The sequence below is a fragment of the Corythoichthys intestinalis genome, chromosome 9, assembly GCF_030265065.1.
Source record: "Corythoichthys intestinalis isolate RoL2023-P3 chromosome 9, ASM3026506v1, whole genome shotgun sequence".
In the NCBI taxonomy this organism is placed as follows: Eukaryota; Metazoa; Chordata; class Actinopteri; order Syngnathiformes; family Syngnathidae; genus Corythoichthys; species Corythoichthys intestinalis.
In genome coordinates, this window is record NC_080403.1 from 55445861 (window position 1) to 55590039 (window position 144179).

Below are 144179 nucleotides of genomic sequence, written 5' to 3' on the forward strand. Positions count from 1 at the left end.
AAATGAATAGTAAGTGAAACTTTGGGGTATTCTAAGGTCACCTTGTTTGTTTTGGGTCAATTTCTGTTAATTTTAGGGCATTTCTTGGTCACTTCCTGTTGATATTGAGGCATTACATTTCATTTGCTGTTGATTTTAAGTCACTTCCTGTTTATTTTGGGGCATTCTGTGGTCACTTCCTGTAGATTTTGGGTTACTGAATAGGAAGTGACTCAAGAATGTCCTCAAATGAATAGTAAGTGAAACTTTGGGGCATTTAAGGCCATTTCCTGTTGAATTTTAAGTCACTTCCTTTTGATTTTGGGGCATTTCTGGGTCACTTCCTGTTGATTTTGGAGCATTTCATTTCATTTGCTGTTGATTTTCATTCACTTCCTGCTTATTTTGGGGCCATTTACAGGTAACTTCCTGTTGATTTTGAGGCATTTAAAGGTCATTCCCGGCTGATTTTGGGTTACTGAAAACGGAGTGACTGAAAAATCTCCTCCAACTAATAACATGTTTAACTTTGGGGCATTTCTATAAGATGTTAAACTTTGGGGCATTTCATGTCATTTGCTGTTGATTTCCGATCACTTCCTGTTGATTTTGGGGCAATTACAGATCACTTCCCGTTGAAAATGAAGACAGGTCATTTCCTGTTGATTTTGGGTTACTGAAAAGGAAGTGACTCAAGAATCTCGTCAAATGAATAGTAAGGTAAACTTTGGGGCATTTTAGGTCATTTCCTGTTGATTTTTGGGTCACTTCCTGTTGATTTTTGGGGCATTTCATGTTATTTTTTGCTGTTGATTTTCAGTCTTCCTCGGCCCTCAGTTACACTTCCTTAAGTCACGTCTAACTTATTTTGACTGGGAGGGGCTAGCAGCTAGTCTGAATGGGTTGGACGTCTATCACCGTCAATGGAAACCAATGTTGATTTATGAAATATAACTGAAGCTGTTTTTTTGTGTGTTTTTTTTCAGTTTTTTGGACAAAATTATTATTTGGTCAATGTAAAACCAGCTCTTTTTAAAAGCAAATCCGGTTCGTCTATCACCGTCAATGGCGGCCAATGACTTAGAATAGTTGCGTTACAATATTTCCCCAACCAAAACAAACTAAGTTTCCTTATTATTAATTCCCTAACGTTGTGTCCAGAGGTTCTGTTTCTGTTGTCAATCATCCGAATGGGCGGAGCTGTAAATTGGATCAAGTTTCATCTACAGTAAAAGCGAACCGAACCATTTAACTGTGAGTGTGCTTGCGGGGCGACACGTTCACCGTCGTCACAGCTAACACGCCAAAAACGTGTACAAACGTGTTTAAACATCAAATTATGACGTTTAACACACGAAATATTTCACATATATGAAGCTGGGGTAGTAGCGGAATATTAAAAGAGAGCGAAGGCGTGAAGTAGAAGGAGCTACACCCCCGTTTTAAACTCAAGAATGGATCATTCCACCCCTTTATTTGTCCTCTTCGCTAGGTTAGTGTCACAGTTGAGTTCAGCGCTAGCTTGAGTTGTGCATCACGAAGCTCCCAAAAACTCGACGAAAAACACCATAAATCATAAAACTCGACAATATTAACGCTCCCTTGCGTTGCTCGCTTTCAAAACACCTCAGGCGAAGCTGCGCGCGGCTTCCGCGAGGTGAAAAAAAAAAAAGCGGAGCGAAGGCCGAGGAGGGCGTGACGCGCGGCCCGAGAAGGCTCGCTCGCAAGCGGGCAAAAGAGGCGACGACGAGCGGGCTATGCGCCGGTTCAAGCCAGACGTCAAGAAGAAGAAAAGCCAGAAAATTGTCAAAAGGTAGACTGCAGGGGAGACGCTGAAAAGTCCTCTTTGTTGAGGATGTGAACAAGGGAAGCACCTTGACTTGAAGAGAAGATGATGCTCTCCAGGGAGACGTGCGGGCGAGAAGCCCGGAAGGGTGACGCGCAGCCCCGCGGCGAGAAGCGCAAGAGTAGCGGCGGCTTGACCAGGGGACGCAAGAAGCAAAGGCAGGATGATCTTCAGAGGCCCACTTTGCTGCGCCTCCGGCCCATCAACGTCAAAGGCAACCGAGCTCGGGGCATGCGCGCCCCCAAGAACACCAACCAGTTCCTCATGCACGAGAAGTACCAGATGATGCACATGCGTTCCGATTCGGTGGGCAGCGACACCGGGGGAAGCTGCTCCGATAGCGACTCGGAGCTCACCGACATGGACTCGTACCTGGGCGCCCTGGAGAACGCCAGAGGAGCCCTGCCAGACGGTCCTGATCCAGCACCAGAACCGCCGAGCGGGACGCGGCAGGACCAGGAGGTCCAACATGAGGACAGCATGCAGTACTTTCCGTCCGAGGACGACCTTTTGCAGAGCCACAACTTCATGCAACGGGACTTTGCGCAGTTTTGTGACTTTTTGACGTCGTAAAAAAATGGCAGGTTAGGGATGACGTCATTTGGTAATCGTCGAAGAAAAGTATCATTTGTTTTTGTATGTTAAATTTCCAGTTGAGAGTTTATGTGATGAATAAATTCGATTAAAATGAAGTTCGGGTTTGGGGTTTTTTGTTGTTGAAAACTTGCCTATTTGCAGTTTTATATGGTAATTTTTTCAAATTACCAAAAATATGTGGTTGCCAGGTCTCAATTATAATTATTTAATTATCAATTTTTATGAATGAACAAAATGATAAATATTAACTACGACAAATTTGATTTTAAAAAAAATCAACGGGAAGTGATCTGGAAATGCCTCAAAATCAACAAGTGACCCAGATGTGCTGAAATTTTCTTTTTTTTTTAACTCACCAGAAGTGACCCAGAATCAACAGGAAGTGACCCGGAATTGCCCCAAAATCAACAGGAAATGACTCAAATATTCCCCAAAATCAGAATGAAGTGACCCAATGTGAACCGGAAATGACCCGGAAGTGCCTCAAATTCAACGAGTGACCCAGATGTGCAAAAAAAAAAAAAAAAAAAAATCAACCAGAAGTGACCCAAAATCAAAAGGGTGTGACCTGGAACTGCCCCAAAATCAAGTTGTTGTTTTTTTAATTACCAAAAATATGTGAATGCGGGGTTTCAATTATAATTATTTTTTAATTATTTATCAGTTTTTATGAATGACCAAAATAATAAACGAATAGAATGTTAACAAAGACAAAATTGATTAAAAAAAAAAAAAAAAATCCAAAATAAACATGAAGTGACTCATGTATTCCCAAAATCAACAGGAAGTGACTCAAAACATTCCCGAAAATCAGAATAAAGTGAGACGATTTGAACAGGATGCGACCCGGAAATGTCTCAAAATCAAATTACCCAGATATGTTATCAAAAATTCAACCAGAAGTGACACAAAATAAACAGGAAGTGACTCAATTATTGCCCAAAAATCAGAATGAAGTCAAAATCAACAAGCAACCTGATCATGCTAGAAACAAAAATCAGCAAGAAGTGACCTGACATGAACAGGAAGTTACCCAGAAATGGCTCAAATTCAACAAGTGACCAAGATATGCTTAAAAAATAATCACACCAGTAGTGACCCCAAATTAACAAGTGACGCGGATATGTCAAAAAATATATATGCTATAAAAAATTTAAAAATTCTACTGAAGGTGGCCCAAAATCGACAGGAAATGACCCGGAATTGCCCCTAAATCAACAGGAAATGACTCAAATATTCTTCAAAATCAGAATGAAGTGACCCAATATGAACAGGAAGTGACCCAGAAATGCCTCAATCAACGAGTGGCCCAGATGTTTCAAAAAATCAACCAGAAGTGACCCAAAATACACAGGAAGTGATCCGGAAATGCCTCAAAATCAACAAGTGACCCGGATATGCTGAATTTTTTTTTAAAAAATTCAACCAGAAGCGACCCAAAATCAACAGGAAGTGACCCAGGATTGCCCCTAAATCAACAGGAAATGACTCAAACATTCCCCAAAATCAGAATGAAGTGACCCAATATGAACAGCAAATGACCCGGAAATGCCTCAAAATCAAAAAGTGACCTGGATATGCTAAAAAAAAAATCAATTCAAATGGAGGTGGCCCAAAATCGACAGCAAGAGACCTGGAATTAACCCTAAATACACAGGAAATGACTCAAATATTCTTCAAAATCAGAATGAAGTGACCCAATATGAACAGGAAGTGACCCAGAAATGCCTCAAAATCAACGAGTGGCCCAGATGTTTCAAAAAATCAACCAGAAGTGACCCAAAATACACAGGAAGTGATCCGGAAATGCCTCAAAATCAACAAGTGACCCGGATATGCTGAATTTTTTTGAAAATTCAACCAGAAGCGACCCAAAATAAACAGGAAGTGACCCGGAATTGCCCCAAAACCAACAGGAAATGACTCAGATATTCCCCAAAATCAGTATGAAGTGACCCGAATATGCTAAACTAAAATCAACTGGAAGTGACCTGACATGAACAGGAAGTTACCCAGAAATGGCTCAAATTCAAGAAGTGACCAAGATATGCTAAAAAAAAAAAACAATCACACTAGTAGTGACCCCCAAATTAACAAGTGACCCGGATATGTTAAAAAAAAAAAAAAAAAAAGCTAAAAAAATAAAGAAACTCAACTGGAGGTGGCCCCAAATTAACAGGAAATAACTCAAATATTCCCCAAAATTGGAATGAAGTGACCCAATATGAACAGGAAATGACCTGGAAATGCCTCAAAATCAAAAAGTGACCTGGATATTAGGGTTGTGACAAAATATCAAAATGGTGATATATCGTGATACTTTGTATCCCAAAAGGTTATCGATATGCTCCTGCCAAGAATCGAGATATCGTTTTAAAAAGGTGTCAATGTTTACTGAGGGAATTTTGATGTCTTCTCCAGGCAATCATCTTTGTAAATCTCACTGGAACGGCACCAAACAAAAGTTACAGCATCATCACCTTGTCAAGAATCTGCATTGGACAAGGTGTCAAGAGTCAAGAATCTGCATTGGACAAGGTGATGATGCTGGAACTTTTGTTTGGTGCCGTTCCAGTGAGACTTTATATGGCCCAAAATTACCTAATTGCCTGGCATTGACTGCCACTGACAGCCATGGACGTCCAATCCATTTGAACTGGGAGGGTTGCAGCGAATGAACGAATTCATTCCCTGCCACTCTCCCAGTTCAAATGGATTGGACGTTTACTAGTGATAACCTAATTCCAATTCACACTAGAAGCTTGTTTTTCTGTTAGTTTTTTGTAGAATATCCTAGAATGATTTCCTGACCAATGAATCAATAATCGTTGTATCGCCATATCGTCAGATCATCGTTATCGTGAGCTTTGTATCGCAAATCGTATCGTATCATGAGGTACCAAGAGGTTCCCACTCCTACTGGATATGCTAAAAAAAAAAATCAATTCAAATACAGGTGGCCCAAAATTGACAGGAAGTGACCCGGAATTGCCCCCAAATCAACAGGAAATGACTCAAATATTCCCCAAAATCAGAATGAAGTGACCCAATATGAACAGGAAATGACCTGAAAATGCCTCAAAATCAACAAGCAACGTGATTATGCTAAAAACAAAAATCAGCCAGAAGTGACCCTCAAAATCAACAATTGACCTGGATATGCTTAAAAAAATATGAACCAGAAGTGACCCCGATTTAACAGGAAGTGACCGGATAGCAACAGGAAGTGCGCCAAAAATGCCCACCGAATCAACAGGAAGTGACCCGATATTGACAGAGGGGTATTTGATATCGGCGGGAAGTGACCCCCAAACGCCGTCGAATCAACAGGAAGTGACCCGATATCAATAGGAAGCCATCCACGAAACGCACCAAATCAACGGAATGTTACTTTCCTGCCAAAGCAAAGCGACCGACGTCGTTTCTCCGGACATTTCTGTATTTAGTTCCACATTTATTTTGCATTTTTCATCATTTTTATCAAGAGCTAACCTTGTCAAAATAAAGTGAAGCCATTTTACAGAACAGCCCGAGAAAACAGCCCCTTCCTTTGAGTTATAATAGTGTATAATTACAAGTTGAAAACTAGTCGTAACATGTTGAAGTACTGTTCAATACAACGGGTCGATCAGCTGAGTTGGCAGTGCAGTGACATTCCTCCTTCATACCTTACACACACTTGTCACAGTAACCTGCAGTATGCCTTTGCACACATGTGTGTCCTGCTGCTAGTTGTGTACTGGGTAGGTCAAGTTGACTTTCAGGCTCCTGGTTCACTTCCCTCGCCAAATGATTCTTGTTTTGTTGGTGTTTTAAACACCACTTTCAAGCACTATATAGACATCTATGAAGAAGAAAAAAATAAAAGGTTCCACCCACTGTTGCACACATTGACATGTTTGGCTGCCATTGCCGGCGGTGGAAGTCCAATCCATTTAGAGCGGAAGGGGCGAATGAACGTTCTCCAGGAGGTCTAGTGCTGTCAATGGCAGTCTTTGAGTTAATACATAAAGCATTGGAGGTATACATAAGTACATACAGAAAAATACTAAATATAGACAAATACATTGGGAAAATAGATGTAAAAACATGAAAATCATACATTAAAAAAACGGGAAAAAAACCTGATAAACAAAATATGGAAAATTAATTCAAAATAAATATTAAAATCGCCATTTTTGTTTAAATTAAAAAATACCAATCATGAATTAATAAATCCTTTTCCTAATTAAAAAAAATAAAATTTGAAAAAAATAATGAAGTAAAACAATGAGAACAACGTGACGAAATATACTGTAATTTTTTAAAATTATTAAAATAAAAAAGGAGAAATTTATCAAAAACTTTTTACATTTTTTATATTTTCAAAAAAATAATTCCCTTTTTTTTAAAATTTGAAAATATTTTGAATTAATTTTCCATATTTTCTTCGACATCTTTTTTATCGTCTTTTTAAAAAATTTTATTTTTGAAAAAAATTTTTTTATAATATAATAACAGTACAGTATAATAGTATAAAATAAAATATAAAAAATTAATAATAATAATCATTAATTAAAAAAGTTCTAAAATTAAAAAAATGATTAAAGTAAAAAAAATAGATACAAATATTTTTATTAATAAAAAGTAGGACGTTATTACAGTATTTTTACATATTTTTTATATTTAAAAAAATAAAAATAAAATATTTAAAAAAAATTTTAAAAATATTTTTTGTTTCTTATATTTCGTTCTACTTCTACTTTTTATCGTATTGTTTTGATTATTTAATAAAAGTTATAAATAAAGTCCTCCGTTTATTATAAATAAAATTCTAAAATTTTAAAATGATTAAAAAGTAAAAAAAAAAAAAAAAAAAAAAATAGGCAAAAAAATTTTGACAAAAAACACAATTATTGTTTTAATGAATTAATTAATAAAGGAGGAACTTATTATTTTTACATATTTTTTAAAAAGTACTTTTCATATTTTTTATAAAAAATTTTTAGTTTCCCATATTTCCTTCTACTTCTATTTTTATCATATTGTTTTGATTTTTTTAAAATTAAAAATATTAATCGAGTCCTTCTTTTATTAAAAAAGAATAAAATTCTAAAATAAAAAAAGATTAAAAGTAAAAAAATAAGCAAAAAATAATTACCAAAAAATACAATTATTGTATTAATTAATCAAATAATAGTGGAGAAATCGATTGAAATATTTTTGCATATTTTTGATATTTAAAAAAAAAAAAAACACTTTTCATATTTATTTTAAAAATATTTTTAGCTTCCCACATTTCTTTCTACTTCTATTTTGTATCATATTTTTTTGATTTTTTTTAATAAAAAAGATGATTAAAGTCTTTTATTTAAAAAATACAATTTTATAATTTTAAAAATGATTTAAAAGTTTTTAAAAAATCAAGCAAAGAAAACAAAAAAATACAATTATTGTTTTAATTGATTAAATAATAAATTTATATGATTATTAATTTTCCATTTTCTCTTCAACTTTTTATTTATCATGTTTTTTTTTTTTTTTTTTTTAAGATTTCCAATTTTTAGCTGTATTTATAAATATTTTTTTGTATACAGCACACACACACACACACACACACATATATATATATATATATATATAATGATTATTTTAAGTATATTTGTTCAATGTAAATTCAGGCATCAACGGTTTAATTAATAATTCATGGTGATTCGTCCACAAACAACAGAGGTGACTAAAAATAATTATCAAACCAAATTTTCTTCACCAAATCTTCATGCGTGTCGAGTACAGTACAATGATTGACTAGTTTTTGGAGTGTTACGAGGGTTGAAAATAGTCACAGGACCTTGTGAGACAAGGAGGGGAGAAGGGGGAGGAGCCAATGGGGGTGGACTTCATACACGCAAACAAGGTGGACTTGTGCTGGAAACCTGAGCTGAGCCAAGCAGCTCCTTGACAACTAAACAACTTGCCGTTGATTAACTCATTGCTTGCCACTGACGTGGAAATGCTCAAAACTCAATAGGATCAATGACTGAAACAAGTTTAACTTCATTGCAATATTGACGAATTAGACGAATGTTTGTGTCATGTTCGTTCTCCGACAGAAACCACATTAAAACAAGAAATAGATTTTCCTCATCCATCTTTTACAGTGGTATGAAAAAGTCTCCGAACCTTTTGGAATTTCTCACATTTCTTCATAAAATCCCCATCAAATGTGATCTGATCTTGGTCAAAATCACACAGATGAAAAACAGTGTCTGCTTTAACTAAAACCACCTAAAGATTTATAGGTTTTTATATTTCAACGAGGATAGTATGCAAACAATGATTGGGTGGGGGGGGATAAGTAAGAGATCCATCACATTTAATATTTTGTGGCAGCAATAACTTCAACCAGACGCTTCCTGTAGCTGCAGATCAGTCTGGCACATCGATCAGGACTAATCTTGGCCCATTCGTCTCTAAAAAACTGCTGTAGTTCAGTCAGATTCCTGGGGTGTCTGGCATGAATCGCTGTCTTTAGGTCATCCCACAGCATCTCAATGGGGTTCAAGTCTGGACTTTGACTTTGACCCACTCCAGCACATGTGTTTTGTTCTTCTGAAACCATTCTGAAGTTGTTTTACTTCGGTGTTTTGGAACATTGTCTTGTTGCAGCATCCATCCTCTTTTTAGCTTCAACTGTCTGACAGATGGCCTCCGGTTTTCCTGAAAAACTTTTGAATTCATTCTTCCAATAATGATTGCAAGGTTTCCAGGCCCCGAGGCAGCAAAACAGCCCCAAATCATGATGCTCCCTCCACCATGCGAGTGCACCAGTGAGGATGAGGTGTTGATGTTGGTGAGCTGTTCCAATTTTCCTCCACACATGACGTTGTGTTACTCCTAAACAATTCAACTTTGGTTTAATCAGTCCACAAAATATTTTGCCAAGACTTCTGTGGAGTGTCCAAGTGCCTTTTTGAAAACATTAAACGAGCAACAATGTTTTTTTTTTGACAGCAGTGGCTTCCTCCATGGAGTCTTCCCACGAACACCATTCTTGGTCATAGTTTTACATATAGTTGATGTGTGCACAGAGATATTGGACTGTGCCAGTGATTTCTGTAAGTCTTTAGCAGACGCTTTATGGTTCTTTTTTACCTCTCTGGGTATTCTGCGCTGAACTCTTGGCGTCATCTTTGGTGGACGGCCACTTCTTGGAAGACAAGCGACAGTGCTGAACTCTCTCCATTTGTAGACAACTTCTCTGACTCTCGATTGATGAACATCCAGACTTTTAGAGATGTTTTTGTATCCTTTCCCAGCTTTATACCAATCAACAATCCTTGATCGCAGGTCTTCAGACAGCTCTTTTGACTGAGCCATGATGCACATACTTCCTACCAGGTGTGTGTTTTACAGTGGGCAGGGCTGATTTAAACCACTCATTAGTAGAGATGTCCCGATCGATCGGCATCCCGATCACGTCATTTTCAAAAAAATATCGGCCATGCCTTTTTTTTAATATATATATATATATATATTTTTTTTTTTTTTAATTAAATCGTTTTCTAATTGTATTTAACGTTACAGACATAATATGTTACACTTATCCAGAGTCTTTAGTTTAGGCTTAAGGTAGGGTTATCAAATTATCACAATAACGGCGGTAATTAATTTTTTAAAAAATGTATCATGTTAAAATATTTAACGCAGTTAATGCATGCGCTGCACAACCCACTCGTGCATTGCCGCGCTCCACCTGTAATGGCGCCGTTTTGCCTATATAGAGAGCTAAAAGGCAGCGTAAAATGAGTAGAGTGAATTTTGGCAGCCTTTGGAGCCTTATTTTAATTGGCTAAAGTCTTACAATCCCTCTCCCTTCAATTAGAAATATCATGGGAAGCAATGTGGGGAAGCAAGTTAGCAATTGATCTTTTACTTAACACCTTATGTTATTTCCCAACGCAGAGAAGATATATCCATTGGTAGCACTACGCAGTCATGGTTCCACTTCCCATCATGCATTTGGGCATGGCCTTCAGTATCATTTACTGAAAGCTCAACAAATACACTAGATGGCAATATTTAGTCACAATATACAAAGTCTCAAGTCTTTCTATCCGTGGATCCCTCTCAAAGAAAGAATGTTATTAATGTAAATGCCATCCTGAGGATTTATTGTCATAATAAACAAATGGAAAAGCGCTATATAAGTATAACACCATTTACCAAATACAGTACTTATGTACTGTATGTTGAATGTATATATTAGTTCGAGTTTTATTCATTTTTTTCTTAACCCCTTAATGCCTAATTTTTTTTCTAATAATAAAAAAAATAATTGGGGTGTGTTTTTACTTTCAAATAGATGCTAAATTAAATTGAAAGTGTTAATTTGAATATAGCCCATATAATAGTCATACATTTAGGTATGATGCCGATTAGCGACAACAGGCAATAAAGGAAAACAAATGGCAAAAAAGGCACATACCCATCTCAGGTCTGAACACACTTTTATCGCAACATCTTTTTTCACTGCTTGTGAAATTCTGAAAAACAATTATTGTTTTTGTTTAAACACAGATGTACATCACATTTTTAATCAGACTAGAAGACATATGATGTAGATAAATAAATAAAAGATGATTTTTATCATAACAGACAGGGCACTGGCAAATGTGCTGGCAACAATCACCCCTCTATTGTCAAACCATTTGACTGCTCTTATGCAGACATTGTCCACAAGAGCCTCTTGCTCTTCAAATGTCCCTCTTCGCTTCTTCTTCATCTATGAGTCTGCACTGAAACAGCACCCACGCAGGCGATTGTGCTGCACGGTCCCAAGTGCAGGTATGCCCTTTTTTGCAAGAGCAACAAACAGATCTACAGATGAGAACCAGTTATCAAAGAACAGCAGGATGAATGACTTGTGCAAGCTTGAGCACAATGTTACCACTGGCTCCTATGTCTGGTTGGCCTGGTACCGGATCTATTTTCCCTGTGAATATGTCAAATGAGTGCACCAGACCTCTTATGTCGCACAGTACAAAAATCTTGTATCCCAATTTGTATGGCTTTTTTTTGGATATATTGCTTTTGGCTCGATCTGCCCTTGATGTAGCTCTTGAAGGTCTTGCAGGTGCAGCACTGGTGGTTGGAGGTGGATGAGGCGGATCATCATCATCTTCCTCACTGCTGCTAATGTCCACTGTAGAGTCATTGCTGCTGCTTTCATCACCTGGTGCAGAAAATAATAAATCACTTTAGGAAACACCAAACATTTTTATCTTTTCAGTGTGTTCACGTAGTTACATCCATAGATGTCAAACAAGCTCAAACTTGACACAAAATCACCTTCACTTGCTTTATTAGGATTGTACTCCTCATCGCTGCCCTCACTCTCACTGAGAGCACTCTCAACAGGAGGTGGTTTGGCCCGGTGTGCTAGCTTTGCGTAAAAAGCTGCTGCATTCATTTGTATTTCTGCAGAAAAATAAGGTAAAGAAATTACTGTTATAATTTCAAAACAAAATGTGTTGAAAACCATCAACATACATACATTTGCTTCTGTTTGGTAGTTATCAGCTCATGCTGTGTTCATTTTTCATTATATAGAAATAAGAAAAATAAATCAATAGCAATGACATTGTTTATGCAACACGTTATGTTTATTATGTCTACAGATGACAACAAGTGTGGCAATGTCTGAATAAAACGTGTCTAAAAGTGGAACGACATGGAGGCACCCGTGTGCACCGTTGCATATAAAGGATGCGTTCATTTATTTGTTCTACAGAAAAATAGTAACCACAAATGCCCTTTTTTATGCAACACATTACTTTTGTAATGTTTACAGATGATAACGAGAGTGATAGTTTATAGATAAAACGCGTGCGAGTGTTGCAAACCTTCGACAAACAACGCATTTACGTTTGCGGGGTGGCGGGGGAGGGGGGAGGTGCTTTTCCGATGATGCCGGCTGTAGCGATAGCGCTACAAACCAAAATCGTCATAGAGCTTCAAAAATACTCATCATAGAAACTCTATCTCATCGTGTTAGCAACACAAGTACACAATAAGACGGTACATATTTTTTTATTTTAGCTGACTTACCTTGAATTGAATGAATTAGTCAAGTTGGTGCGCAGGACTTCGACGTGGCTTTCATCTTGAATATCACGGTCCGGAAAAGGAAGCGGTGTTGTCTCTGGTCGGACACGACTGAAACTAATGCTTGAAAAAGGTTCCTAGGCATGTGTTTGACATTAATGTACCGGCAGTGAACAAAGGCAGACGATATTTTGGCCGCTTTCAAAGCGGGAACGGTATGATGCCGAATCGCGACATTCGGCGTTAAGGGGTTGCCAAAATGTATATGATCGAGAAAAATTATCGGGAATGATTGGAATTGAATCGGGAGCAAAAAAAAAAAAAAAAGCAATCGGATCGGGAAATATCGGGATCGGTAGATACTCTAACTAAAACGATCGGGATCGGATCGGGAGCAAAAAAAAAACATGATCGGAAAAACCCTACTCATTAGTGATTGGTCACACACCTGACTTAAATTGTTTGGTAAAAATTGGTTTCAATTGCTCTTTAAATCTCCTTAGGCAGAGGGTTCACTTACTTATTTTCCCCCTTCTGTCATTGTTTGCATACTATCGATATTAAAATATGAAAACCTATAAATGTTTGGGTGGTTTTAGTTAAAGCAGAAACTGTTTTTTTTCATCTGTGTGATTTTGATAAAGATCAGATCATGCTTGATGGTGATTTTATGCAAAAATGTGAAAAATTCCAAAAGGTTCAGATACGTTTTCATACCACTGAATCTATATATTTAAGGTTTTTGCATTTTTTCCCATGCATGCAGGATATGTTTCAGGTAAAAATCTCAAACCCCTCCCCCGCAATACTTCAACTCAAAGTCACACCCTTGACTTTGCGTACAAAGTTTTCGAGACGTTGCGCGTGCACACTGCATTTGTAAATTATTTTGAATTTTCGGATTATTTTTCGGGAGGAACAAACTCCTCTTACACAACTAATCCTCTTCTGCTTCCCCTTTCTTGAGATTATTTTACTTGTTCCTATTTCAAATCATTGAAACATCGCCTATTTAACTCATAATACAAGAGTGAATGCCTTTTTGTCTATTACGCAATTTTAAAGTCAACACAGAGGGAGAGAGAAGGTGGAAAAAAATACTTCTCAATTGCATGCCACTGCCGTCAATCCATTTGTTTGTCTTTCCTACGATTGGCTGTGTTCGGAAAGCCCCACCCCTCCCCTTGAGGACTTTAGTACTTTTCCACTCCAAAGTAGAAAAAAAAGTCCAGTTCTTTTCTTCCTCTTCCTCCTAGTAACACTTGGAGCGCTTGCTGATTGGTGGATGAAGAAAATTCAAAACAGATTCATCACACCAGTTGCTTTTGTGTCAAGAAAACTCCTGCCAGAACGAAATTGAAAATACTGTTTAATAGAGTATATAGTTTTTTGACTAGGGATGTGACAATATATCGTAATGGTGATATATCGTGATGCTTTGTATCCCAAAAGGTGATTGATATGCTCCTGCCAAGAATCGAGATATCGTTTTAAAAAGGTGTCAATGTTTAGAAAAAAAAAGGGACAAACAAGTTCCTACCAACATCTTCCACCATAATAGTGTCTCAGGTAATTAAGGCTGCCATTGACGGTGCTCGACGCCCAATCCATTTAGACTGCGAACGTTCGTTCATTCGAAATAGGGCTGCAGCTATCGATTATTTTAGTAGTCGATTAATAGATAAACTATTTAGTTTGAATACTCGAGTAATCGGATGAGGAACATAAAATTTTTTACCTGAGCTGAGCCTCACACGGTATATACATATATATATATATATATATATATATATTAGGGCTGTCAAAATTATCGCGTTAACAGGCGTTAATTTTTAAAATTAATCACGTTAAAATATTTGACATAATTAACGCAGATGCCCCGCTCAGACATATTTAAATGACAGTACAGTGAAACGCTCACTTGTTGTGTTTTATGGCGTTTTGCTGCCCTCTGCTGGCGCTTGGGTGCGACTGATTTTATAGGCTTCAGCACCCATGAGCATTGTGTAAGTAATTATTGACATCAACAATGGCGGGCTACTAGTTTATTTTTTTGACTGAAAATTTTACAAATTTTATTAAACCGAAAACATTAAGAGGGGTTTTAATATAAAATTTCTATAACTTGTACTAACATTTTTCTTCTAAGAACTACAAGTCTTTCTATCTATGGATTGCTTTAACAGAATGTTAATAATGTTAATGCCATCTTGTTGATTTATTGTTATAACAAATACAGTCTTTATGTACCGTATGTTGAATGTATACATCCATCTTGTGTCTTATCTTTCCATTCCAACAAAAATTTACAGAAAAATATGGCATATTTTAAAGATGGTTTGAATTACGATTAATTGCGATTAATTACGATAAAATTTTTAAGCTGTAATTAACTCGATTAAAATTTTAATCGTTTGACAGCCCTAATATATATTAAAGAAAGAGGATCTATGTCCAACAAAAGAACAATTGGCTAACTTAGATAGCAAAAGTCCGCTAGCTTAAATGCTATACAATGCTAACTATTTTTTACAATGCTTTTAACAAATGGCTCAGACACATATTCCCACAAAAAAATGGCTAAATATACCTTTAAACTAAATTACAAATGCATTCAAAAAAACATTAGCTCAAACAAAAGCTTATGTTGGTCTTAACAGGGAGCAGATGGATTCAGCCATGTGAAATGAGGTGGACTTGACGGCCGTGTATCCACCCAAATCAATAAAAATAAATGCAAACACTTTCAAAACAAACCATAAAAACGCCACTTTAATTAAACGAATACTCGAAGCAGCAAAATGTAATTTGAATCTTTTTGTTCCTAATCGAATACTCAAGTTAACCGATTAATTGTTGCAGCGCTAATTCGAAACCAGAGCATTCTGTCCGATTTTCGGGGAAGTAACTGAAAATCAACAGGTATATAACCTTAAATGGCCCAAAATGACCTCACTGCCTGGCATTGGCTGCCAATGACGGCCATTGGTTCCAAAAACCTCAATCTTGGTCAGATAAGACCAAGATTGAGGTTTTTGGAACCAAACACTCTAAGTGGGTCTGGCGTGCCACGAAAGATGCGCATGCTGAAAAGCACCTCATACCCACTGTGAAGTATGGGAGTGGGTCAGTGATGCTGTGGGGCTGTTTCGCTTCCAAAGGCCCTGGGAACCTTGTTAGGGTGCATGACATCATGAATGCTTTAAAATACCAGGACATTTTAATTAAAAATCTGTTGCCCTCTGCCCGAAAGCTGAAGATGGGTTGTCACTCGGTCTTTCAGCAAGACAATGACCCTAAACATATGGCCAAATCTACACAGAAATGGTTCACCAGACACAGAATCAAGCTCCTCCCATGGCCATCTCAGTCCCCAGACCTTGTTTTGTTGGCAAAAATGGGGTTGTACAAAGTATTAAGACCAGGGGTGCTAATAATTGTGACACACATTATTTCATGTCACATAATTTTTTCTTTATGTGGGATGTTTGCTTCACTGAATGAATGCACTTGTATTGAAGGTTGGATTTTTCTCTTTTTTTCCATTAATTTCCCATATTATTTGAATTTAAAAAAAAAAATGTATTAGAAGCTAAAAAACACATCTTTTTAGGGGTGCCAATAATTATGGAGGCCACTGTATGTTCACCCCTTTTCACTTGCTGAATGTGCCAGTCCATTTTTTTTGATTGGCTGATGACAAGAACCCCCACTTTCACACAGAATCCCGACAGAAATACATGTCAATATGCCGCCTCCTCCGCCACCTTTGAGGAGGAGGGATATTAGACATAGGCGGAGATTGACTTTTGGGGCAGGGGGGGGCACAACATGTTGATGACCCCGAAATGCAGTGTCAGCAATAAAATTAATAGGTTGACAATGAGCATTTTTTGTTTCCTATTATTCTTGAGGGGAATTCTAAATCAGGCTGCTTAGGCAATACTTTTTGCCAATGTAGTTACCCCAGTCAAAAATTGTATCCCCTGGGCGGAGCCATATGGAGGTAGATTTGTCTTTATTATTCAATCCAAAAAAAAGTTGCTTCAATCAAAATAGATATTTTCAATCAAAAAAAGTCGCTTCAAGCAACTTTTTTGATTGAAGTAATGTTGCTATGTGTTCAGGCCACATTTTGGCCAAGACGTTTTTGTCTTTATTATGCAATCAAAAAATAAGTTGCTTCAAAAAATATATTTTTCAAAAAGAAAAATCACTTCAATCAAAAAAAGAAAAAATTCAATCATTGAAAATGTTTTTGAATGCGCAAAAATATTTTGAGATCGAAAAATTTGCATTTGAATACTTAAAAAGTTGCTTCAATCAAAAAAATATTTGCAATCAAAGAAAGAAACCATTTGAAAAATAAAATTGTCCTACCCTCATTTTTTTTTTTTGAAAATTGTATGCAAAGCAAATGGCCATCTAAGGTGCCAGTCACATGATCTGTTTGAAAAAATAGTTTTGACCCATTATAAAAATATATATTTTTTGTTCATTTCATTCATTTTTGTTGCAGTTTTATTGCTTTACAACTTATATAGGAAAGTCAATTTCAGGCAATAACACTTTTCAGCCACCGGGGGGGGCCTGACCCCCCCCTTAAAAGCCGCTTATGATAGTAGAAGTGTTTTTTTTTTCAGCGTGCAGCAGCAGTCACTGTAAGTAATGTAAAAATATGTCAATGTTGTGGAGATGGGGAACATGCCACTAATTTTGCTACTGAAAGTCCGACCTGCATCAGTTAGCATAACATTAAACTGTGTGAACTTGCTAACTTGTGAAACTCGAGTAGAAAGCTGCCTAGTGGTGTCTTCCTGTATGTTTTCTATTGTCAACTTTAATTCAAATGTGCATTTTGTTCATTTATTCATTAATTAAAATGTATTTATTATTGACTTCATTCTTAAAAAGTGTATTTGCAGCCTATGCACAAAAACACAACCACTGTAAATTTCCTTGAAATGAAGGAAGCATTTTGAAAAATGACTTTCTCCCTATGAAAACAATTTTAACTTTTTTCATTTTTATGTAGTAACCAGCTATTTTTGAGAAATTTATCCAATCTGTTTGGTCTTATTAATGTCACGTCCCCAGCAAAAAGTTAACATGCAGGCTTTGCTGTAATAGCGTCCCTACTAGGGTTGTTCCGATCATGTTTTTTTGCTCCCAATCGTTTTAGTTTGAGTATCTGCCGATCCCGATATTTCCAAATCCGATTGTTTTTTTTTTGCTCCCGATTCAATTCCAATCATTCCCGATAATTTTTCCCTATCATATACATTTTGGCAATGCATTAAGAAAAAAATGAATAAAACTCGGACGAATATATACATTCAACATACAGTACATAAGTACTGTATTTGTTTATTATGACAATAAAATGTCAAGATGGCATTTACATTATTAACATTCTTTCTGTGAGGGATCCACGGATAGAAAGACTTGTAATTCTTAAAGGATAAATGTGACTTTGTATATTGTGACTAAATATTGCCGCCTAGTGTATTTGTTGGGCTTTCAGTAAATGATACTGCAGCCATTCAACTTCTGCCCAAATGCATGATGGGAAGTGCAACCATGACTGTGCGAAGGGGCACCAATTGATATATCTTCTCTGCGTTGAGAAACATCATAGGGTGTCAAGAAAATGATGAACTACTACTCTTCTCCACATTGCCTCCCACGTTATTTTAAATTCCTGAGAGAGGTATTGTAAGGCTTTAGCCACATACAAAATGGCTCCAAAGGTTGTCAAAAGTCTCTCTACTCAATATACACCACCTTTTAGCGCTATCTATAGGTAAAACGGCATCTTTATAGATTGAACGCGACAATGCGTGAGTGGGTCGTGCGGCGCATGTGTTAATTATTTAACGTGATTAATTTTTTTTTTTAATTACCGACGTTAACGCAATAAATTTGATAGCCCTACTTTAAGCCAAAACTACTCTGGATGAGTGTAATACATTTTATCTGTAACGTTAAATACAATTAGAAAACGATTTAAATAAAATATATATATATATATATATATATATATATATATATATTAAAAAAAGGCATGTCCGATATTTTTTTGCCGATTCCGATACTTTGAAAATGACGTGATCGGACCCAATCGACATCTTTAGTCCCTACCAATGTTGAGACCAAACCAACGTCCTTGCACTGTATAAGTTTGCTTTTCTCAAAAATAGACCATTTCTTTCCCAAAATGGCTCAACTTTTCCTCCTCTATAAAATAACCTTTTTAATTTTTTTAAAATCTCAATTTTTCTGCCTCTAAATGCAGCTCAACAACAGGTCTCTTTTTTTTTTAAAAACTGTTCCCCCTACCGATTTATTTTCTAACAACACTTGCATACCTGTTAAGTTTCACGATTTGGTCGGGAGACTCCCGATTTTGACCCCAATGCTCACGCCTCACGATTAGAAAGCCAAATCTCCCGATTTTCCAAAAATATCAATTTTTTTTTTTTTTTTACGTTTTTGTTTGTCACCGTTTTGTAACGATACCATTCGGCCCGATTCGGAAAGTGAACAACAACGAATAGCCTTGCCGTCTCCGACTTCCCTGCCCTCCCTCCCCTTCAGAGCTGGAAAACCCCAACCAAACATCTGACAGAGAGGGAAGAGGCGAAGCACCACCGACTTCCCAAGATGCTGGCACTAATAAACCGCCTTTTAGACTGGTTCAAGTCTTTATTTTGGAAGGAAGAGATGGAGCTGACCCTGGTCGGCCTACAGTATTCGGGAAAAACGACGTTCGTCAACGTAATTGCCGTAAATCTTACCTGCCAGCGATAGCTAACTAGCCTAATGCTAATAGCATTAGAGCTAATGATGGGAGAACGATGACGAGGAAGTAGTCGCTGCTTTACTCTTGTGTTTTCGTGGATCAAACATCATGGAATATTAAACCACTGCGGTCCTACCCCCACAATATTTGAATTTAAGTGAGAAAGCATATCGTTACTTACTTGAAGTTTAATCATTTAGATTCGCTATTATGCTAAAGCTAAAGTGTAGACTATACACTTTATTACATTATATCATTATTACTGTGCTTAAACAAAAAATATAAAGTTTCAATTCTAGGTTACAATTCAATTAAAAAACTGCCATGACAAAGATACTTTTAAAAACAAATATGATTAATTTTCTAAATGATGTAATTAATGTTTTTAATCTTGCTGATTTAGTCCGACGAAACCCTAATTGGAGTGATGGTTGATGAGATGAAGAGGCTGCTGAGGAAGCTGATGTCCAAATTTGTGCAAATGGATGTGATCAGGAAAGCTGAGGATATCCTAGATGTTGATTACAGGAACAAGGAGAACTGGCATGACACAGGCAACATAGCAGTATCACATGATGCCAGACAATACATGGAGCAAGTTGAAGACTATCTCTGATGCCACCAAAAAGAGGTTCTTTGACAGTGTAGTTAATTTTTACACAAGTGTTGTGACCAAAATGAACTTGAAAAAAAAATGGTTGCATTTTGTCTTAGCGATTGTCGCGCGCGCGCGTCATCGGGGTTGGCAAACAGAAATCTCCCTATTTGCAATTTCTACAATTTAACAGGTATGCACTTGTTTTTGACTCAGCTTCCCCTTTCACTCCCTCATCATCAGCAGCAGCCTATCGAGAAACCAATGAATATTTGCACAGTGTATTCTTGATAAAAATCACCTTGTCCCCCCTATAATGTTTCATTTGATTTTGTTGTCTTCGTACGTGCTTTCCACTCATAACGCGATTAGTCTGAAAATGGATCGGACGTCTATCGCCGTCATTGGCAGCCAATGACGTTCCTTTATTCAGGAAAAACGTTCAGCCGTATAAACAGTAAGAACGTTGTTGACGTTTTTCATCCTTCACATTTGGCTTCGCTCACGCCTGACACGTCGTACACGGCCGTGCGCGTGCATGTCAGCGAGCTCTCGATCACGCGCAAGGACCTCGGCCCTCAATGCGCAAGTGAAAATCGGTGTGACCCACGAACTCTAATGTTTTTGAAGAATTTTAATTCTGAATTCAAGCTGATTACTCATTTTAGTTCCCCCTTTTTGGTCTTAAAGTACACTCAATGTCCACTATGTGAGTTCCGGCAATGTTCTGATTTTCAGAGTAAAAGCAGTGGTTTCTAATACTTAACAAAGCGTGGCGTAATATCGCTTATTTTATATTTTGTGAGTTTTACAATCTCTTTGAGAACTTCAACATATCTCATCAAACTTTTCCTATTGATGGTTTATGGATTGTCTTCAGGTCGTCGCTTTTATTTTAGAAACAACCTGACCTATATCTGGAGCAGTTCAATTTTACACGCCGTTTTGTTACATAAAATCAAACAATCCTTCGCTTTCATGATGAATTTAAACCAACATGCAAATTAATTAGTTGAAAAATGCTTCAAACTAGGGAAATGAGAGAAAATAAAGTGCTTTTTTAACCTTTTAATGTGGTGTAACAAAGTAGTAGTCGAGAGGAGTAGGTGGAGCTTTGGCGCCATCTGTTGCGAAGCAATGCTCATCCTAAAATGATCGTATTTTTTCTCCCGCATGATTCACAACGTTCTAATTTCCAAACGCGTGCAATTTTGGAACATTCATTTAGGTTCATTTTCAATTTTCTAAATGTTACCTGTCCTACAGTTTTTTTCTGATTCATATACTTCATACACAAACACAAAATCAAAGCGCAAAAGTTGTTTTTGGAAAAAAACGTATGGTTGCGCCAAAACTGGACAAAAATTTCCCCATACATTTCCAGTGAGTTCCAATGGCACATACAACACTCATTAAACCGTCATTATATATATATATTTTTTTTTTTTACCAAAAATGGCCGTAAAATCACAGGAAGTGATCCAGAACTGCCCCAAAATCAACAGGAGGTGACCAAAAATCAACAGAAAGTGACCTGTGAATGTCCTAAAACCAACAGGAAGTGACCTGTAAATGCACCATAATCGACAAGGAGTGACCCAAAATCAACAGGAAGCGATGCAAAATTACCAGGAAGTGAGATGGAAATGCCCAAAAATTAACAGGATGTGACCTGTAAATACGCTAAAATCTTTTATTTAAAGTCTTTTATATTTGTGTGTGTTCTTGTTCATATCCTATTTATATCCTACATATAAAAAAATATTTCATTGTCTGCTTTATTCCTGCCTGATGTCTGTCTGCTCCTCTTCTTCTTGTTTTTGTCTCCTCTCCTCTTGGGCCTCCAGCTCTCGCTGCTCCTCCACGTCGGCCTCCTTCAGCTTCTCTTCCACATCTTCCGGAATGTTCACCTCCAAAAGGTTCTCCATGCCCAGTTCCGGCTCGTCACCGATCAGCACCTTCGCAAAGGAGAAGCAGCTTATTCTTAACCTGGCTTGTCAGTCTATCCATTCGGGTTCGATTGGTCGTACCTGGATCAGTTTTTCACATGCGCTGCTGACTTTGGGCTCTTTCTCCCAGCGGTGGAACTCCCTCATGATGACGTATACGTTCTTGTCTTTCAGAGTCCGTCGGCCATCTTTGGTCGCCGTCAGCTAACGGATCACATGGACGTACGTTAGGGCCGCCGTGAATAGTCCACGACAATTTTAATAATCAATTTATCAAAACATTCTTGAAAGAATTCGTCTTTTTAACCGATAACCCGATATTGTCCAACTCTGAAAATCTGATACCGATATAAAACTGATTCCGATAAATGCCGTCTTGCACTTGTTATTACTGAATGTACACTGGATGCTTTAATAATGATAAATGTAACAACTTCACCTAAGTTATAGAAAATAAATATCCCATATGAATAATAAAAATTGAAATGAGCCAAAATGTCCATCATTAAATAAAAAAATCATTCATAATTACCGAAATGGCCGGAATATAAAACGGCCCTGATTGTAAGACGACCCCCTCTTTTTCAAGACTCAAGTTTGAAAGAAGACTTTTTGAACACCAAATTAAGTTTTATACAGAAAATAATTACAGTACATCCGAAACAAATGATTATAACGAGATTTGAGAGAAAAAGCATGTTATTTTGCCTCATTCAAATCTTAGTATCTGAACATTTTAATATGTAAACTAAAGTGCAATCACACTCGTAAATGAATGTCTTCTGGTTTTTGAAATGTAAATAAACCAATCTATTGTGATAAAACAACAAAATTCCAATAACTGCATTAACCATCAAAGTGAAGTCGAACTGTAGTCTTAAAACAAATCTGAATAAGGAAAAACATTGCAATAAAATAATGCAAACTGGTTAAACTAAAAAGAGTAGCTGAGATCTATCATGACAGAACATCGCTTCAATGATATCTAGCGCCATCTAGTGTCGTGAGTGGTTATAATGTCTAGACCGCGAATATAAGACGACCCCCTCTTTTTCAGTGTTATTTCAATGCAAAAAACACCGTCTTATATTCGGGCCAATACGGTAACTCACGTTTACAGTACTTACCCCAAAGAGCCACTAAGGGGCGACCAAAGCATTACAAATACAGGCAGACAATCACAGGACATGCCAATGCAATGACAATTCCCAATATGCATTTCGCTGGGCTTTTGCACAGATTTTTGTATTTTATTACTTTTCTTAGTGACTATTTCTGGTAACGCAGTAGTTATATGGAATGAGTTTATAATTTGTTATTTTTCAATTATTTATTGTTTATTGAATTTTTGCACCATGAAGGCAAATGGTCTGCTCACATAACCAATCGCAAGCAGCTCAGTTTGGAGACATCCAATGGTCAATAAGCATAACTGCTGTGCGAAGCTGTGACCAGTCCTTGAACAAAGGCAGAAGGCTTCTCCATTCACTTTGAAGGCAATTCAATTTTTTTGAATGCTGCACCATTAAAATGAGTGACTTCCAGCTATAGAGTTTTGGCTTGACGAAGAAGGCGGATGTGACGTTGCTAAATGAGTACGTCTCCATTATAGAGCCATGCTATTGTACGCAGAAGGACAGTGGATTCAGCTGATTATGCCAGTTAATTTGTACCATGCATGCATTTTGAAATGTGAAACAAATCAATGGGAGAATGGGAACCACTACAACATTGGCATCATTCTTCAACAAATATACGTAAAATAGATGTGTAACTGCACGTTTTTTTGCTCTTTTAGCAAAGAATTGAGACCGTTTTACGTCCATATCTACAAAGAATTCAGTGATTGAAGCATTTATTCGCAAGAATTTTCTTTTGTTTACTTATGGAGGTGGGTAATTTTCGTATCAGACTAGCCTCATAGTTGGCAATATTTACGCGAAATAAATGCTACCTGCATTTTTTTTTTTTTGCTTTTAACCAACAATCGAGACTGCTTCATGTCCACATCTATAAAGAATTCAGGGATTTAAGCATTTATTCTCAAGAATTTTCGCCAGAAAAGCTCTTTACGTCAGACGGGCGCTAGCCTCATTCGCTAACAGAGTAGCATTGTACTTCGACATATAAACGTATAATTAACGCTAACTGCACGGTTTCTTTGCTTTTAGCCAAGAATTAAGACTGTTATACGTCCATATCTATGAAAAATTCGGGGATTTAAGCATTTACAAGAATTTTCGCCACAAAAGCTCTTTACTTCAGGCGGCTGCTAGCCTCGTTCGCTAACAGTATATAGTGTATAATGATAATAAAGGGCTATTCTATTCTATAATAAGTTTAAATTGTATTATACTTACATAAAAATAATTACCGTATTTTTCGGACTATAAGTCGCAGTTTTTTTTTTCCCATAGTTTGGCTGGGGGTGCGACTTATACTCTGGAGCGACTTATGTGTGAAATTATAAACACATTTATATATCATTTCACATGTTATTTTGGTGTTTTGGAGTGACACTGATGGTTTGGTAAACTTGTTAGCATGTGATTTATGTTATAGTTACCTGAATAACTCCTAATAGCTGTTACGATAACATACCGGCCACCTTCGCATTTTGTTGTTCAAGCATCATGTAACATTATCATACTGTACACTGATCATACTGTACACTTATTCAGCATGTTGCTCTCTATTGTATTTTTATTTTAAATTGCCTTTCAAGATGACATATCTGTTCTATGTGTTGGATTTTATCAAGTAAATTTCCCCCAAAGATGCGACCCATACTCCGGTGCGACTTATATATGTTTTTTTCCTCTTCGTTGGGCATTTTATGGCTGGTGCGACTTATAGACCCTACCCACCGACGTCACAAAATCACGTGATCGCTGTATTGTTCCACCCCCTTGTCCGTCATTTTGTGTCTGTATTATCAATGGTCTCAATTGATCGAGCAATTTATAATGCATTTCATGGAAGACCCGGTGCTTTCAGATGCCGTAAACTCACTGGATGCGTTGCATAAAAGGCGTTATGTGGAAAAGCTTCAGTTTATCCATTAGCCAGATCCATATTTGATGCCTAAATCGATGTTTTTCGACCCGCTGTCTCCGCCGTATTTGCCTGACATCTGCTAGCTACCCTGAACTGTACAACTATCTTGTCCACACAAAATCAGCCTATTCTCACGAAAGTTTGAAAAACTTTAAGAGCTTGGAGGCTTATAAATACTTCGTTGCTGGTTGGGTGAAACAGGTCCTCCTCCACGAAAATTCGGCAGGAATCTATCTTCTGACTCTTGTGCTTGGAAAGGTGCGTTACGAAATTTTCAATTCAAAATCTTTTGTTATTGCTAACATCCACTGTCAAGTCTAATGTATTTCATGTCGTTTGTCAATGGAGTTAGGGCTTTTAATGTTTATATGGTTTAGCGATAGCACTCTCACTACATACATACGTGTATGTTGTCGGCGATTAGCCTAGCAATGATCTTAATTGTGGTTGTCAGCCCAAAACCCTCTAAATTTATATTAAATGCATCTTACCAGATATAAAATGACTACTACGTAATCTGTGGTAATCGTTTGGAGCCCAGTTTTCTCGTCGAATTGCAGCAGCCCATCTCGCTCTCTTCTCTCCGGGTCTCTCGGAATCCGGTAGAACTTCAAGTCTCTCCGTCTTCTCTGTCTATCTTCTCTGTTATTGCAACCGACCGCCACACACGCCTTCACCATTTTGATTATTAATGTTAACGAGCAGAAAAACACGTCGTAAATAGGAGGAATGTACGTAGCCGTAACAGGGAAACATGATGTGTTGACGGACAATTGGGTGGCACCAGTCAGGAGGAAGGAGTTGTGACGTCACGTGGGTAGGGTCTATAGTCCGAAAAATACGGTCATCAGAATTTTATAAGAAAAAGACTTTGAATTTTTTGATGCCGCTGCTCATGGAGACTCATATATGGCTAAGGCAGGTCCCTGTTTTGGTTTTGAGTTGTTCGCAGCTTTGATTTTGAAAATATTTGATTTTGAAAGTTTTTTAAAATAGGTCCCCTACGAATCGGCTCCGTTTCCCGTGTCATGTCATTAGGTTAGCCCACATTTAAATCACAATTAATCACAAGAGATTATCTTCAATTAATCACATTGTCATACACACAATCTGATAATGAATTCAAAAGTAGAGTTTAGCGCACTTTAATTTGGTTTGATAAAGAGATTTTGACACCTTTGTTATGTTTGTTATTTACCAACATGAGCGTCTCCAGGAGCATCTTCCTGATATCGGGGTCCTCTTCTCTCTTCTTGTCCTCTGGCAAGTACTGGAGGTCCACCGGCAGAGCCTCATTGTCCTCCTCGCTCAGTTCTTCCGGGCCGGCCAGCGGGAGCAACAAGAAGGGCAGAATGTCCACTTGGTCGCCCAGCAACCACTCGTGATTGGCTGTGGGACAGAGGTTAGGCGTCGATAAAATTGGAAGAAAACGCGGCTAATCCACTGCTCCTCACCGGAGTCGAAGCAGCAGTTGCGCAGGACGCCGATGACTCCGCCTCGCCTCACCGCCGAAGCCTCATACTGCGTGAACGGCAGCAAACGCTGGATCACACACCTAAGTGAAGAACTTGTTAATTAAAGGGATCCACGGATAGACAGACTTGTAGTTCTTAAAAGATAAATGTTAGTGTGAGTTATAATAATTTGATATTAAAACCCCTCTTAATGTTTTTGTTTTAATAAAGTTTGTAAGATTATTTTAAGTGATAGGTCGCCATTCTTGTTACGTTACAGTGCGTGATGTCACCGGGCCCGTTGCCGAAATTCCAGCGTGTCACTCGTTAGCTTTCCCAACATGTCGTCGGTTCTCCCCTTCCTATTTGAACCAGATCTGAAAAGTGAGGAGCAGGACAGCACTGTCGGTCGTTCACAAGACGAGCTTCAGGGAAAAATGCGTGCACCAAATACTTGATAAGACAAAAGTTGGGCAAAAGTCTCAATGACAACAGAGCGAGAGAGCGTCTGCTGTTGGGAACTCCGGTTAGGAGCAAGCGTGTATGCTGTTGGGAACTCCGGTTTTATTAGCAGATATTCAAGGTAAGCATATTGCGTTTTCAAACTTATCCCAAAATAATTATGTAGATTGTTTGCATCCAGAGCTGTCGTGTGCTTTACATACAGTAAAGGCCAAAGAGCACACCTTGTGTAATCCATGTCTTGTACATTGTAACGCATGGTAGCTAGAATACGTGTATGAAAGTACCAAAAAGGGGAGAAGCTTCCACCTATGCAAATTTTATTCACAAAAAAATCATCTTTCCACCTTGACCACTCTTCACTTGGGAGCTCAGCAGTATGCAAACACGCGTTCCCTGACAAACTCCAACAGTGCTGTAAGTAGAGCTGAAACGAATACTCGAGCAACTCGAGTAACTCGAGTTTAAAAACTGATCAGAGTAATTTTATTCACCTCGAGTAATCGTTTATTTTGACAGCTCTAAGCATCACGTTTTGCTCGGACTACTTTTAATGCGGGACAACGCGCTGACGTCACGTGCGTAGAGGAAGAAGCAAAAAAAAAAAACTTACTGCAGCCGACAACCGCTACAAACGACGCCGACGTTGCTAAATACTAGCCCGCTCATGCTACGTTAGTTACAGGTAGCGTCCAGTGAGTCTCATAGAGATCACATGTATGTTTAACTACATGCACAATGACAGACTAGGCCGCGTCTGGGCAGCGTTAGCAAACAGCCGCCATCTTAAAGCAGTAGAGCGCTAAGCGCTAATAAAGAGCGCTAAACGCTAATATACTGTATAAGATTAACGTTACTGTCACTACTAGCTCACCTTACGTTAGCACTGCGGAGGGCTAGGTTTCAATTAATTAAGACCGCTTTCGATGCGTGGCTAACGTGTCTTACATACAGGCTATAACATAACATAGCGTTGTGGAGTGATGAGGGTGTCAAATAAAAACTCAATAATGCTAACTATCAATTTTAGCTCAGTAGTCATTGCTGGATAAAACACCAAGTAGCACTAGTCCCTAATGTGCTCCAATACAGCCTGTATCATACATTTATTTTGAACAGTGCAAAAACTCAAAATCCTATCAGGACTTACAGTTTAGACTAACTTAAAACTTAACTAGAACTTAAAAATGGCTTGACACAAATATAAATTCAGTTGAAACACGTGAGAAAAAATCCTAACTTTTAAGTGATGTGTGTTATCAAGCGTAAAGGCATTTTTAGGTGTGTTTATATATATATATATATAATATATATATATGTATATACTTTTTTAAAATAAGATCTAAAGGTTTTTTGAGTGAAAGCAGTGAATTAGTCATTTTTTAAAATTCTAGTTACATCTGAGATGCAATTGTTGGCTGTTTTCAACAATATACATCAAAAATAAAGACATTGATTGACTGAAAATGATAAAATGTCTTGTTTTCTCATGTATATCTATAATTGCTCTTCACCTAAAAATATATTTGTTTTATCCAATTACTCGATTAATCGATAGAATTTTCAGTCGATTACTCGATTACTAAAATATTCTATAGCTGCAGCCCTAGTTGTAAGGTCCATGTCAGAGTCACTGTCATCATTGTAGCGTGCCATAGTGCTTTGATTATTTGGTATGATTTGGGGAAAGCTCCCACGAAGAATAGTCAACAAAAAAAAATAGCAATAGTAATCCAAATCCGTGTTTTTTACTCACTCGAAGATCCAGGAATTAGACCGACCCCATGGCAATGTTGCAGCCGTGATCAGGCTGTTGATTCCACAAAATAGACTGATCCGAAAAGCCGCCGTGGGACCGACGAATTAAAAAAATAGACAGATCCGAAACTAATATTGCAGACGCGGTGGGACGGTCGGATCCAGAAAATAGACAGATCCCTTACTAGACTGAGGATCCAGGAAAAATGTTCGGGCGCCAGTTGGAACACGTGGTGGGTAGGATACGTGCATACAGGGACCAAAAAGGGGGAGAAGCTTCCACTTATGCACATTCATTCACTAAAAATAATAATTCCACCTTGACCACTCACTTCACTCCCCTTGTTTCCATTTGACTGGTAATTGCATCCAAAAGCACCACATTGTGGCATTTTACTTCGCGAGTTTTGGCAGCAATAAGCAATTGTTGAACACGCTACACATTTGGAAAGATCCCAATGACGTCATCACTGCCAGCCCACAAACCATGGCGCCAACTAACGGTCAAAATATGTAGTAAATATTATAAAATATTGCCATTGATTTAACATTTTATGTGTTTCTAACAACATATTTTAGTGCAAGAGAACAATTGTGGTTTATTAGAGCCTACATGTAATTAAGGTAAAGGATCACTTTAAAGGGTTCCACGGATAGAAAGACTTGTAGTTCTTAAAAGACAAATGTTAGTAGTAGTACAAGTTATTATAATTTGATATTGAAACCCCCTTGATGTTTTCGTTTTTATACAATTTGTAAAATTATTTTAACTAGTATGTCGCCATTGTTGTTGATGTCGCAGGGCCACGCTGCCAGAATTCCACCTGCCACTCTTGAAAAAAAGAAGGAAAAAAAGTGTCACTCTTTAATTATGTAAGGTCAATGGCAAGTTTTACATTAATTAGGGATCAAGCCAATGAGTGCGTTTTTTCTCTTGACCGACGCTGTTGTTTCTTTAATCCACAGTGGGAGAGAGAAAGGAGACTGGACACAGGCATTCAGATTCATAGCTAGGATCGCGCCGTTTATTGGCATAAGCTTCGGCAACTCTTTCACAACACACGTAAGTATCATGTAGTGAAAATACTGAAAAACTAATACTCATATCTCTCAAAAAATGTCCCCAAGAAGAAAAGTGCTTCAATTTGTATTACAGAGGCCCTATTCTCACACAGTTAACACAACAATGCAAAGAGAACAGGTATTCACAATCAAAATACTAGATGCGCAAAATACACATAAAACTTACTCAGACTTTGGTCAAACTATATTTAAACATTTTAGCAACTCCTTTAGCTCAACAAATACACTGGATGGCAATATTTAGTCACAATACACAAACTATGATGCTGGGAGCCATTTTCAGGAGTCTTGTGAAGACAAAACTCAAATGAACGTGAATCACAATAGACCCAGTCTTAAAAAAACAACAACAAAAAACAGGGAGCGACAGTGTCAGTCAAGGGACAAAACGCACTCATTGACTTGATGTCTTATTGATGTACAACTCGCCATTGACACCTTGGGGTGTATTTAAATCACTACCTTTAGAGTGACTGTGAAGTACGGCAGTGTGGCCCTGTGATGTCAACATCGATGGCGAGCTGCTAGGTTATTTTTTGATTTAAAATTTTACAAAATTTACTAAAACGAAAACATTAAGAGGGGTTTTAATTAAGCTTGACAACGATAAACCGATACGACCGGATATCCGGTTTTACAGGTGAGAGATACAGATGTATCGATAGTAAAGTTACCATTCGACAGTAATTAGCCATTAAATATTCAATGAACCGATAGTAGAGATAGAATTCGGCTATCGCGAGCACAAGAATCGGCTTCTAATGCCTAGTTCAATGCATTGCTTAATATGATAATAATTTAGCTGCGCTTGTGTCATTCACCACACGGCGCACTTAGATCGAGACCGCACGCATGATATAATATGGACAAGCACTACTCACAGTTGTGGTTGCCTCAACTTCCCATGCATTCCGGCAGAACCGCTACTAGTCGCCTTCATTACCCGATCGTCACAGTCTTGTCATAACCACTGTAACGCATGCTCCCTAGCATTTTCTTGACAGCCTAAAACGAAACTAGTAGTGGCAACGAAGCAACATGCTAAAACAAGGGACAGTGTGATCACCGACGCCAGTGACCTGCAGCGATTGATTTTCGATGCACCCAGGAAAACAAAAGTCAGACATTGAAGTGATGAAGGCAGCCAGATCTGTTCGCATGGGACAGAGCTTGTGTGAAGTGTGGAGCGGTACAGAGATCGTGAGTTTTTAACCCTGAAAAATAACCCACTACAGTGGTGGAAAGGGCGGCATATTGTTTCCACGAAACACAGTCTACTTAACATGAACATGTGGATTAGTTGATCTTCCTCAAGAAAAATCTGCCCTTCAAAAAAGATATGGACAGTGATGAGGAATAAAAAATGAAGCACAGGCATAAGTGAATGACTTTGCTGTGTATTAGGTTAAAGTAATGATTATTGACCTGTCTGTCTAAAATGCCATGTTTTTATTCCCCCAATTATACCAGTCGTAAAGCATAATTTACTATTTATTTATGATAACACTAGCAGGTTTAATTCTTTTTTTCCTAAAGCTGCTGCATATAATTAATATTTTTTGTTTCTAAGATGTTTACATTGAAAGCTTGCACTTAAATTACTTACCTCTTATGTTAAAAAAACACCAGGAAATACAGTAATTGAATTACTGCACTTTATTGTTGTCTGTCACTGGAGTTTTATTGTATTATCAATCCCATCCAACAAAATGACTGTCATATAGTAAGCCAGGGGTCACGTTAACCGAATATTTTCTGTCGTTGACTGGTTTTTTAAAACGGTGACGGAAAAAACTGAAGTCCGTCCTTCATTTTGACAGGTTGCAATTCACACATCAGACCACAGGGTGGCGAGTGAGCATATTAATTAGCTATTGTCTCTCTTAATGCATGACGTCGTTGGCTATTCTGTCAGAATATTGTAGTGTCACCGGGGTCTGGCGGCGGCACCGTAATTGACACATCAACGCGAGGTTCTTATTGGTGCACCCGGTGTGCCAGCGCATCATCCAATTGGTGGACTAGATTGCCGCGTGTGTATAGACCCCAATCACATGATGTCACAACGCCGCCCCCCTGACCGGAGCCGCCATATTGTCCGTCAGCTCGTCGTGTTTACACATTACCGCTACGTACATGCCTCCTATTACGGCGTGTTTTTCTGCTCGTTAACATTAATAATCAAAATGGTGAAGGCGTATGTGGCGGTTGGTTGCAGTAACAGAGAAGACAGACGGAGAGACTTGAAGTTCTACCGTATTCTGAGAGACCCGAAGAGGAGAGCGAGATGGACTGCTGTAATTCGACAAGAAATCTGGGCACCAAACGATCACCACAGACTATGTAGTAGTCATTTTATATCTGGTAAGATGCATTTAATATATATTTAGAAGATTTTGGGCTGACAACCACACTTAAGATCTTTGTGTGACGTTGGTGATTGGGGTCCATATAGACCCTACCCACGTGACGTCACAACTCCTTCCTCCTGACTGGTGCCGCCCAATTGTCCGTCAACACATCATGTTTACCTGTTACGGCTACGTACATTCCTCCAATTTACGACGTGTTTTTCTGCTCGTTAACATTAATAATCAAAATGGTGAAGGCGTGTGTGGCGGTTGGTTGCAATAACATTGAAGATAGACAGAGAAGACGGAGAGACTTGAAGTTCTACCGGATTCCGAGAGACCCGGAGAGAAGAGAGCGAGATGGGCTGCTGCAATTCGACGAGAAAACTGGGCTCCAAACGATTACCTCAGATTATGTAGTAGTCATTTTATATCTGGTAAGATGCATTTAATATATATTTAGAGGGTTTTGGGCTGACAACCACAATTAAGATCATTGCTAGGCTAATCGCCGACAACATACACGTATGTATGTAGTGAGAGTGCTATCGCTAAACCATATAAACATTAAAAGCCCTAACTCCATTGACAAACGACATGAAATACATTAGACTTGACAGTGGATGTTAGCAATAACAAAAGATTTTGAATTGAAAATTTCGTAACTCACCTTTGCAAGCACAAGATAGATTCCTGCCGAATTTTCGTGGACGAGGACCCGTTTCACCCAACCAGCAACGAAGTATTTATAAGCCTCCAAGCTCTTAAAGTTTTTCAAACTTTCGTGAGAATAGGCTGATTTTGTGTGGACAAGATAGTGGTACATATCAGGGTAGCTGGCAGATGTCAGGCAAATACGGCGGAGACAGCGGGTCGAAAAACATCGATTTAGGCATCAAATATGGATCTGGCGAATGGATAAACTGAAGCTTTTCCACATAACGCCTTTTGCCGACGTCACAAAATCACGTGCTCGCTGTATGGTTCCGCCCACTTGTCCATCATTTTGTGTCTGTATTATCAATGGTCTCAATTGATTGAGCAATTTATAATGCATTTCATGGAAGACCCGGTGCTTTCGGATGCCGTAAACTCACTTGATGCGTTGCATAAAAGGCGTTATGTGGAAAAGCTTCAGTTTATCCATTCGCCAGATCCATATTTGATGCCTAAATCGATGTTTTTCGACCCGCTGTCTCCGCCGTATTTGCCTGACATCTGCTAGCTACCCTGAACTGTACAACTATCTTGTCCACACAAAATCAGCCTATTCTCACGAAAGTTTGAAAAACTTTAAGAGCTTGGAGGCTTATAAATACTTCGTTGCTGGTTGGGTGAAACAGGTCCTCGTCCACGAAAATTCGGCAGGAATCTATCTTGTGCTTGGAAAGGTGAGTTACGAAATTTTCAATTCAAAATCTTTTGTTATTGCTAACATCCACTGTCAAATCTAATGTATTTCATGTCGTTTGTCAATGGAGTTAGGGCTTTTAATGTTTATATGGTTTAGCGATAGCACTCTCACTACATACATACGTGTATGTTGACGGCGATTAGCCTAGCAATGATCTTAATTGTGGTTGTCAGCCCAAAACCCTCTAAATATATATTAAATGTATCTTACCAGATATAAAATGACTACTACATAATCTGTGGTAATTGTTTGGAGCCCAGTTTCCTCGTCGAATTGCAGCAGCCCATCTCGCTCTCTTCTCTCCGGGTCTCTCGGAATCCGGTAGAACTTCAAGTCTCTCCGTCTTCTCCGTCTATCTTCTCTGTTATTGCAACCGACCGCCACACACGCCTTCACCATTTTGATTATTAATGTTAATGAGCAGAAAAACACGTCGTAAATAGGAGGAATGTACGTAGCCGTAACAGGGAAACATGATGTGTTGACGGACAATTGGGCGGCACCAGTCAGGAGGAAGGAGTTGTGACGTCACGTGCGTAGGGTCTATAGTTGCCTCTTTTTCTTTGGGGGCGGAGTTGTTGTTTTGATGGTGTTGTTGGCGGTAAGCAGAGTAAAAAGAGGGAGAAAAATACCACGATTTTCGTGTCTAATTTTTCGCCGCCAAGCAAGCGTTACAATATTAATTAAAAATGAATGAAAACTAAATACTATTGAATATGTCATCATTATCATTTTAAAAATTTAAGTGACAGGTAAAAATAGATTATGACCGGATTTTTATGACCCTGTCAGTCAAAATGACAGACAACGAAAATTTCTAGCGCAACCTCTGCAAGCCTTATTTTTTTTTCATAAAAAAAAATAAATCATAACATTGGTATGAAATTCTGTTGTTTAATTTTGCTATATTAGAAATGTGGTCTTTTTATAAGTTTAAAATACTGTACAAACACACACAACAAATATTTACTATCGGATCGTTTTCACTCTATCGAACCATATCGTTCTTACACTGTATCGAATCGTATCGAATCGCTCGGCCTTAAAAATGTATCGTTTTTTTAATCGAATCATAACCTGTGTATCCAGATACATATCGAATCGGCTTCATGCCAGAGATTCCCAACCCTAGTTTTAATATCAAATTATTATTACTTGTACTAACATTTATCTTTTAAGAACTACGTGTCTTTTTAGCCGTGGTTCCCTTTAATGTTATTTTCATTTAACGGGAAACAAGAAGCCGGTTGCAAATTTTTTGCTTTCTCGGGCCACACAAAATCATGTGACAGGCCGGCTCTGGCCCCGGGGCCACGAGTTTAAGACCTGTGGACTACCGAGTAGGCAAAAATCAGACCTGTCTTTGTCCATAATGAAGCGTCTGGCGTCAGGAAGCTGCGTCAGGTTGGACAGCAGGGGAGCCAAGTATTGCAGTTTGGCATGAGGGTTGTAGCTTTCTGTACACAAGATGTCTACCAGCTGAGCCAGGCCTAACTCTTCCTGGAGGAACTGCAAAAAATGAAAGACACACACATTCTTTAACTCTTTGAGTGTTTATCACTGGTAGACTTCCGATCCATTTTAAGTGGGAGGGCGGCAGGGGTCACTTGATTCACTTATTTTTTTCCCTTCTGTCATTGTTTGCATACTAACTTCATTAAAATATGAAAACCTATAAATGTTTGGGTGGTTTTAGTTAAGGCAAACAGTTTTTTTCATCTGTGTGATTTTGACAAAGATCAGATCACATTTGATGGTGATTTTATGCAGAAATATGAGAAATTCCAAAAGATTCAGATACTTTTTCATACCAGTGTATGTCTGCCGTCTGAGCGCAGCCAAAGATAGCGCCAATCTATCGTCCCCTGAGGTCAAAAATTACCTGAAAGATCGTCTTGCATGTCTTCTCGTGGCGCGTCAAGTTTGACAGAATGGTGCAGATCTGGTCAGAAAACGGGTACTGCTGATCCTTCAGGTTTTTAAGTAGTGTGGGGATTATGCCGATGTCTTTCACTAGCACCTGACCGGGAAAATAACAGGTTTACAGTTAAATCAGTGCTTCTCAATTATTTTCTGGTACGCCCCCCTAAGGAAGACGTAAATATTTTGCGCCCCCCCAAACTCTCTGCCGCCACTGTAAATAGTATCATTTGTCTATAAAATTATCATTATAAGTACGCATCTGCCTAACATTGTGTCCTTTTTTTCTACTAAAGAAAAAAACAGTAATATAAATGAACTTAGAATAAAGTATAACTTTATTAACATTGTTTTGTTTGTAACAGGAAAGACTTAACCCGCATCAATTTGCCTGCATTTAAAAAAAAAAAAAAGTCGCATCCAAATTGTAAAAATACACTCAATGTACATTTTTGACCATTTGATACTGAAAATTGTAATAAAATCAGTAAATAACAAAAAAAAAATCAAATTGATTAAAAACATTAACTCATGATGACAATATGACAAAAAAAATTGACCGAAAAAACAAAAAAAGTGTCTTTGGACAAAAGGAAGAGTGTCTTTGGACAGAAGGACAGTTTTTATTATCGCTGTATCACCTTACAGTGCCTTGCAAAAGTATTCGGCCCCCTTGAATCTTGCAACCTTTCGCCACATTTCAGGCTTCAAACATAAAGATATAAAATTTTAATTTTTTTGTCAAGAATCAACAACAAGTGGGACACAATCGTGAAGTGGAACAAAATTTATTGGATAATTTAAACTTTTTTAACAAATAAAAAACTGAAAAGTGGGGCGTGCAATATTATTCGGCCCCCTTGCGTTAATACTTTGTAGCGCCACCTTTTGCTCCAATTACAGCTGCAAGTCGCTTGGGGTATGTTTCTATCAGTTTTGCACATCGAGAGACTGACATTCTTGCCCATTCTTCCTTGCAAAACAGCTCGAGCTGAGTGAGGTTGGATGGAGAGTGTTTGTGAACAGCAGTCTTCAGCTCTTTCCACAGATTCTCCATTGGATTCAGGTCTGGACTTTGACTTGGCCATTCTAACACCTGGATACGTTTATTTTTGAACCATTCCATTGTAGATTTGGCTTTATGTTTTGGATCATTGTCCTGTTGGAAGATAAATCTCCGTCCCAGTCTCAGGTCTTGTGCAGATACCAACAGGTTTTCTTCCAGAATGTTCCTGTATTTGGCTGCATCCATCTTCCCGTCAATTTTAACCATCTTCCCTGTCCCTGCGGAAGAAAAGCAGGCCCAAACCATGATGCTGCCACCACCATGTTTGACAGTGGGGATGGTGTGTTCAGGGTGATGAGCTGTGTTGCTTTTACGCCAAACATATCGTTTTGCATTGTGGCCAAAAAGTTCAATTTTGGTTTCATCTGACCAGAGCACCTTCTTCCACATGTTTGGTGTGTCTCCCAGGTGGCTTGTGGCAAACTTTAAACGAGACTTTTTATGGATATCTTTGAGAAATGGCTTTCTTCTTGCCACTCTTCCATAAAGGCCAGATTGGTGCAGTGTACGACTGACTGTTGTCCTATGGACAGACTCTCCCACCTCAGCTGTAGATCTCTGCAGTTCATCCAGAGTGATCATGGGCCTCTTGGCTGCATCTTTGATGAGTTTTCTCCTTGTTTGAGAAGAAAGTTTGGAAGGACGGCCGGGTCTTGGTAGATTTGCAGTGGACTGATGCTCCTTCCATTTCAATATGATGGTTTGCACAGTGCTCCTTGAGATGTTTAAAGCTTGGGAACTCTTTTTGTATCCAAATCCGGCTTTAAACTTCTCCACAACAGTATCTCGGACCTGCCTGGTGTGTTCCTTGGTTTTCATAATGCTCTCTGCACTTTAAACAGAACCCTGAGACTATCACAGAGCAGGTGCATTTATACGGAGACTTGATTACACACAGTTGGATTCTATTTATCATCATTGGTCATTTAGGACAACATTGGATCATTCAGAGATCCTCACTGAACTTCTGGAGTGAGTTTGCTGCACTGAAAGTAAAGGGGCCGAATAATATTGCACGCCCCACTTTTCAGCTTTTTATTTGTTAAAAAAGTTTAAATTATCCAATAAATGTTGTTCCACTTCACGATTGTGTCCCACTTGTTGTTGATTCTTGACAAAAAAATTAAATTTCATATCTTTATGTTTGAAGCCTGAAATGTGGTGAAAGGTTGCAAGATTCAAGGGGGCCGAATACTTTTGCAAGGCACTGTATTTGCAATGGCGTGGGGTTATTTAGCACTGAGCATGCTAACAGTGCTCACTGGTTTACTGATATAACACGGACAAAGCGGGACGATTGTTGGCAATATTCGCCACGTTTTCGCTGAAAAACAATCAAGCGGCTTATCAATGAGATTGGGGTCTAATGTCTTTAAGTGGGACCGGCTGTCCGCTATAATCATTTTTAGACAGTAAACAGTGGTTTTTCCTCTTCTCCCACTGTATTAAAAGTCAAAGCCAAAAGGCAAACGGCCCGAAAAAAGCGCATTCTCGGCGGCCGAGGGAGAACCTTTGGTGAGGGCGGTCGTCGTGACGATCCCAAGCCGAAAATGGCACTTCTCGGGCGGACACGTGAGAACCGGAGAAGACAGTGGGTCGCTGCGTGAGTCCGGTCGGAAAACGGCTTTCGAAAACGGCGCAGTGGCGCATTGCTCTTCTTCATATCTCTTTTCCGTGTGCTCTTGCTTAGTTCAAAAATACTGCGCGCACTCTGAAAATGAGAGCGCCACTGCCACCCACTGAGTGGATGTTTAAGTACACTTTATCCTAGTACGGCCAAAAAAACAAAACAAAACAAAAAAAATGTTCCCAGAGCTCACATGCGCCACCCCTGGCATTGCTCTGCGCCCCCCTGGGGGGGCGCGCCCCACTATTTGAGAAGTACTGAGTTAAACTTAACCCCAAAAACTAATTCGTTTGGGCTCTCGTGAATCAAGGTACACATTACCTGGTGCAGAGTCTCTTCGGCCGACAGGTTGATGAAGATGTGGTAGCAGTCCTTCGCGATGGCGATAGACGGGTCGGACGTCAGAGCGAAAAGAGCGGTGATAAAGTCTGGTTTGGCGCGGAGAAAGCGGCAGCCATCTCTGGTTTAAAAAAACAAAAAAAACAGCATGCTTGACAATCATGCTTTATCGTTTTCATCATTTCACATGCCCACCTGTTTCCCGACAAGCCCAGGATGTAGCCGGTGGTGTGACCTTTGACATCTGGCCGCGTCGAAGGAGTCAGGAAAGACAGCAGCTCGGCGGCTTCGGAATCGCTTAGCATCTTCAAACATAAACATCAAGTGAAATTAAACTCAAAATAGTCGAGGGACAGATTGTGATGGATGAAAAACTTTCCAAGGTGTGTATAATTTCAGAAGTAGACTTCCACCTAAATATACACTTAATCTTTTGAATGGACATCGATTCAAAAGTTAGCATTAGCTTAACAGTTCGTAAAAAAGGGACACTGAAATGAATAACACCTATTGACATTCAATCTACTGGTATTTCAACTACGAGCAATTGTTCCAGCCCCTCCCAATTAAAATGGAATTGGTGTCTATTGCCGTCTATTGCAGCCAGTTTATCTATGAACGGTCACAAGAGATTTATAAAATAAAAAAATAAAATTCCCAGAGCAAAATACACATGGGCCACACGTACAGTAATTGAATTCATGTTTTTCTTCCTCCCTTCAATTAGTTGCAATTTGTTTTATTTTTTTAAAATTAATTTTCTTGTGAAATATATTTTTTATCATACGTGGCTTTTTTAAATTTGCGTTTATTTAAAACATATTTTTTACTTATGATGAATATGCAGTAGTGCTGCAACGATTAATCGATTTTACTCGAGTAATTTGATTAGTTTGAGTGGCGTTGTAATGGCTTGTTTTGGTAGTGTTTGCATTTAGTTGTATTGATTTGGGTTGATACACTAACCTCTAGTAGCAAAACTGAATATGACATATCTCATTTAACATGGCTAATTCGGGCTGCTCCCGGTTAAGACCAACATAAGGTAAGTTTTTGTTTAAGCTAATGTTTTTTTATGCATTTTTTTTCCTTTTGTATATTTAGCCTTTTTTTTGTTTAGGGGGATATGTATTTAAACCATTTGTTTAGAGCATTGTAAAAAAAAAAAAAAAGTTAGCATTTTATAGCTTTTAAGCTAGTGGATTTTTGTTATGCAAATTATTCTAATTGTTCTTTGTTGTAGTTCGACTTTCGTGTATTTTTTAAAGACCGTTTGAGGTTAAGCTCAGGTATTTTAATTTATTTTTTATGAAAGTGCAATTCTGCATGTTTTGAAGAAATTTAATCTTGTATTCAAATTTAACACTCTTTTGAAAGTGCCATTTTAGCAAGCCTTACTTACATCCCCTAAAATTTATTCTAAAATGCATACAATGTTCCTAATCCGATTACTCGATTATTCGAACTAACTGGTTGATAGATTAATCGATTTCTAAAAAATTTGATAGCTGCAGCCCTAATAAACAGTTCAATGAATAATAATAACTGCTGCCCCCCCCCCCCCCAAAAAAAAGGATCCTTCAATTATTCATTCATTTTATCAAAAATTATTTACATAAGTTTTTTTATTGCTCACTCCGAAATACGTGCAGGTAACACTAATACTACAATTGGAGCCGCAAAATATTGTCCCGTGGTCCACAATTGGCCCCTGTGCCGCAGGTTTGGGACAGCTGTCCTATATGAATGTAATAACTTCTAATGAAAAAAAAAACCATAATTCGTGCATGAAAGTGTTCATTTCGAAGCACTGTTTTGACATTCAACATGTCAAATACCATGCGTATTATTATTGTTCAGTCGCCATTCTGTCTGGAAGCAGTTAGTAACCACAAGTGACAGCAAAAAGAATGTTTTCATGCTAGCATAACTTAAAATAGTAATGTTATTTATGCTAGGTTGTTTGTCGCGGTTTCGCGGTAACTAAAATCGCGAAAAAGCAGTAAACGTCACTTTTCCCCGGTTGTTGACGGTGTTCAAACGTAATTTCAAGACTAGTTTAAAAACAATAACCTACCTCTAAATTGTTATTACACCGCTCGTCTCATTTTGTTTGTCAATTTAAAGGAAATATATGTTTAAAAACCACACGTGTTGTAGACGCCTTGACTCCCCTGAACGCATCTGGGACTGGCAGCCGGATCCGCACCGGAAGTTACTACGGTAAGAACATTGGAACAAACCTTAAGAAACGAAACAACAATATTTTAAAAAGTGTTTAAATTTATATCATATAGTGAAAAGTTAACATATTTTTTTTTTTTAGCTCAGACAAAAATAAATGTCTATCTACAAATGTACTGTCAAATCCAAAATGACTCATGCTCGCCGGGGTCTCCCTCTCGCGACCAAGATATCGCGTTGTTTCCACCGACATTTCGTGTGCAGCCACCGCTGTGTCTGCCTACTTTTTCTTAATTTTGAAAAAAAAAAAAAAAAAAAAAAAAACAATTGCAGAGACGGGAGTGAGCAACCAAGACGTCCGTGCATGAATCAAACCTGAGTGTGTTAGTTGACAGATTCCTCGGTAAGAATTCGCAGAAGAGACGACCTGCTTAAAATGCTCAATGCTTTGTAACACGAGCTGCCAAAAAATGGCGACTCTTGTCCGCTACCTTACCACTACATACATACAAAGCAGGTTTGGCTAACAGCTAAGTGGCTAACGGGGCGTAGCCTGCTCATTTACGTTGATGCGCTTTTGTCTGACTATCGTATTTTATTGTTTATGCTATTAATATATGGTCCTAATGATGCTTTGTCACCTTAAACAATGTTTAAGTTAATAAAAATCCACGTTTACGGGGTCGATTTGGATGCAATGTTGCTGCTCGTCACCAATATTTTATCAATTCAAACAAAATCGTTTTGTGTTTTTGTTTCTATGTGAAATAGGTGAAGTTAACCTGTGGTTTAGTTTCAATTCAACTAAAATAGTAGGTTTATTTTTTTTGCTTTTACCGTAGTGCCAGGTTGATTACGTCACATCCGCCGAAAAAGGAGCATAATTTCTTCCTACCGAGTCTCAAATCAATGCTCAGTTTCTTTTGGTTTGTAAAGAGCGAGTAGATGTCTTCACTTTGTACCTGTTTGTACACAAAGTGGGCTTTTGGGCGTTTTTTTTTTTTTTTTTTTTGCTGCGTTTTGAGGCTGAGTTCAACAAATTTGGTTGCTGGCTGTGTCCTAATGATGCTTTGTGTTTTTGAATGTGCTCTTTCTGGATATTGAAAAGGAACATGCCTGTCTTCTATCTTCTCATTTCTGTGCAATTTACAATGGAAGCGCTTCTTTTCACTACACTGGTTGTGTCCTCTTGTCTGTTTTTTAGACTGGACGTGCTTTTTGAGGATGGAGATGTTTTAGTTTGGTCCTGCTGATGAAAGTTGGTATTTTGACTCCAACGCAAAAGGGTACAGAGTGATTTAGGTCACAACTTGGTATTAGTTTTTGGTGGTGGTGTGTTTAGTTCCAGGTAGTGTTGCACTGTTGTCGTGTTCTTGCCGAATGCAAAGACGTTAAAATGTGGGTAGCTTCTTGGTGGAACGTGGCTATGAAATTCATGTGAAACTCAAATTCATAGAAAGTATGTGTTTTTCGAACCTCTTGACATAACCCTTGAAGGCCATCGTTGAATGGGATCTGCCAGTTAAAAGGATTTGGACGTCTAACGTTGTCAATGGCACTGAAAAATGAACTTTCACAACCAGGCCTACCAGTTTAAATAACTTGGATGTCTATCTGTTTCAATGGTAGGCAATGAGTTAGTTGTAAATATATATATGGCGGAAAACACTTAGGTGACTTGACAGTTCCGCTCAGAGACCCCCAATTTGTCCCAATTTCAAAATTGTCCGATTTGCACGTGTGATACATCTAGGGCTGCAGCTATCGAATATTTTAGTAATCGAGTAATCGACTGAAAATTCTATCGATTAATCGAGTAATCGGATAAAACAAATATATTTTTAGGTGAAGAGCAATTATAGATATACATGAGAAAACAAGACATTTTATCATTTTCAGTCAATCAATGTCTTTATTTTTGATGTATATTGTTAAAAACAGCCAACAATTGTATCTCAGATGTAACTAGAATTTTAAAAAATGACTAATTCACTGCTTTCACTCAAAAAACCTTTAATCTTATTTTTAAAAAGTATATATATAAACACACCTAAAAATGCCTTTACGCTTGATAACACACATCACTTAAAAGTTAGGATTTTTTCCCACGTTTTTCAATTAAATATCTATTTGTGTCAAGCCATTTTTAAGTTCTAGTTCAGTTTTAAGTTAGTCTAAACTGTAAGTCCTGATAGGATTTTGAGTTTTTGCACTGTTCAAAATAAATGTATGATACAGGCTGTATTGGAGCACATTAGGGACTAGTGCTACTTGGTGTTTTATCCAGCAATGACTACTGAGCTAAAATTGATAGTTAGCATTATTGAGTTTTTATTTGACACCCTCATCACTCCACAACGCTATGTTATGTTAAAGCCTGTATGAAAGACACGTTAGCCACGCATCGAAAGCGGTCTTAATTAATTGAAACCTAGCCCTCCGCAATGCTAACGTAAGGTGAGCTAGTAGTGACAGTAATGTTAATCTTATATATTAGCGCTTAGCGCGCTTTATTAGCGCTTAGCGCTCTACTGCTTTAAGATGGCGGCTGTTTGCTAACGCTGCCCAGACGCGGCCTAGTCTTTCACTGTGCATCTAGTTCAACATACATGTGATCTCTATGAGACGCACCAGATGCTACCTGTTACCAATGTAGCATTGTGCGGGCTAGTATTTAGCAACGTCGGCGTCGTTTGTGGCGGCTGTCGGCTGCGGTAAGTTTTTTTTTTCCCCCTTCTTCCTCTCCGCACGCGACAGCGCGTTGTCCCGCATTAAAAGTAGTCCTAGCAAAACGTGATGCTTAGAGCTGTCAAAATAAACGATTACTCGAGGTGAATAAAATTACTCGGATCAGTTTTTAAACTCGAGTTACTCGAGTTGCTCGATTATTCGTTTCAGCTCTAGATACATCATTGGAAAGCTTAAAATCTCCGTTTTCTGGGATAAGAAAAATTTTGAACAGGAGGGCATTTAAGAAAATAAATAAACAGCAAAACTCTAACTGGAGGCGAGAGCAGAATTAAGGACGCCACGATTTTAACGAGATATTATCGCGTACTTGTTTTGATCCAAAAACTACATGTAGCATGTATCACCGAGTGTCAAGACACAGCTGTGAATGGCCACAGCCAGATTTTTTTGGGATTTTATGGGTGAAACATGGTGATATAACAAGGGTCGTGATGCAGAAATCACAGACAACAAGGAGTGGTTGAGATTTTCTTTTTGATATAGTTACCCTTTTAATCGTTATTTTTCAATTTTTCTTTGTTTGGATCGACTATTTATCATCTAACATATCGGGGAAAATGCGTTAGTAACAGAAAAAATACAATTAAGCGGTACTTATGAGGTGGATATCCGTGACTTTTTTACAGACGCCAAATTTTTCATTGTGACGTAATTTGTTTAAATGTTTATAGTACGCGAGTGAATAATTTTTTAAAGTCGTTTTCTTTTTTAAACTAAATATTAGACATCAATTCATGATTCTAAGCTAAAACTGACAGACATTTTGAATAATAAATATAGAGCTGAAACGAATACTCGAGCAACTCGAGTTTAAAAACTGATCCGAGTAATTTTATTCACCTTGAGTAATCGTTTATTTTGACAGCTCTAAGCATCACGTTTTGCTCGGACGACTTTTAATGCGGGACAACGCGCTGATGTCACGTGCGTAGAGGAAGAAGCAAAAAAAAAAAAAAAAAACTTACATCAGCCGACTGCCGCTACAAACGACGCCGACGTTGCTAAATACTAGCCCGCACGATGCTACATTGATAGCAGGTAGCGTCTGGTGAGTCTCATAGAGATCACATGTATGTTGAAGTAGATGCGACATGACAGACTCGGCCGCGTCTGGGCAGCGTTAGTAAACAGCCGCCATCTTAAAGCAGTAGAGCGCTAAGCGCTAATAAATAAGATTAACGTTATTCACTAGCTCACGTAACGTTATCCCTGCGGAGGGCGAGGTTTCTATTAATTGTGACCACTGATGCGTGGCTAACGTGTCTTACATACAGGCTTTAACATAACATAGCGTTGTGGAGTGATGAGGGTGTAAAATAAAAACTCAATAATGCTAACATTCAATTTTAGCTCAGTAGTCATTGCTGGATAAAACACCAAGTAGCACTGGTCCCTAATGTGCTCCAAAACAGCCTGTATCATACATTTATTTTGAACTCAGCAAAAACTCAAAATCCTATCAGGACTTACAGTTTAGACTAACTTAAAACTTAACTAGAACTTAAAAATGGCTTGACACAAATAGAAATTCAATTGAAACACGTGGGGAAAAATCCTAACTTTTAAGTGATGTGTGTTATCAAGCGTAACGGCATTTTTAGGTGTGTATATATATATATATATATATATATTTTTTTTTAATAAGATCTAAAGGTTTTTTGAGTGAAAGCAGTGAATTAGTCTTTTTTTTTTTTAAATTCTAGTTACATCTGAGATGCAATTGTTGGCCGTTTTCAACAATATACATCGAAAATAAAGACTTTGATTGACAGAAAATGGTTCAAGATTAGATGTCTTGATTTCTCATGTATATTTATAATTGCTCTTCACCTAAAAATATATTTGTTTTATCTGATTACTCGATTAATCGATAGAATTTTCAGTCGATTACTAAAATATTCGATAGCCGCAGCCCTAAATAAATATATATACAGTGGTACGTCTACATACGAAGTTAATCCGTTCCAGGACCTTGTTTGTAAGTCGAAATGGTCGTATGTCGAGCAGGATTTTCCCATAGGAATACATTATAATTCCATTAATTCGTTCCACAGCCCAAAAACCTGCACTAAATCCTTAAAAAATACTTCTGGTACTATTACAAATGGCAATTACATATAGCAAAACAAATAAATAATAAATAAAAATCGGATTAATAATATAATAATAATAATAATTCCTGTAATAGTGTAACGAAACGGGTTCTAATAAGGCGGACGTTTTTTTTCTGTACCTGAAGGTACCGCGGGGCTGACGTGACAAAGAGGGAGGGGAGCGGGTGAGAGTTTACTTTCGCTTTCAATGCTTTCTTGAGAACATCGTCAATTGCGGCAGACAGCAGGCGTTTTGTGTTGAATAAGTTGTGATAGAAATGATGAAAACGTGGCGAAACTGGCGATTTCTCTGGAGATGTTACCACAATAAGAATTGTCAGCTTAACTTGTAAAGACCGGCGAACGATGGTCGGAGGAGGACCGTGGAGATGTATTGTTGAGCCATTTCACCCCACGCTCATATTTTTCTGTCATTTGCATCTTCATTTAGAAGGTAAGCGTCAACTTTTTCCTTGTTTAACCACCTGTACCAACCTTTTCTGAAACCTGTGTTGATTTGTCACACAAGAAAATCCGCCGTGCATTCGTCTGCGGTGCTGCCATTGTCGTCGTATTTCGAGCATGTCGTCGGATGTAGAAACAAATGGCGAGTCAAATTTTACGTCAGATGTCGAAAAGTTCGCGTGTCGAAGCGATCGTATGCAGAGGTACCACTGTACTTACCTTCTTTTTATGGCTAGGTTGAAACAAAAGCGGTTGCCCGACGTCTGTAAAAGGGGGTTTTCAGAGTAAAATGGACAAATTAAAAATAGTTTGGGGGCTTAATGCACCATGAATCTGCTATGGCAGCATATAGACTTATTGTTCTACCAAACACAACAGTTGCTTTGGCTTAAAATACTGCAGTTTCTTTTAAAGAAGAGTGCAAGAGCAGAAACTGCTTTTTCAGTCTTGTCTGTGTTTTCCGCCATATATATTTTAAATCAAATTTAAATACCACTATATTGTTCACAAACATTTTGTGTATTTCTTGGTTAGTTTTTGTTGTTGTAGCAAGGAGCGTGGCCTAGTGAGTGACATCAGAAGTCGGAATCAGCTTGGCTGGTGTTCAGTCTATGTGAGTTGTGGCCTACAATAGTGAATTCCAAGTGTTGTCACGTTGTATTGTATTGATTAAACAACTTAAAGTACATTAGCAAGTGCAACTGGGTTTTCATGTGAGCTTTTACAAACATTTTCAGGACAAATTTTTGTGTTTTCTCGGCTCCATTTTTGGTAGGACTCGGTCCCTGTTCTTCGCGAACCGTTGGAGATTACAGAACCGTATTGGTACGGTTTGTTAAATCGATGACTATGAATTGAAAAGTCTTGAAATTGTGTAACATGGTGCACCCTGGTGCTGGTTTTTATTAATTTTTTTGTATGAAGATTTTGTGCAAGATGTTTCCGTAGAGCTGCTGTGTGCTTTGAGATTTTCTGTGGAGCTGCTGGTATTTTGCTGAACGGTGGTTTGCTCAATTGCTAATGTTGTAATGCAATTTTGTCGCTTTGGTCTATGACGCATTTGCAAATGAAATGTGGCTTTTTTTTTTGCCCTCACTGTTTCTCTGGTGTCTGCATTGCTCTGGTAGTGCTACTTCGTTGTGCTATACAATTTGTAGCTTTGTTGCTGTTTTTGGTTGCCTAGCGGTTAGTGGATTTGGGACAAAAATATTATTTTGTATATATTGGGGTACGAAACGTCACGATACGCATCGAGTTTGAAAAAGGACCGTGATATATTAGCGGGGTGCACTGCTGCATGAGTTGAGCAGGATAATCCACAAATAGTTTAGTCAAATTGCATTATTGAGCCAGCAAGTTTTACTTTGAGTAGCTACCAGTCATTTTGTGGCACTTATGAAGATGGATCTGAAGAACATAAACTTCACGTGCATAGACTAGTGATAGCAGGTCATTAAATCAAAGGTCATTCAAACTGGTGCTTCAACGATTAATCGATTAACTCGAGTAGAGCTGAAACGAATACTCGAGCAACTCGAGTAACTCGAGTTAAAAAACTGATCCGAGTAATTTTATTCACCTCGAGGAATCGTTTAATTTTGCCAGCTCTAAGCATCACGTTTTGCCCGGAGTACTTTTAATGCGGGACAACGCGCTGACGTCACGTGCGTAGAGGAAGAACCAATAAAAGCGACAGCCGCTACAAGCTACGCCGACGTTGCTGAAAACGACGCCCGCATGATGCTTGCTACGGTGGCAGCAGGTAGTCAAGTTCTGATGCGTCTCATAGATATCATATGTAAGTAGAACTAGATGCGGAATGACAGACAGGGGGGCGTTAGTAAACAGCCGCCATCTTAAAGCAGTAGACTACATAGCGCTAATAAACAGTGTTGTTAATAACGGCGTTACAATATAACGGCGTTACTAACGGCGTTATTTTTTTCAGAAGTGAGTAATCTAATTAATTACTTTTCTCATCTTGGCAACGCCGTTACCGAGGCGGGAAAGGCGTGCGTTACTATGCGTTACTGAGTTGGTTGAATAAAAACAGTCAGAGAGACGGACTCACGGAGACGAGAGAGCAGAGCAGGAGTGGGGAAGACGCCGTTGCAAATGCGATGCTAGGTGGCTCCAATAATACCTGACTGTAGCCTACAAACTACGCCCACATGATACGGTAGATATCACATATTATAGAACTAGATGCAAAAGATAGACACGGCTGCATTGGCAACATGTTTTAAGGACTACATGCGTTAGTAAACAGCCGCCATCTTAAAGCAGTAGACCTCTCAGGAAGGCTCTGTTGTAGAGATCCTTCCAAGCGAACCTACTTTTTTTTTTTTAATTATTATTATTTATTTATTTATTTTTTAATCTAAAATGGTCCAAAATCGGCAAAATCTTGACTTAAATCTATCTTCAAATGATGAAACATTTTTAAAACTTACACATGGTGAAAGTAGAAAGAAGGGAACTAATGCAATAGCGGGAGCAATTTTAACAACTTTAACGATTGATTCACAACTTTAAATGACTTCCACACATAGCAAAGGTTACTATCTAGTTATCGCAATCCCCTTGTGTCTAGTTAAGTGGAGGGTAAAGAATTGGGCTAGTGCCAATTGTCCCAAAAAACCCTTTAAACTTCACATTGTGTGACCTTTTTTTTTTTTTTTTTTTTTTTTTTTTTTTTAAGGAGAAAAAAAAAACCATGAAAATTATCACTAGTTACTTTCCCAAGTAACTAATTACTCTTAAATTCAGGTAACTGAGTTACTAACGCAATTACTTTTTGGGAGAAGTAGTTTGTAACTGTAATTAATTACTTTTTTAAAGTAAAATTAACAACACTGCTAATAAATAACATTAACGTTACTGTCACTAGCTCACGAAACGTTAGCCTTGCGGAGGGCTAGTTTTCTATTAATTATGACCACTGTCGATGCGTGGTTAACGTGTCTTACATACAGGCTTTAACATAACATAGCGTTGTGGAGTGATGAGGGTGTAAAATAAAAACTCAATCATGCTAACTAGAGCAGGGCGGTAAACCGAAAATTTACCGTCACCGAAATTCTTAACGATGACCGACGTAATTTTGACCATGTCGGTAAATTCGGTAAATTAATAAAACAAGAAAATATAGTCTTTTCATCCCGCTTTCATTCTGTGTTGTTCGTCTATGTTCATTCCCCTTTAAGAAAGCAGTGAATGTGCTTACGTAGGGAGTCACGTGATCATCAGGAAGCCAATCAAACAAAAGCCCGGTAAGCTAACGCTAGCAGCTAACGCTACAAGCAAAACATGATGGAGTGTGGCTTACGGGAGGTTCACCAAACTTTCAACCGACATTTAGTAGACTCTTGGTGGCATCCAGACGGGCTTTCACCCGCTGTCCTCCTTTGTTCTCACGATTTCCGGAGATGGTGCTTTCAGTGCTTTCTACTGGTAGCCAGGCTAACGCTAGCTAGCGGCTAACGCTACAAATGAACGTTATGGAGTCGGATAGCGGCTCTAACTTGTCGAAACGGCTGAACTTAATGAGTGGATTGGGCACGGACTGCATCTAGCAATTACTATGTGGCGTTATTTTGTACCTGTCTGTGTGTGATTCCTCTGATAGCTTTTGTGATGGTAAAGCATTCAGCATAAAGTACAATCCAACGGCAAAACTTATAATGACCGAGAAATGGCCCCAGCTATTTTTATTGTGCGTGCATTTATTAAAAAATGCACTGGGGGGAAAAAAAACCCTTAAACCATAAAGTAAACACTTGTATTTAATAATTATGTCACAGCAGCCATTAACAATAAGTTGTCTTTTTGAAGTGTACTGTTCAAGCTGCAAGTCATTTGTGTTACAATTACATGTTTGCACAGGCATATTGATTTTGACAATGTACATTGTTCAAGTCATACACGCTGTTATAAATGTTCATACTTGAATTCTTATTGCTTACAATACATTTTTATAAACTTAATGTTTAGACTGCATGTACAATTGTTAAATACAGTATATCAAATTGAATGCTGGTAAATAAATCAACAAGAAATAGTTAATCTGTATTTCATGCATTGATTCAGATTTTCAAATTATATAACAGTCCGCTTGGGCGAATTTATCGTCATTTATCGTTATCGAGATAAATCTGCTCAATTTATCGTGATACATGTTTAAGGCCATATCGCCCAGCCCTAATGCTAACTATCAATTTTAGCTCAGTAGTCATTGCTGGATAAAACACCAAGTAGCACTGGTCCCTAATACGCTCCAATACAGCCTGTATCATACGTACATTTATTTTGAACACTGCAAAAACTCAAAATCGTACCAGGACTTACGGTTTAGACTAACTTAAAACTTAACTAGAACTTAAAAATAGCTTGACACAAATGGAAATTCTATTAAAACACATGGGAAAAACACCTAACTTTTAAGTGATGTGTGTTATCAAGCGTAATGACATTTTTAGGTAAGAAATATATATATTTTTTTAATAAGATCTAGAAGTTTTTTAAGTAAAAGCAGTGAATTAGTCTATTTATTCTAGTCACATCTGAGATGCAATTGTTGGCTGTTTTATACAATGTACATCGAAAATAAAGACTGAAAATGGTTCGATATTAGAAGAAATGTCTTGTTTTCTCATGTATATTAATATTTGCTCTTTACCTAAAAAAAATGTTTTATCCGATTACTCGATTAATCGATAGAATTTTCAGTCGATCACTCGATTACGAAAATATTCAATAGCTGCAGCCCTCAACTCGAGTAATTCGATCAGAAAAAAGCTTTGAATAAAATTATGCAGCTTCGAATATTCGTTGAATTCGAGTAACGTTGAAATGGTTTCGTTTTGAAAGTCTTTGCATTTAGTTGTATTGATTCGGCTGGATTAAGACATAATTTATTTAACATGGCTGAATCCGGTCGCTCCCTGTTAAGACCAACATAAGGTAGGTTTTTGTTTGAGCTAATGCTTTTTTTTAATGCATATGTAATTTAGTTTAGAGGTATATTTAGCGGGAATATGTGTTTGAACGATGTGTTAAGAGCATTTAAAAAAAAAAAAAAAGTAAGCATTTTATAGTATTTAAGCTAGTAGACTTTTGATATGCAAGTTAGCCAATTGTTCATTTGTTTTACTCATCCTCCTCATCAATTTTTCTGAACCGTTTGAAGCTCAGATCAGGTATTTTAATTTGTTTTTAAATGAAAGAGCCATTCTGCATAGTTTTGAAGAAACACTCGGCAATTTTATTTTGTTCACATCTAATGCTATTTTGAAAGTGCAATCTTAGCAAGCCTTTGTTTTACATCACCTAAAATTTATTCTGCAACGCATTAAATGTACCCTATCCGATTACTTGATTATTCGAACTAACTAGTTGATAGATTAATCGACTACTAAAATAATTGATAGCTGCAGCCCTAATTCAAACTCAAATGATCACATAACAACAGACTAAATTGCATAACTAATAAGGCTGTAACTAAAGATGTCCCGATCGATCGGCATCCCGATCACGTCATTTTCAACGTATCGGAATCGGCAAAAAAATATCAGACATGCCTTTTTTAATATGTACAGTATATATTTTTTAATTAAATCATTTTCTAATTGTATTTAACGTTACAGACAAAATGTCTTACACTCATCCAGAGTCTTTAGTTTTGGCTTAAAGTAGGGCTATCAAATTTATTGCGTTAACGGCGGTCATTTTTTTAATATTAATCACGTTAAAATATTGAACGCAACCAACGCATGCGCTGCACGACCCACTCACGCATCACGCATTGTCGCGTTCAATCTATAATGGCGCCATTTTACCTATATATAGAGGTAATAGGCAGCATAAAATGAGTGGAGTGAATTTTGACAGTCTTTGGAGCCTTTTTTTAATTGGCTAAAGCCTTAAAATCCCCCTCTCATCAATTAGAAATATCATCGGAAGCAATGTGGGGAAGAAAGGTAGTAGTTCATCTTTTTTTAACACCCTATGATATTTCCCAACGCAGAGAAGATATATCAATTGGTGCCACTACGCACAGTCATGGTTGCACTTCCCATCATGCATTTGGGCAGAACAGTTAAATGGCTACAGTATCATTTACTGAAAGCTCAACAAATACACTAGAGGGCAATATTTAGTCACAATATACAAAGTCACATTCATCCTTTAAGAATTACAAGTCTTTCTATCCGTGGATCCCTCTCACAGAAAGAATGTTAATAATGTAAATGCCATCTTGAGAATTTATTATAATAATAAACAAATACAGTACTTATGTACTGTATGTTGAATGTATATATTCGTCTGAGTTTTATTCATTTTTTTCTTAATGCATTGCCAAAATGTATATGATTGGAAAAAAATTCGGGATTGATTGGAATTGAATTGGGAGCAAAAAAAAAAAAAAAGCAATCGGATCGGGAAATATCGGGATCGGCAGATATTCAAACGACCGGGATCGGATCGGGATTTAAAAAACATGATCGGAACAACCCTAGCTGTAACGGTACATGTATTTGTAGTTAACCGTTTCGGTACGTGGTGCTCGGTTCGGAACGGAGGCGTACCGAACGAGTTCCTGACGAAATGCAACCCTTACTTTTCAAGGCTGTGAGTCGATCGGGTTACAATTTCTTTGTGTAGATTATATTTACTCCGTCTTCTCTACTATAATGAGGACCAACACGGTAAGACAGTATAACCCAGAAACTTCAACGGCGCGACAACGTGGCCGCCGCGAGAATGCAGTGAAATCCGGGCGTTAAAGTCAATCAGCTAATGCACACCAGTCGCAGTGCGGCCGCCTGTTAGACGTGTCCCAGAAGCGGCTCAACACGACGCACGCGAAAAGAACGGCAGAGTTTATTATCTGACGCGAGACGCCACCCTCCTGCGTCAAAACTACTACCGGTAGCTAGGATCGGGCAGACTGGAAGTCACTCGTGTAAAAATACGGTGAATCCGGTCAATTTTCAAACTAATATGCAATCGTAACCTACTTTTTGAGTCCATCAGATCTGTTGAGTGGTAGATCGGGGCACAGTTGACTTGTCTTTGTTGATTTACTGCTGTCTTCTCTGCTATAATAATAACCAAAACGGCCCCGTGTTCAATACAAAACCCTCCTACCACAACAAAACAAGTAGGAACTAATATTCACATAGGAACTAAAGTTCTACATCATAAAATATACAATATAAATGAATACTACATCACATTTGTAAAATATAAACACCTAATAAAATAAATAATAGCCCATTTAAATAAAATAAATTGAAATGAGCTAAAACACCTGTAATTAAATAATAAGAATAATACACAGATCCTGATTACACAATTAAATTTATTGATTTCTGTGTGGCGCTTTAACTTGAGAAAATCCACCAATAAAGCTTGTGAAAACCGTTCATAAGGGAAAAAAATGATTCATTGAGGCATTTCATTTGTAAAATCCATGTTAAAATCTTTGTCATTGGGATTGCTTTTCTCTTTAGCATGGGACTTCTTTCTCTCAGAAAGAAAGCTGACCAATACGCAGGGTCTGAAAGGCAAATTGTTGTTGGATTATCTTTAAATACCTGCTACTTTTTGAGCAGAATTCTAGCTTTGTATAGGCTAATGTTCCTATTTTTGAAAGCACAAAGGTGTGTAATAAACAACTAGCACATTTATATTTTGCATTTTGTTTTCTTACTGTATCGAAAATGAACCTAACCGTGACCTCAAAACCGAGGTACGTACCGAACTGAGATTTTTGTGTACCGTTACACCTAGGGTTGTTCCGATCATGTTTTTTTTGCTCCCGATCCAATCCCGATCGTTTTAGTTTGAGGAATCTGCCGATCCCGATATTTCCCGATCCGACGCTTTTTTTTTTGCTCCTGATTCAATTCCAATCATTCTCGATAATTTTTCCCGATCATATACATTTTGGCAATGCATTAAGAAAAAAAATGAATAAAACTCGGACGAATATATACATTCAACATACAGTACATAAGTACTGTATTTGTTTATTTTGACAATAAATCCTCAAGATGGCATTTACATTATTAGCAGTCTTTCTGTGAGAGGGATCCACGGATAGAAAGACTTGTAATTCTTAAAGGATAAATGTGACTTTGTATATTGTGACTAAATATTGCCATCTAGTGTATTTGTTGAGCTTTCAGTAAATGATACTGCAGCCATTTAACTTCTGCCCAAATGCATGATGGGAAGTGCAACCATGACTGTGCGTAGGGCTACCAATTGATATGTTCACTGCGTTGGGAAAGAACACAGGGTGTTAAGAAAATGATCAACTACTACCTTTCTTCCCCACATTCCCACATTATATTTAATTGCTGAGAGAGGTATTGTAAGGCTTTAGCCACGTAAAAAATGGCCGCCAAAATTCTCTCATTATACGCTGCCTTTTAGCGCTATCTATGGGTAAAACGGCGTCTTTATACATTGACCGCGACAATGCATGAGTGGGTTGTGCAGCGCATGCGTTAATTACTTAACGTGATTAATTAAAAAAAAAAATTGTTACCGCCGTTAACGCAATAAATTTGATAGTCCTACTTTAAGCCAAAGCTACTCTGGATGAGTGTAAGACATTTTGTCTGTAACGTTAAATACAATTAGAAAACGATTTAAATTAAAAAAAAAAAAAATTTTTTTTAAAGGCATGTCTGATATTTTTTTTGCCGATTCCGATACTTTGAAAATGACGTGATCGGACCCGATCGATCGGGACATCTTTAGTTACACCCTAATAACTAACAATTAATGAAACAATTAGAACAGTAACTGAAGAACGATTTGTCACAGAACATGAACTTTGGAAGTTTTTTATATGCTCAGCGCCGCATTGAATTCTGGGAGGCATGAGGCACGTGTTGTAATTTTTTTTTTTTTTTTAGACCACAACATTGTTCACAGCAAGAGGCAGCAGAGGTTGTCCATCTCTCCCAAGGGAAGTGAGGGATTGAGCAGTGATGGCCAAATGAAGTTTCTTGAAGCAGTGAAGCTTTGCAGCCAGTTGGTTCAAAGCTTCATTGTGGTGCATTTGCTCTTAAGTGGTATTGAAGCCCATTTGTTTTTAAAAAAAGAATGAGTGCTTGTGTTACTGTATAAACAAAATGCAACAAGTGCTGTAATTATCATTTATTATTTTTTATTTAGAAATTAATGGAGGTGTATCGTGAGTTTAAATGTATTGTCCCATCGCTAGCGGATAGTTCTTGAGTTGACAATTGTGGTTCAGGCCTAGTTTTGGAATCCTGCTGAATTCTCAAGTCCTCAATACCGTGAAAATATGTTGGAAATTTAGCAATTCTTCTTACTACAGCAAAGGTTTCTTTTAACATGTTGTCATTTTTAAGGATGTGCTTGCCTCACACGTTCTCTTTGACAAGTGAGCTATTGGGTTTTGTTGACTGGATTTTGTGTGAAAAGGCAAAATACCAAGGGAGGAAACAGTTGCCGTTTTTATTTCTGTGGTCAAAGTCTGCTTGAACCGGTTTTGCCAAATGGTTGGTTGGAGTAAAAATGTCGAGAACCAATAGCCCAACACCACTGGAAATGTTGAATGCCCAAGACGTGGCCTCAGAGATGCACATGCTAGCATATGTCCTTCATAAGTGGTTTGTTTCTTTTGCCTATACATTTTTGCTTGGATTTGGGATTTATGTTTTCTTATTATATAATGGGGGTAGGCTTAGCTGTACTGCATCATTTTGTAACAAGACTTAAGCCAGGAATACAGCACATACACACAGCATTTTTTTAATGTGTTAGCTCAGTAATATGTCGTATTCGGTGACTTACCATTAATTTGAGCTTCCATTACTTTAGGAAATACCGATGAGTAGGATCACAATTTTCTGTCCGATCACCAATTTTTGAAAAGCCTTGACTACCAGATCTCGATTTTTGCGATTAATCTTGTTTTATTGCAAAACATTGAACAATACCTGTGAAACAAGACTGTTTTTTAACTTCTCATGCAATAATTCAAGGTTTAGGGACTTTGATAAATGAATTTTCTGACAAAGAGTACTACTGAATTAAATCAGGTTCCTAAGTACCGTAATTTTCGGACTATAAGCCGCTACTTTTCCCCCTCATTTTGAATCCTGCGGTTTATAGTCCAGTGTGGCTTATTTGTTGATTTATTTGGGTTAATAGGTAACACTTTGACAACGGTTTTATAAGACTGCCATAAAACCGTCATAATTATGACATGAGTATGACACTATTATGGCCGTTAATAAAAGCTTATGACAGATGTCATTAAGTATCATCTGGCATATTATGTCACCAACACTCTATATATGTCCAGCTCGGATCTTTTGATTCTATTCAAAAGTGAGATAATTTGCCGGATGACACAAAATTACATCTGTCATGATGTCATTAATGCTCATGGCAGTGTCATTTCATAACTATGATGGTCTTATGACAGTTTTATGGTGCCACTGTCAAATAAAGTTTTACCAAATGCCTGAGCTAGCAATTTATGAAACAACTGGAAGAGTAACTGAAGAAATATTTAGCGCAGAACATGGATGTTGATTATTATTTAATATTTGTAGCGCTGCAATGCATGCTAGGAAGCACGTTGGACGACAACAGTGTTGACAGCAGGTGGCAGCAGAGGATGACTGTCTCCCCCAAGGGAGCAGTGATGGCCAAATGAGGCTTCTTGAAGCAATGAAGCTTTGCAGCCAATTGGTTCAAAGCTTTATGGTGGCTCATTTGGTCTTAAAACAGTCTTATGATGCCGCTGTCAAATAAAGTGTTACCGGTTAATATATTTTGGTGTAAATATTAAGATATCCCATAATACAGTGAGGTCAGCTGCGGCTTATTGTCCAGTGCGGCTTATCTATGACGAAATGCAGTTTTCGTGTCAAATTTGGTGGGTGGCAGCTTATAGTCAGGTGCGCCTTATAGTCCAGAAATGACGGTATTCATTTCTGCATCTTAATACCATTTAATACTGGAAAAGTCTGAATGTGAGCATTCACTAAACAAATGTAATCTTACGGATTTTGGGCACAAAGCCAAGATGGGTATGTAGCGGCTGCAAAAACACTTGCTAATAGAATGCCAATCCAAATTCCACACCCTTGTCACATTAACGTAGCAAATAACAGTAGACATTACATTCGGCGACATTTTGTTGGGTTCCTAAAAGTATCAAAATACGCAAAAAGTGCACTCATATTAATGTCCACGAATGTCTGAGATCAAATGCTAGCGGGCTAATGTCTAACTGTAGGCGCAATCAGCGGACAATATCGGTTATATTTTTAGTGAATTACCAAAGTTATAAACTTGGTCCCTTGTCCACCTGCGGGTTTAAAGAGTTAGTTCTTACTTATGGCAAACGTATCAACAAATTTGTTAAACGTCAGTAAAGCATATAGTGCCAAGTGCAGAACTTTCTGATTGGTGAAAACAAATTGGTACTTAACGTTTGAATCAACTAAAATTTCACATTTTCGGTCAGTTTTTTTGGAGATCTTTTCAGTTTCTTGTCTATATGCTTTGACTGTTTCCTGCTACATTTATTTAAGATTTCTGTGACAACATACCTCTGCCTGATATTGATCCTGTTTTGAAAGATTGGACTACTAATTGAAGAGTAATGAGCTCAAACTAAAATGTGATAGATGGCCTTGCTGTAAATGTCTGGCAATTTCACCTCTAATTCTTCTCGTAACAATCTATGGTTTCCTCGTGTTTGGTTAGGATGCCCTGAAAGTTAGCAGCTTTTGAAATAAAATGTCTTCCCGTGTTTTTGTCAAACATCTGGAAACCACTGGTCCGGTCTTGTGCTCTCGATCTGACGGCAGTGTTGCTCTCTCCCCAGGTCGTAGGCCTGTTGATTAGCTGTCAGTATGGCGGTAGTCATCAGACTGCAAGGTCTGCCCATAGTGGCCGGCACCATGGACATCAGGCACTTCTTCTCTGGCCTCACCATCCCCGATGGGGGCGTGCACATCGTGGGTGGCGAGCATGGCGAAGCCTTCATTGTCTTTGCCACCGACGAGGACGCTCGGCTGGGGATGATGCGCACAGGTGGGTCCATTAAGGGCTCCAAAGTCTCGTTGCTGCTCAGCAGTAAGACGGAAATGCAGAACATGATCGAGCTGAGCCGGCGAAGATTCGAGGGCGGCGCAGGCGGGGTCGAGACGGCCGCGTCCACGGTGCCCAGTCGCCAGGCCGTGGTGGCGGCTGTACCCGCGATACAGTCAGCCGCGGCGGGGAGAAGCATTAGCCTCGGGAACCCTGGTTTCAGCAATCCTCCCGCGACGGTGACTGCGAGTTCTTCTCAGGAGACTCAGATTCACAAGGTCGTAGCCAGCTTGCCGAGCATGGTGCCCAGCTTTCCCCACGGCTACAGCGCCGCCCCCACCATCACCACGGCTCTGGCGTCACTCAATGCCGGCCCCCCGCTCATTGCTCCTTTGCCCACCATGCCATCCATACCGTCCATGCCCACGATACCCACGGTCCCGCCACCCGTGTCGTCGTTACCCCCCGTCCCGACCGTCACCCAGCTTTCCCACGGACCTCCTATACCGGTACCGCCGATGTCCCACCTGTCTCACATGTCTTCGCTGCCACCTTTTAACCCCAGCATGCCCCCGCCAGGAGGACTCGCCGCAGGGCTCCCCATCGGCACCCCTAACCCAATGCTGTTCAACCCCCTTGCCCCTCTTGCGTCGCTGGGCCTCCAGGCTCACATGAAGGCTGCTGCCGCCGCCACGGCCACAGCGGTCGGTCCGTCCAATCCGGATGAGTTGTACATCCTCATGCAGAATCTCCCGTTCACCTGTTCTGAACTGGAGATCAGGGAGTTCTTTCGGGGTCTGGGGATTGACGCCGTTAACTTGTTTAGAGACGGGCAAGGTCGACCAAACGGTCGAGCCATGGTCAAATTCTTCTTGCCCCAGGATTGCTTCGAAGCTTTGAAGCGGGGCGGCGGCATGCTGGGTCAAAGGTTTATTGAGATCAGCCCGGGGTCTGAAAGGCAATGGGCGAGCCTCAATCACAGCACAATGGGCCTGGCTTCCCAAAATAGCGCCAAACCAAACAGTCTTTTACAAGACCAGCACCAACGTCGCAACCAGGCCGCCGACGTCGGCCGGGATCAGCGAGCGAGGTCCAGATCTCCGCATCGTCAAGAGTTGTGCGTCTACCTGAAAGGCCTCCCGTACGAGGCCGACAAGAAACAGATCAAGGAGTTCTTTAAGAACCTGTCCGTGGTGGATGAGACCATGTACATCGCCTACGGCCCCAACGGACGAGCCACGGGAGAAGGCTTTCTGGAGTTTAAAACGGAACAGGATTACAAGACCGCGTTGGGTGCGCACATGCAATACATGGGCTCTCGTTTCATCCAAGTACACCCCATCAGCTACAAAGGAATGGTGGAGAAGATCGACAGCATTCGTAAGCGTGAAGCGGCCCAGAACGATGGCAAGAACCAGGATGGCCTCAAAACACCGAGAAACTGCGCGCATATCACCAACATCCCTTACAACATCTCCAGGAAGGACGTCCGGGCCTTCCTGGAGGGTATCGGACTTTACGAAGACACGCTTAAGGTTCTGACAGATAGCCACGGAAACGGTTTAGGGCAGGCTGTCTTACAACTTCAGACTGAAGAAGATGCCCGTAAAGCGGAAAGACTTCACCGTCAAAAGCTCAACGGCCGCGATGCGTTTGTTCACCTTGTGACTTTTGATCAGATGAAGGAAATTGAGAGAAACCCCCCTCCCCAAAACAAGCGAGGCCAACGAAATCAACACCAGAGCCTGCAGAACCAGAGCCAAAACCAGCACAAGCAGCCTCAAGCGGTTCAGCAGCCCCAGCAGCCCCAGATCAATCCTTTCGCGGGGATTGGTGGGGAGGAGTTTAACTTTCTAAGGAGCACAATGGGAAACCTCAACACTTCCCCGTTTGTCACTCCCTTCTCCGCTCCCGGAAACGGCGTAACGGGCCCGCCTCCGATCCCCCCGTTGGCCGTAGGACTCAGCGAAGTCAATCTGGCCGTCGCGCCGCCGCTAATCACCGGACTTCCTGGAGCTCCGCTTCTGGAGCCGCCGGGCTTTCGACCGGGTGCGGCCGGCGGGTCCGCGTTCGGTCAAGACGGTCTGAGAGGCTTGGTGCCATTCGACAACAGCAACAGAAAGCCGAGCGGAGGTTCGCAGAACAGAGGCGGCGCCGGGCCTAACAACGTAAACAACAACGGGCAAGGGCGTCAAGCCGGCGCGCCACCCGGTGGACCTCCGTCTTTCAACCAAGGCACCGAGGGTCTTTTGTCCCCGCCGGGGGGAAACAACAACACTAACAGTCAGCGCTCTTCCACTGCCCCCACCGGTGCCCCGACGATAGTCAAGCTACAGAACATGCCGTTCACTGTCACCGCCGACGAGATCATGGACTTCTTCTACGGTTACGAGGTGGTTCCGGGATCCATCTGCTTGCAGTTCAACGACAAAGGCCTGCCCAACGGCGAGGCCATGGTGGCCTTTCAGAACCCGCAAGAAGCTGCCGCCGCCGTCTCGGACCTCAATGACCGACCCATCGGTGCACGGAAAGTCAAAATTTGTCTCGGTTAAGGAAGTCAAGACTAAAAAATGTACCCCTTTTGAGCTGAGCTGGTGCTGGTCGGGTTTTCTAGCTTTTCTAGCTTCTTTTGCTCTGACTAACCAAAAGTGCTGATGTTGTTGAGGCAATACCGAAACCCTAACCCTAACCGAAGATTGACGAGACAACCAAGAGGCTAAAATATAATTAGCCGTAAAGAACCGGTACCAGTTATCGCCGCTAACACCAAACCAGTTCGCACCATCTCAGTGCGAAAGGGGTCTAAATGTGAATATATGCCGTCTCTGCCCCCTACACAATTTTTTGGAACGCGCCACACCCAGAACACTTTAAGGCTCAATGGGTAAGCCCATTTTCGCTGACTCGATGATCGTGACGGTCTTGAATTTCCACTGAAAATTGCTTAATCATGTCGCGTTGCTACGGTAACACTCATATTGCTGCCTCCATGTGTGTCATGTGTCCTCGCTGAGGTCGCTTCCCAAGTGCGGTTGCTATGCTAATGTCGCTACATGCTTTGTTGCAATGCTCCTATCTCCATGTTGTTGTGGTAAGACGCGTTACCGTGTGTTATCTTGCGATGAACGTTTTGCTGTTGTGATTTGAACCTGAGCTGGCGGTGAACGGTCATGTTTACGTGCCATTGACGGCGATAGACGATTGAATGATCTAGCGACGTCGATGGCAGCCAATGAATTAAGGTAGGAAATTTCGAAACCATCCCAAATGGTAAACTTTCTTCCGGAATGATATGAACTAATAAGCAATTGTGTATCGTATTCAAAAATTAATAGAAATACAGTAGTGTTATGAGTTACGAGTTCTAGATAGGCTTTTTTTAATTTCTATTATTTGCTTTGACTTGTGAGTAAAAATTGGTAATATGAGCGCTCACTGTACAAGCAATATTCATAACGAATTTTTGATAGCGTTTATCTTCGAATATCTATGAACTGTATATCCATGTAGAATAGAATAGAATATCCGTATTATGGAATTTCCAGCAAAATATCCTTAAAATAGAAACAAAAAATGGCCCCCAAATTTAAAATGTTTATATAGTACAAGTATCAAAAAAGTGCTACTTTTTCCTCATTAGAGGCATGTTTTTGCGAGGCAGCTTGATTAGATTAGTTGTATTAATTTGAGACATGATTGTTTTGACTTAGTAGCATGGTCACTGAATAAATTAAACTCCTATCTCAAGACACTGCTGTTGGTTTTGCCTTGAAGAGACAAAAAAAACATGACGCAGCAGATGCTAACAGTCCAGCAATGTGGCTATTGATGAGCTGGGGCTGCTTTGTCACTTCAGGACCTGGACTAATTAATTCTGTTTGCAATATGCAAACCCCCCCAAAAAAATCAACTGCTTGTAACTCAATCTGAATTGGTCAGGATTAATCTTTTTTTTTTTTAATTGAAAAAAAAAGGAATAACGTTGAAGTTCCTTGAATTCCAGTGGAAAGTTTGCATTTTCTTTTGCAAATTCTTTGCATTTTCAACCTGGCTTCCACATGTTTTTTTGGTGTCCGGACATGTTGATCAACATACCAAGGCTTATTTGTTTCTTGTCATTCACGTGTGTTTGGTCGCCAAATTCTTTTGTGTTATGTTATGTTACAGTGTTCGGATATACAAAACGTATAATGAGGACTCGTACAAAGTAGGCATACAGACCGCTGTGTTTTTAGTTTGGTAGCTTTTTTTTTTCTTCTTGCTGTACGTATTTCGATTTTTGGGATGTTCTCACGTATCTGTATGATGTCATTTGTGTTTTTTTGGATAATAAAAAGGATGTACAGGAAGCTGTCCTTGCCCGCTGGCCTGCTGCTCTCGTCTCCTTCTCACTGTCTTTCAATGATTGAATGACTTTTGCTGGTGTCTTGATGCAATGTTTCAAACTGTTAAAGATGAATTTGAATTGCTTGTTGACGCTTAAAGGAGTCGTAGGGCTGCACTGAAACTACCAAAATCTTTAAAAATAAATAAAATAAATAAATTGACAGTTAAAAATGTACAGGTAGTCCCTGGGTTACGAACGAGTTCCATTCCTACGCTGGCCACGTAACCCGAGTTTCCGCATAAGTCGGAAGTAAACCATTTGAGTACCCCTAAATGTTGAAATAACTATTCAAAAGTCCAAAAGTGTTGTATTGTTTTTAATGATGAAGGGTACACTGCCCTCTGATGGCAGCGTTGTGTCTGGCTCGACTGTCGCCTTGTATGACTGAGGAGCTGACTCAGACGTCTGACAAGGATAAAGGATAGCTGCGATCTGGTTTGGCCCACATAAGACTGTAAGTTGTTTCAGCTAATATGTGTTTGTGTATGCATTTGTAATTAAGTTCAGAGCTACAGTTTGTGGAGTTACGTGTGAGCAATTTACTACTGTGAATATGTTAATAGGGCCGCTGCAGCTGTCGATTGTATTAGTAGTCGATTAATCTATCACCTACTTCGGGTAATCGGTTTAGGAACATTTAACGAGTTGCTGAATCAATTTTAAGAGATATAAAACAAAGGCTTGCTAAGATTGCACTTTCAAGAGAGCATTCAATGCGAATACAAAATAAAATTCCAAGTGTTTCTTTAAACTATGCAGAATTGCACGTTCATTTAAAAATAAAATACCAGAGCTGAGCATAAAATGGTACAAAAAAATCAATGAGGATCAAAGTACAGCAAAACAACCATTGGCTACCTTGCATCGCAAAAGTTCGCTAGCTTAAATGCTATAAAATGCTAACGTTTATTTAAAGAAAAATTTTTTTTTACAATGCTCTTAACATATCGTTCAAACACATATTTCCACAAAAACAGCTAAATATACCTCTAAATTACGAATGCATTAAAAAAAACATTAGCTCAAACACAAACCTACCTTATGTTGCCTCTAAATCAATAAAACTAAATGCAAACACTTTCAAAACAAACCATTACACCGCTTTTCTAATTCAACGAACACTCGAAGCAGGAAAATTTGATTCTGAGCTTTTTTCTAATCAAATTACTCGAGTTAGTTGATTAATAGTTGCAGCACTACTTATAATGGCAGGTCATTAAATCAAAGCTCATTCAAAGTCTATGCACGTGAAGTTTATGGTCTTCTTAAAATTAATAAATGAGGATCTAAGTAGGGCTGCAGCTATCGATTATTTTAGTTGTCGATTAATTGATGAACTAGTTAGGTCGAATAATCGAGTAATCGGATAAGTAACATGAAAAATTAAAATACCTGAGCTGAACCTCCATTTTTTTATTTAAAAAAAAAAAAAAGTATGTACAACAAAAGAACAATTGGCTAACTTAAGCTAACAGACCTTTGCTATTTAAATGCTATAAAATGCCTTTTTTTTTTTTTTTTTTTTTTTTAAACAATGCTCTTAACAAATGGTTCAGACACATATTCCCACAAAAACTGCTAAATATGCCTATGAACTAAATTATGAATGCATAAAAAAAGTTCAAACAAAAACTTAGCTTACGTTGGTCTTAACAGGGAGCAATTGGATTGTCATGTGAAATGAGGCAGACCAGAGGGCAGTGTATCCACCCCAATCAATAAAACTAAATGCAAACACTTTCAAAATAAACCATTACAATGCCACTTTTGTTAAACGAATACTCGAATCAATAAAATTCGAATATTTTTTTCTTATCGAAATCTCGAGTTAATCGATTAATCGTTGCAGCACTAGATCGAAGTACAACAACAAAAACGATTGGCTAACTTGCATACCAAAAATCTGCTAGCTAAAATGCTATAAAATGCCAACTTTTTTTTTTCTTCTTTTTTTTTTAACAATGTTCTTAACAAGCCGTTTAAACACATACCCCCCCCCCCCCCAAAAAAAACACCTAAATATGCCTATAAACTAAATTAACAATGCATAAACAAACATAAAAGCTCACATAAAAACTTATGTTGGTCTTAGCAGGGAGCAGCTTGATTCAGCCATGTTAAATGAGTTAGTAAAGTAAAAAATAAGATCCTGTGAGGTACAATAAGGTACTGTTTATGCAACAAACACACACAAAAAAGACTGGAGACTAAATGGAGGACGAGACTCTGGCATCATGAAGTTGAAATCGCCTAAGGAATACGTCATAACCCGGGGACTACCTGTATTATTACAGCTGCCGCGATTCATTGACTACCATTTTAATAGTCGCTGAAATTGTTGACCTCATAATTGTCCAAATAAAAAATGTTAGCCTCTTTATAATGTTATTGTTCCAATTAAAAATAATAATGCAAGGGTCATTCAATAGATAATATTTATATAATTTTTCAGTAAAAGGACTTTCAAACAGATACACATTTTAAAATAAGTTTTTCAACATAGTCTCCCTGCACTGTCAAACATCTGCACCTATTTGCATAAACTCTGTATTCCATCAACATAAAATTCTGAGCTAGTCGCTCACAACACTTTTGTCACTTTCAAACTTGGTGACATTTAAAAAAAAAAAAAAAATTCGGCTGAAACATAGCACCATACATAGTTGACATTCTTCGATAAATTTCAACTGGTTTACACCCTTCATCAACCAAAAACTTGATAAATGACCACTATTCAATCCTGGAGCATCCCTATTGGTCGGCCATCTTTGTTATTCACCAAAACTCTCAAAGTTACTTTTTAATTTGCTCAAGAATTTAAATCCATGCTAAAAAGAAGTAAGCTTCTATCTGTATTAGAAGTCGTTATACCGAAAAATTTACCTTATTGACTGAATGACCCTTGTAACAAAACAAAAAAAAGTAATATTCTTATTTTTAAAAACTGTATTTAAATATTTATTGAATACTTTTGAATAGTACTGCAATGATTAATCGATTACTCGAGTAATTCGATCGATAAAAAAGGATTCAAATTAAATTTTACTACGAGTATTATTTTAATTAAAGTGGCGTTGTAAATTGGAAGTGTTTTTTTTTTTTTTTTTTAATTGATTTGGCTGAGTCCACTGCCCTCTAGCGGCAACAGTAATATGACATAACTCATTTCACGTGGCTGAATTCAACTGCTCCTTGTTAAGACCAACATAAGATTATTTTTGTTTGAGCTAATTTTTTTTTTTTTTATGAATTCGTATTTTATCTAATATTTATATTTAGCCAATTTTGAGGAAATATGTGAGCGATTTGTTAAGAGCATTATTTAAAAAAATAAAATGTTAGTATTTACTTTTGCCAGTTTTTTTTTTTTTTTTTTTTACCAGCTTGTCCTCATGGGAAATGGTCATCCTTTAGGCAAAAACACTAATGTTTTTGTGAAACGGCTCACTAAAATCGACCAAAACTGAAGTTACCAAGTGTTGCTTTAAAATGGCATTATTAAATGAGATAAGCTGATACCTGTAGAAAATCTGCACAGTACTTCTGCTTTTTCTGTATAAATTGTATGTATTTCTGGATTTTTAAAAAACTTTGTCCCTTAAAAATAATAAATATATATGTGTGTATATATATATATATATATATTTTTTTTTTTTTTTTTTTTTTTTTTTAAGTTACCAACCCAATCCTTTTCACCTGCCTTTTCACCTGATTCCGATCCTCTAAAAAATGGCGCAATCGGCCCGATTTCCAATCCCGTGATCAGATCGGGGACATCCCTATTCTAAAGGATTCATCACCTGTCAAAATAGTGGTCGAGCAATCATGGCGGCCCTATTCGATGTCATTCAATTACTTCTAATTATGTGGCCCCATCATTCCTACATAGCTTTTCAACTAAAGACAAGTTAAATGACTAGAGATTGGTCAAGTCATTAAAGCTGTAAGAAAAAAAATGGCTGTGTTGCTGTAGCCTTGCTCCATAAATTTTGTGGAGTTATGATTATAAATCCTAATGTAGCATCTATAAAACAGCAGATGATGGTACCTGTACCAGCAAAACCAGTACAGAAATATTGTTGCGTCTTGGTACTGTATTTTCTGATACATAAACAAGCATATATTGGATTTCTTAGTAGGGAAGGTCTAAACCAGGAGAACTTCAATTGCTTTGGCATTTTGGAGATGCGACATGTAAGTAGAGTGATGCTTTTTTTACCCATGTTTGAGAATAAAGTTGATGAGATGTGTAGAAAGCGTTTCTAGTGTACGTGACTACTAGCTCTGGAAGCTCTTGCTGGATTTATTATGCTTTTTTTTCCCACTTGACGTCATTATGATGGCATCCAGAAGGTTCTACGCGCTCAAGTGTATGCCTCATCACCATAAAGGCACTGAAATACGCTCTTTTTTGCCTTCTTGCTGGATTGTTTTGTGCAATTGTGGCATTTGAATGCATCGCAACCATACAGCTTCGATTTCAGGTGTCAGAAATGAAGACGCTAAAGTAATAGTGTAATCACTTCTATGTAAGGCGCGCGGCTGAATTTCATTGCTAATATGATTTTAGTTGTCAAATTTGAGCTTTTAATATGAATAGAATCGTCTTGCTAATGGTTCGCTTGAGGCGTGGTGCTGTTTTTACTGTGAGCCGCTGAACACGGAAGTGTTTTTCCGGACTACCAATCAAAAGAGGGCTTCTTGGTTGTTGCTGTCCAATCAGCGAGAGGTTTGTGGTCGCTTGTCGCTTCCTGTGTGAGCGAGTCTTTTTCGTCTGCTTGGCTGTACTTTCGTCACTTTTTGGACAAAAATTGTGGATTATTTTTAAATAAAACACACCCAGACAGATGGCCAAGTTCAACCCGGTAACAGTATTTGCTTCGAGTGTATTTATTTGAACCGAGAGGATGTTTTATTATTTTTCCGAGCTCACAGCGTGTGCTCGTCCACTAATGAAATGATGTAATATTGTGCAAAAATCTCCTTTAAAGTTCAATAATGGAGATTAATCATCACCCAAATTCATGTGGATAAATGTATTCATATCTACTGTCAGGTGTTATCATATCTGAACGATAAATTATCGTTAAGATGTTAGGATAATTATTATCGCTAAGCCTTTTAAGCTTTTAATTTTTACCCGTTTATGACCTAGTCTATGTTTATGGTTGAATTATTGTCACATGTTCCGTTTGCTTCGGCACTTCGGCTGCCTTTGACGGGGTGAGACGTCCAAGCATTCCAGTTTTTTAGTTACTACCACAGCACATATTCTATGAATACCACACTTATACATGGACTGGCAGTGAATATATTAATTTTAGGCTTCCCTGCGTACAGTTGAAGTTTAAAGTATCTTTTGACATGATAACAAGACTGAAAGTCTTTTTCTTTTTAATACAGATGGCAGACTGTGTGTCTAAAGTGGAGCTGACCGTCTCCTGTACGAACCTACTGGACAAAGATGTAGGATCCAAGTCGGATCCTTTATGTGTACTGCTGCAGCGTTCTGGAAAAGATGGCTGGACTGAGGTAACTTTATCTCTCGATAACAATGATCTCACAATATATCTCAAGATTTTTTCTAAAAAACAGAAAATCAATTTTCATCCTTCTGCTGTGGATTGGAATAAGTTTATAACTAGTAGACATCCAATCTGTTTGAAGTGGGAGGGTGGCAGCGAATCATTCGAAGTCACACTCCGCCTATAGTCACTTCCTGTTGATTTTGGGAGTTACCGGAAGGACTCGAAATTGTAACAAAGTGACCTGAAAAACAAACTGGAAGTAACCCAGAAATGCCCGAAAATCATCAGAAATTGTCCCAAAACCAACAGAAACTGAACAAAAGCGCCACAAAACAAATAGTAAATGACCCAGAGATGCTCCAAAACCAACTAAACAAGACATGACTTGGAAATGCCCTAAATCCAACCAGAAATGATCCAGCATGTTCAAGAAATAGTCTGAAATCAAAAGGAAGTGACCCAGAAATGCCCAAAAATCATAAGAAATTGACCCCAAATCAACAGAAAGTGAACATAACTGCCCTAAAACAATAAGGAAGTCACACAGAGATGCTCCAAAATAAACAGGAAATGAGCAATAAAGAGGAAGTGGCATAGAAATGCCCTAAAACCAACCAGTAATTATCCAAAATGTACAGGAATTGACCTAGAAATACCCTGAAACCAACAAGAAGTGACCTGGTCACTGGCGGTCACTTCCTGTAGGATCCAAAACGCAAAGCCCTCAGAATCGACGATCTCCTCACTCCGTCCCCTTCGCGCACCGCTGGACAGCGGCCAAGAAAAAGTCTCACCCGCTCGTTCTCAGTTCATTCGTTTAATCCAACAAAAAGTAATCCACAATTTGCCATCCAAAAATATAAACAAAGGCGCAACTGAGAGATAGAGGTGGAGAGACGCAACTCCAAATAGGAAGAAAGAGAGAAAGAGATGTCAAAAAACTGTTTGGGCTCTATGCTTCCTACTTCTGCCCTAGCGCCAACTGACCGTCCCCAAAGCCACTTCCGCATTATATAGACCCTACCCACGTGATGTCACAACTCCGGCCTCCTGACTGGTGCCGCCCAATTGTCCGTCAACACATCGTGTTTACCTGTTACGGCTACGTACATTCCTCCTATTTACGGCGTGTTTTTCTGCTCGTTAACATTAATAATCAAAATGGTGAAGGCGTGTGTGACGGTCGGTTGCAATAACAGAGAAGATAGACGGAGAGACTTGAAGTTCTACCGGATTCCGAGAGACCCGGCGAGCAGAGCGAGATGGGCTGCTGCAATTCGACGAGAAAACTGGGCTCCAAACGATTACCACAGATTATGTAGTAGTCATTTTATATCTGGTAAGATGCATTTAATATATATTTAGAGGGTTTTGGGCTGACAACCACAATTAAGATCATTGCTAGGCTAATCGCCGACAACATACACGTATGTATGTAGTGAGAGTGGTATCGCTAAACCATATAAACATTAAAAGCCCTAGCTCCATTGACAAACGACATGAAATACATTAGACTTGACAGTGGATGTTAGCAATAACAAAAGATTTTGAATTGAAAATTTCGTAACTCACCTTTCCAAGCACAAGATAGATTCCTGCCGAATTTTCGTGGACGAGGACCTGTTTCACCCAACCAGCAACAAAGTATTTATAAGCCTCCAAGCTCTTAAAGTTTTTCAAACTTTCGTGAGAATAGGCTGATTTTGTGTGGACAAGATAGTTGTACATATCAGGGTAGCTAGCAGATGTCAGGCAAATACGGCGGAGACAGCGGGTCGAAAAACATCGATTTAGGCATCAAATATGGATCTGGCGAATGGATAAACTGAAGCTTTTCCACATAACGCCTTTTATGCAACGCATCAACTGAGTTTACGGCATCTGAAAGCACCGGGTCTTCCATGAAATGCATTATAAATTGCTCGATCAATTGAGACCATTGATAATACAGACACAAAATGACGGACAAGGGGGCGGAACCATACAGCGAGCACGTGATTTTGTGACGTCGGTGGGTAGGGTCTATAGGACTCTCTCGCATCACCAGTTTTGCCCAACTTTTGTCTTATCAGGTATTTGCTGAAAGCATTTTTCCCTGAAGCTCGTCTTGTGAACGACCGACAGTGCTGTCCTGCTCTTCACGGAGATCTGGTTCAAATAGGAAGGGTAGAACCGACGACATGTTGGGAAAGCTAACGAGTGACACGCTGGAATTTCGGCAACGGGCCCGGTGACATCACGCACTGTAACGTAACAAGAATGGCGACCTATCACTTAAAATAATTTTACAAACTTTATTAAAACAAAAACTTTAAGAGGGGTTTTAATATCAAATTATTATAACTCATACTAACATGTATCTTTTAAGAATTACTTGTCTTAAAAACAGAGGATCCCTTTAAGAATGTCCCCGAATGAATAGGAAGTAACTCAAAATCAACAGGAAGTGACCCGTAAATGACTTCAAGACATGATCTGTTTTCAATGCCATTGACGACCAGTGAGCTAACGTTGACACTATTCTAATGGAAGATTTTGATAGCATTTTCTTTAACCCTTGAGAGTCGAAGGACGCGCCGGCGCGTCCTCAGCGCACGTCGTCTTTGAAGCACCCTCGCGTTTTAATTACGTCACCCACATGCCGTTGGTTGGTCTCGTTTTAAAGTGCGGAAGTTGCGGTTTACTCTCGTTGTTATTTGAAGTCAATCGACCAACTAAAACGTGAGATATTGTCATTTAAGTTTTATAGGTTTATTGTCCTCTCAAAAAAACATTAAAACGCTGCATGGATCATTTGTTTATGTCTATATTTCCATCATTTCTTGTCCTTTTTCAAAACGGAAGCTCCATGAAAAAAACACAAATCAAACGAACCCTTTTGAAGTCACAGTGGAAGCACAAAATGCGTTTTTTTTTTTTTTTTTTTTTTTTTTTTTTTTTAAAAATATATATAAATATAACTGCCGCGCGAGGTTCCACCGAACGAGAGGGAGGAGTGAATCTGAAGCAGCGAGGGGGCGAGCGACGACTTTGTGTGACTTTGAGGATGAACGGAAAACTAAATTTAGCGCAAGCAATTGTGCTTTTTGATCAGCTTGAGGAAGAGGGTGGTCCAAATTCGTCATCATCGTCTTCTTCGGAAGAGTCCTCGAGTGAAGATAGTGACGGATTTGAACACGTGGGTGACGCCATCGACGAGCAGAGGTAAGCCAACTCACTTTTTTTTTTTTTTTTTTTTTTTTTATGCTGTAAAAGTTTCTTTTGATATTGCAAGACAAAGTTAATTTTGATGCAATATAAGTGCGTGTTTGTGTATGTAATAATAAGATGTGCATATCAGATCAAAGTATAATTTGTGGTCTTCTTTCTATATGAAGATTAGGGATGTAGCACATATTCAGCTACGGTATTCTTTCTATTGTCATACATATAGATTTCCATTATTATTTATTGCTGTATATATTTTTATTTTATACTTTATTATTTTCATAAATACTGACTTTTGTTTCATGTACATTTATAGTGACAATGAAAGTAAAGTGAAATGAAAATGGAAGGGTGGAAAGAGGACCGACACCCCATGGAAGTGTGGGCTGTGATGTAGCCCTGTGTCTAATTCCAGGACGAAACTGCTTTTCGGAGTGGCATGCCTGAAAAAAATGTAACTTGTTTATTGTAAATATTTTTGAAAATACTTTTTTTCCCCAATGTTATATATATATATATATATATATATATATTTCCCACAATCAGTCTTCTCAATTTGTGTATATAAATGTGTGTTCAAGAAGCTTGATTGTGTGTACATAGTTTTCATCAGGCGATGGGCCGCAATACCTAAACTCATAAAGAGATGGCCTCTAAACACTTTTTGTGTTAGATGGTATATTTTTTCACTGTTCTTCACTGTTTGGTCTGCTGTATATAACCTGTTTTGACTAGAGCATGTATAAATGCAAAAAACGCCTATGGCTATACCTGTTGTTTATGTTGAATTGTCAAATAAAAGACTATTTATTCTAAAATTTTTTGGTTGATTGTTCATCCTAACATGTTGAATAAATATTACAAAGTTTCAAAACTGTTCGTTACGCATGTTTGGTTGTCAATTGGACATCAATATTAAAAATTTTGACAAAACGATTTTGGAATTTTTGGTCTTTTTGGGCCCAAAATTATGACTTATAATTGGTCAGTGAAGGAAACAACAGTTTGGACATGAAGTTCAAGGTGTCACAAAAAAAGGGACCAAACCAGGCCATCGTAAACAATTCTGTCTTTGAAATATAAAGGCAACTTCAAAGGCATGCAAAATCAGACAAAATAGGCCCAGACCTTAAAGGGTTAAACAGTGACACTTTTTTAAAAAGATATCAATGCTTGATGGGGGCATATCAATAACCTTTTAGGCTAGAAATATTGTGATATATCACCTTTTAGATAGATTGTCACACCCCTATTAAGAACCACTGTTCTAAACGATTCATCTGATTATAAATTATTAGTTGATGAATCTTGACAGCCATCTTTGTTTCCATCAGCTGGGCCGCACCGAGCATCTCCAGAACACCTCCAGCCCGTCTTTCAGCCAGCGCCTGCGCCTGGACTACCACTTCGAGACGGTACAGAACCTGAAATTGGGTGTCTACGACATCGACAACGCATCCAAGGACCTCGGCGACGACGACTACCTGGGAGGTGTGGAGATCACCTTGGGACAGGTAAACCCAAGCGCACCTGTCGGCCCATTTTTGAGCACGGCGTCGATCTGCCTTCGTTCATGGTTGTCCTAGATTGTTTCCAGTAAAACTTTGACCAGACCTCTGCAGCTGAAGAAAGGAAAACCTGCCGGCAAAGGAAGCATTACTGTATGTAGCGACCTTAAAGCTGTAATATCATTTATTATAAAGCAATTAAATTGTACAATTTTGAATCTTTAGATCACCGCAGAGGAGATTAAGGACAACAGATTGATTGAGTTGGAGCTGGAGGCCAAAAATCTGGACAAAAAGGTGATTTAAAAACAAAAAATGAAAGAAAAAAAATTTGTTCCTGAAGTCCATTTCCACACAAATGTGCATCGAGATATCGTTTAGCTTAGCAAAGAGAGGTGTGAGCCATTTTTCCAGTGACACAAAGTTTTTGATGCTTCAAAAAACACATTTATCAAGATTTCCTCGGTCATGACTTGTGTGTATCCGTCCGGCGAAATGGCATGATGCAGCATGAATTTTGAGTGATAACGGGACTTGCAGGCCCCCATTTACTACAAAATGGACCCAAAGGGGTGCCATTTATTTGTGCTACGTTTACGCGAGTTGTTGGGACACCCCTCTGTTATTGAGCGAGTTAGTACGCGCCATCAGGCGCTGGAGTTAGGATACGGAAGGGCTGCGAATAACGTCATCACTCAAAATCAGTGCTGGGTTGAAAAGTGAAGGAATTCGGCCCCTCCCGCCAAGCCGCAAAACGGCGACAGCTGAACGAAGCGCCGCTCTGCTGATGCCGCCTCCGTGACTCAACCGGTGGGGGCCAATATTCCGCGCGTTCCCTTCCTTTGTTAACCCTTTGTACTGACTCCATTTTCCAAAAGTTTGAAGAAGCCTCACTGAAAACAGTTTGGCAATTTATTCATCAACAATGGTCAAAAACACAAGGCAAAAACAGATGACGGAGGGACAATTCTGGATCCAGAGTCGTCAAAACACCGGCTACATAGCAATGTTTCAGAGCAGCGAACCGTTTGTTAGCTCAGTGTCCAGTCTTTTTGAAGGCTGTGGTGGAGTGGGCCGGGCCGAAGGTGTGGCTGGGTGTTGTTTTGGGATCATCCCTCTGTGGCCGGTTTTGGGCGGTTAGGGTCGCACGTCTACCTTCGCCGCTGGGACGTGGTTGCCACAGCAACCGACGCCGGTCTTGACGTCCCAAGCGCCCGCTATCAACTTGTTATCCGGGCTGGGCGAGACACTACTTGTTTTCGGACAGAGCGCCCTGCTCTTTGTCCTTGGAGTGGCCGGGAGAACTGATTGCAAGAGTTGGTGCGTCAGTCTTGCTCGTGTTGCACACGTTGGGCTTCTGTGATAAGATTGAGTTGTGTATCTATTCTGCTTCTTTTCATTAAACTATGGTGTGCTATTTATTCTAGGTGTGTTAGAGGAGTACAAACAATCCTACAGTACATACAGTGCCTTGCAAAAGTATTCGGCCCCCTTGAACCTTGCAACCTTTCGCCACATTTCAGGCTTCAAACATAAAGATATAAAATTTTAATTTTTTGTCAAGAATCAACAACAAGTGGGACACAATGGTGAAGTGGAACAAAATTTATTGGATAATTTAAACTTTTTTAACAAATAAAAAACTGAAAAGTGGGGTGTGCAATATTATTCGGCCCCCTTGCGTTAATACTTTGTAGCGCCACCTTTTGCTCCAATTACAGCTGCAAGTCGCTTGGGGTATGTTTCTATCAGTTTTGCACATCAAGAGACTGACATTCTTGCCCATTCTTCCTTGCAAAACAGCTCGAGCTCAGTGAGGTTGGATGGAGAGTGTTTGTGAACAGCAGTCTTCAGCTCTTTCCACAGATTCTCCATTGGATTCAGGTCTGGACTTTGACTTGGCATTTCTAACACCTGGATACGTTTATTTTTGAACCATTCCATTGTAGATTTGGCTTTATGTTTTGGATCATTGTCCTGTTGGAAGATAAATCTCCGTCCCAGTCTCAGGTCTTGTGCAGATACCAACAGGTTTTTTTCCAGAATGTTCCTGTATTTGGCTGCATCCATCTTCCCGTCAATTTTAACCATCTTCCCTGTCCCTGCTGAAGAAAAGCAGGCCCAAACCATGATGCTGCCACCACCATGTTTGACAGTGGGGATGGTGTGTTCAGGGTGATGAGCTGTGTTGCTTTTATGCCAAACATATCGTTTTGCATTGTGGCCAAAAAGTTCAATTTTGGTTTCATCTGACCAGAGCACCTTCTTCCACATGTTTGGTGTGTCTCCCAGGTGGCTTGTGGCAAACTTTAAACGAGACTTTTTATGGATATCTTTGAGAAATGGCTTTCTTCTTGCCACTCTTCCGTAAAGGCCAGATTTGTGCAGTGTACGACTGATTGTTGTCCTATGGACAGACTCTCCCACCTCAGCTGTAGATCTCTGCAGTTCATCCAGAGTGATCATGGGCCTCTTGGCTGCATCTCTGATCAGTTTTCTCCTTGTTTGAGAAGAAAGTTTGGGAGGACGGCCGGGTCTTGGTAGATTTGCAGTGGTCTGATGCTCCTTCCATTTCAATATGATGACTTGCACAGTGCTCCTTGAGATGTTTAAAGCTTGGGAAATCATTTTGTATCCAAATCCGGCTTTAAACTTCTCCACAACAGTATCTCGGACCTGCCTGGTGTGTTCCTTGGTTTTCATAATGCTATCTGCACTTTAAACAGAACCCTGAGACTATCACAGAGCAGGTGCATTTATACGAAGACTTGATTACACACAGGTGGATTCTATTTATCATCATCGGTCATTTAGGACAACATTGGATCATTCAGAGATCCTCACTGAACTTCTGGAGTGAGTTTGCTGCACTGAAAGTAAAGGGGCCGAATAATATTGCACGCCCCACTTTTCAGTTTTTTATTTGTTAAAAAAGTTTAAATTATCCAATAAATGTTGTTCCACTTCACGATTGTGTCCCACTTGTTGTTGATTCTTGACAAAAAAATTAAATTTCATATCTTTATGTTTGAAGCCTGAAATGTGGCGAAAGGTTGCAAGATTCAAGGGGGCCGAATACTTTTGCAAGGCACTGTATGAGAAACGGTACTGTTCCTTGATTGATTAGATTAAGTGTGTTAGAGTAATGCAAACAGTTACATGGTGTGTGCGGGAAAGGTAACTATTCCCTTTAACAGCCAACGATTTTTCACATGTAAGAGTAGCGATACTTCAAAAAAATATTACTCAAGTAAAAGTAGTCATCTAAAAGTTGTACTCAAGTACAAGTAAACTCAGCCTCTCCGGGGCTGCAGCGGCTGCCGCTGCCCTTCTTTCAGCAGGGTCATCGGCGGAGCCTCCTGGGGCCCTTTGGGGCCAGGGGTGGGGCTTGTTGTCCCCTGCCGGGGTGTGGGAATCCCCTTGTCTCTGTCGCTCGGTGTGGCGCCTGTCCGGTGGTGCGGGGTGGTCAGGAGGTGGGGGGTGGTCGGGGCCCTGGTGCTTCTCTCGCCCTGCGCCCGGTGGTTCTGGCAGACGGGGCCCCGCCTGCGGGAGCCTCCCTCTTGACACTGGAACTACCAAGGGTGGATCAGTTGATACAAATCACTTTTGTATCCAGACAAGGGTCATCTGACTCTAATCAGCATATCTTTTGTGAGTATTGAGGTCCTCATTCGTCATTCCCATTCAACCTCGCAAAACCACAGGGTTGGATTGCTCCAAATAGCATCTTGAGTGTTTACAGGGCAGGGTTGCCTGTTTGCGGAGGATTTTCTGACATTACAGCATTGAGAAAGAACAGCTGTCTCAATCTCTCTGGATATTTAATTGCACTGTTTCTTGTATGTATGGAGCTATAATTGTCATATTGCTGATGATGGATGGCTGATGATGCACAACACAAGTCATTTTTTCACAAAGAAAAGTTTGTGTGTAATAAAAAAAACTTTTTTTAAATGGTGACATACAGTGGGGCAAATAAGTATTTAGTCAACCACTAATTGTGCAAGTTCTCGCACTTGAAAATATTAGAGAGGCCTGTAATTGTCAACATGGTTAAACCTCAACCATGAGAGACAGAATGTGGAAATAAAAACAGAAAATCACATAGTTTGATTTTTAAAGAATGTATTTGCAAATAATGGTGGAAAAGAAGTATTTGGTCAATACCAAAAGTTCATCCCAATACTTTGTTATGTACCCTTTGTTGGCAATAACGGAGGCCAAACGTTTTCTGTAACTCTTCACAAGCTTTTCACACACTGTTGCTGGTATTTTGGCCCATTCCTCCATGCAGATCTCCTCTAGAGCAGTGATGTTTTGGGGCTGTCGTTGGGCAACACGGACTTTCAACTCCCTCTACAGATTTTCTATGGGGTTGAGATCTGGAGGCTGGCTAGGCCACTCCAGGACCTTGAAATGCTTCTTACGAAGTCACTCCTTTGTTGCCGTGGCTGTGTGTTTGGGATCATTGTCATGCTGAAAGACCCAGCCACATCTCATCTTCGATGCACTTGCTGATGGATGGAAATTTTCACTCAAAATCTCTCGATACATGGCCCCATTCATTCTTTCCTTTACACAGATCAGTCGTCCTGGTCCCTTTGCAGAAATACAGCCCCAAAGCATGATGTTTCCACCCCCGTGCTTCACAGTGGGTATGGTGTTCTTCGGATGCAATTCAGTATTCTTTCTCCTCCAAACGCGAGAACCTGTGTTTCTACCAAAAAGTTCTATTTTGGTTTCATCTGACTAGGAATGTGCCGGTATGAGATTTTGACGGTACGATAACCGTGAGCAAAAATACCGCGGTTTCATGGTATCACGGTATTGCAATTATAGCTCCCAAAAATTTTGAGATGTATGGGTTAAAAAAAACCAACAACTTTTTTCCATTGAACAGGATTTTTTTTTGCAAATTGGAACATGAATATATTGTTAAAATAAATAAATTATCAATAAAAAAATATTTGAAATAAAATTAAAATAAATATAACTTATAGACTATACTCACAGCCACAGCTCAAGTTGCACAAGATTACAGCAAGAACAAAATAATTTCTATAAAGTAAAAACACTTCTGAAGAAAATTTTTAAAAATTTATACTGCATGACTTTTTTTTGAGGGTGGAAAAGCTTAAGTGAAGTTTCGCCATTTTCAGCTACTGTGTCAACTCGAGTCTACATGATGTCATGCCTTTGTGTTAAAAAGAACATAAGGAATTCATAAGTTAGGTAAAAATGTATAAGTTAGTTAAAATGTCAATATTGTTGTGGAAAGGTTTCATCTAAAAAAAAACACACATTGGGAGTGAGACCTCACCTATATCCAGCGAACGTGGATTTGTGCTTAGGGCAAGATCATCGTTCGCAATTAGCGATCTTTGATGCTATCTCTTTTTCCCCTTCATTCAAGCGAATCAAGCTTGTCTTCTCACTCTGCGGCTGTAACACTCAACGAAGTTGCTCTCCCAGCTGAGCCTAGGCTAACATTCATCTTTGTAAGCTTTTACTTAGTTTGTATTTTGAATTTGAAAGGAAAATGTGTGTTTTGTTTTTGGCGAACTTTTTCCATGGTGCTAATCTGAGGAAACTACTCACATGGAAAAATCTAATTGTACAACATTTTAAATGTATTCATTTTGTATATTAAACTTACCACGATTTGAGAGCTCAATAAATTGAAGAACAGTACGCCTTATGTTTGGAGTAATTGTTTTTGGGTTAGCTGGCCGTGTAGCCGATAGCGTCACTCTCACACACAGCAACAAACGGGGGGGAGCGCTGCTGCGCCAAGCCGCTTCTGGCTGCATTTTTGACACAAGAAAAATAGCGAATACCGTCCTACGGTCTGACGGAAAATTTTAGTGGTTTTGAAACCGCGACGTTTTCACACCACGGTAAACCGTGAAACCGGTAACCGGCACATGCCTACATCTGACCATAACACATTCTCCCAGTCCTCTTCTGGATCATCCAAATGCTCTCAAGCGAAACGCAGACGGGCCCGGACGTGTACTTTCTTCAGCAGGGTGACACGTCTGGCAGTGCAGGATTTGAGTCCGTGGTGGCGCATTGTGTTACTGATAGTAGCCTTTGTTACTGTAGTCCCAGCTCTCTCTAGGTCATTCACTAGGTCCCCCCGTGTGGTTCTGGGATTTTTGCTCACCGTTCTTGTTATCATTCTGACGCCACGGGGTGAGATCTTGCATGGAGCCCCAGATCGAGGGAGATTATCAGTGGTCTTGTATGTCTTCCATTTTCTAATAAATGCTCCCACAGTTGATTTCTTTACACCAAGCGTTTTACCTATTGCAGATTCAGTCTTCCCAGCCTGGTGCAGCGCTACAATTTTGTCTCTGGTGTCCTTCGACAGCTATTTGGTCTTGGCCATAGTGGAGTTTGGAGTGTGACTGACTGAGGTTGTGGACAGGTGTCTTTTATACTGATAATGAGTTAAAACAGGGGCCTTTAATACAGGTAACGAGTGGAGCCTCGTTAGACCTCTTTGACAGCCAGAAATCTTGCTTGCTTGTAGGTGACCAAATACTTATTTTCGACTTTAATTTGGAAATAAATTCTTTAAAAATCAAACAATGTGATTTTCTGTTTTTTTTTTTCTTCCACATTCTGTCTCTCATGGTTGAGGTTTACCCATGTTGACAATTACAGGCCTCTAATCTTTTTAAGTAGGAGAACTTGCACAATTGGTGGTTGACTAAATACTTATTTGCCCCACTGTATGACACTTCACCTGAAATCTGAAATCTTTTTATTCCTTGTTCAGGACACCTTTGGGAAGTCTGATCCTTTCCTGGAGTTCTTCAAAAAAGGAGATGATGGAAAATGGCAGCTGGTCCACCGAACAGAGGTAGGTGCTCAAACGCTTCAATTGATCAGGCTGACCTTTTATTGATGTGTGTGTCGGTACGAGCAGGTGGTGAAGAACAACCTGAGCCCCAGCTGGAAGAAGTTCTCCGTCCCGCTGCAGACGTTCTGCGGCAGCGATCTGGAGAGACCTATCAAGGTTCGGTTCCATCCCGACTCAGAACTCGTTTGCCGTCGGCCTTGATGCGCTCTCCGTGGCCCTCAGGTGGATTGCTCGGACTACGACAACGACGGCTCGCACGACCTGATCGGCTCGTTCACCACCAAAGTGTCGGAGCTTCAGAAAGCCGCTTCCTCGGTCGGTTTCAGGATGGTGAAGGATCATGAGCTCAAAAATTCCTCTTCTTATTTGCGATCTCTTGTCCTTCAGGGGGCGTTTGATTGTATTCATCCGGACAAGCAGAAGAAGAAGAAGAACTACAAGAACTCGGGGGTGGTCTCCGTCAAGAGCTGCAAGGTAATATGCCAACATTGTCATAATAATTTTTGGGTGGTAGCTTTGCATTACATGCAAAAGTATAGTTTTTTGCTAAAAATACAAGTATCGGCCAAAATTTGCCAAAAACATAGCCATTCATTTCTAATGGCCAAAATTTCCTATTCCTTTTCATGCCTCAAAATCAACAGGAAGTGATTCCGAAATACCACCAGATCAACAGAAAGTGACCCAATATGAACAGGAAGTGAACCCGAAATGCCCCAAAATCAACAGGAAGTGACCCAGTATCTATAGGAAGTGATTCTAGAATGCCTCAATATCAACAGGAGGTAACCCCAAACTCCCCCATATCAATAGGAAGTGACCCAATATAAACAAGAAGTGAACCCGAAGTTCCCCAAAGTCAGCAGGAAGTGACCCAATCTCTACAGGAAGTGAGACTGAAATCCCTCAAAATCAACAGGAAGTGACCCTGCAATCCCTTAAAATCCACAGGAAGTGACCCAATATGAACGGGAAGTGAACCCGAAATGCCCCATAATCAACAGGAAGCGACCCTAGAATGCGTCAAAATCAACAGGAAGTGACCCCGAAATTCCCACATATCAACAGGTTTGCCCAAAATTTGCCAAAAACATACCCATTCATTTCTAATGGCCCAAATTTCCCATTCATTTTCAATGGCCCTATTCGCCATTCATTTCAATAGCACAAAAACTTTCATTCACTCCTATCGATTTCCAACCCAAGTGACCCGATATCAACATGAAATGACCCCAAAAAGCCCCCAAACCAACAGGAAGTGACCCTGAAATTCCCACATATCAACAGGTTCGCCCAAAATTTGCCAAAAACATACCCATTCATTTCTAATGGCCCAAATTTCCCATTCATTTTCAATGGCCCTATTCGCCATTCATTTCAATAGCACAAAAACTTTCATTCACTCCTATCGATTTCCAACCCAAGTGACCCGATATCAACATGAAATGACCCCAAAAAGCCCCCAAACCAACAGGAATTGACCCCGAAATTCCCACATATCAACAGGTTCGCCCAAAATTTGCCAAAAACATACCCATTCATTTTTAATGGCCCAAATTTCCCATTCATTTTCAATGGCTCAATTCGCTATTCAATTCAGTAGCACAAAAACTTAACTTCACTCCTATCGATTTCCAACCCAAGTGACTCGATATCAACATGAAGTGACCCCAAAAAGCCCCCAAACCAACAGGAAGTGACCCCTAAATTCCCACATATCAACAAGTTTGGCCAAAATTTGCCAAAAACATAGCCATTCATTTCTTATGGCTCAAATTTCCCATTTATTTTCAATGGCCGTATTCGCCATTCATTTCAATCACACAAAAACTATCATTCACTCCTATCGATTTCCAACCCAAGTGACTCGATATCAACATGAAGTGACCCCAAAAAGCCCCCAAACCAACAGGAAGTTATCCCTAAATTCCCACATATCAACAGGTTTGGCCAAAATTTGCCAAAAACATACCCATTCATTTCTAATGGCCTAAATTTCCAATTCATTTTCAATGGCCCAATTCGCCATTCATTTCAATAGCACAAAAACTTTCATAGACTCCTATCGATTTCCAACCCAAGTGACTCGATATCAACATGAAGTGACCCCAAAAAGCCCCCAAACCAACAGGAAGTGACCACTAAATTCCCACATATCAACAGGTTTGGCCAAAATTCACCACAAACATAGCCATTCATTTCTAATGGCTCAAATTTCCCATTTATTTTCAATGGCCCTATTCGCCATTCATTTCAATAGCACAAAAACTTTCATTCACTCCTATTGATTCCCACATATCAACAGGTTTGGCCAAAATTTGCCAAAAACATACCCATTCATTTCTAATGGCCCAAATTTCCCATTTATTTTCAATGGCCCAATTCGCCATTCATTTCAATAGCACAAAACACTTTCATTCACTGATATTGGTTCCCACATATCAACAGGTTTGGCCAAAATTTGCCAAAAACATATCCATTCATTTCTAATGGCCCAAATTTCCCATTTATTTTCAATGGCCCTATTCGCCATTCATTTCAATAGCACAAAAACTTACATTCACTCCTATTGATTTCCAACCAACCCAAGTGACCTGATATAAACATAAAGTGACTCCAAAATGCCCCCAAATCAACAGGAAGTGACCCAATATGAACAGGAAGTGACCCAGAAATGCCCCCAAATCAAAAGGAAGTGACCTAATATCTAAAGGAAGTCAGAGATGCCTCAAAATCAATAGGAAATGACTCGATATAACAACCATGACAGCAAATCTACCATGGCAATTTCACCAGAAATTGCATTTTCACATCACTTGGCTTCATCCCGATTCTAACTCGACTTCTATCTGTTGCAGTTAAGCACGCAGCACAGCTTCCTGGACTACGTGATGGGCGGCTGCCAGATCAACTTCACCGTGAGAGCTTATTTTTCCCCAACATACACGAAGTAACACACTTTGACTTCATCGACTTTTGACGGGTTTCGATTCCCGGCAGGTGGGTATCGACTTCACGGGCTCCAACGGGGACCCTCGCTCGCCCAACTCTCTGCACTACTTGAGTCCAGACGGGCTGAACCAGTACCTGTCTGCACTCTGGTCCGTGGGCCAGGTCGTCCAAGACTACGACACGTCAGTCCAACTTTCCTCCGAAAAATCCATTTTTCAAAATGTTGAAGTCCAATCTATTTAAACGGTCTTTTCAGTGATAAACTCTTCCCCGCGTTTGGTTTTGGAGCCAGACTTCCTCCCGACTACCAGGTGCGACGATAGACCTTTGGCTAACTACCACAGCAACAAATGAAATTCTCGTGTTTTGGTTCTCGCAGGCCGCACATCACGAGTTTGCGCTCAACTTTAACCCTAGCAACCCCTACTGTCAAGGTACGTTGCTTTCCTAGCCCGAAACAACAATTTTTTTTTAACCCTTTGATGCCTGAATTGAGCTCTTTTAGTGTTATTTACGATGATTTTTGGACTTAAAGTGATCCTCGATTTTAAAGACATGTAGGCTCTAATAAATCACAATTGTTCTCTTGTATTAAAATATGTCGTTAGAAACACATAAAATGTTAAATCAATGGAAATATTTTATAATATTTAGTGCATATTTTGACCGATAGTTGGCGCCATGTTCTGCGGGCGCGGAGTGATGACGTAGATGATATTTTTCCAATCGTGTAGCGTGTGTACAACAACTGTGTATTACTGGCTTAACTCACGAAGTAAAATGCCACGTTGTGCTGCTTATGGATGCAATTTCGAGTCAAATGGAAACAAGGAGAGTGATGCGAGTCTCCACAAATTTCCTGTTGACAAGAAGAGGAGAAAGGTTTGGGAAAATGCCTGTAGACAAGCAAATCTTCCCAAACAACCAAGGCTTTGTTGTCGCCATTTTTCTCCTAACGCGTTTGAGGATTTTAGTAGATGACAACTAATGAAAGATCTCACCGGAGCGGCTAGATATAAGCGCAGACTAAAACCAAATACTGTCGCAACTATTTTCCCGCACAAGAAGCCTCAGCCTGCTCTGATATCGAGTGAAATGCGCGCAATGAAGCGAGACGGACGAGACACTCTGGCCGCCCTCTTAAGCACCCAAGCCGCTCCTGTCGCTACAGCGGGAGGCGAACCTTTGGGCGTACCGCTAGTCACAGAGGAAGCTAATAATTCACCTCTACCGTCAGTTCATCAGGCAGTGTGTGTTCAGTATTCAGCTAATATGAGTGATGCTGCCACTCAAACTGATCAAAGCACGTCCAATGCAATTCATTCAATGCAACACAAATGTCCCAACCCCATTGATAAAGCAATAAATTCTCATCGCCGGAATGGCATACATGTGAAGTCAAAATCCATTTTAGGGGACTCCCTCTGAAAGCTCATCGCGAGAATGGCAAGAGTGCCAAACAGTAATCAGAAAAAAGGGTGGCTACTTTGAAGATACTAGAATATTACACGTTTTTAGTTATTTCACCTTTTTTCTAAGTACACAATACACACGTGTGCATTTGTAGCAAGTTGTAACAGAATTCACCGGCGGAAATTATGTTGGCACGTTGTGTGGTTGGGGGGGGGGGGGGTACTTTGTGAAGGGAACAGCTGGAAATAACTGTTACCTTCCGCGGGTCGCATGCCAGACAGACATTGCTATTTCTTGCAGCCTAAATGTCAATAAAACAACGCGGATTAGCTCCGTGGTTTGATACTCCGCCTCCTTCCCTAGCTCGCCACACATTCATAGTTTTATTGCCTTCAGTGAGAGTTTATAATGTCAATGGTCAAGAAAATAAAAAGGCACGAATGCCAATGTGTTTTGGCCTGTACTGTATGTAAAGCATACGACAGCTCTGGATGCTAACAATCTACACAATTATATTGGAATGAGTTTGATGACGCAATAACTCACCTTGAAGATCTGCTGACAAAAACCTGAGTTCTCGACAACATACGCTCTCTCGCTCCGTTGTCATCGAGATGCACTTGCCGCAAGTACACCAGAAGTTTAGCCCAACTCTTGCCTCATCAGGTATTTCTTGCTCTGCATTTCTCCTTTGCTGCTCGTCTTGTGAACGACCGACAGTGCTGTCCTGCTCTTCACTTTTCCGCTCTGGTTCAAATTGGAAGGGACGAACCGACGAGATGTTGCTAATGAATGACACGCTGAAGTCCGGCAGTGGGATTTGTGACGTCACAGCACTGCGACGTCAACAACCATGGCGAACAATCAGTTAAAATAATTTTACAAATTTTATTAAAACGAAAACATTAAGAGGGATTTAATGTCAAATTATTATAACTCATACTAAGATGTATCTTTTAAGAATTACTTGTCTTAAAACTAGAGGATCACTTTAAGACTGTGTCTAGTTTATCATTAGTAGACGTCCAATCCATTTGAAGTGGGAGGGGTGGCAATAAGTAAACGTTTGGATTGGACGTCTAGCACCGTCAATGACTGTCAGTGAGTTAATAAATATACATAAAGCATTAAAGGAGTACGTAAAAAAAATAATACTGATGAAGGAAAAAATAGTAAATATAGAAAATGAAATAGAAAAATACTGTTAAAAATGTGGAAATACTACATTTTAAAAAATTGTTTACGGAAAATATAGAAAATTAATCAAAAATACAAATTTTATTATATTTGTTTTTTTTTTAATAAATTCATCCATTTATCTATAAATTTTATATTCTCACAAAAAGTACTCGTTTAATTTTTAAAAGCATTCTTGTAAATTATTTGGTATTTGTATTTTTGATTTTTTATAAATTAATTTAAAAAAAATAATTGCTTAATTTTTTTTCTCCGGATTTTTTGAGGGAGAAAAAATGAAAAAATAAAAAAAAAGAAGAAAAAAAAGAAAACTACAAATATTACATTATATTGTTTTTTTTTTTTGTTTTTTTTTACATTATTATTATTCAATTCAATTCAATTTTATTTGTATAGCCCTCAATCACAACAGAAGTCTCAAAGGGCTTTACAGAGGCAATATGATACACAATTAGAAATGAAGCAACAAAGATGAATAGATGCAGTTCAAGTCCTGGGTATCCCCTATCCTTAAGACCCTCCATGCCGGCAAGGAAAAACTCCAAAAACTCCAGAGTCAATTGGGAGAAAAATGAGAAACCTTGGGGAGTACCACAGTCAGGAGAGATCCACTCCCAGGACGGATAGACAGGAACCCCAGAACGGCTAATGGGAATTAGCAAGCGAAATTATAGTCCGTAAAAATACAGTGGAGTGAAGGTGCAAGAAGAAGTCCCTCTAGTCAGATGAGACGGGGGTAGCAGCGAGGACGTCTATCCAGCCAGGGGTCCGGACAGTCAGGAGGCTGCAGCTGAAAAATAGCCCCTCCCCAGAGGGGAGGGGGGAAAGGGGACACCGGGTGACTAGTGATGAAGAGACTAGACAACTAGATATTAACATTGGAAAATAGAAATAAAGTAAGACAAGTGGTAGGTAGAGTAAGAAAAGGAGATAGAACTCAGCGGCTGTACTGCCCCCAGCATTATAGCTTCTAGTGCAGCTTAGACTAAACTGTGAGTCTACTCCGACTTGAACTAGCCTAACCATAAGCTTTGTCGAATAGGAACGTTTTTAATCTAATCTTAAATGTGCAGACTGTCTCGGCTTCTTTAATACTAGCTGGAAGCTGATTCCATAAAACAGGGGCTTGGTGGCTAAAGGCTCTAGCTCCGACAGTACTTTTATGAACCCTGGGAACTACCAGTAGACCTGCATTCTGAGATCGGAGTGTTCTGTTGGGGCGGTATGGAACCAGAGCATCGGTGAGATAAGGTGGCCCCAACCCATTAATGGTCTTAAATGTAAGAAGAAGTATTTTAAATTTAATTCTAAACTCAACTGGAAGCCAGTGAAGTGCCTGGAGCACAGGGGTGATGTGCTCTCTTCTATTGGTTCCTGTTAAAAGTCTTGCTGCTGCGTTTTGGACTAGCTGAAGACCTTTTAGAGAGCTTTTGGGACAAGCTGCAAGTAGGGAGTTACAGTAATCCAATCTTGAACGAACGCGTGAATTAATTTTTCTGCATCGCTTTTAGATAAAATATTTCTAATTTTGGCGATGTTGCGCAGGTGAAAGAAAGCCGTTCTACAGGTTTGTTTAATGTGTGCTTTAAACGATAAGTCAGGGTCAAATAAAACTCCTAGGTTTTTAACTGTGGTGCTGGAGGCTACACTTACATTGTCTAGAGTGACTATCTGGGCAGCTAAAGAGTCTCTAACACTTTTCGGGCCTATTATAAGGACTTCTGTCTTTTCAGGGTTAAGCAGAAGATAGTTAGTGCTCATCCAGGTATTTATATCTCGGACGCAGGCGCTCAGTTTTTCTACTTGCCTGACCTGCTCAGGTTTAATTGATAAATACAGTTGTGTGTCGTCAGCGTAACAATGAAAGTTAATGCTATGTTTTCTGATGATATTACCTAGAGGAAGCATATACAGCGTAAACAAGATGGGCCCGAGGACAGATCCTTGCGGCACACCATAACTAACTCTAGAGTACGATGATGATTGTTGGTTTACATTGACAAACTGGTACCTATTAGATAAATATGATTTAAACCAGCAGAGGGCTGCTCCTCTAATGCCTATGTCACATTCTAATCTCTGCAATAAGATATTATGGTCGATTGTGTCAAAGGCTGCGCTCAGGTCCAACAGAACCAGGATCGAGACTAATCCAACGTCAGCGGCAAGTAACAAGTCATTAGTTACTTTAACTAATGCGGTTTCAGTGCTATGATGAGCTCGAAAGCCAGACTGGAACTGTTCAAATAAACTATTGTCCTGTAGGTGCTGACAGAGCTGTTTAATTACCACTCTTTCAAGGACTTTGGAGAGAAATGGTAAGTTAGAAATTGGTCTATAATTGGCCAAAATTTACATGGCCCATGCAGCGTTTTAATGCATATTTATGAGTGCAATAAAACTATAAAACTTAAATGACATTATCTCCCGTTTTTCATGGGCGATAGACTTCAAATAAAAACTGGTGTGGACATCAACTTCCGCACTTTCAAATGAGACCAACCAGCGGCACGTGGGTGACGTAATTACAGCGTGACGAAGCTTCAAAGACGACATGCGTAAAAGCGTCGCTGCCGACGCGTTCGGTGTTAAAGGGTTAATTAGATTGACGTTGTATTGGTTTGTTTTGAGAGAGTTTGCATTTGGTTATATTGATTTTGGGTGAATCCAAATCAGTGGCACTGAAACAATCTGACCTGCGCCCGTCAGGCATCCAGGGCATCGTGGAAGCCTACAGGATGGTCCTCCCCCAGCTCCGCCTCTCCGGGCCCACCAACTTCTCGCCCATCATCAACCACGTGGCCTCCATCGCCTCGGGCGCCGCCCAGAGCGACAGCGCCTCGGTGAGTAGGGACAGGACCAGACTCCGAGCGAGCGCGGCCGACTAACGGCGTCTCACGTCTTCTTCTCCCTCCTCCTCCGCAGCAATACTTTGTCCTCCTCATCCTCACCGACGGCGAGATCACCGACCTGGACCAGACGCGGGACGCTATCGTGCGCGCCTCCCGCCTGCCGCTGTCCATCATCATCGTGGGCGTGGGGCCGGCCGACTTCAAGGCCATGGAGCTGCTGGACGGTGACGACGGCGTGCTCAGGTCCACAGTGGGCGAGGCCGTCGCCAGGGACATCGTCCAGTTCGTCCCTTTCCTCAAGTTCAAAGACGTGAGTCGTCCGCGTTTTCGCTTGGGTTGAGTCGGTTACGTCGTTAAATGTAATTAGATGATGTTACATCAATGTTTATTCATAGATTTATTTCAGTATTTATCTCTATATAATTGTCATTTATTTATTTGGTTATATTGCAATTTTAATGAATTTATAAACATTTATTTGGATTTTTATACCTTATGAAATAAATTGTAATTAGATACATAGTTTTATATACATTTTTTAAAATTATATTTATTTATATTATTTTGGTATTTCTACTTTGAAAATTTTTAAATTTTCAATCTTTTTAGATGTTGATTTTTTTTTATACATTATAAAATGAAAAAAGAAATGTTGATTGAATATTAATCACAGTATTAATGCTATGTGTATTATTAATATATCTTTACATTTATCTATTTTAATATATTTTTAGATTTTGATTTATTTTGTTTAGATTTTTGATAAATAATGAAATTAAGTGCTAAATATATTTATTGAATAATAATCATAATAATATTACTAATAATAATACTATGTATATTATATTTTATCTATTTTTAATATATATATTTTAAGATTTTGATTTATTTTGACATTTAGATTTTTTTTGTTGACATTTTGGAATCAAAAAAATTGAAATAAATAAAACTAAATGTATCAATTTATAATATTTCAACGATTTTGTTTAGTTTTTACTTTTTACACTATGAAAAAGTTTTAAATAAATGTATTGTACAATTGGATAAATAAATATTTTAAAAATTCTCATGAATATTTAATATTGAATATTTTTTCCATTTAAATCCATGTTGGTTTTAATGTGTATTTTTATATTTTCAAAATTTATTTCATAATTTGTGAAATCAAAATATTAATTGTAATAAATGCTTAAATATGAAATATATGTATAAATTTTGATCTACATTAATACCAATTGAAATACATTTTTATCGGAATGAATTAAAATTGTCAGTCAAAATAGAAATATTAAATGTTTAGGTAAGCAAATATAAATTCAATTTTAAAACAATATTTTTTTTGTTATTTATAATATCAAAAAAAAATAGTACAAGTAAAATTTGAAAAACAAAATCAATAGAAATTGAAATCAATGGAAATGAATCAAAGTGGAAATCTAAGAAATCAAATGTATCGATCCTCAAAGTGCCTTACAAGAAAGCAAAATACAGTACATGATCAATAAAAGTATTCGCATAAATAAATAAGAATGGTGAATGTTTTTGTGTAGGCTCCTCAGGCGACGTTAGCAAAGTCGGTGCTGGCTGAGGTACCCACCCAGGTGGTCTCCTACTTCAAGATGAGAGGCCTGCAGCCCCTCAAGGCACCCGCCAAAGCGTGAAACCGCAGCCATCTTCCCAAAACACTCCCACCGCGAAGGACCAATCAGTATCTGGTGTCAGATCACAAGGCCAGGAGCAATTTTGCCATATTTTTTCATACCACGAATAATTAGCAACACAAACAAAAAATACTAGCATAAGGATATATTTTCCATTTAGATCCGTTGGCTAAATGCTCAAGTCAAATCTAGCATGCTGAAATGTACTCAATATCGTGATTACTTTTACATTCACAAACGAATTTATTTTCCAAAAAACTGTCTTCAGAAGATTCCGACTATGCATTGCAAAGCTATTTTTCTTGGGCCAATCTAGCTGCTCTTAGACCACGCCCCGTTTTGTGCAGGACCAATAGCACGGCAGCGCTTTAATGGCAGCTAATCACAAAGCCTGGAGCGACTTTTTTTGTATTGTTTTTTTTTTGTAAGTGCCTAAATTTACATTGAACAAATACACAATTAAAAGCATTGAGGGAATATATAAGTACGTGAAAAAAATGAAAATATATATGGAGAGAAAAGAAATGGGAAAATCCAAAATAAAAGAGAAATTGTAGAGAATTAAAAAATAAAAAATTAATATACGTGTTTTTGAAAATGTAAAAAATAAATAGAATGAATTTTTTATTTTTTCAAATTTATGATCCATACATTTTTTTTCATTTAAAAATTTTACATTTGAATACATTTTCTATTTTTTTCATTTTGGCATTTTCTCATATTTTATTTTCAATTGAATTTTTCATGTTTACATTTTTTTTTTATTAGTACAGTACTATATTTATGTACTTTCATATTCCTCCAGTGCTTTTTGTATATTTGTAACTATGCAGCTCACGGTTGATGCGCCAAATGTTTCCATGGCAACAAATGTTTTAGCTGATAGTAGCATCTAGTGGCCTTCAGGAGAAGTGCATGGCGCATTTGGAATTATTAGGAGTAATTCAATATATACATACATACATATATATATATAAACACACATATGTCAATTTTTGTAATTGCCTTATACCTTGCACTTTTTTACTAAAGATGCCTTATATTAACTCTCTCAATGCCTTTGATGGTAGACATCCAATCACGTGACATATAAGACAAGTGTCTTTATTGAAGTGTATAGTTGTGTCATTACACCAACAGTGCCAATGTCAACCAAAAAAATAATAATAATGTCAAATCTATGAAGGGAATTTGTTTTGAATGAGGAGGTTACATGTGGAAAAACTCCCGAGATCAATTTAAAGAGGACAATGTCTTCCATGATGCTTTGTGACTCGAATGCTTGAAAAATCCAACCCAATAAAGAAATGATGCTGGAGAAACAATGTCAAGGGCGTTTGTAGTTTTCCTTTAATGGAATTTTTCTCTCAAGATTGTATGGATTAATAATATTTGGTTCATATTAATAAACTACCCACAAATGACTAAACTGGGGGTACAGATTACTAAATTGTGGGCACAAATTTGTAAACAGTATACAAATTCGTAAACCATACCCACAGATTACTAAATTGAGGGAAAATATTACAAAAGTATTTAGAGATTAGTAAACTGTACACACAGATTACCAAACTAAGTAAAGATTAGTAATAAAGTTTACTAAACAGTGAATACAAATTTCTAAACTGGGTAAGAATTTGTAAACTGTTCTCTGACTACAAAACATCTAGATTACTAAATACAGATTACGGTAGAGTATACATTACAGTACCTATTAGTAAACGTTACCCACAGATTACTAAACTGGGGTACAGATTACTAATGCACCAGAATGTACTAATCTGTACCCAGATTACTAAACTGTACAGATGAGTAGGTTAATATACAGATTATTCACCTGTCTTTACAGTTACCTGTACAGATGAGTAGGTTACTAAACAGATTATTCTTCTGTTTTTACAGTTTACTAAACTGCACCCACAGATTACTAAACCGGGTACAGATTTGTAAACTGTTCTCTGATTACTCGACTGGGTCGAGATTACTAAATTGAGTACAGATTAGTGAACCATACTCGTAGTTTACTAAACTGGGGGTGCAGATTACTAAAAGTATTTTGTAATCTGCACCCAGAATTTACTAATTTGTACCCACAGATAACTGTCCAGATGAGTAGGTTACTAAACAGATGATTAATCTGTCTTTACAGTTTACTAATCTGGACCCGCAGATGACTAACCTGTGGGTCCAGATTACTAATACAGTTAATTAATTACTAAACAGTTGGTACAGATTTGCAATCTCTGATTACTAGAGTGGGTCTGGATTACTAAATTGGATACAGATTAGTACGCTGTATTTAAAGAGCTAGGGATTAACAAACAATACCCATAGATTACTAAACTGTGAGTACATATTACAAATAATTTAGTACATTCTGGATGCAGATTACTAATCTGTACTCACATATTCTAAACTGGGTACAGATTTCTTAAATTGTACTCAGATTACAAAACTGTTGGTATAGATTACGAAATTGTGTACACAGAGGAGTAGATAACTAGATTATTATTCTGTCCCTACGATTAGTAATCTGTACAGCAGTTGAAGATTGCTAAATTGAAATATGTATCCACAGTTTACTAATCACTTTAGGAAAAAAAATGGGCACAGATTAGATTAGTATTCTGTACCCACAAATTTCTAAACTGGGTAGAGATTAGTAAACCACACTCACATATTACTAAACTGTGGGTACATATTACTAATATAATTTAGTAATCTGCACACAGAATATACTAATCTGTGCCCACAGATTACTAAACTGTGGGTACAGATGACTAAATTGGGATATATTGTATGAATACATTACTCAACAGATTATTGATCTGTACCTACAGTTGTATTAATCCTGAACCACAGATGGATACATATTGGTAGTTTTCCCCACAGATTAGTCAACTATATGCACTCACTGTATTACTAAACTGTGAGTACAGATTACAAATACAATTTAGTAATCTGCACACAGAATACACTGATCTGTACCCACAGATTACTAAACAGTGTGTACAAATTTCTAAACCTGATTCAGATTTGTAAACTGTACACGTATTACTAAACTGTTGGTATGGATTACTAAATTGGATACATAGAGGAGTATATTACTAAATATATTATTAGTATGTCCCTACAGATTACTCATCTGTGCCCACAGATGATTAAACTATGGGTACAGATTGCTAAATTGTAATGTGTACCCTCAATTTACTAATCAATTCAGTAAACAATAGCCACAGATTAGTAATCTATACCCACAAATTTCCAAATTGAGTAGAGATTAGTAAATCATACCCACAGATTACTAAACTGTGGGTACAGATTACTAATACATTTTAGATTAATCGTCTGCACCTATAATTTACCCATCTCTACCCACAGATTTACAGACTGTGGGGGGAGGGGTGGCGGGGTCCAAATTTGAACAGATTTTAAAACTCTTCTCAGTTTACTAAACTGGGTATAGATCACTAAAAATGGGTACAGATTAGTGAATTGTACTCACAGATTACTTAACTAGTTATCGATTACTAAATTGGGTACAAATTAGTCATCTATATCTACATAATACTAAACTGTGGCTACAATTTACAAATACAATTTAGTAATCTGGTCACATAATATACTGATCTGTACCCACAGATTACTAAACTGTGTGTACAAATTTTTAAACCTGATACAGATTTGTAAACTGAACTCAGATGACTAAACTGTGGGTATAAATGACTAAATTGGGATGTATCTGATGAGTAGATTCCGCAACAGATTATTAATCTGTACCTACAGTTGATTGATCTCGAACCACACATGGCTACAGATTGGTAGTTTTTACCCACAGATTAGCCAACTATATCCACATATTTCAAACTGTGGGTACAGATTACAAATACAGTTTAGTAATCTGCACGCAGAATATACTAATATGTAACCACAGATTACTAAATTGCGGGTACATATGACTAAACTGTTGGTATAGATTACTAAATTGGGGGTATAGATTACTAAATTGAGATATATTGGATGAGTAGATTACTCAACAGATTATTAATCTGTACCTACACTTGATTAATCGTGAACCACAAATGGCTACAGACTGGTAGTTTTTAACCACATATTAGTCAACTATATCCACCTACTACTAAACTGTGAGTAGATTACAAATACAATTTAGTCATCTGCACCCATAGATTACTAAACTGTGAGTACAAATTTCTAAACTTGATACAGATATGTAAACTGTATTCATATGCCTAAATTGTGAGTATAGATTACTAAATTGAGATATATTGGATGAGCAGATTATTTAACAGATTATTAATCTGTACCTACAGTTGATTAATCGTGAACCACACATGGCTACAGATGGGTAGTTTTTACCCACAGGTTAGTCAACTATATCCACAAATGACTAAACTGTGGGTACAGATTACAAATACAATCTAGTGATCTGCACACAGAATATACGAATCTGTACCCACAGATTAGTAAACTGTGGGTACAAATTTCTAAACCTGATTCAGATTTTTAAACTGTACTCAGATGGTTAAACTGTCAGTATAGATTACTAAATTGAGATATATTGGATGAGTAGATTATTTAACAGATTATTAATCTGTACCTACAGTTGATTAATCGTGAACCACACATGGCTACAGATTGGTAGTTTTTACCCACAGATTAGTCAACTATATCCACAAATTACTAAACTGTGGGTACAGATTACAAATACAATCTAGTAATCTGCACACAGAATATACGAATCTGTACCCACAGATTAGTAAACTGTGGGTACAAATTTCTAAACCTGATTCAGATTTTTAAACTGTACTCAGATGGTTAAACTGTCAGTATAGATTACTAAATTGAGATATATTGGATGAGTAGATTATTTAACAGATTATTAATCTGTACCTACAGTTGATTAATCGTGAACCACACATGGCTACAGATTGGTAGTTTTTACCCACGGATTAGTCAACTATATCCATAAATTACTAAACTGTGGGTACAGATTACAAATCCAATTTAGTAATATGCACACAGAATATACTAATCTGTACCCACAGACAAATAAACTGGGTACAAATTTCAAAACCTGATTCAGATTTTTAAACTGTACTCAGATGGCCGAACTGTCAATATAAATTACTAAAATGGGATATATTGGAAGAGTAGATTCCTCAACAGATTATTAATCTGTACCTACAGTTTATTATTCTCAAACCAAAAATGGCTACAGATTGGTAGGCTTTCCCACAGATGAGTCAGCTATATCCACAAATTACTAAACTGTGGGTACAGATTACAAATCCAATTTAGTAATATGCACACAGAATATACTAATCTGTACCCACAGACAAGTAAACTGTGGGTACAAATGACTAAACTGTTGGTATAGATTACTAAATTGGGGGTATTTATTACTAAATTGGGATATTTTGAATGAGTAGATTACACAACAGATTGTTAATCTGTACCTACAGTTGATTAATCTTGAACCACAAATGGCTACTGATGGGTAGTTTTTACCCACAGATTGGTCAACTATATCCATATATTACTAACTTGTGGGTAGAATACAAATACAATTTAGTAATCTGCACACAGAATATACTAACCTTCACCCAAAGATTAGTAAACTGTGGCTACAGATGACAAAACTGTTGGTATAGATTACTAAATTGAGATATTTTGGATGAGTAGATTACACAACAGATTGTTAATCTGTACCTACAGTATATTAATCTTGAACCATAGATGGCTACTGATGGGTAGTTCTTACCCACAGATTAGTCAACTACATCCACATACTACTAAACTGTGGGTAGATGTTGGGTCTAAAACACCTTCTTCAATTTAGCTGTTGACCCAGAGCGAGGTGACAAAGGCAGGACACAAGGAGGCAGGAGTCAGAGAGTAGACTTTTACCAAGCTGCAGTTTGGGCAGAGGTCTGAGATCGGGCAACGTGACTAAGAGCGTCTCATCGAAGTCTCTCTCAGAGCTCCCCGCACTGCTGACTTTTATTGAGGGCTTGTTGCTGGGCAGAATGTAGTTACAACACTGTTGTCCAACGTGGCAGTTTCGATCGGGCAAGTTCCTTATTCTAGTCATTGATTAAATTAACAGTCACACTCATTGATTAAATTAACAGTCACACTCTTGAGCGAGCAAGATAACTTTGTTTTGAACACACATTTGCACTCGAAGTAGCTTGGTGGAAAAGTACTGAGACGTTGTGTGATGAATCAACATATGTGTGTGTATCTATTTATCAGCAGAATGTGAGCAATTGCCGGTAATAAAAATGTAAGCACATGATAATGGGCTAAAACTGTCATGTTTATGTGCCTTCTCAGTTCTTTTCTTTCCTTTCCAGCACATTATGCAGCTGGATGGGCGGGGCTGTGCTGCACACCTGTGGCACATTTGGAGCGCTCATTATTTAAGGACTCCTGTCACCGTCTGCGAGTGTCGGACTATTGCATTTGCTTGTTACCTGCTTTGCTTACCGCTCTGTGCTCATCGTCACCCTTGGTGCTTCCCGACATTCTTCGATCGTGTTCTGGTTTGATCTCATTTACTTTTGTGTTTTATTGGGACTTTGTAATTGAAATTTTGTACTGTTATATTCACGCCATTTTGGCGTGCTCTCTCAGTTGTATTTTCTTACTCGCGTTTTCAAGCGTGCTCTCTCAGTTGTATTTTCTGACCCGCGTTTTCTAGCGTGCTCTCTCAGTTGTATTTTCTTACCCGCGTTACTTAGCGTACTCTCTGTTGTATTTTCTTACTGGCGTTACTTTGGCGTGCTCCCTTTGTTCTCGTTTTTGTAATAAATACTTCTAATTTCAAAGTCTGTGTTTGGATCCATATTGTAACATAACAAAAACTGTATTCTTCATAATAGCTTGGGAGAGCGCGCATAATAGCTGTGGGAGAGCAAACTAGTATAATGATCATACAATCAAGCATATTTTACAGTAGATTACAAATACAATTTAGTAATCTGCACCCAGAGATTACAAATTTGTGGGTACAGATTGTTCTAAACGTGATCCAGATATGTAAACTGTGTTCATGTCGTATGCCTAAATTGTGAGTATAGATTACTAAATTGAGATATATTGGATGAGTAGATTACTCAACAGATTATTAATCTGTACCAACAGTTGATTAATTGTGAACCACAAATGGCTACAGATTGGTAGTTTTCACCCACATTTTAGCCAACTAAATCCACATCTGACTAAACTGTGGGTACAGATTCAAATACAATTTAGTAATCTGCACACAGAATATACTAATCTGTACTCACAGATTATTAAACTGTGGGTAAGAATTTCTAAACCTGATGCAGATTTCGGAACTGTATTCATGACTAAACTGTGGATATAGATTACTAATTTGGGATATATTGGTTGGGTAGATAAATCAACAGATTATTAATCTTGAACCACAGATGGGTACAAATTGCTAGTTTTTACCCACATTTTAGTCATCTGTACTAACACATGACTAAACTGTGGGTACACATGACCTAAGAATCATATTTTTTTCTACCAATAAGTAAGATAGGGGAGAAAAACGGGTAATTCTGCGTCTGCTGGTACGTAGTTTCAGCATCAGACATCAACACCGGGTGTTTGTTTTTCCCGCCCGAATGTGTGCGTAGTCAAAGGACGAAACGAGTCGAGCGAGTTGACGATTAAATACCATCTCGGACAGGAACGGGAGCACCGGAGCGGCAAAACGTGTCGGCATGTAGGATTCTGGGGATGATCTAACTGGCTGCTCCCCGTCGGTCATGTCCGTCAGCATCATCGTGAGGAAGGTCTCTAACCTGCCGGGACAATCCCCACGCCTAGTCACGCTCTCATTCAGAGGTGAGTAGATTTACTCTTTTGGAATGTTTTGCCCACTGACAGTGATAGACGTCCAATTCTTTTGCCCTCCCAGTTCAAATGGATTGGACGTCAATCGCTGTCAATGGGTGTTTTAAAGGTTAAAAATACGTTGTTGTTTTTTTTAGCTCCGTTCAGGGGCGCTGAAAATCACTCACAGCAGGGGGCGCGGAACATCTTTTTTTTTTAGTTCATCAAAAATGACCATTTTGGTCCAGATGTACGTACTACTACTAGGCTACTACAAAGACAGCAATCTATTTCAACACTGTGTGTTGGAGTTTTTGTATTAAAAAAAAAACGCCTGTGTATTATAATGCAATCCTCCCCACGGCTAGATGGCGATGGCATGGGAAACGGGGACGATTCGTAGGGGGCCTATTTTCTAAAACTTCAAATTCAAATATTTACAAAACCAAAGCTGCTACAGACCTAAAACCAAAAGAGGCACCTACCTTAGCCATGTATGAGTCTCCATGCGCAGCGGCATCCAAAAATTCAAAGTCGTTCCCTTATAAAATCCCGATTCATTATTTTCTATATAAGTATAATACAACTTAAAATGACTATAACAGTCTCAGATTTTACACGAGATGTACAAAAATCACCAATTGCAGATATAATCACCTATATTTTCAGGATCAATACAAATATTTAACGTATAAGTTTTTGACCAAAATAGCAATTTAATTTTAATCTTAATTTTCTTAATTTTTTTTTTTTGTTCCGGATTTTTGACAAAAATAACATTGCTTTTTCCATTAGATTTGTTTTACTTTATTAACTTGTAAATTTGCGATACCTTAACTTCTCTGTCCCCCTCCCAAAAAATGTTTTTTGCTGAAAGACCAAAAAATATGAACTTCTCATTTTTTTTCATGTAAGGTAAGGTATTTTATTACTATAATTTGTATTATATATATATATATATATATATATATATATATATATATATATTAAAGATAATAATTTTATTCCAAAAGTCCACCTAAAAAATTTTAATTTTCTTAAATTTTTTTCCGTTTTTTTATGACGGATTTTTAACAAAAATAACTTTTCTTTTTCCATAAGATTTCTTTACTTTTTTCATTTGTAAATTAGCAATTCTTTACCTTTTCTCCCAAACATAAAAATGAATTCATAATCATTTTTTGGTCATAGCATTTTTTTCTTTTAAAGTTTCCCCATTGACTCATAAATTTATTATTTTTTTCATGTAAATGGCGGTGAATGGTGATTTGCTTTTTCGTTTTATTTTTTTTATCATTATAATTCTTCTTATTTATTTTTTCAATTTTTTTAAAGATAATAATTTCATTCCAAAATCCCGCCTAAAAAAAGTTGAATTTTCTTAAATTATTTTTTTTCTTTATGACTGATTTTCAACAAAAATAACTTTTCTTTTTCAATAAGATTTCTTTACATTTTTAACTTGTAAATTAGTAATACTTTAACTTTTCTCCCAAAAAATAAAAATGAATTCATAATCTTTTTCTGGTCAGAGCATTTTTTTTTTTTTAAAACAGTGACTCATGAATTTTTTTTATTTTATTTAATTGTATTTAATTTTATATTTTTTATTATTAGAATTTTATTATTTTCTTTTTAATTTTTCTATTATTGTAATTTTTATTATTTCTTACTTATTTTATTTTTCAATTTTTTTTAACGATAACAATTGCATTCCAAAACCCCGCCTAAAAAAAGTTGAATTTTCTTAAATTTTTTTTTTTTCATTATGACTGATTTTCAACAAAAATAACTTTTCTTTTTCAATAAGATTTCTTTACATTTTTAACTTGTAAATTAGTGATACTTTAACTTTTCTCCCAAAAAATAAAAATGAATTCATAATCTTTTTCTGGTCAGAGCATTTTTTTTTTTTTTTAAACAGTGACTCATGATTTTTTTTTTATTTTAGTTAATTGTATTTAATTTTATATTTTTTATTATTAGAATTTTATTATTTTCTTTTTAATTTTTCTATTATTGTAATTTTTATTATTTCTTACTTATTTTATTTTTCAATTTTTTTTAACGATAACAATTGCATTCCAAAACCCCGCCTAAAAAAAGTTGAATTTTCTTAAATTATTTTTTTTCTTTATGATGGATTTTCAACAAAAATAACTTTTCTTTTTCAATAAGATTTCTTTACATTTTTAACTTGTAAATTAGTGATACTTTAACTTTTCTCCCAAAAAATAAAAATGAATTCATAATCTTTTTTTGGTCAGAGCATTTTTTTGTTTTCAAACAGTGACTCATGAATTTATTTTTGGGAAAAATTTGTTTTTTTTGTAATGGTGGTGAACGGTGATTTTTTAAAATTGTATTTTATTTAATTGTATTTAATTTTATATTTTTTATTATTAGAATGTCATTATTTTCTTTTTAATTTTTCTATTATTATAATTTTTATTATTTATTACTTATTTTATTTTTCAATTTTTATTATAAAGATAACAATTTCATTCCAAAACCCCGCCTAAAAAAAGTTGAACTTTCTTAAATTATTTTTTTCTTTATGACGGATTTTCAACAAAAATAACTTTTCTTTTTCAATAAGATTTCTTTACTTTTTTAACTTGTAAATTAGCGATATTTTAACATTTCTCCCAAAAAATAAAAATAAATTAATAATCTTTTTTTGATCAGAGCTTTTTTTTTTTTTAAACAGTGACTCGTGAATTTATTTTGGGGGGAAAATTTGTTTTTCATGTAATGGTGGTGAACGGTGATGTTTTTTTTATTTTTATTTTTTACTTAATTTAATTTTATTTTATATATTTTTATTATTAGAATTTTATGATTTTCTTTTTAAGTTTTCTATTAATATAATTTTCATTATTTATTATTTATTTTATTTTTCAATTTTTTTTTTTTACCATAACAATTTCATTCCAAACCTCGCCTAAAATAAGTTGAATTTTCTTAAATTATTTTTTTTTCTTTATGACGGATTTTCAACAAAAATAACTTTTCTTTTTCAATAAGATTTCTTTACATTCTTAACTTGTAAATTAGTGATACTTTAACTTTTCTCCCAAAAAATAAAAATTAATTCATAATCTTTTTTTGGTCAGAGCATTTTTTTTTTTAAAAAACAGTTTCCCCATTGACTCATGAATTTATTTTTTGGGAAAATTTTGTTTTTCATGTAATGGTGGTGAACAGTGATTTTTTTAAATTATTTTTTATTTTTTTATTTTTTATATATTTATTTATTATTAGAATTTTATTCCATTCTTTTTAATTTTTTTATAATGATAATTTTTATTATTTATTATTTATCTTTTATTTTTATTTTTTTTAATGAAACAAACTTCTTTCCCTCCCCAAAATACGACTCCATTTTCCCGCCAAGCTGTTGCCACAGTAACCTGTTTTGTGGCATGCTTTCTTCAGGTTTCACCCAGAAGACCAAAGTGGTGCACAGCGAGGGCATAGCCTACTTTAACGAGGTGAGTCCCATCGTGCTTTCTCTTTATTTCTTGGCTTCTTAGTGACTGGAACCATTTTAACGGTATGGACGTTCCACCCTTGCAGCACAAACACACAAACGCACGGCCACTCCTTTAACACACACGTGCTTCAAATTTGACCTTCTGTGGTGTCAAACTCATCATTGTCATCACTGGAGTGCACACATACTAGATGCTAAGTGGTGGCCCTTGCTCACAGGCGGAGTTTGACTTTTGGGGCAGGGGGCACAACATGTTGATGACCCCATAACGCAGTATCAGCAATAAAATTAACTTACAAGAATATTTATAATAATAAGTTGGCAATGAATGTTTTTTGTTTCCTATCATTCTTGAGAGGAATTCTAAATCAGGGTGCTTAGGCAATACTTTTCGCCAAGATCGACATCCATTAAATATGGTACGCCCGCCGGTGTCGTGCCATTGTAGTTACCCCAGTCAAAAATTGCATCCCCTGGGCGGAGTCATATGGAGGTAGATTTGTGTCTTTATGATTCAATCAAAAAAGTTGCTTCAATTAAAAAAAAAAAGTTGCTTCAATCAAAATATATATTTTCAACCAAAAAAATGTCACTTCAATAAAAGAAAAAAGTTTTTGAATGCAAAAATAAATTCAAAAAACTAAAAAAAAATGCATGTGAAAGCTATTTTTCTTTTTGTTTTTTGATTGAAGCACCTTTTTGATTGAAGTAATTTTAATTTGATTTCGGGCCACATTTTGGCTAGGACATTTTTGTCTTTATTATTAAATCAAAAAATAAGTTGCTTGAAAAACTATATTGTCAAAAAGAAAATCACTTCAATCCAAAAAAGAAAAATTTCAATCATGGAAAAATTTTTGAATGCCAAAAAATATTTGAGATTGAAAAATTTGCATTTGAACACTTAATTTTGTATCGAAAAAGTTTTCTTTGGTTGAAGAAATCCTTTTTGTGTTTGGGCCATACTATGGGTAGGACATTTGTGTCTAAATCATTTGATCCCCCAAAAAAGTGGCTTCAATTAAAAAAGGGGGAAAAAAATGTATATATATATCAAACAAAGAAAAAAATCACTTGAAAAATAAAATTACCCACCTCAATTTATATTTATTTATTTATTTTTAATTATATGCAATTATGCAAAGCAAATGACTGTCTAAGTTGCTAGTCACATGATCTGTTCAAAGTCTAATTTTGACCCATTATAAAAATATATTTTTTTGTTCATTTCGTTCATTTTTGTTGCAGTTTTATTACTTTACAACTTGTATATACAGTGGGGCAAATAAGTATTTAGTCGACCACCAATTGTGCAAGTTCTCCTACTTGAAAAGATTAGAGAGGCCTGTAATTGTCAACATGGGTAAACCTCAACCATGAGAGACAGAATGTGGGGGGGGGGGATCACATTTTTCGATTTTTAAAGAATTTATTTGCAAATCATGGTGGAAAATAAGTATTTGGTCACCTACAAACAAGCAAGATTTCTGGCTGTCAAAGAGGTCTAACTTCTTCTAATGAGGTTTGACTCATTACCTGTATTAATGGCACCTGTTTTAACTCATTATCAGTATAAATGACACCTGTCCACAACCTCAGTCAATCACACTCCAAACTCCACTATGGCCAAGACTAAAGAGCTGTCGAAGGACACCAGAGACAAAATTCTAGACCTGCACCAGGCTGGGAAGACTGAATCTGCAATAGGTAAAACGCTTGGTGTAAAGAAATCAACTGTGGGAGCACTTATTAGAAAATGGAAGACATACAAGACCACTGATAATCTCTCTCGATCTGGGGCTCCATGCAAGATCTCACCCCGTGGTGGTAAAATGACAACAAGAACAGTGAGCAAAAATCCCAGAACCACACGGGGCGACCTAGTGAATGACCTACAGAGAGCCGGGACCACAGTAACAAAGGCTACTATCAGTAACACAATGCGTCGCCAGGGACTCAACTCCTGCACGGCCAGACGTGTCCCCCTGCTGAAGCCAGTACACGTCCAGGCCCATCTGCGGTCCGCTAGAGAGCATTTGGTTGATCCAGAAGAGGACTGGGAGAATGTATTACGGTCAGATGAAACCAAAATAGAACTTTTTGGTAGAAACACAGGTTCTCGTGTTTGGAGGAGAAAGAATACTGAATTGCATTCGAAGAACACCGTACCCAGTGTGAAGCATGGGGGGTGGAAACATCATGCTTTGGGGCTGTTTTTCTGCAAATGGACCAGGACGACTGATCTGTGTAAAGGAAAGAATGAATGGGGCCATGTGTCGAGAGATTTTGAGTGAAACTCTCCTTCCATCAGCAAGGACATTGAAGTTGAGACGTAGCTGGGTCTTTCAGCATGACAATGATCCCAAACACACAGCCAGGGCAACAAAGGAGTGGCTTCGTAAGAAGCATTTCAAGGTCCTGGAGTGGCCTAGCCAGTCTTCAGATCTCAACCCCAGAGAAAATCTGTGGTGGGAGTTGAAAGTCCGTGTTGGCCAATGACAGCCCCAAAACATCACTGCTCTAGAGGAGATCTGCATGGAGGAATGGGCCAAAATACCAGCAACAGTGTGTGAAAAGCCTGTGAAGTTACAGAAAACGTTTGGCCTCTGTTATTGCCAACAAAGGGTACATAACAAAGTAGTGAGATGAACTTTTGGTATTGACCAAATACTTATTTTCCACTCTAATTTGGAAATTAATTCTTTAAAAATCAAACAATGTGATTTTCTGTTTTTTTTCCACCTTCTGTCTCTCATGGTTGAGGTTTACCCATGTTGACAATTACAGGCCTCTCTAATCTTTTCAGGTAGGAGAACTTGCACAATTGGTGGTTGATTAAATACTTATTTGCCCCACTGTATGTAGCAAAGCCAATTACATGCAATGACACTTTTCGGTCGGCCTGGCCCCCCCTTAAAATCAGCTTATGCCCTTGCCCTCAAACAATACTAACACTGAATGCTGATGGCAAGGTATCCACCACACTGTCCAACATGTAAATTTTGTATCCAGATTGGAAAATCTTGGAATGAACTCCAAAATTGATGCCACTGTCCATAAAATGTGTATAATTTCATTTTCATAGCATGAACCGTTTCGTGTTTGTGTGCAGTCTTTCCGCTGGCCTCACTACGGTAAAGTCATCCGACATGAAGTGCTGACGATCCGAGTTTACAACTTTAGTAAAGTCTTCTCCAACAGGTGACTCACACGCGCACGCACACGTACGGCGGATGTCACGCGTGGCAAAATCTGAGGTGCGCACGTGTGTTTGTAGACTACTTGGCAAGCTGGTGGTGGGCCTCGAGCACATCGTTACCTCGGGGAGGCTGGTGCTACGGGAACCGCTCACCGATGGCAAACATCTCCTCACGGATGTGAGTGTGCCGCTTTGTGTTAACCCTTTATAGGGCGCTCACTGATCTCATTGGCAGCCATGGACGCCCTTAGGCGTCTCACCTGGGGCGAATGAATGTTCCCAGTTCAAATGGATTGCAATTCTTTTACGAAACAAAGCGTACTCTACGAATAAAATATAAGAATATATAAATATATAAATGACAATTTTGACATTTTTTGAATGATTTTATTTGTAAAAATGGAGGAAATTTAACACGAAGTGACACCAAAATGCTCTCAAATCAACAACAAGTGACGTCAAAATGCCACCAAATAGATAGTGACCTAATATCATCAGGATGTGACCCCAAAAAGCCCCATAATATCAACACGAAGCGACCCCAAAATGCTCCCACATCAGGAAGTGACCCAAAGATGCCCCCAAATAAATCGCCCCCAAATAAATAGAAACTGGCCTGATATCAATAGGAAGTGACCCCCAAATGCTCCCAAATCAACAGGAAGTGACCCTAAAATTCCTCAAAATAAATAGGAAGTGATACGATATCAACAGCAAGTTACCCCAAAATGCTCCCACATCATGAAGTGACCCAAAGATGCCCCCAAATAAATAGAAACTGGCCTGATATCAATAGGAAATGACCCCAAAATGCACCCAAATCAACAGGAAGAGACCCTAAAATTCCCCAAAATAAATAGGAAGTGATGCGATATCAACAGGAAGTGACCCCAAAATGCTCCCACATCAAGAGGAAGTTCCTCTATATCAACAGGAAGTGACCCCAAAATGCTCCCAAATCAATAGGAAGTGACCCTAAAATTCTCCAAAATTAATAGGAAGTGACCTGATACCAACAGGAAGTAACCCCAAAATGCTCCCACATCAGGAAGTGACCCCAAAATTCCCCAAATTCAACAGGAAGTGACCTGATATCAATAGGAAGTGACCCCAAAATGCTCCCAAATCAACAGGAAGAGACCCTAAAATTCCCCAAAATAAATAGGAAGTGATGCGATATCAACAGGAAGTGACCCCAAAATGCTCCCACATCAACAGGAAGTTCTCTTATATCAACAGGAAGTGACCTCAAAATGCTCCCACATCAGGAAGTGACCCCAAAATGCCCCAAATTCAGTAGGAAGTGAGCTGATATCAACAGGAAATGACCCCAAAATGCTCCCAAACCAACAGGAAGTGACCCTAAAATTATCCAAAATCAATAGGAAGTGACCTGATACCAACAGGAAGTGACCCCAAAATGTTCCCATGTCAGGAAGTGACCCCAAAATGCCCCAAATTCAACAGGAAGTGACCTGATATCAGTAGGAAGTGACCCTAAAATGCTTCCAAATCAACAGGAAGCGACTCTAAAATTCCCCAAAATCAACAGGAAGTGACCTGATATCATCAGGAGGTAACCCCACAATGCTCCCACGTCAGGAAGTGACCCCAAAATGCCCTTAATTCAACAGGAAGTGACCTGATATCAATAGGAAGTGACCCCCAAATACTCTCAAATCAACAGGAAGAGACTCTAAAATTCCCCAAAATCAACAGGAAGTGACCTGATATCATCAGGAGGTAACCCCACAATGCTCCCACGTCAGGAAGTGACCCCAAAATGCCCTTAATTCAACAGGAAGTGACCTGATATCAATAGGAAGTGACCCCCAAATACTCTCAAATCAACAGGAAGAGACTCTAAAATTCCCCAAAATCAATAGGAAGTGGCCTGATATCAATAGGAAGTGACCCCAAAATGCGCCCACGTCAACAGGAAGTGCCCTTATATCAACAGGAAGTGATCCCAAAATGCTCCCACATCAGGAAGTGACCCCAAAATTCCCCAAATTCAACAGGAAGTGACCTGATATCAATAGGAAGTGACCCCAAAATGCTCCCAAATCAACAGGAAGAGACCCTAAAATTCCCCAAAATAAATAGGAAGTGATGCGATATCAACAGGAAGTTACCCCAAATGCTCCCAAATCAACAGGAAGTGACCCAAACGTTCCAAAATCAACTGCAAGCGACCTAATAACATCACGAAGTGACCCCAAAAAGCCCCATCATATCAACCCAAAGCAACCCCAAAATGCTCCCACATCAGGAGGTGACCAAAAATTCACCAAAATAAATAGAAAGTGGCCTGATATCAATAGGAAGTGACCCCCAAATGCTCCCAAATCACCAGGAAGTGACCCTAACATTCCCCAAAATCAATAGGAAGTGACCTAATATCAACAGGAAGTGACCCCAAAATGCTCCCACATCAGGAAGTGACCCCAAAATTCCCCAAATTCAACAGGAAGTGACCTGATATCAATAGGAAGTGACCCCAAAATGCTCCCAAATCAACAGGAGGAGACCCTAAAATTCCCCCAAATAAATAGGAAGTGATGCGATGTCAACAGGAAGTTACCCCAAATGCTCCCAAATCAACAGGAAGTGACCCAAACGTTCCAAAATCAACTGCAAGCGACCTAATATCATCAGGAAGTGACCCTAAAAAGCCCCATAATATCAACACGAAGCGACCCCAAAATCCTCCCACATCAGGAAGTGACCCAAAAAGTCCCCAAAATAAATAGAAAGTGGCCTGATATCAATAGGAAGTGACCTGATACCAATGGGAAGTGACCCCAAAATGCTCCCACATCAACAGGAAGTGACCCTAAAATTCCCCAAATCAATAGAAAGTGACCTGATATCAACAGGAAGTGACCCCAAAATGCTCCCAATCAACAGGAAGTGATATCAACAGGAAGTGATGTCAAAATTTCACCAAACAAATAGAAAGTGACACGATACTAACAGGAAGTGACCCTAAAATTCTCCCACATCAACAGAAAGTGTCCTTATATCAACAGGAAGTGACCCCAAAATTCCCCAAATTCAACAGGAAGTGACCTGATATCAATAGGAAGTGACCCCAAAATGTTCCCAAATCAACAGGAAGAGACCCTAAAATTCCTCAAAATAAATAGGAAGTGATACGATATCAACAGCAAGTTACCCCAAAATGCTTCCACATCAGGAAGTGACCCTAAAATGCCCCAAATTCAATAGGAAGTGACCTGTTATCAATAGGAAGTGACCCCAAATGCTCCCAAATCAACAGGAAGTGACCCGAAAATTCCCCAAAATCAATAGGAAGTGACCTGATCTCAACAGGAAGTGGTGTCAAAATTTCACCAAACAAATAGAAAGTGACACGATACTAACAGGAAGTGACCCCAAAATGCTCCCACATCAACAGAAAGTGCCCTTATATCAACAGGAAGTGACCCCAAAATACTCCAAGTGACCTAATATCAACAGGAAGTGACCCCAAAATGCTCCCAAATCAACACCAAGTGACCTCATATAAATAGGAAGTGACCACAAAATCCTCCAAAATTACCAGGAAGTGACCTGAATATGCCCCCGAATCAACAGGAAGTGTCCTGATATCAACAGCAAATGATGTCAAAATGCCACCAAACAAAAACAAAGTGACCTGATATCAACAGGAACTGACCCCAAAATACTCCAAGTGACCTAATATCAACAGGAAGTGACCCCAAAATGCTCCCACATCAACACCAAGTGACGTCATATAAACAGGAAGTGACCACAAAATCCTCCAAAATTACCAGGAAGTGACCTGAATATGCCCCCGAATCAACAGGAAGTGACGCCAAAATGACGCCAAATCAATAGAAAGTAAAGCAAATAGAACTCTGGGCGGGCATGTTCCATCCCCCGGGGCCCTGCTACAGAGGAGCTTTCCAATCACCTTAGTGACTTCGACCCCAGAGTTAAGAGCGCCCACCTCAGAGTCCACAGCTCTGCTTCCTCAAAGGAAGGCGAGTCCGTGGAATTGAGGAGGTCAAGGGGGGTCAGGTAGGGAGATTTTAAACCAAAATTAAGCCGAATCGGAATTAAGTATGTCCAAAAAAATGCCGTTGTCCTCAGACATTAGCGCTCATCAGGGCGAAGGGCAACTCCCGCAAGTCTCTCCCAACATTCGCGGTCAGTCTTGACAGTTCCGCCAGTTGGAGCCTGATGGTTTCCACGCGTCTCCAACCCTCCTCAGACTGAACCATGCAAGCTCGTATTAAGTTTCCAATTCGGGCTTCCAATCTGTCCTCCGAAGCCTTGAATAAATCATCAAGGCGTAGTCCGGATCAGAGATCCCCCAAGTCCTTACCAACATTAGCGGTCTGACGCGACAGCATCGTCAGCTGGTGCCCAATGTTATCCACTTTCCTCCACCCATCCCCGGGCCGGACTGTACAAGCACGGAATAGAGTCCCGATCCGAGCTTCCATCCAGTCTTCTGAAGCCTTGAATAGCACCGTTTGATCAGTGGTCAATCTGCCAATTTCCTTGAAAGCTGCCGTCTTGGAAACTTTCCAGTACAGTAGGACACCTCCCAAGCCAAACAGGAGAAACTCCACGGCCAACATGCCAATCAGCCAAATATCCTCAACGTCTTCCACAGATAGGACTGTGAGAAGGGCGAGCTTCCAGTGGTCTCATGAGTCCCTCACGTAGCCCGCCTCAAAGGTCCCCTTCAGGCAGGACGGCTCTCCTGGGGCGTCGTGTCTTGTCAACAGTGCTGAGGGACCAACTAATCAAATCCATATTTCAAGTTGAGAGTCAACAGCAGCTGGTCCACAGAGGAAAAGTACAAAAAAAGCTGACAGACTAGACTGACAAAGATAGCAGGTAGCAGAAGAGCAGGAGCAGTGGTGAAACATGTCCGCCCCCATTGAAGGCAGGAAGAAGAAGCCAGAATTTCGTTGAAGCCATCCGGAAGTCGTTTCCCATGGCCTCACCAAACTCCTCCCACGTCCGGGTTTTTGCCTCAGCGACCGCCGAAGCTGCATTCTGCATGGCCAGCCGATACTTGTCAACTGCCTCCAGAGTCCCACAAGCCAAAAGGCCCGATAGGCTTCCTTCTTCAGCTTGACAGCATCTCTTACCACTGGAGTCCACCAGCGGGTTTGGGTATTGCCGCCACGACAGGCACCAACCACCTTACAGCCACAGCTCCGATCGGCCGCCTCGGCAATGGAGGCGTGGAACATGACCCACTCAGACTCAATGTCCCCCAACTCCCCCGGAACAAGGGAGAAGTTGTGCCGAAGGTGGGTGTTGAAGCTCTTTCTGACAGGGGATTCTGCCAGATGTTCCCGATGACACGACAACAAAGTAGATCATCAAACTGCGGCCTAGGGTGTCCTGGTGCCAAGTGCTCATACGGACACCCCTATGTTTGAACATGGTGTTCGTGATGGACAATCACACACAGAAGTCCAGTAACAGAAACACCGCTCGGTTTCTGATCGGAGGGGGGCGTTTCTCCCAATCACACCCCTCCATGTCTCACTGTCATTACCCACGTGAGCGTTGAAGTCCCCCAGCAGAATAAGGGAGTCCCCAGAGGGAGCACAGTTTTTAAAACACACAAAGAAATTGTGTTTTAAAATGACTTAATCTTAGTTAATATTGTTGTCTATTTTGTGTAGATCTATGTGGAGTTGGACGTGCGCTACCTTCCACTGGAAGGCGCCGCTGGAGGTTGGGAAGGACAAGACTTTGTCAGAGTGGAGGATGAAGACCAGTAAGAAGGCAACAAAAAGCTTAAAACTGCTGTGGTTGAACAGTTGTGATGTCACTTGTTGCTAAGTAGAAATGAAGCCAGCACAAACAATCAATTAGCTAGTAAAGTTAATCTTGTTGTCTCCATGTACCGGTTTGATTATTTGGACTATTTTCTGTTCAAAATGTGTTCTTCAGATCGGAGTTGGGTTCCCCTAACGAAGCCTTCGAAGATGATGAGAGGTGAGAATGTTTCGATGTTGCGGTCACGAGAACGCTAGTTGCACCGTCCGTTGGATAAAAAGCACCCACATCTCACACAAGCCCTCAGTTGTTGAGCCGTTACGAGAGGGAACTGGAGAGGGAGGCTCGACAGCTGGGACGCAACCTCATCCGGGACCAAGGGGGCCATGACGAGGATGAGTCCGACGATGACTCTGACGACGACTCAGACGACCACATGGACTTGGACATGTCCGACATCGTCTTCACTCCTTTAATGAGGTCTGCTCACAGGACACCGGAGTCCATCTCAATGACTATTACATTTTGTGTGTATGTGTGTGTAGTCGTTGCAGGCCTCTGTCCAGGCACATCGTTGCAGCCATGCCGAGACCTCAAAGTTTCCAGGTGACCTTGCCAATGGGCTAGTGCTAATACTTGACTGGGTCTGCGAATGTCAGAGTGTAGGCCGCAATGCTGAACATATCTAAATGGGTGATTCCAGGTCAATGTCAACATCCTGGAAGCTCAGCAACTGGCAGGGGTCAACATCAACCCGGCCGTGTTCATCCGAGTGGGGGAGCATAAGAAACACACGGCCACGCAGAAATCAACCAGCTGTCCCTTTTACAATGAAGTACGAGAGGGCAACCACACAACAGATAGCAACAGTCAAAGTAGTGGCAACTGAACTCAGAGAGTAGAGTAGATTAGCGTCGGGTTGGGGCTAGATTTAAGGTAGGGTAGGGTAGGTTAGGTTAGGTTAGGTTAGGTTAGGTTAGGGTAGGGTAGGGTAGGGTAGGGTAGAGCAGAGCAGAGAAGAGCAGAGCAGAGCAGAGTAGAGTCGGCGTAGGCATTGGAGTGGGGGTAGAGTAGAGTAGAGTAGAGTAGAGTAGAGTAGAGTAGAGTAGAGTAGAGTAGAGTAGAGTAGAGTAGAGTAGAGTAGAGTAGAGTAGACAGTTTGGGTACTTCTATTGGTAGTATTACCAGTACTATCTACTTTGACAATAATGTAGGGTCAGAGTTGAAGTGGAGTGGAGGTAGGATGGGGTAAGAGTAGTGTAGGGTATGGTAGGGTCGGCGTAGGCATTGGAGTGGGGGTAGAGGTACGGGAGGTTATGCTAGAGTAGAGTAGAGTAGAGTAGAGTAGAGTAGAGTAGAGTAGAGTAGAGTAGGGGAAGATATAGGATAGTGTAGGGTAGGGGAGAGTCGAGTCGAGTCGAGGGCAGGGCAGGGTAGGCTAAGATATAGGATTAGTGTAGAGTAGGGTAGATTATAGGATAGAGTATGGTAGGGTCGGCGTTGGCATTGGAGTGAGGGTAGGATAGGATAAAGGATAGGGTATGGTAGGGTCGGCGTTGGCATTGGAGTGGGGGTCGAGGTATGGTAGGTTAGGCTAGAGTAATTAGAATAGAGTAGGGTAGGGTAGGGTAAGGTAGGGTAGAGTAGGGTAAGATATTGGATAGGGTAGTGTCGGGTAGGATATAGGATGGGGTATGGTAGGGTCGGTGTAGCAATTGGAGTGACAGTAGAGGTACGGTAGGGTATGGTAGGGTCGGCGTAGGCATTGGAGTGAGGGTAGAGGTACGGTAGGTTAGAGTAGAGTAGAGTAGAGTAGAGTAGAGTAGAGTAGAGTAGAGTAGAGTAGAGTAGAGTAGAGTAGAGTAGAGTATATAGGCTATAAGATAGGTAGGGTGGAGACTTTGGGTACTTCTATTGGTAGTCGTATCAGGACTACATACTCTGACTCTAACGTAGGGTCGGAGTTGAAGTGGACTGGGGGTAGGATAGGGTAGGTGTAGTGTAGGAGTATTGCAGGGCAAGGTATTATAGGGTCAGAGTAGGAATTTGAGTGGGGATAGAGTAGGGGTGGGCGATATGGCCTTAAACACGTATCACGATAAATGGAGCAGATTTACCTCGATAACGATAAATGACGATAAAGTCGCCCAAGCGGACTGTTATATAATTTGAAAATCTTAATCAATGCATGAAATACAGATTAAGTTTCTTGTTGATTTAGTTACCAGCATTCAATTTGATATATTTAACAATTATACATGCAGTCTAGACATTAGGTTTATAAAAATGTATTGTAAACAATAAGAATTCAAGTATGAGCATTTATAACAGCGTGTATGGCTTGAACAATGTACATTGTCAAAATCAATATGCCTGTGCAAACATGTCATTGTAACACAAATGACTTGCAGCTTGAACAGTACACTTCAAAAAGACAATTTATTGTTAATAGCTGCTGTGACATAATTATTCAATACAAGTGTGTAGGGTCAGGGTTTTTTTTTTCCCCAGTGCATTTTTTAATAAATACATGCATACATGAACCCCCAAACAGACAGACAGACACACATTAAAGCTATATTGATCTTCTGCAAATGAAACACTTAAGATTTTATGATAGCAATAATGACACAGAATTAAGCACATACAGAAAAATAGCTGGGGCCATTTCTCGGTCATATTAGAAGTTTCACCGTTGGATTGTGCTTTGTGCTGAATGCTTTACCATCACAAAAGCTATCAGAGAAATCACACAGTCAGATACAAAATAACGCGACATAGTAATTGCTAGATGCAGTCCGTGCCCAATCCACTCATTAAATTCAGCCGTTTCGACAAGGTTAGAGCCGCTATCCGACTCCATCACGTTCATTTGTAGCGTTAGCTGCTAGCGGCCGCTAGCGTTAGCTGCTAGCGTTAGCCTGTGGCCTGGCTACCAGTAGAAAGCACTGAAAGCACCCTCTCCGGAAATCGTGAGAACAAGGGAGGACAGCGGGTGAAGGCCCGTCTGGATGTCACCAAGAGTCTATTAAAGGTCGGGTGAAAGTTTGGCGAACCTCCCTTAAACCACACTCCATCACGTTTTGCTTGTAGCATTAGCTGCTAGCGTTAGCTTACCGGGCTTCTGTTTGATTGGCTTCCTGATGATCACGTGACTTCCTACGTAAGTGCATTCACTGCTTTCTTAAAGGGGAATGAACATAGGCGAACAACACAGGGTCAAAGTGGGATGAAAAGACTATTTTCTTGTTTTATTAATTTACCGAATTTACCGACATGGTCAAAATTATGTCGGTCATCGTGAAGAATTTCGGTGACGGTAAATTTTCGGTTTACCGCCCAGCTCTAGGATAGAGGTACGGTGAGGTTGGGTTGGGTAGTGGAAGAGCAGAGAAGAGTAGAGTTGAGCAGAGTGTTGTAGAGAAGGGTCAGGGTGGGTTGGGAGAAGGAGTGGAGTGGGGTAGGGGTAAGAGTATGACTAGGATTAGTAAAAGTAGGAGTAAGAGAAGGAGGTGGGGTAAGAACTAAAGATTTTGAAGATGCAACAAACCCCCACCGGACAATCCATCTACCTATGTTGATTTCCTGTTCCAGAACTTCCAGTTTGAGTTCCACGAGACTCCAGAAAGCCTCTTTGACAAAGTTATCGAGATCAAGGTCAGTTGCGCCTTCTATGCACGTCTGTTTTCATGGCAACAGCCTTCCACCTTTGTAGGTGTACCACCGCCGCACTCTGGCCTTTCTGATGACCCACATTGGAACCTTCAAGATGGACATCGCCACCGTTTTCCGCCAGCCAGGTATCATTAAACAACTGCAGCAGCCTTCACAATCCCGGGTGACTGTGGAAATTCTTGCAGAGCACCGCTTCTACCAAAAGTGGGCGCCGCTCACCGACCCGGCCGACACCCGATCTGGGGCCAAAGGATACGTAAAGGCCACCATTGGTGTGCTGATGAAGGGTGAGGCTCTCAATGCCCCCAGCCTACCACCTTCTACGGCCAACACCAACGAGGACATTGAAAGGTCAGTTTATGAAACGCATTATGTTTGAAAACTTTTCTTTCAGGGGTCCTCAAAGACAAAATACGCCAAGAATTTTTTTTTTCAAAATTGTGTCCCTGAATTCAGATCTATGTGTTCATGACAGAAATCTGATGTTACCTCGCGGCATGCCCTCTGAACGTCCGTGGGCTCGATTTCGGGTGCGAGTATACAAGGCAGAGGGTCTACCCACCATGGACGCGGGGTTGATGGCCAAAATTTCCAAAGTCTCAGAGCGAACAATCTTCATTGATCCTTATGTCCAAGTCACCTTCGCTGGACAAAAGGTACACTTGCAGCAGACACCCTAATCAGGTCTAGAACCTTGAATTCAATGCAGATCGGTCCCTCTTAGGGTGAGACATCCGTCGCTAACGCCACCAGCTGTCCGGTTTGGAACGAGGAGATCTCCTTCATCGAACAATTCCCACCTCTGGCCCAGAGAATCCGAATCCAGGTCCTTGATAATAGCAGGATGGGGGACATCGCTCTGGCTACGCATTTTCTTGACCTGCGGCAGATTTCTGATCCCACTAGGAATGGTATAACCAGGTTCGATCGCTACCCTTGGACTCCTTGAGATTTCTTCAAAATTGGTTGTCCACAGGTTTCAACCCTACCTTTGGACCATGCTGGGTCAATCTATACGGTTCTCCTCAGAACTCGACTCTCGGAGACGTACACCAGGTGCCTACTTGATGTACCAGGATCCCCAAGAACAGACTCCACCAATCGGAACCAGACCGAAACGAATGTTGTAGACCGAAACGAATGCTGTCTCTTGCAGGCTTTGAACCAGGGAATCGGAGAAGGAATCTTCTACCGTGGTCGAGTCCTTTTGGCGCTCTCTGTGGAGATTTACTCCTCACCTTCCGCTGCGGACTCCAGCTCGTCCCCTCTATCGAAGGTAACAGAATCCGTCAAGTCATGAGTTTCTCCTGGACTGCTAAGTCTGATGTGACTTGTTCTTTTGTGTTTCTGTTGAAGTTGAAAGGAACGCTAAGCCGGTTGGGACTTAGAAAGAAAAAGGAGAAGGAAAGTAAGAAGGTGTATTGATACAATAGGGAGTAAACATCACTTATCTGGTCTACGATTGGTCTGAATCAAAATAATCTCAACTGTCTAATTCTTCAAAAACTGTAACATTTGTCGAACGTAGCTTCCAGCCAATCTGGCGATGAGTCTGGTGAGGCAGGAGTGGAGGTGCCAGAGGCTGTGACTGTGGACGTGGAGGAGATTCACCCCTTGCCTGAGGTGTCTCAAATACTTTTCACTGCAAACAAACGCAAAAAGCATGCATGTCAAAGGGGACCAAGAACAGCGCTCTGAGATACACCACAGAAGTTACAGATTCTTGTTTTTGTGTAGGGCTTCTTGGGAGAAATAGAAGACTTTCTCCTCTTTGCATCTTTGTTTGAAGCCACTATGATGGATCCTTCTGTCGCTGGCAAGCCCATGACCTTCGAACTCTCAATAGGTAAAAAGAACACCTGTGTTGTGGCAGGAAAGCATCACTCCTAATTGTAAGTCCTGGCAGGAAATCGAGGCAAGGCGGTGAAAGCCAGGACTTCTAAGAAGAACCAAAGCCAGGAGGAGCTTCGACAAAGCCGGGAAGACTTGAGACAAAGCCGAGAGGATCTCAGCGAGGAGGCTCAAGTGCTTCTGGAGTCAGAGGAGGAGCTGGACAATGAGGCGGGCCCGAGTCCGGAACCTGAAATTAGATCTTTGTCCCAGCCTATGAGACCTCAACCTACTGAGTATGACAGGTGAGGACTCATTCACTTCCTTTTTAACACATTGGCTGCCATTGACGGTGCTAGACATGGATTGGGCATCTAACATTGTCAACGGCAGTGAAAGATGAGCATTCCCAACCAGTCCTCCCAGTTCAAATGAATTACGGTGGATGTCTATCTTTGTTAATAACAGGCAATTGGTTAATTACAGGTCATTTTCTTGTTAATTTTGGGGCATTCTTTGGTTCTTGGGTCACTTCCTGTTGATTTTGGTTCACTTTCTGATGTTTTTTGGCATTCTTGGTACATTTTTTGATCATTTTCAGTGGACCAGCTCCACACCCTTGGCAGGGTCCTCGAGGGTGCATGGGAGTTCGCCCAACCAGTCTATATGTGTTTTGTAGATTTGGAGAAGGCGTTCAACCGTGTGCCTCGGGGAGTCCTGTGGGGGGAGCTCTGGGAGTACTGGGTACCTAGCCCCTTGGTAAGGGCTTTTAAGTCCCCGTACGACCGGTGTCAGAGTTTGGTCCGCATTGTCGGCAGTAAATCGAATTCGTTCCCAGTGAGGGTTGGACTCTGCCAAGGGTGCCCTTTGTCGCCGAATCTGTTCATAATTTTCATGGACAGAATTTCAAGGCCCAGCCGAGGTGTTGAGGGGGTCCGGTTTGGTGGTCTCGGCATTGCATCTTTGCTTTTTGCAGATGATGTGGTGCTGTTGGCTTCATCAAGCCTAGACCTAGAGCTCTCACTGGAGCAGCTCACAGCCGAGTGTGAAGTGGTCGGGATGAAGATCAGCACCTCCAAATCCAGGACTATGGTCCTCAGTCGAAAAGGGTGTTGTGCCCTCTCCGGGTCGGGAATGAGATCCTGCCCCAAGTGAAGGAGTACAAGTGTCTTGCGGTCTTGTTCACGAGTGAGGGTGGGAGGGAGCGGGAGATCGACAGGCGGATCGGTGCAGCGTCTGCAGTGATGTGGAGCTAAGCCGAAAGGCGAAGCTCCCAATTTATCAGTCGATCTACATTCCTATCCTCACCTATGAAAGGACAAGATCACGGATACAAGCGGCCAAAATAAGTTTCCTCCGCAGGGTGTCTGGGCTCTCCCTTAGAGATAGGGTGAGAAGCTCGGTCATCCGGGAGCGACTCGGTGTCGAGCCGCAACTCCTCTGCGTTTAGAGGAGCTAATTCAGGTGGGTCGGGCATCTGGGTCGGATGCCTCCTGGACGCCTCACTGGAGAGGTGTTCCGGGCATGTCCCACCGGCGGTAGGCTCCGGGGACGACCTAGGACACGCTGATGAAACTATGTCTCTTGGCTGGCTTGGGAACACATTGGAATACCACCGGAGGAGCTGGTTGAAGGGGCTGGGAAGAGGGAAGCCTGGGCTTCCCTGCTAAAGCTGCTGCTTCCATGACCCGACCCCAGACTAAGCGATAGATGGAGGAATGGATGGATGGATGGATGGACGGATGGACGGACGGACGGACGGACGGACGGACGGATGTTAATTTTAGGGCATTTATGGGCCACTTCCTGTTTATTTTGGGACATTTCCAGTTGGCTTCCTATTGATCTGGGGTCACTTTCTGTTGATTTGGGGCATTCCTGTTACATTTCCAATTATTTCCAGTTGTTTATATGGCATTTCCAGGTCATTCCCTGTTTTTGGGTAATTTCCTGTTGATTTTGGGCATTCCGAAGTCACTTCCTGTTGATTTTGGGTCACTTTCTGTTGATTTTGGGGCATTTCCAGGTCACTCCCTATCGATTTTGTGTCACTTTCTGGTCATTTGGGGGCATTCCCGCTACATTTTCGATCATTTCCTGTTGATTCTATGGCATTTTCAGGTCACTGAATGTTTATTGGTCACTTCCTGTTGCGTTTGAGACAATGACAGGTCACTTAATACCTATTGATTTCAGGTCATCATTTTTTTTTTTCAAATTGGAAATGAGTAGAATCCATTGAAAATAAATGGGAATGTTTTGGTGAAATCATGGTGGTGTATTACATTTTTGGGGGGCAAAAATGGCATCTTACCTGATTTCTCCCCAAAAATATTTTGAGTAATTTAAGTAAATTTGACCCAAAAAAATGATACTAATTGAAATATGAAATGTTATTGTGTTTGGAAATGACGAGAAAACATGTGTGTTTGTTTTTCCAATTAAAAAATATGAATAATTGCAAAGTATCACCTGTATCTCACCCCTCGTGTCAGGTCGTTCCAGTGCATCCCCTTGCAAGCTCCACTGGAGAAACACAAGCCTTGTTTGTTCATCTGGAGTCAATTTCAAGACCATAGCTTTCGTCTGTACCAAGCTAACTGGCTCAGCAAGATGGCGGACAGGCTGGTGAGATCACACAGCTAGCGAGCTAGCTTGGATTGTTACAGTAACGTACGGAACTTTTACGGGACGCCTTCAGGAAATCGGTCTGGACGAGGTGGAGCGACTGGGGCGGAGGCCTCGCAGCAACGTGAGGGAGCGTCTGATTCAAGTGCTACTGGAGTTGATCACTTCCTGCAAGTTAGCAACAGCCTTAATCGCCTTTTACGACTAGTGACTGATTTCCATAAAAACACCGCCTCTGTTTTTTTCATTTCAGACAATTCCGACTGTTTGCCGACAGGCGTGCCCAGTTTCGTCCCAACAACCTGGACGCACGCAGGAAAGACTTTATCAAAAAGAACTTGGTGAGGCGCTAATTTTTTTTAGAACAGGGTTGAAAATCCATCCAATGCAAAGTATATTGAGTCATACCTCAAATGAAAGTTTAGAGTGAGCACATTCCATAACTGATATTTATTACTCAATATTCTCTGTTATGATAATGTAATGACCAAAAATTACATTTTTCATACGTGTATGAGCTGCTAATTTCTTCCAATGCGTTGTCATCATGTCAAGACGATAGTAGCCAGAAGGGCCCTGAGGGCCAGGCTGAGGGTAAGCCGGCGGTCGCTCAAACAGCGATTAATGGACGTTAAGAAACTCCTCAGCAAGATTCGACACTTGGCTAAAGAGGTACAGCGTTTTACTCATGTCCTGAAGTATTTCTAATATGAACGCTGCTATTAATAATGAAGTTTGAATGAGCTTTGACATACCTGCGACCAGCCCCAGAGCACCATCCCGGATGTTTTCCTGTGGTTGCTGAGCGGAAGCAAACGGTTGGCCTACGTCAGGATCCCCGCCCACTCCGTCATCTTCTCATTGGTGGAGGACCAGAGGGGGCGGGACTGCGGGCGGGTCACCACACTCTACATGAAGGTATGTTATTGAAACCATCACTGTCTTTAGAATGATCATAGACTATGTATGCAGATACCTGAAAATGACAACATTTAGGCAGGATGCAGACTTGTTTTGTCTTTGACTTGTATTTGTACAGATATGTAGCTTTGTGAGATTTTTATGTAAAAGACATGTCTGCAAAATTTCATGTCACTACGTAAAATTGGCTTCTGGGCTATAGGTCAATTCACATTACAAGGACCCCAAAATGGCTTCGCACCAAAATGGCAGAGTTGCTGTGACTTTTAAAGGATGACGTCTTGAGACATTTTTGTGGGTCTCCTTATGATAAACATGTCTACCAAATTTCATGTTGCTAAGTCAAACTGGATTCAGGGGCTGAATTTTCAAAGCTTGGTACTTTAGGTAATTTCATGTTAGGACTCCAAAAGAAAGACCCCAAATTGGCTGCTTCACACCAAAATAGCAGATTTGCCATGACTTTTAAAGCATGGCTTCATGAGACTTTTTTGTGGGTCTACTTATGATAGACAAGTCTACCAAATTTCATGTTGCTAAGTCAAACTGGCTTTGGGGGCTGAATTTTCAAAGCTTGGTACTTTAGGTCATTTCGTGTAAGGACTTCAATTAGAAGAACCCTAAATTGGCTCCTTCACACCAAAATAGCAGATTTGCCGTGGCTTTTAAAGCATGGCTTCTTGAGACTTTTTTGTGGGTCTACTTATCATAGACATGTCTGCCAAATTTCATGTTGCTAGGTAAAACTGGATTCAAGGGCTCAATTTTCAAAGCTTGGTACTGTAGGTTACCTATTCTCAGGAGGACTCAAAAATTGCTGCTTCATACCAAAATAGCAGATTTGCCGCGACTTTTAAAGGATGACTTCTTAAGACTTTTTGTGGGTCTTCTTATGATAGACATGTCTCGCCAAATTTCATGTTGGTAAGTCAAACTGGCTTTAGGGGCTGAATTTTCAAAGCTTGGTACTGTCGATGAGCTATTCTCAGGTGGACTCCAAAATTGCTGCTTCATACCAAAATAGCAGATTTGCTGTGACTTTAAAAGCATAGCTTTGTGAGACTTTTTTGTGGGTCAATTCATTATAAGCATGTCTACCAAATTTCACGTTGTTACGTGAAACTGGCTTCATGGGCTGAATTTTAGAAGCTTGGTACTGTTGGTGAGCTATTCTCAGGAGGACTCCAAAATAGCCGCTTCACACCGAAATGGCAGATTTGCTGTGACTTTTAAAGCATAGCTTTTTGAGACTTTTTTTGTGGGTTTACTCATGATAGACATGTTTATAAAATTTCGTGTCGCTAGGTAAAACTGCCTTTAGGGGCTGAATTTTCAAAGCTTGGTAAATTCTTCTTAGAAGGACCCCAAAATAGCAGGTTCACACCAAAATGGCAGATTTGATGTGACTTTTATAGGATGGCTTCTTGAGACTTTTTTGTTGGTCTACCAAATGTCGGGTTGCTATATAAGATTGACTTCGGGGGCTGAATTTTCGAGGCTGACCTGACAGCTGGAGATCCAGAAAAGTAGTCTTTGTGAACCATTCCATGATCCCTTGCCTGGTGAATGAACAACCATCAATCTGTCTCGTGACTTTTAGTCCCCGGGAGGTTCCACCAGTGAGATCTTCGCCAAACTAGAGGTGTACCTGTGGCTGGGTCAGTCCAAACACAGTAAGCAGGCCCTCTCTTTGCTACCTGATGAGTTCGAGCCCATCTACGAGGAATCGGAAGCAACGCATGCGCCGGCGGTCGCCACAGCGCTCCGGAAGATGCCCGTCAGTCTGTGCTGCCAAGGTCAGTCCAACTGAGGTGTCTTGCCAAAAGACGATAAGAAGACAAAAAAACGATATATTTTGGAGAGTGTTTTTAACGTACGTTTGTCGCGTTTGCAGATAGCCGCTACTTCCAGTTGCGATGTCACCTCTACCAAGCTCGCGGAATCATGGCGGCCGACGCTGATGGCCTATCAGATCCCTTCGCCAAGGTGCTCTTCTCCACACAGTGTCAGGTGACCAGGGTGAGTATTGCCACAAAATTTTGAATTTAGCGCTAAATAATTCGCTGCTCGAGTCGTATGTCAAATTAAAGGCCATTATGAGAGCTTTTCTGATCTGTAGATATCTTGTAGACATATTCATATGTTTTGAGGTAATGACTAAAAAATATACGTACGTATATTAATTGAATTAGTTGCAGGGTCAAAATACTATTCGCAACAAACCATATCAAGTGATATGTCAAATTAGAGGCTGTCATGAGAGCTTTCCTGATTTGCAAATATCTTGTGGAAATACTCATATGATCAAATGTAATGACTAAAAATTATATGTGTACTAGTATATGTAGATTTAACTTGAAACAGTAATAGGTTAAAAATAACATTCGCAACAAACCATATCAAGTCATATCTCAAATTAGAGGCCATAGCGAGAGCAGTACATGTCCATAATTACCTTGTCTATGTTTTCATTTATTAATATATTATGACCAAAAATAAGTTTTTATACTGTTAACCCAGTCAGCAATCTCATTTCCAGCAAAGTACAATAGAACAATATAATCAGACTTCAAATTAAAGACCACAATTAGAGCTTTCCGAATCTGTATATTGCTTATTTTCATAAAATATTTTAAAATATTTTTGTTTAGCTATTTTTCAAAATTGACTCACAAAAGACCAAACAAAGTACTTTCAAACAAACATTATCAAGTCACCCCTCAAATTAAAGGCCACAATGACAGCTTTATGAATATGTAATTATAATCTCAATAGGCACATGTGTTTGAACGTAATGACCCAAATTGTCCAAATTCACCAATTATGGAGTCAAACACCTACTGTATTTCAACAAACCACATTTACTCGCATATTAAACTAACTTTTACGGCCATTGACGATGATAGACATCCAAACATGTGGTGTCCAATCAATTTGAAGTGTGGTCTCCATGCTTTGACATTGATGAAATGATTTTTTTGGAAAATCGGTTGAGAAACAAACTACTTTATGACTTCATTTTAATGTCAATGAGTATGTCACCTTTACCAACATGCCCTCAGGTCGGCCGATGACTGGAAGTCTAAGTGCCGTGAATGGCAGAAGACTGAATAAATAGCAGCTGCTTTGACGAAAGGTCCACCAATATATTGGCCAGCCGATATATCGGTCCATCGGTTCATTTTATAGCCGTTTTACAGTTATAGGATAACTGTTATGTTCACTGTTTGGGTGATGATCTTACTTATAATTGTCGACCGATATATCGGGCCGATATGTGGATTTTTTTTCAAGATCGACCTATATCAACCGATCACATTTTTACATGGTGAAATCATGTAAAAACGTGATACTGGACTTTTTTTTTGTTGTTTGTTTGGGTGGCTGCAGTACATTTCCGTATATTTGATAATGTAATGACCAAAATCAGATTTGCTTGTGTGCTTCAGGTGTCCCCGGACACTCTTTCCCCAGCATGGTGCGAGTGTTTGCTATTCGACCGCGTCCTGCTGGAAGGAACCATGGAAGACCTCCGTCATGACCCCCCTCTGGTCATCATCCACATCTTCGACTACGATGCCGTGGTAAGGCTCCACTCCGCCGACCTCTCGTGCCGCACGCGGAAGCGACATCACGAGGCGCGACTTCCGATGACAGGGCAGCCCCAAATCTCTGGGCCGAGCCTACGCCGAACCCGAGTTCAAACCCGTGGAGGTGCTCTACCAGAAGCCTCGTCTTCGTTTCTTTGACATCAACTTGGGGAGGGCGGCGGCGGGAGAGTTGCTGGCCACTTTCGAGCTCATCGAGCTGGACTACTCGACGTTTGGCGAGGTGACGACACGATTCGTTTTTCAGAAATTGCTGTTGGCAATGAATCGACAGCTAATTGATTATCTGATGAATCAATAACTGTTTCATTGTGGACATTAAAATGGGCCAAATCAATTTTTGAGTCTCATAACAGTAAATACTCTCTTATTTATATTTCCTTTTCTGAAAAAATATCTACATTTTTTAATTATGAAATCAAAAATGCTGAAAGCAGTGAATATTATCTTTTTATTCTTAATAAATTTTATTTTATTCATTAAAAAAATGTCAAATAAAAAATATTTTTTTAATGATTGTTTTTTTCAAAATTCATTTTCTGATTAAAAAAAAAAAACAAATCAGTAAATGCTCTTTAATTTTGAATTTTATTTATTTAAAAGATATTTTAAATATGAACAAATGAAATCTAAAAGAAGAAATAAAAAATAAAATTTTTCAAATTTTTAATCTATTGTTTTATTAATTAAAAAATATGTCAAATGAAAAACTAAATATGTATATTTTTATCGATTGATTAATTCGATTTATTTAAAAGATATTTTAAATACAAAAAACAAATCAAATCCAAAACAGGATATAAAAATTTAAATTTCTCAAAAATTGTATTTAAAAAATTGTTTCAAATACATAAACTAAGTCCAGTATACTAGTATATATATTTGTTTTTATTGATTGAGTTTTTTCCCCCAAAGTTTAGTTTTCAAACAAAAGAAAACAGTAAATATTCTCTTTATTTTAAAAACTTTTTGAATAGATATTTTAAATAGAAAAAATACCCAAATCAAATCAAAATCAGAAAAAAATAGTGAATAAAAAATATTTTTTTTAAAATTATTTTAATAATAAAAAAATATTTATATATTTTTTTCATTGTTTGCTTTTTTAAAAAAATTAATTTCCAGTTAAAAAAAGAACAAAAACAAAAGAAAAAAACACAATCTTATTCTCATTATATTTTAATGTATTTAAAAGACATTTTTAAATCAAAAAAGAAAAAACTATTTGGATCGTTTAAAAAAATATATATAAAAAAAAATAAATAAATAAAACAGTATATTTTCCCTTCTTTATGGATTGATTGCTATTTATTTATTTATTTATTTTTATTAAATATTACAGTTTAAATATTTAATAAATATCTTATTTTTTAAATTAATTTATAAATATTGATTAGATATAATGATATGATATAATAATAATTTAAAATTTTATTTTCTTTTATTTATATTAAAATTATTTTTGTAATATAAAAATGATTAAAATAGGAAAAATCAACAGTAAATATTATCATTTTAATTTTCTTTTTATTCATTTAAAAATATTTTAACCAGGGCTGTCAAAATTATCGCGTTAACGGTCGGTAATTAATTTTTTAAATTAATTACGTTATAATATTTGACGCATTTAACGCACAGGCCCCACTCAAACAGATTAAAATGACAGCACAGTGTCATGTCCACTTTTTACTTGTGTTTTTTGGTGTTTTGTTGCCCTCTGCTGGCGCTTGGGTGCGACTGATTTTATGGGCTTCAGCACCACGAGCATTGTGTAACTATTGACATCAACAATGGCGAGCTAATAGTTTATTTTTTGATTGAAAATTTTACAAATTTTATTAAAACGAAAACATTTAGAGGGGTTTTAATATAACATTTTTATAACTTGTACTAACATTTATCTTTTAAGAACTACAAGTCTTTCTATCCATGGATCACTTTAACAGAATGTTTATAATGTTAATGGCAACTTGTTGATTTATTGTTATAATAAATAAACAAATACAGTACATATGTACAGTATGTTGAATCTGTCTTGTGTCTTATCTTTCCATTACAACAATAATTTACAGAAAAATATGGCATATTCTATAGATGGTTTGAATTGTGATTAATTACGATTAATTAATTTTTAAGCTGTGATTAACTCGATCAAAAATTGAAATATTTTGACAGCCCTAATTTCAACCCAAAAAAAATTGGATTATTAATCGACTCATGGCAAAAGGAATGGTTGATTAGTGGACCATGAGAATAATGACTCCAAACTCCCGGCAGCCCACCCTTCCTGCCAGCGTGGACCCTCAGGAGCTGACGTACTTGGAAGACCGGCGCTGCTACAACATTCCGGAGGGGGTCCGACCTGTCCTCCGGAATTTTAGAATAGAGGTACTTTTTTGTCTTTTGTCCCATTAGCTGCTTATCCACAGAGAATGGGGATCTGAGTGTCCTTATAGACTGAATAGTTTTAATGTGCCACATGGGAGTTTGATATACTCCCATTGTGGTTGTTCATTATGTGGACAAGAAGGGGTTTTTGGGGGACAGAAAGGAAAGAAACAGTAGAGGAGAAGAACAAACAACAACAAATAATACATCATAAAACACCTATGCCATAAGAACATAGTGGTGCTATCATAATTTAATTATATTTACTTGTGGGAAGTGGGCAGGGCTGGTATCAGCAGTGGCGCCACCAGGGGGTGGCCACGGCCACCCCTATAAATTGGTTGGCAACCCCACTGACCACCCCGCTTGCCAGTATATCGTTAGATTGTTGTAGCATCAGTTATGCATTTCATCCCAAATGAATGCATTTATTTTGTTTTGTTAAATGTAGGGCTGTCAAATTTATCGCGTTAACGGGCGGTAATTAATTTTTTTAATTAATCACGTGAAAATATTTATCGCAATTAACGCATTCGCGGTACGACTCACTCACGCATTGCCGCAAACAGCCTACATTGGCGCCGTTTTACTTATATACAGAGATAAGAGGCAGTGTCAAGTGAGTGGAGTAGATAAAAGCATTCATTGGGGCCGTACTTTTAATTGGCAAAAGCTTTGTCATCTCTCCCACAGCAACTATAAATATTGTGGGAAGCGACGTGGGGAAGAATGACAGGAGTTGATCTTTTTCTAAACACCCTGTAGTGTACCCAACGCAGAGAAGATATAGCATTTGCAGCCACCACACACAGTCATGGTTGCCCCACTTCCCATCATGCATTTGGGCAGAACAGTTAAGTCGCTACAGTATCATTTACTGAAAGCTCAACAAATACACTAAATGGCAATATTTAGTCACAATATACAAACTCACATTTATCCTTTAAGAATTACAAGTCTTTCTATCCGTGGAACACTTTCACAGAAAGAATGTTAATAATGTTAATGCCATCTTGTGCATTTGTTGTTATAATCAACAAATACAGTACTTATGTACAGTATGTTGAATGTATATATCCGTCTTGTCTTAACTTTCCATTCCAACAATAATTTACAGAAAAATGGCATATTTTAAAGATGGTTTGAATTGGGATTAATTACCATTAATTCATTTTTAAGCTGTGATTAACTCGATTAAAAATTTTAATTGTTTGACAGCCCTAGTTAAATGTATACCTTATGCCTAATATATACATAACACAATAAAACAGAATTGTTGTGGAACTCAAAATGTTGACTGGACAGTTATGGACTATGCACATTAAATCGTTAGTAACATCAAATATCACACAATACACCAAAGCATATCTGTAGCCGTGTCCTTAAGTCTTTCTGATAATTTTCCCCTGACCTTTTTACTGCAATAATATAATGAAAACCTAAAATTATAGCTTTTTGGCCACCCCAAGATTTTAAGTGGCCCCATCTGGCCACTCCTATGAAAAATTTCTGGAGGCGCCACTGGGTATCAGAGGGAAAAGAGAAGGGAAGGTAAATCGGAAAGAAATGTGATAAGGCAGGGTGGGGTGCACACAATTTCGGCAATGTGAGGTGGGGAACCCAGTTGTATGAAAATCATCTGTAAGTGTTGATAAATTGACATACTTCTCTAGGCTACCTGATCTCTAATCCTGGCACTGACAATCTGATTTACCTGAATGTGCCTAATTGCATCTTGTCATGGAGATGCTTCATGGGGACCGCAAGGCGGCTCCAGAACCGCCCCGCCAACCGGGGGGGAGTGAACACGTGACACGCCCCATCCCATACACCTCCGGGCACCCCGACACCATCTCCTTGGGAACCAGGGCGGTCCCCCTGACCATCCATGCCCCCCTCAGCCAGCACTCAGAGAGGGGATAAGGAGATGTGACACCACCTTCCACGCTACCACCCACCTACCTATCTGGACCTCATCCACCACTGCGACCTTTCGCCCCCTAAAATGCGGGCACCCTGGAGCCCCCGTGGCCCACTAGGCCCGGAAACGAAGAGGACCCCCAACTGGGGGTGGCAGCACCCTGACATCCTGCCGGCACCCAGCCGGCGAACCCTACCGGCGTCCAACGAGGATGCCCAGGAAGGAAGGTAAGAGTAAGACAGAACTGGGAGAACGATGAGAGACCACCGCAGGATAGATCAGGACAAGAGCCTCAAACCCACCCACTCCGCAACCAACAGCCCAGAGCAGGGGTCTCCAAACGGTCCTCGAGCCGCTGAAGGTCCTGGTTTTTGTTCCAACCAATCCAGCACAAAAACTTGGACCAATGAGGTTTCTGTTAAAACAACCAGCACCTGATTGCAATTAACCAGATTGGCCGACTTCAGCCACCTCGCACCCTTGGTGTATGATGCATTCAAATCAAGGGGGAGTTAGCCCTGGACTTTAGGGCCCCATTTGGACTTTTCCTGAAACCCCTGAATGAGTGTGTAGGCGCTCAAAGTGAAGAATATTTTCAGCGCGAGGTAAAGCGTGCGTAGGTTAAGAGGTAGGGTCCTGCGGGCAACTGTCACAACACCCCCACCACCATACCGACTTCAGCCACCCCACACCCTTGGTGTATGATGCGTTAAAATCAAGGGGGATTTAGCCCTGGACTGTAGGGCCCCATTTCGACATTCCCTGAAACCCCTGAATGCGTGTATAGGTGATCAAAGTAAAGAATATTTACAGTGCAAGGTAAAGAGCGCGTGAGTTAAGAGGTAGGGTCCTACAGGCCGGACCCCGCCCGCCAGAACAGCCGGCCACAGGTTGAGAGAAGCGCAGGGGGGCTGACCACCCCCTGGGGGTATAATGATAATATAAGGTAGTCTCTTGCTCTATAAATGGTTAAATACATGAAATATGTATTGCCAGGTGTTGTTCTGGGGTTTGCGTGAGCTGAAGCGCGTGCAGCTTTTTGAGGTGGAGCGCCCCCTGGTGAGGATAGAGTGCGCTGGCCGTTTGTTAGAGTCGGAGGAGATGGAAAGCTACAAGACCCACGCCAACTTCAAGGAGCTCGTCCGCTTCCTCCACGTGGTGAGTCGCTGCATTTTTGGAACCAACGGTTCTAAAACCCATTTGAGCTTTCGTGTCTTCCCGCCAATCAGAAGCTGCCAGAGCAGTCGTACCTCCACCCTCCTCTGACGCTGTTCGTGATGGAGCGCCGAGCGTTCGGGCGCCAGGTTCTGGTGGGAACCCACGTGGTGCAGAGCCTAATGGACTACGCGCCACCCGAGCTGAGCGAAGAGCCGGAGGAGGAAGAGGAAGAGCAGAGATTTAAAAGTTAGGGCAGGAATGTTGTATTGTAGTTATGGGGTTCCTTCGGAAATTGAGTATGCCAGCCAACCTATATCTTCCCCCTCTTAAAATAACTGCCTTTTTGGAAAAAAAAAACAAAAAAAAAAACTTGCAGGCCACGTTGAGCCCCCAGGCCGCAGGTTTCACACCTGTGGGTTAGTGTCTAAAATCTTCATGCAGCAAAGTATATCAAGTAATACCTCAAATAAAAGGCCATGATGAGGACGTTCCATAAATATAATTAGCTTTGGAATATCTCATCGCGTGATCATTTAATCATCAATTAAATGTTTCTAATAGAGGTTTAACGAAATTGCAGCTAAGATATTTAAAGTGACCCTTCAAATTAAAGGTCATGACGAGGAGGTTCAAAATATAATATTACTATTTTGTCAATATACCCTCACATTTTAAAAATATACCCCAAAAGCTTTTGTGTGTCAATTTTGACCAGTAAAACGTAAATAATGCATATGCAGAAAAGTATGTCAAGTAATACCTCAAATAATATGCCATTATGAGGGCGTTTCACAAATGCAATTATATGATTGATATAGTCTCGCATAATTACACAATCACTAAATAACTGATTTTGTGTCAAACTTGACCAGTAAAATGTAAATAATCTATAAGCAACAAGGTATATCAAGTAATACCTCATATAAAAGGCTATTATAAGGCTGTTCCAGATATATCAGTATTTTGTGAATATTCCGCCACCTGATCATTTAATCATTAAAAAAGTATGTTTGTACTAAAGGTCAAACATTTGTTTGCCGCAAAATATTTAAAGTGAACCCTCAATTGAAAGGCGATGACGATGGTGTTCAAGATTTGATATCATTTTTGGTCAATATACCATTATATCATGAAAAATCACCAAATAGTGTATAGCTTTTGTATGTCAAATTTAACCGGTAAAACTTAAATAATTTATTTGAAGCAAAGTACATTGAGTGACCCCTCAAATGAAAGGCCATGACAAGGGTGTTCAAGATATAATATTATTATTTGGTGAATAAACCCTCATATTATGAAAAAGCACCAATTAGTGTATGGCTTTTGTATGTTTTGTATTTTGACCAGCAAAACGTAAAAAATCTATTTAAAGCCAAGTATATTGAGTGATACCTCAAATTAAAGGCCATAACGAGGGCGTTCCAGATATATAATTATATGGTCAATACACCGCACACGAGGACATAATCATTAAATAACTTGGATATTGTGTCATATTTGACTTGAATGGGGGGGGGGGACTATTTCAAAATTTATCATGTGACCAATCAAAGAAAAGGCCATGACGATGGTGTTCAACATAAATTATTTTTGGTCAATATGCCATCATATCATGAAAAATCACCAAATAGTGTATAGCTTTTTTATGTCAAATGTAACCAGTAAAACGTAAATGGGGGGTGGGTGGACCTTTTACAAAGTTTATCATGTGACATATCAAAAGCCCATCATGAGAGCCTTCCATATTTTGTTATTATACCTCGGTATGATCAAATGATAAGCTAAAAAGAAAAAATCTCTACTTCTCCACACGTCTACAGGGAGGAGGACCTCTCCAATTCTGTCAAAGACCACCGTATTAAAGTCTCTGAGAAAAATCAAACTGGGCAACTTGACAATCAAGGAGTCACTGATTCCCAACAATGCCCTGAAGCTGATCAGTGTATGTGTTGTCCAACTCACTTTATCGAGGCACTCCTTTTCTTTTTCATTGCTTTTTTTTTATAATGCGTTCATTCCGCAGGCACCTTTCAAGAAACTTCTAAACAAGGACGAGCTGGAGGAGGACGTGCCGGAAAACGAGGAGCTGGACTGGTGGTCCAAGTATTACGCATCAATGGAAGAGTTGGAAAAACAGGTAAAATCATTTCAAAACAAAAAATGCAATCAATGTGCAAACGTGTTTTTGGTTGTTGTCTGCAGGCTGCTGAAGAGCTGGAGAGGAAGAAGGAGGAAGAGGAAAGAGATAATGACACAAGTGTGTTCTCAAATAATGGCAAACTTATCTTTTATAAAACATACTATAATTGTAAAATCAATAATTCTCTACGTAAGGGAGAGGGAAATCGACAATTGATGAAGACGAAGAAGACGTGGACGTGGTCGTGCAGGTAGAACCTCCCAAACGGAAGAAAATAGCCACGCTCAAGGTAGGATGTGCAATAAGGTCGCAAAAGGCTCAAATGTTTTGTAGGAAGGCGGCCATTTTTGTTTGAAACATTCATGTGGTGCCTAGGAAATTAGAAAAAACAGCATTTAAGGGCATTTCTGGGTCATTGCTGGTTTATTCTTCACTTCCTGTTTTTTGGGGCATTTGCAGGTCACTTCCTGTTGATTTTGGGTCAATTCTGATAAAATTTGGAGCATTCCGGGGTCACTTGTTGTACGTTTGGATCATTTTCTGTTGATTATAAGGCATTTCTGGGCCATTTCTTGCTTATTCTTCACTTCCTGTTGTTTTGGGGCATCTCCAGGTCACTTCCTGTTGATTTTGGGTCATTTCTGGTCCAATTTGGGGCATTCTGGGGTCAAATTGTTTACATTCTGGGTCATTTCCTGTTTACTTTAAGGCATTTCAGGGTAATTTCCTGTTTATTCTTCACTTCCTTTTGTTTTGGGGCATTTCCAGGTCACTTCCTGTTGATTTTGGGTCACTTCTAATTAATTTTGGAGCATTCAGGATTCACTTTCTGTACATTTTGGATCATTTTTCTTGTATTCAAGGCATTTCGGGGTCATCGCCTTTTTATTCTTCACTTCTTGTTGTTTTGGGACATTTACAGGTCACTTCCTGTTGTTTTGGGGCATTTGCAGGTCACTTCCTGTTGATTTTGGGTCACTTGTGGTCCAATTTGGAGCATTCTGGGGCCACCTTCTTTACATTTTGGATCATTTTGTATAGATTTTAAGGCATTTGTGGGTCATTTCCTGTTGTTTTGGGGCATTTCTAGGTCACTTCCTGTTGATATTGGGGCCACTTCTTGTTGATTTTGGATCACTCCTGGTACATTTTGGGACACTCTGGGGCAGAGGTTGCGCTAGACATTTTCGTTGTCTGTCATTTTGACTGACGGTCATAAAAATCCAGTCATAATCTATTTTTACCCGTCACTTAAATTTTTTAAAATGATAATGATGACATATTCAATATTATTTAGTTTTCATTCATTTTTAATTAATATTGTAACGCTTGCTTGGCGGCGAAAAATTAGACACGGAAGTCGTGGTATTTTTCTCCCTCTTTTTCTCTGCTTACCGCCAACAACACCAACAAAACAACAACTCCGCCCCCAAAGAAAAAGAGGCAACTATATAGACCCCAATCACCAACGTCACACAATGATCTTAATTGTGGTTGTCAGCCCAAAATCTTCTAAATATATATTAAATGCATCTGACCAGATATAAAATGACTACTACATAGTCTGTGGTGATCGTTTGGTGCCCAGATTTCTTGTCAAATTACAGCAGTCCATCTCGCTCTCCTCTTCGGGTCTCTCAGAATACAGTAGAACTTCAAGTCTCTCTGTCTATCTTCTCTGTTACTGCAACCAACCGCCACATACGCCTTCACCATTTTGATTATTAATGTTAACGAGCAGAAAAACACGCCGTAATAGGAGGCATGTACGTAGCGGTAATGTGTAAACACGACGAGCTGACACACAATACGGCGGCTCCAGTCAGTGGGGCGGAGTTGTGACTTGTGACGTCATGTGATTGGGGTCTGTACACAGGCGGCATTCTAGTCCACCAATTGGATGACGCGCTGGCACACCGGGTGCACCAATAAGAACCTCGCGTTGATGTGTCAATCACGGTGCTGCCGCCAGACCCCGGTGACGCTACAATATTCTGAAAGAATAGCCAACGACGTCATGCATTAAGAGAGACAATAGCTAATTAATATGCTCACTCGCCACCCTGTGGTCTGGGGTGTGAATTGCAACCTGTCAAAATGACGGACGGACTTCAGTTTTTTCCGTCACCGTTTTAAAAAACTGGTCAACGACGGAAAATATTCGGTTAACGCCATCCCTGCTCTGGGGTCACTTTCTGTTAATCTTGGATCATTTACTGTTGTTTTTTGGGCATTTCCGGTTCACTTTGTGTTGTTTATGGGTCACGTCCTTTTGACTTTGGGTCACAACCTGTTGATTTTGGGTCACTTCTGATAAAAATTTCGAGCATTTTGGGGTCACTGTCTGTACATTTTGGATTGTTTCCTGATTATTTTAAGGCATTTCTGGGTCATTTCCTGTTTATCAATCACTTCCTGTTGTTTTAGGGTACTTCCAGGTCACTTCCTGTTGTTTTGGGGCATTTTCAGGTCACTTCCTGTTTGAAACATTCATGTAGTGCTTAGGAAATTAGAAAAAAAAACAGCCCCTGACACCACTTTCAGCAATCAACATGAAATTGGGAGGATAAGTCCATCATGGCAGGACGCAGAAAAAAAGTCCCATGCCGCAAATGTAACAGCAAGTCGGCCATTTTGGTTTGAAACTGCCATTTTATTACTCAAATGCGCTAAGGGGGTTAGGGGGGAAAAAAATCAGCCCCTGATACCTGTTTCACTCATCAAAATGAAATTGAGAGTACATGCTTATCACAAAAGGATGCACAAAAAAGTCTCAAAGACCCATGCCACAAATGGAATTGGAAGTCTGCGATTTTGGTTTGAAACAGCCATTTAGCATTTAGGTGTGATGCTTAGAAAGCCAGGGAAAAAAAAAACATCCCTTGACACCAGTTCTTCCGATCAAAATGGGATTTGGAATACATGTTTGGCATAAAAGGACGCACAAAAAAGTCTCAAAGACCCATACCAGAAAAGGAACAGGAAGTCAGCTATTTTGATTTGAAACAACCAGTATACACTTAGATGTGATGCTTATAAATTAAGAAAAAATCAGCCCCTGACACCAGTTCCATCCATCAAAATGGGATTTGGAATACATGTTTGGTGTTAGGTTTTGTGTTTGTTTTCTCCTAGTGTGACTTGTCCCTGTGATTGCCCATTGATTTCACCTGTGTGCCTGCTCCTAGTGTATCCTCCAACCTGCATCCTCCTGTGCTCACCTGTTCCTCGTTGTCTCGTTACCCCTTGTCCGCGTGTGTGTATATAAGCTCCCATTTTCTTTTCACTCCTTGCTGCGTCATCGTCAAAGTCTATGTCAATGCCCATGTGCTCGTCAGCGTTTGTTCTCCACAGTTTTCGCCATCGAAGCCCTTGTGTTCCTCAGTAAGTTTTTGATACCCAGTCTTTTGTTAGTAACAGTTTTGTTTGCCTCTGAACTTTCTTTGGATCATCACAGCCTTTGTTTTGCGCTTTGTTTTTGTTGGCATCACCTCTTTCCCTGCAATTGGGGCCACACGCCACCTACCTGCCCAAATTCCTGACAGTTTGGCATAAAAGGCCGCACAAAAAAGTCTCAAAGACCCATGCTGAAAATGGAACAGTAGGTCTGCCATTTTGGTTTGAAACAGACATTTATTGCACTCAGATGCGCTGCCTAGGAAGTTAGAAAAAAAATCAGCTCCTGACACCAGTTCCACCTATCAAAATGGGTTTCGGAATAAATTGTTTGGCACAAAAGGACACACCAAAACGTCTCGAAGACCCATGCCGCAAATAGAACAGGAGGTCTGCCATTTTGGCATGAAACAGCCATTTTGCACTTAGATGTGATGCTTAGAATGTTAGGAAAAAATCAGCCTCTGACACCAGTTTCACCAGTCAAAATGAAATTTGGAGTACATGTTTATCACAAAAGGATGCACAAAAAAGTCTCAAAGACCCATTCTGCAAATAGAACAGGAAGTCTGCCATTTTGGTTTGGAACAGCCATTTTATCACTCAAATGCGCTGCCTAAAAAGTTAGTAAAAAAACAGCCCCTGACACCAGTTTCACCAACCAAAATTAAATTGGGAGAGCACCCAAAAAACTCAGACCCATACTGCAAATAGAACAGGAAGTCTGCCGTTTTGGTTTGAAACAGCCATTTTGCACTTAGACGTGAGGTTTAGAAAGTTAGAAGAAAAAAAATCAGCCCCCAACACTAGTTTTACTCATCAAAATGTAATTTGGAGTACACGTTTATCACAAAAGGATGCACAAAAAAACTCTCAAAAACCCATGCCAGAAATGGAACAGGAAGTCTGCCATTTTGATGTGAAACAACCAGTTTACACTTAGATGTGATGCGTTGAAAGTTAGGAAAAAATCAGCCCCTGACACCAGTTTCACCAGTCAAAATGAAATTTGGAGGACACACCAAAAAGTGTCAAAGACCCATGCCACACATGGAACAGAAAGTCGGCCATTTTGGTTTGAAACGCCCATTTTGCATTTCGATGTGAGGTTTACAAAGTTAGGAAAAAATCAGCCCCCGGCACCAGTTCCACCAGTCAAAATGAAATTTGGAGTAGATGTTTATCACAAAAGGATGCACAAAAAAGTCTCAAAGACACATGCCGCAAATGGTACAGGAAGTCGACCATTTTGATTTGAAACAGTTATTTTACATGTGCTGCTGAAAAAGTTTGAATTAAAAAAAAATTAGCCCTTGACACTAGTTTCACCAACCAAAATAAAATTGGGAGAACACCCAAAAAACTCAAAGACCCATACTGCAAATAGAACAGGAAGTCTGCCATTTTGGTTTGAAACAGCCATTTTATCACTCAAATGCGCTGCCTAAAAAGTTAGGAAAAAAAGCAGCCCCTGACACCAGTTTCACCAACCAAAATGAAATTGGGAGAACACCCAAAAAACTCAGACCCATACTGCAAATAGAACAGAAAGTCTGCCGTTTTGGTTTGAAACAGCCATTTTGCACTTAGACGTGAGGTTTAGAAAGTTAGAAAAAAAAAAATCAGCCCCCAACACTAGTTTTACTCATCATAATGTAATTTGGAGTACACGTTTATCACAAAAGGATGCACAAAAAAAACTCCCAAAAACCCATGCCAGAAATGGAACAGGAAGTCTGCCATTTTGATGTGAAACAACCAGTTTACACTTTAGATGTGATGCGTTGAAAGTTAGGAAAAAATCAGCCCCTGACACCAGTTTCACCAGTCAAAATGAAATTTGGAGGACACACCAAAAAGTGTCAAAGACCCATGCCATACATGGAACAGAAAGTCGGCCATTTTGGTTTGAAACGCCCATTTTGCATTTCGATGTGAGGTTTATAAAGTTAGGAAAAAATCAGCCCCCGGCACCAGTTCCACCAGTCAAAATGAAATTTGGAGTAGACGTTTATCACAAAAGGATGCACAAAAAAGTCTCAAAGACACATACCGCAAATGGTACAGGAAGTCGACCATTTTGATTTGAAACAGTTATTTTACATGTGCTGCTGAAAAAGTTTGAATTAAAAAAAAATTAGCCCTTGACACTAGTTTCACCAACCAAAATAAAATTGGGAGAACACCCAAAAAACTCAAAGACCCATACTGCAAATAGAACAGGAAGTCTGCCATTTTGGTTTGAAACAGCCATTTTATCACTCAAATGCGCTGCCTAAAAAGTTAGGGAAAAAAGCAGCCCCTGACACCAGTTTCACCAACCAAAATGAAATTGGGAGAACACCCAAAAAACTCAGACCCATACTGCAAATAGAACAGGAAGTCTGCCGTTTTGGTTTGAAACAGCCATTTTGCACTTAGACGTGAGGTTTAGAAAGTTAGAAAAAAAAAAAATCAGCCCCCAACACTAGTTTTACTCATCATAATGTAATTTGGAGTACACGTTTATCACAAAAGGATGCACAAAAAAAACTCCCAAAAACCCATGCCAGAAATGGAACAGGAAGTCTGCCATTTTGATGTGAAACAACCAGTTTACACTTTAGATGTGATGCGTTGAAAGTTAGGAAAAAATCAGCCCCTGACACCAGTTTCACCAGTCAAAATGAAATTTGGAGGACACACCAAAAAGTGTCAGACCCATGCCACACATGGAACAGAAAGTCGGCCATTTTGGTTTGAAACGCCCATTTTGCATTTCGATGTGAGGTTTATAAAGTTAGGAAAAAATCAGCCCCCGGCACCAGTTCCACCAGTCAAAATGAAATTTGGAGTAGACGTTTATCACAAAAGGATGCACAAAAAAGTCTCAAAGACACATGCCGCAAATGGTACAGGAAGTCGACCATTTTGATTTGAAACAATTATTTTACATGTGCTGCTGAAAAAGTTTGAATTAAAAAAAAAATTAGCCCTTGACACTAGTTTCACCAACCAAAATAAAATTGGGAGAACACCCAAAAAACTCAAAGACCCATACTGCAAATAGAACAGGAAGTCTGCCATTTTGGTTTGAAACAGCCATTTTATCACTCAAATGCGCTGCCTAAAAAGTTAGGAAAAAAAGCAGCCCCTGACACCAGTTTCACCAACCAAAATGAAATTGGGAGAACACCCCAAAAACTCAGACCCATACTGCAAATAGAACAGGAAGTCTGCCGTTTTGGTTTGAAACAGCCATTTTGCACTTAGACGTGAGGTTTAGAAAGTTAGAAAAAAAAAATCAGCCCCCAACACTAGTTTTACTCATCAAAATGTAATTTGGAGTACACGTTTATCACAAAAGGATGCACAAAAAAACTCTCAAAAACCCATGCCAGAAATGGAACAGGAAGTCTGCCATTTTGATGTGATGTGATAAGGGAAAAAGATGGCGTCGCCGGCAGGCCGTTCCGCTGCTGTCTCGCCGAAATTGAGAGTACAGGACGTCAGCCATTTTGGTCTGAAACTGCCGTTTTGCACTCAGATTACAAGTGAAGACATTTTCCTCGTTTTCTGTTCAGTTGTACGCAGGCGACTTGGAGTCAGAATTCCGTCAATTTCAAGACTGGCTAAAGATATTCCCGCTGCACAAAGGCCAAGCCATCAGCGAGGATGCCGAAGAAGAAGAGGAGCGTCTAATGGGAAAATACAAGGTGCTCCGATCCGCCCCGTCTCCTTTCTATCGTCCTTGTTTTATTTTCAACGTCTCCGGTTTTTCTCCTAAGGGTTCCTTCCTGGTCTACCCGATGGACTCGGACAACGAAGACGATCCCAAGAGCCAAATCACCAAAGGGATCCCGCAGAACTCGCCGCTCAAATTGCTGATTCGGATTTACGTCGTCAAGGTAGACATAAGAGTTTATTGCTAGTTTTCCGTAAGAAGCTTGGAGAGTTTTGGCCACGTTCTGATAATGATGGGGCATTTTTTGGTTACCTCCTGTTGGTCTTTGGGCACTTGCGTATCACCTGTTGATTTTTGGGTCACTTCCTGTTGATTTTAGGTGACTTCTGGTACAGTTTGGGGCGTTTTGGGGTCAATTTCTGTACATTTTGGATCATTTGCTGTTATCTTTAAGGCATTTCTGGGTCATTTCCTGTTTTTTCAACACTTCCGTTTGTTTTGGGGCATTTCCACGTCACTTCCTGTTGAATTTGGGGGTCCATCCTGTTGATTTTGGGTCATTTCTGGTCCAATTTGAGGCATTCTGGGGTCAATCTCTGTACATTTTGAATCATTTCTTGTTAATTTTAAGGCATTTCTGGGTCATTGCCTGTTTATTCTTCACCTCCTGTTGTTTTGGGGCATTTTCAGGTCACTTCCTGTTGTTTTTGGGTCACAACATGTTGATTTTGGGTGACTTCTGGTACAGTTTGGGGCGTTCTGGGGTCACTTTCTGTACCTTTTGGATCATTTCCTGTTGTCTTTAAGGCATTTCTGGGTCATTTCCTGTTTTTTCAACACTTCCGTTTGTTTTGGGGCATTTCCAGGTCACTTCCTGTTTAATTTGGGTCATTTCTGGTCCAATTTGAGGCATTCTGGGGTCAATTTCTGTACAATTTGGATCATTTCTTGTTAATTTGAAGGCATTTCTGGGTCATTACCTGTTTGCTCTTCACTTCCTGTTGTTTTGGGGCATTTTCAGGTCACTTCCTATTGTTTTTGGGTCACAACTTGTTGATTTTGGGTCACTTCTTGTTAATTTGGGGTCACTTCTGATCAAATTTGGCGAATTCTGGGGTCACTTTTGTGTACATTTGGATCATTTCCTGTTGATTACAAGGCATTTCTGGGTCATTTCCTGTTTATTTTTCACTTCCTGTTGGTTTGGGGCATTTCCAGGTCACTCCCTGTTGATTTGGTGGTTACCAAATCATCCAATTTGGAGCATTTCAGAGTCACTTTCTGTACATTTTTGATCACTTACTGTTGTTGTTTTTTGGGGCATTTTAGGGTTACTTCATGTAGATTTTCAATCACTTCCTTGTTATCTCATTGGCTGCCATTGACAGTTACTCGGGTGTCACTTCCTGTTAATTTTGGGTCACATCCTGTACATTTTGGACAATCTGGGGTTGCTCCTTATGCATTTTGGATAATTTCCTTTTGATTTTAGGGTATTTGAGGGACACGTCCTGTAGATTTTGTTTTTTTTTTTAAAAATTTTATGTCACTTCTTGTTGATATTGGGACATTTTTTTCCCCATTGGAAGTGAATGGACCATTAGAAATGCATGGCGATTTTCTTTTTCAAATTTCTTCTTCTATTTCCTCCACTATATCTTCTTGTCCTACTTCGCCTTCTTGGGTTTTACAGGCCACCAATCTGGCGCCCAACGACCCCAATGGCAAATCCGACCCATATCTGGTGATCCGCATTGGCACGCAGTCTCAAGACACCAAGGACCGCTATATCCCCAAACAACTCAACCCCGTCTTTGGAGAGTACGTATACCATTTTTTTTTTTTTTTTTTAAACTTAAATAGATAAAAATAGATAGATTTCATTTTATTTTTGTTCAGGGTGTTTGAGCTGACAGTGTCATTCCCCCTGGAGACGGAAGTTCTGATCCGAGTGATGGATCACGACCTGGTGGGCGCCGACGACCTCATCGGTGAAACCCGAGTGGACCTGGAGAACCGCTTCTACACCCGACACCGTGCCACCTGCGGTCTGGCCCTCTACTACGATGCGTTAGTGCGAACTGATTTTTTTTTTTTTTTTTTGCAAAAAAAGGCCTAGTTCATTTCCAATGCAAAAACATTTTAAATGGTTTAAAAGCAACTTGTCGTACAGTTTTGTCCAAATCACTTGATTCACTCATTAAAAAAAAAAAAAACACACAAAATCAAGGCGCACAAAAGCTATTAGCTAGCTTTTGGCAAAAATGTACAATTCAACCCAAATTTGACCAAAACGTCTTCCTATATTTTCAGTAGTTCATATCCAGTGGACGTTCAAATTCCACAAAATATTTTTCTGTTCTCTCCTACTGATTTTCAACTCAGCCCTGCTAAAAATCACCTGTTGATGGTCATTATTTTTTACCCCGAAAACTAAAACTTCCTCAATGTCAGGGAAATTCAATTTTCAACTCCAAGACAAGTGTCTCCTTGATAGCTCAAATGAGAAATGAATCAACACAGCCAAGGATTGCCTGCTTCGAAGACTTTATAGAACACAAGATATACTGTATATCTAGGGTACAATGGTGTGCTCCAGCCAGATGCTGTGAACACGCAGGAGTACAAAGAGGATAGACAAGTCAAGGGTGTACATATACTTGTTGAAAGGGCGTTGCTTACTATGAAAACGATACCTACTATGAAAGCAAAAACCAAACTTATTACAGCCCACCTCTGGTGATTTTCATCTGAAAAACATCGTGAGTTATGACCAGTGTTGTTAATAACGGCGTTACAATATAACGGCGTTACTAACGGCGTTATTTTTTTCGGTAGTGGGTAATCTAATTAATTACTTTTCTCATCTTGGCAACGCCGTTACCGTTACTGAGGACGGAAAGGCATGCGTTACTATGCGTTATATACCCTACCCACCGACGTCACAAAACCACGTGCTCGCTGTGTGGTTCCGCCCACTTGTCCGTCATTTTGTCTCTGTATTAGCATTGTTTTCAATTGATCGAGGAATTTAAAATGCATTTCATGGAAGACCCGGTGCTTTCTGATGCCGTAAACTCACTGGATGTGTTGCATAAAAGGCGTTATGTGGAAAAGCTTCGTTCTATACAGTCGCCAGATCCATATTTGATGCCCAAATCGATGTTTTTCGACCCACTGTCTTCGCCCTGTCTGCCTGACATCTGCTACGCTGATATTTACAATTATCTTGTCCACACAAAATCAGCCTATTCCCACGAAAATTTGAAAAACTTCAAGAGCTTGGAGGCTTATAAATACTTCGTTGCTGGTTGGGTGAAACAGGTCCTCGTTCGGCAGGAATCTATCTTGTGCTTGGAAAGGTGAGTTACGAAATTTTCAATTCAAAATCTTTTGTTATTGCTAACATCCACTGTCAAGTCTAATGTATTTCATGTCGTTTGTCAATGGAGTTAAGGCTTTCAATGTTTATATGGTTTAGCGATAGCACTCTCACTACATACATACGTGTATGTTGTCGGCGATTAGCCTAGCAATGATCTTAATTGTGGTTATTTGTCAGCCCAAAACCCTCTAAGTATATCTTAAATGCATCTTACCGGATATAAAATGACTACTACATAGTCTATGGTGATTTTTTGGTGCCCAGTTTTCACATCGAATTGCAGCCGTCCATTTCGCTCTCCTCTTTGGATCCCTCGGAATACGGTAAAACTTCAAGTCTCTCCTTCCATCTTCGCTGTTAGTGCAACCAACAGCCACACACGCCTTCACCATTTTGATTATTAATGTTAAGGAGCAGAAAAACACGCCGTAAATAGGAGAAATGTACGTAGCCGTAACAGGTTAACACTATGTTTTGACGGACAAGTGGGCGGTACCATTCAGGAGAGCGGAGTTGTGACGTCACGTGGGTAGGGTCTATTATGTTGGTCGAAAAGTCTGAGGGAGACGGACTCACCGTGACGACAGAGCAGTCAGGAATGGGGAGGAGGCAAGAAAGTTGTGACGCCGAGCAAACGCGAATCTAGGTAGCTCCAATAATACATGTTGTAGCCGATAGCCTTCAAACTACGCCCGCATGTTATGGTAGATATGGTAGACATGGTAGATATCACATGTATTGTATATAGATATAACTAGATGCAAAATGACAGACACGGCACTAGATGCGTTAGTAAACAGCCGCCATCTTAAAGCAGTAGACTTTTTAAGACGGCTATGTTGTAGAGAACCTTCCTAGCGAACCTAAGTAACTTTTTATCTAAAATACTTCTAAATCAGCAAAATCTTGACTTGAATCTTTCTTTAAATGATGAAACAGTTTCAAAACTTTCATATGTCAAAAGTAGAGAGAAGGGAACTAATGCAATAATGGGAACAATTTTAACAACTTTTAACAGTTGATTCAGGGTAAAGGGTAAATTAGGGTAAAGAATTGGGCTCGGGCCAATTGTACCAAAAAACCTTCACAAAAAACTTCACATAGTGTGGCCAATGTTTTTTTGTTTTTAATTTGTTTTTTTTTTGAGGGAAAAAAAAAAGTAATTATCACCAATTACTTTGCCAAGTAACTAATTACTCTTACATTCAGGTAATTGAGTTACTAACGCAATTACTTTTTGGGAGAAGTAATTTGTAACTATAATTAATTACTTTTTTTCAGTAAGATTAACAACACTGGTTACGACCTTGGAAAACTAGCGCTAGCTGGTACAAGGGGGAGTAAAATCAGATAAGACAGTCCACAGAAACCCTTTGTATTATGTTCAAAGAAATAGAGCACACGAACATGGATACAGTCACAGCACAAATGAATATAGTATCACAGCAGTTATGTGTTTTATAAGCATGAATAAAATATTCTTTCACATTCAAGTTGCCCTAAAACTGACAGGAAGTGACGCAAAATGTGCATTAACACTGGAAGTACCAGTATTATCACTGTGTATAGCTGCAATTAGCATCTTGAATATTTGCAAATCCGGACTTGTTAACTCCTGGGTTAGTTTAAAAATGATAAGGAGGCCATGTGGGATAAAACTACGACTAGCATTCAGAACTGTAGCTAAACCAGACTGTCTGCATTTTAGAAAAATTGAGTGTAAGAACTAGAAATGTGATCGATCGAGTCCGATCACGTCATTTTCAAAGTATCGGAATCGGCAAAAAAATATCGGACATGCCTTTTTTTAATATATATATATTTTTTAATTAAATCGTTTTCTAATTGTATTTAATGTTGCAGACAAAATGTCTTACTCATCCAGAGTCTTTAGTTTTGGCTTAAACTAGGGCTATCAAATTTATCGCGTTAACGGCGGTAATAACTTTTAAACATTTAACGCAGTTAATGCATGCGCTGCACTACCCACTCACACATTGTCACGTTCAATCTATAATGGCACCGTTTTATGTATACATAGTTAACAAGCAACGTTAAATGAGTAGAGAGAATTTTGGCAGCCTTTGAAGCTTTTTTTTTTTTAATTGGCTAAATCCCTCTCTCAACAATTAGAAATATCGTGGGGAAGAAAGGTGGTAGTTGATCTTTTTCTTAACACCCTATTTTATTTCCCAACGCAGACAAGATATATCATTTGGTACCACTACGCACAGTCATGGTTGCACTTCCCATCATGCATTTGGGCAGAAGTTAAATGGCTACAGTATAATTTACTGAAAGCTCAACAAATACACTAGATGGCAATATTTAGTCACAATATACAAGGTCACATTTATCCTTTTAGAATTACAAGTCTTTCTATCGGTGGATCCCTCTCACAGAAAGAATGTTAATAATGTAAATGCCATCTTGAGGATTTATTGTCATAATAAACAAATACAGTACTTATGTACTGTATGATGAATGTATATATTCGTCCGAATTTTATTCATTTTTTTCTTAATGGATTGCCAAAATGTATATGATCGGAAAAATTATCGGGAATGATTGGAATTGAATCGGGAGCAAAAAAAACAAGCAATCGGATTGGGAAATATCGGGATCGGCAGATACTCAAACTAAAACGATCGGATCGGGAGCAAAAAAACATGATCGGAACAACCCTAGTTAGAACATCTAGGACAAATCCAATCAAGCCATTTTACTTTGAGAAGTCCAACATTCAGTTGCCAAGGTTCACAGTTTATTATGTTGAAGAACACATTGACCAAAAAACTTTCCACAGCAGCTCAAACAGCTGTTTGTCACAGCAAACACAAGCTTTAGTATACAGTACATAGTAGGTAAATTGCACCTTTTGGAATATGTAAAAAGGTTGTCCGCCCGACTGCCTGCCTGAGCAGTCCACTGTCCAACAAAGCCACGGCATCCCTGCCCTGCAAACACTCAAGATGTTAATTGGAGCAATCCAACCCTGTGGTTTTGCAAGTGTGAATAGGAATGACCAATGAGGACCTCAGTGCTCGCAAAAGATATGCTAATTAGGGTCAAATGACCCTTCTCTGGTTACAAAAGTGATTTGTATCAACTGATCCACCCTTGGTAATTGACCCAATTGCCCCCAAATCAACGGAAAATGACCTGTAAGTGTCTCAAAACCAACAGGAAGTTATTTGAAAACAACACGAAATAGCCCGTAAATGCCTAAAAATCAACAGGAAGTGACTAAAAACGAGGAAGTGACCTGGAAATGCCTTAGAAACCACCAGAAAGTGGGCAAAATCAACAGGAAATGACCCAGAAATTCATCAAAATCGATTGGAAAAAACAGTACGTAACCTGGAAATGGCCTGAAATTAACAGGAAATGATTGAAAATGATCAAAAATTTACTGGAAGTGACCCAAAATTAATAAGAAGTGATCCCTAAGTGCCCTCAAATTGACAAGAAAGTGACCCAAAACGGACTCATTGCCCGTCATTGATAAAGTAAGACATTCAGTTCATTCTGGGAGGTCTGCTTATGAATGCTGATCTTTCCGTGAGGGGTGAAAGTTCATTT

General features: G+C 39.3%; 5 protein-coding genes across 11 annotated transcripts in view; 4 read left to right on the forward strand and 1 right to left on the reverse strand.

Moving 5' to 3' along the window:
* Nucleotides 1–1472: 1472 nt before the first annotated feature.
* On the forward strand, nt 1473–4932 carry wu:fb55g09 (coiled-coil domain-containing glutamate-rich protein 1). The gene has a single exon (XM_057846288.1). It carries the CDS (start codon nt 1871–1873, stop codon nt 2396–2398), a length of 528 nt encoding a protein of 175 aa, XP_057702271.1. The 5' UTR covers nt 1473–1870; the 3' UTR covers nt 2399–4932.
* Nucleotides 4933–17909: 12977 nt separating this feature from the next.
* Nucleotides 17910–41093, reverse strand: hgh1 (HGH1 homolog (S. cerevisiae)). 3 transcript variants are annotated; one of them, XR_009064371.1, is made up of 10 exons: nt 40463–40607; nt 38581–38690; nt 38368–38506; nt 35316–35453; nt 34791–34942; nt 26366–26466; nt 26110–26300; nt 21936–22058; nt 21472–21863; nt 17910–21439 (listed from the first exon to the last, which is right to left on the reverse strand). XR_009064371.1 is itself a non-coding variant. In XM_057845533.1 (9 exons), exons 2-9 carry the CDS (start codon nt 38688–38690, stop codon nt 21684–21686), a joined length of 1134 nt encoding a protein of 377 aa, XP_057701516.1. In that variant the 5' UTR covers nt 40945–41093; the 3' UTR covers nt 17910–21683. The 3 variants fall into 3 exon arrangements, 2 of the variants coding, with proteins under 2 accessions (XP_057701516.1, XP_057701515.1); XM_057845533.1 differs by lacking the exon at nt 40463–40607 and adding an exon at nt 40945–41093 and having other exon boundaries at nt 17910–21863; XM_057845532.1 differs by having other exon boundaries at nt 17911–21863.
* rbm12 (RNA binding motif protein 12) lies at nt 40842–62670 on the forward strand. The gene is made up of 2 exons (XM_057845528.1): nt 40842–40972; nt 57766–62670. The coding sequence occupies exon 2, from the start codon at nt 57794–57796 to the stop codon at nt 60521–60523; it is 2730 nt and encodes a 909-aa protein (XP_057701511.1). The 5' UTR covers nt 40842–40972; nt 57766–57793; the 3' UTR covers nt 60524–62670.
* A 4392-nt stretch (nt 62671–67062) lies between these two features.
* On the forward strand, nt 67063–90714 carry cpne1 (copine I). 2 transcript variants are annotated; one of them, XM_057845531.1, is made up of 16 exons: nt 67063–67223; nt 67762–67890; nt 72428–72607; nt 72680–72754; nt 72827–72898; nt 79386–79469; nt 79536–79625; nt 79692–79784; nt 79857–79943; nt 82328–82387; nt 82470–82603; nt 82678–82732; nt 82801–82855; nt 87741–87874; nt 87957–88193; nt 89434–90714. In XM_057845531.1, the coding sequence occupies exons 1-16, from the start codon at nt 67206–67208 to the stop codon at nt 89542–89544; spliced, it is 1614 nt and encodes a 537-aa protein (XP_057701514.1). In that variant the 5' UTR covers nt 67063–67205; the 3' UTR covers nt 89545–90714. The 2 variants fall into 2 exon arrangements, with proteins under 2 accessions (XP_057701514.1, XP_057701513.1); XM_057845530.1 differs by having other exon boundaries at nt 79692–79943.
* A 6573-nt stretch (nt 90715–97287) lies between these two features.
* Nucleotides 97288–144179, forward strand: part of fer1l4 (fer-1 like family member 4) — a 66161-nt gene continuing 19269 nt past the window's right edge. Inside the window, exons 1-40 of one of the 4 annotated variants that reach the window (XM_057847046.1) lie at nt 97288–97425; nt 100852–100907; nt 104022–104110; nt 104187–104286; nt 109787–109881; nt 110058–110102; nt 110184–110363; nt 110429–110489; nt 110587–110718; nt 113478–113540; nt 113599–113683; nt 113744–113909; nt 114034–114214; nt 114283–114469; nt 114535–114614; nt 114715–114834; nt 114915–114966; nt 115087–115181; nt 115296–115404; nt 115456–115693; nt 117884–118016; nt 118090–118190; nt 118270–118357; nt 118572–118688; nt 118782–118934; nt 120538–120733; nt 120832–120956; nt 122387–122521; nt 122595–122768; nt 124823–124933; nt 127851–128012; nt 128060–128258; nt 129833–129954; nt 130036–130149; nt 130215–130269; nt 130347–130441; nt 137112–137243; nt 137316–137435; nt 138906–139033; nt 139112–139282. In XM_057847046.1, coding sequence (XP_057703029.1) covers nt 97347–97425; nt 100852–100907; nt 104022–104110; nt 104187–104286; nt 109787–109881; nt 110058–110102; nt 110184–110363; nt 110429–110489; nt 110587–110718; nt 113478–113540; nt 113599–113683; nt 113744–113909; nt 114034–114214; nt 114283–114469; nt 114535–114614; nt 114715–114834; nt 114915–114966; nt 115087–115181; nt 115296–115404; nt 115456–115693; nt 117884–118016; nt 118090–118190; nt 118270–118357; nt 118572–118688; nt 118782–118934; nt 120538–120733; nt 120832–120956; nt 122387–122521; nt 122595–122768; nt 124823–124933; nt 127851–128012; nt 128060–128258; nt 129833–129954; nt 130036–130149; nt 130215–130269; nt 130347–130441; nt 137112–137243; nt 137316–137435; nt 138906–139033; nt 139112–139282 — 4844 coding nt within the window. In that variant the 5' untranslated portion in view covers nt 97288–97346. The remainder of the gene's footprint in view (nt 97426–100851; nt 100908–104021; nt 104111–104186; nt 104287–109786; nt 109882–110057; nt 110103–110183; nt 110364–110428; nt 110490–110586; nt 110719–113477; nt 113541–113598; nt 113684–113743; nt 113910–114033; nt 114215–114282; nt 114470–114534; nt 114615–114714; nt 114835–114914; nt 114967–115086; nt 115182–115295; nt 115405–115455; nt 115694–117883; nt 118017–118089; nt 118191–118269; nt 118358–118571; nt 118689–118781; nt 118935–120537; nt 120734–120831; nt 120957–122386; nt 122522–122594; nt 122769–124822; nt 124934–127850; nt 128013–128059; nt 128259–129832; nt 129955–130035; nt 130150–130214; nt 130270–130346; nt 130442–137111; nt 137244–137315; nt 137436–138905; nt 139034–139111; nt 139283–144179) is intronic. The other 3 variants (XM_057847048.1, XM_057847047.1, XM_057847049.1) reach the window with 3 other exon arrangements.

Coding starts and splice junctions, on each gene's coding strand:
- wu:fb55g09 (XM_057846288.1), top strand. CDS start 1,871: ATGATGCTCTCCAGGGAGACGTGCGGGCGAGAAGCCCGGAAGGGTGAC.
- hgh1 (XM_057845533.1), bottom strand. CDS start 38,690: ATGCTAAGCGATTCCGAAGCCGCCGAGCTGCTGTCTTTCCTGACTCCT. Junction 35,454..38,367: donor CCGAAGAGACTCTGCACCAG/GTAATGTGTACC, acceptor TTTCCCGGTCAG/GTGCTAGTGAAAGACATCGG. Junction 26,467..34,790: donor TTCATTATGGACAAAGACAG/GTCTGATTTTTG, acceptor TTCTTCACTTAG/GTGTGTGATCCAGCGTTTGC.
- rbm12 (XM_057845528.1), top strand. CDS start 57,794: ATGGCGGTAGTCATCAGACTGCAAGGTCTGCCCATAGTGGCCGGCACC.
- cpne1 (XM_057845530.1), top strand. Junction 79,944..82,327: donor TCTCCGTCAAGAGCTGCAAG/GTAATATGCCAA, acceptor TATCTGTTGCAG/TTAAGCACGCAGCACAGCTT. Junction 88,194..89,433: donor CTTTCCTCAAGTTCAAAGAC/GTGAGTCGTCCG, acceptor GTTTTTGTGTAG/GCTCCTCAGGCGACGTTAGC.